This window comes from Eschrichtius robustus, chromosome 13 (assembly GCF_028021215.1).
Source record: "Eschrichtius robustus isolate mEscRob2 chromosome 13, mEscRob2.pri, whole genome shotgun sequence".
Classification (NCBI taxonomy): domain Eukaryota; kingdom Metazoa; phylum Chordata; class Mammalia; order Artiodactyla; family Eschrichtiidae; genus Eschrichtius; species Eschrichtius robustus.
Window position 1 is genome coordinate 44446380 of NC_090836.1, and position 123112 is coordinate 44569491.

The 123112-nt window shown below is 49.4% G+C and overlaps 3 protein-coding genes and 1 pseudogene across 3 annotated transcripts; 1 reads left to right on the forward strand and 3 right to left on the reverse strand.

Moving 5' to 3' along the window:
- The first annotated feature begins 45099 nt into the window (after positions 1 to 45099).
- On the forward strand, positions 45100 to 45667 carry LOC137775809 (ADP-ribosylation factor-like protein 2-binding protein pseudogene; annotated as a pseudogene).
- A 15008-nt stretch (positions 45668 to 60675) lies between these two features.
- LOC137775092 (keratin, type II cytoskeletal 3-like) lies at positions 60676 to 66191 on the reverse strand. The gene is given in 13 exon segments (XM_068560747.1): positions 60676 to 60863; positions 61333 to 61367; positions 61718 to 61941; positions 62252 to 62322; positions 62325 to 62373; positions 62795 to 62817; positions 62820 to 62958; positions 63242 to 63337; positions 63699 to 63759; positions 64426 to 64646; positions 65670 to 65696; positions 65698 to 66014; positions 66017 to 66191. Coding segments are annotated over 13 exon segments (1626 nt in total).
- Positions 66192 to 78057: 11866 nt separating this feature from the next.
- On the reverse strand, positions 78058 to 97460 carry LOC137775091 (keratin, type II cytoskeletal 79-like). The gene is given in 10 exon segments (XM_068560746.1): positions 78058 to 78277; positions 78386 to 78420; positions 78674 to 78894; positions 79322 to 79447; positions 79714 to 79878; positions 92917 to 93012; positions 93136 to 93196; positions 94262 to 94386; positions 94388 to 94486; positions 96984 to 97460. Coding segments are annotated over 10 exon segments (1587 nt in total). The 3' UTR covers positions 78058 to 78095.
- A 5581-nt stretch (positions 97461 to 103041) lies between these two features.
- Positions 103042 to 110708, reverse strand: KRT78 (keratin 78). The gene is given in 9 exon segments (XM_068559981.1): positions 103042 to 103301; positions 103382 to 103416; positions 104066 to 104286; positions 106627 to 106752; positions 107112 to 107276; positions 108085 to 108180; positions 108654 to 108714; positions 109768 to 109982; positions 110343 to 110708. Coding segments are annotated over 9 exon segments (1545 nt in total).
- Between the last annotated feature and the right edge of the window lie 12404 nt (positions 110709 to 123112).

A 123112-nucleotide genomic window follows, 5' to 3' on the forward strand; every position in this document is an offset into this window, starting at 1 on the left:
CATTGACTCGGCCAGTCAGTAATCATGTATCGCCCAGGGATCATGATAAGCAACTGGGAAGCAGGGCTCCTCAGTGATACCCGGAGGTGGATGAACATCAGGAGACTCGTCAAGTCACCAAGTACACAGAGCATCCAGACCCAAACTCAGCCAAGGTCCTTCCTTGGTCCATGTGGCCAAATACGTGGGAGCCGCAGTATGCAGTACTAGAACTGAACTTAACGTCAAATGTTCTGGGTTTGAGTCCCAGTGTTGCCATTTACTGGCTCTGTGGCTTTGAATTAAACACTGAGGCTCCGTATTCATACAAAGTGTTTTGAAAACCATGACACAATACAAATGTTAGATCTCATTATTGTTTTGGGTGAAGCAAAGATATTTTCTTTTCCTTTCACCCGTGGCATCTTTTTTTTTTTTTTTTTTTTTTTTGCCAGCTCCTATTCTGCCCCAGGAATCATTTCAATTCTCTCCATCCCAGGTTGTACCCTCTGGGTGTGATAAGAGCCTCTTGCATCGAATTTTTTTTTAATACATCTTTATTAGAGTATAATTGCTTTACAATGGTGTGTCAGTTTCTGCTTTATAACAAAGTGAATCAGTTATACACATACATATGTCCCCATATCTCTTCCCTCTTGCATCTCCCTCCCTCCCACCGTCCCTATCCCACCCCTCTAGGTGGTCACAAAGCACCAAGCTGATCTCCCTGTGCTATGCGGCTGCTTCCCACTAGCTATCTATTTTACGTTTGGTAGTGTATACATGTCCATGCCACTCTCTCACTTTCTCCCAGCTTACCCTTCCCCCTCCCCGTGTCCTCAAGTCCCTTCTCTACTAGGTCTGCATCTTTATTCCCTTCCACCCTTGGCATCTTATTCTCCCTTCTGATGGCTATGACCACGCACTCCACAGGCATGCCACAAGTTACAGAACCAGGATTTCTCAGATCCTAGGACAGAGTTAGCATAAAAGAATGTAAAAAAAACAAAAAACTTTGAGATTAAGTCCCAGTTTTATTGTATTTTAGTTAAATGACCTTTTGGATAATTCATAATCCTCTTTGAGCTTTGGCGTCCTCATCTATAAAAGTGAGTGAGAAGAAGAATATGGCTGTCGTCAAAACAGAACAAGAGGGCTTCCCTGGTGGCGCAGTGGTTGAGAATCTGCCTGCCAATGCAGGGGACACGAATTCGAGCCCTGGCCTGGGAAGATCCCACGTGCCGCGGAGCAACTAGGCCCGTGAGCCACAATTACTGAGCCTGCGCGTCTGGAGCCTGTGCTCCGCAACAAGAGAGGCCGCGATAGTGAGAGGCCCGCGCACCGCGATGAAGAGTGGCCCCCACTTGCCGCAACTGGAGAAAGCCCTCGCACAGAAACGAAGACCCAACACAGCCATAAATAAATAAATAAATAAAATTTAAAAAAAAAAAACCAGAACAAGATAAATACATGCTAAGCACAGTTCCTAGTTAATAGCAGAAACTCAATACGTGTTATTTACCTTCTCACACCCCCTCTCCCAAGTCTCCAATCCTGGGTCTCAACTAAGTGGCTGAGGTGGGGAAGAGGGTGAAAAACAAGGAGCTATTCAGGATATTTGATTTGCAATAAGAGAACACTGAAGGAAGCAAATGCATGTGTCTCCTTGATTTTTTTTTCCAATATGAATTATATAATCATAATCATTCAATTAAATCATAAGCTAAAAGTTTCAGAGTGAGCCTCAGTCCAGGGTCAAATGTTATCTGCGAGTAACTGAACAACTCCCTAATTGTCCATTACTCCACCGTGACTGTGCCGAGGCCATGCCAGCTTCAGTGGGGGGTTCGTAATCCCTCTGTGGAGGAAAGGAACAAACATTTGTTGAGCCTCTACTGTGCCCCAGGCTTCTGCCGGGCACACAACCTGCATGCTTTACTGCTCTGTAATTCTGCTTTCACAGTGAGTCTCCCTCCCACCCTCACTGCTGGGCACCTTCCCTTTCTAGACCCATTTGCCAGGTTTGGAAAGTCAAGTTTGAAGAGGAAGCATCCTCCTCTTCTCTTGAAATGTGGAGGGTAGAATTAATGCAAATTGGATATTATATAACATATTTTATTTCCATTTTTTAAATTTTACCTTTTACATAATCTGAATGAGCTTTTCTAGATAACATGTTTTGCGTTAAGGGGGTGAAATCCAAGTCAAGACTCTCGGTTCTGGCTATGATTTTGTGGCTGACTTCCATACAGCCCTCACCTTCTTCATCTATAAAATGGGAACATTTATCCTAAATGCCTAATGTGCCACAAGGATACTGACCTGTTGGTATAAAGGGTTTTAAGCTTTGCTGTCTCTGAGAACAGAACAGGGATCCTGTAGGATAAAATCCTTCCTCCTGCCCCTCAATTCTCCTTTCAACAAGCTGCCGGCAAGCCCAAGCCCCTAAATGCTTTCTCCCCTTAGGTTTTCAAAAGCACATCCCTTGGCCAGTGGAGCAGGAAAGCAAACCTCAGTGTTAAGCAAAGAGGGGGTGAACTGTTTAGCCAATGGGAAATTGATGTGGAACCTAAGCCCAGATTCTTCCAGTGGGAATTAATTTCCCCCTCCCCACACCCCCTTACCTACCTGTGTACCTCCTTGTGTTGCAGTGGGCTGCATCCCTGGGCTTCTGCAGGAAAGAATGTCACTTCCTTTCCCACTGCTGTGGTCTCAGATGTCCCACACAGTTCTAATTTTCTAACTGGGAATTTTCTAGTTCCCAGCAGATCTGACCAAACAATGGGAAGTTATACATCCCAGCTTTGTTTTCCATGGGATCAAGCCACAGTTAACTGAACTCAGCTCTTGTCATGCTACCTACAACTCACTGGACGTGTGCCTTGTGGGCTAAAACGCTGTCTAGTTAATAATATCACTCTGACATGTGTGCCTGTGTGTTCTCACCTGTAACCTGCCTTCATTCACACAGAAAGAGCCAAGAAAGAGTCTTCATGAAAAATTCATGTTGTTCCCAGCCCTTGCTCCAGCCAAGCTATTTTCCAGACTAAGTCCTCCCCCTACTCTGGCACCAATATTCTTACTCTTGCCTGTTACCCATATAGCCACCCTGACATGTAAGGACAAGACAACCATCAAATAATCCATCCTATCCTGGTTGAGATTTCAGAAAAATGGAGTCACCATCATTATACCACTCATTGTTTCCATGCAGTTCAGAGATTTCCCCAGGTTTCCCCAGATTAAATCTACCCCCTTCTTACCCGATCCCTTACTCTTGGGGAGCCTTCCTACCAATCCTAGATGGCACTGCTGCCATTCACAGCTGCAGTTCACCTGCAGCACCTCTCCCTGGGCACCTGCCACTTCTTCAGCAGCACCCTCTACCAAGCGTCCACTGGGAGTTCCATCAGATGCTTTCAGCCCACACATTTCCTCCCCCCCTCAGCCCCCATCTCATCCTTCCCCATCACTTAAAGCTGCCCCCCTCCCCGCTTTTATCTCTTTCAAGGCTTCCTGTATTGGGTTGGCTCCGAATAATACTGGGAGGAAGCAGGTGGGGAAACACTCTCCCCCTGAAAAACAAGTGAGAGAGAGAAAGAGAAAAGCATGGGGGGGGGGGGGGAATGGAAATGTAAAAGACCAAATTCAGGAGATTCCTGTTCTTCAGTCTGGCAACAAAGTTCTTCAAGATGCCTTCAGAACTGTAGGCCCTGGGATGCCTCGTTTTGGAAGGAACGGCCAAAGGGCTTGATTCTATGTTTCTAGGCCATCTTTCTTTCTTTCTTTGTTTTTTGGCCCCGAAGCATGTAGGATCTTAATTCCCTGACCAGGGATCGAACCCGCCCCCACCCCCTGCATTTGAAGGGCAGAGTCTTAACCACTGGACCGCCAGGGAAGTCCAGGGCTTAATTCTAGATGGTATCCTTGCTACAGAAATTTTTATCAAGGAAAAAAAAAGAGGATAATTGTTCAAAATTCTCTGGACTTTTTTTTTTTTTTTCACATCAAAAACCATTGGTCTTCCAAACTCTTTTTTCTTTTTCCAACACTTTATTTGGAAAAATAGTCAAGGCTACATAGTAGCCACTAGAATAGTAAATTAACATCCATGTTCCCTTGCAACATGTGCTTTAGCTCTCTATTTATATAACAATTAATATTTTTTTACTCTTGAAACATTTGAGAGTTTCAACTTACTCTCAAACTATGAAATTTTACCTCCAAATATTTCCTCATGTAACTCGAAGAATAGGACATTTTTCTATATAAGCATGACACAATGATCACATTCAGAAAATTTAACAATGATGCCTTATTTTCTGATATATGATCCATAATCAAAATTCTCCACTTATCCCAATTTAGTCCTTTATAGCTTTTTTTTCTTTTTAAATCAGGATCCAGTCAAAGATCTCACATTTTATTAATTTGCCTAGAGACAAACTCTTCTTTAAAAGCATTTTAAATTCTAAAAATACAAGTGAAGTCATTGCTAATGAAGCAGCGAATGTTTACCAGAGCTAGTACAGTCACTCACGTGAGATGTATTAAATTCATGACACGAATTATATTTTTATGAGCCATAGGCACACTTTATAGCCCGTCAGGTATTCAAAGCAGTATATTTGTCTCTATTCAGCACTACTTCTATAAGGGAAGCTGTGTGATTAACAGGGAAGAGTGCGTTTAGTTGTAAAGGTCGAGTCCCTCTGTCAGAAACTAACTGTGTGACTTTAGTGTGCCACCTCTCTTGCCAGACTCCCCTCTCCTCACCTGTGGATTGAGGGGTCTGGAAACCAACACGAATGGGAAGAACATCAGATGAGGGGTCAGAGAAGCTGCAACCAACTGACTCCAGAACGTAGGGGCAGCCCTCAGCCTTTCCGAGCCTTGGTTTTCTCATCTGTAAAATGGAGGCGCTGGACTACAGAACCACAAGGCTCCCTCCCATTCAGAAGTCGGTTTGTGCTTCAAACTGACATTAACTCGTAAATCCCTGACTGCTGAAGCCAACTCTGGGGGAACTTGGAAAACAAAACCCACACCCTGCTTTAATTTATTTTCTCACTGAGGGACAGGGAGGAAATGGCAGCAGCAAAGCAGACAAAGGTCAGCCAGAGAGGAGGGAGAAGGGCAAACAGGTATGGCTTCAGCTAACAAAGGAGAGTTTTGGCATCAGGCAGGAGCAGAGAAACCCCTGCCGGATTGGGCAACTAGGATCTGAAAGGCACAATTTTGTTATGTCTTGACTCCCCAACTGTGAGTTCCTCCAGTGTTTATATGTCTGTTTTTCAAAGATGCCTAGAAACAAAGTTGATTGATAAATAGTTATCTTTCTGAAATAGTATTTCACCAAGGTACAAACATTAGGTATAAAATAAGCTACAGGGACATATTGTACAATGTGGAGAATACAGCCAATATTTTATCATAACCATAAATGGAGTATAACCTTTAAAAATTGTGAATCACTGTATTGTACACCTGTAACTTATATGATATTTCACAGCAACTATACTTCAATTGAAAAAAACTATTGATAGGTTTTTAAAAAAGGAAAAAATAGCATTTCATCACCTCCAAACACTGACTCTAGCAGCTAAAATTCAAGTCCGTTGCGTCCTCTTTTATTCTTTCTCTCTCTTTCGTGTCAGAGCTCACCAGCGTGCCCGGAAGCAGGCAGAGAACTTCACCTCTTCTTCTGGGACTCCACATTAGCCATAAAACTTCTTCTTAAAATTTTTGAGAAAAAGAAAATTAATTAATTAATTAGCAATTTTTTTTTTTAATTTTGAGAAAAGTCTGTCTGTCTGAGATTTGGAGTCCCTGAGATGTAAAATCTCCAGACTCTCTCTCTTCCCTTGGGTAGGAATATCTTTGCTGTTTCTGATGTTTGTCTAAACACCCTGAATGGTTTGGGTTTGCAGCCCCGGGGAGAGTCTGTATGGTCCCCACCTTCCCCACCTGTCCTCCACGTCAGGCTCTCAACTGTCACCTAAACACTAAAGCGTAATAAGATGAGGGCCCCATCTTCCAGGGAGTGCCCCACAAAGCCACACCCTCAGGTCAGGGCCTGTCCCCCACAAAGCCACACCCTCAGGTCAAGGCCATTACTACAGCCATGGCATTGGCCCATTGTCCATACAATGGATGTCCCCAGAGGGCCAGGACAGTGTCTATACTTCTCTCTGTAGGTTTAACTCCACGCCAGTCACTCTGAAGCAGAAATAATGCTTCTCTGGTAAGAAAAAGAGATGGTGGTGTCAGAAGTTTGTGATGGGATGTCGTGGAAGGGTTGTCTAGGCAAGTCCGTGGAGGCAGATTGTTGCTGATATTTTCCATTGCCCTGTTCTGTGCAGACACTAAACAAGCACAAGTCCTCTCGTCCGTGGGCAGCAGAGAGGGATGTCAGGTTTGGCCAAGCGGGTCTCCCTCAGGACCCCCTCCCACTTGGGCAGTAGACATGGCATCTGGAGTTACCGAACCCTTGAAGGGGGCAGGAGTAGTTTGTCACCTTGTTTGGCCTCCTTGGCAGGACCTTAAATATCTCCCATCCGCGCAGCCCTTTGTCCTTCACGGGATGTTTTTTACATTCCTGGTCTCATCTTCAATCTGCTAACAGTCTCAAGAGATGAGAATTATTACAGATGGGAAATGGAGGTATGGGAGGGTCTGCTGTAATGACACAGGGCTTGTGCCCAAGACAAGTGTTGTTTTGTTCATCACAGGGGATCCCCAGGTCTCTCCAGACACCAGAGGGTCTGGATCGGCCACCCTCCTCTTTCTCATGTCGGAATCCCCTTCACTAGAAAGCTTTTGCCCATCCACCCCAGGGATTGTTGCTCTCCCCCTAACCCTGTGCCCCCTCACTCTGTCACACCTGTGCCCTTGTTTCCCCCTATCCGTCTGATTTCTTACACCACCATCTCAAGTGGTCAAGCCGCGTTTGTGGGTCTTCAGCCCACAAATTTCCAAGCTGGGTTCTTAAATGGGATTCCATGGAACTGTCCATAAAGAGTCATGGCTGGGCTCTTAGCAGTTCTTGCAAAGCTGGCTGCTTGCCGGGGACTGTGCAGTTTCACCGAGGAGACAGAAGACAGCTCGTCCAGATTCTCATCAGAGCCCATGACCCAAATATCTCATGTATCACTATCCAGAATTGATCTCGCCTCCTTGTATTTTGACACCTGCCCCAGGCCCCAACCCCTAGAACTGGCTTCGGCACACAGTGTTGCCTCAGATGTGCCGACTGACTCACCTCTCTCAGGCCACTGCTTCCCAGCCACGCATGGAGGCCGAGGGACTAGGTCTTTGCCACGTCAGGATGCTCAGGGTTTCTGCTCACACCCAAGAGGGTGGAGATGCTGGGCAGGGAGCACAGAGGGGAGGGATGCTGTGGGTTTGGGCAGAGCAGGGGAGGTGGAATATGATAGATTATCACGCTGAGTGTGAGAAAAAGGGTGGTCCCGTCCCTCCTCTCATGTCTCAGGAAGTCTGTATGTCACCAGCTAGAAAGGATGGAGATGACTTAGCATCCTTCCCCTTTATACGAAGTGTGAATTCAGCTCACAGCCCCCTTGGAGCATACTGCAGGAGACAGCAAGAAATTGCCAAGGCCTCAGTAAGAACAACTTTTAGAGGCTCTCCTGTTTCTCTCTTTGGATACAGAGGCTCAGCGGCACTCAGCACTGAGCCCAGATGTGCTGTGACAAGAAGAGATAGCAAGAGAGGCGCTCACTCCTGACTTGGGAGCCCTGCTCCAGGGGCCATGTGAAGTAAGGAGTAAATCAAGGATGCCAGATGGGAAGTTGTCACCCGCACTGTATCAGAGTCACCAACCTCCCTGGGGGAGGGCGTCTTAGCAGTGGTGGGGAAGCTGGCAGCTCGAGAGTGTCCCGGGGGCTGGAGGCCACCCAGGGGCAGACACTGGGGTGGGTGTGACCTGGTAGGTGAAGCCCCTTGGGGGGAACGGAGCAGAGCCGGTAGGGAAGCAGGGAGAGCGAGTAGCCTGTCCTGGTGCTGATCTCAGTGTTGTTGAAGAAGTGCCAGGCTGTCTGCATGGTATTTTAACAGCTCCCACACCCTTGGGGGTTGATCTCGCCCTCACCAGCCATCCTCCTCCTGTATTTCCCACTTCCACTCCCCTTCATCCCAGATCAGCAGCTGGGAGATGGAGCTTAGCTGGATCCCCAGGATTACTCTGCACCTTCCTAATCCTTCTTCCTGCAGGAGGTTCCCACAATCCCAGTCCCCACCCACCCACCAAGACTCTGGTGCGGCTCCGGAGTCCTGGCCTTTCTAAGGACCGCGCAGCCCGGCTCCCACCACCAGAGCCTGCGGGGGAGCCAGCACTGTAAACCCGCCTGCTCCTGGAGCTAAACGCTGACTGGGAACAACTGGATGCTCGTGGTTCCTGGAGCATCCAGAGAAGCAGACAAGAGAAAGGGCCCATTGGGATGAAAGGAGGCAGAGAGCATGGATGGAAGAAGCTATGACTCCTTTGGCAAGAGATCCGGCTCAGTCTCCATGTATACGTGCATTCGCTGGGCTGGGCACCTTCTGAAACCTGGGAGGGGAGTACTTACGTTTAGTTTGCCTGCCAGCAACATCTGTTCAAAACCTCACACCTGTAAGTTGCAGAAATTGCACTGTAGACTAACTTCCCCAGCCTGATCATTTATCATTCATCTCTTCCCATTTAGAGATCAGAGTGCAATAGTCTCTCCAGCTCACGTTGCTGGAAACTCCTATACGGTTTCCCCCAAATCTTGATATCCTCTAAGGAAACTCCACCATTGAGTTGTTTGTTTTGGGGTGTGCCCAGGAGGTCTGGGGCAAATCTAGGGTGTGGCTAGTTGCCTTGGGACCACAGTGGGGACGAGGGTGGAGACATCCGCTGCCAGAGCACTATCCTGGTGGGGCAACAGTTTTGTTCTGAGCTCCCCACACCCTGCTTCTGCTTCCCACTGTTATTATCACCTTGCACACCCCAAATTTTAATCACATCAAAACACAGTATTGTGGTCATTGAGTGCAAATGAAAGCAAGGGGCTCTGCCCAAGACTGCCCACGTTCTCCGCGTGCATCAGGTGCTACTCCGTATACCTCAGGCTCCTCAAATGCAAAACAGATGAGGTCCTGCAGGACCAAAGGTCTGTGGCTGTAGATTCATTGAGCATCTCCCAGGACCTAACGTTGCCTTCTAGACCAAGGGACAAACTATCCCGAAATCTCCCTTTTTTCTTTTTCTTTTTCAATTCTAATCTGTTGTAGACCAATGTTTTTGTAAAGAAGAATAAAAACGAATTACCCTTAAAGGGAGATTTCTTTTAAGGTGTACAAAATACAAGCCTCATTTTTTTTTTTAATTTTTAGATTAAACAGACCCAAAACTGTTCCATTGCTAAAAGGAAAAAATATTTTTTAATTGTTTCTAAACAACTATTCTCATATTTTGTATATATCTCCTTTCAAACCAGTAACAAAGCACCCGTGGACCACGTTCTGAGAAGTACTATCCCAGACAGCAAGCGTGGGCAAAGCTCATTCAACAAGCAACAGTGTCAGCCAAGAAAAAATGTGTGTTTGCCCTCTGGAACCAAATAGATGGTGACTTTCATCCAAAACTTATAATAATAACAACAACAAATACTATTGGGGGAAAAAACCCTAAACGTCCAGACTCAGAAAAATGGCTAAATGATGGCTTGCTCACTTCGATACAATTATTTAAAATTATCATTATGGAGACCATGTAGCAGCTCCGCTTTTGATACAATGCTGATTGAAGGAAGCCAGATACACAATGGTGTCTGTGCTATGAACCTATAAAAATTAAGAACGCAGAGAAGGCAGGCTTAAAAAGTAACATAGAGAGTGAATTGATTTATTAAGGATTGTAGGCGGGTTTTTTCCTAACGTCCTTCTCCTTTGTTTGTGTGCAATAAGTAAATACTTTTGCAAAAATTGGGGCTGAAATTCCCGCTGCCAACAGCTAAAGCAAGAGAAGTGCTGGGGAGCATCGGTGAGAAGCAACCCAGGGCTGGGAGGGGCTCTGTGGGCAGCCTCCATGCCTCCACGCCTTCCTAACTGCTCGGCAATTGTTTAGTGGACCGTCTCCAGGAGACACTATGGGGTAGAAGAGAGAGTGAACTTGAAATTTACAGTTGTAGAGCTGGTTTCAGCTCCCAGCCCTGCTTCCACTGGCCTGTGATCTTAGACAAGTCGCCTCCTCTAGAGCCTCAGATACTTAAAGGAATCAGAGTATCTGTTTCTCAAGGAGTCAATGCTATAAGGCATGTGAAAAAGCACAGAACGCTATAATACACTAAACAAACATAGATATAGCTACTCTCAGATCCTGGTAGGTTAAACAACGGTCCCACTTTGCCTGGACTTTCAGTGCTTAAACCAGGATGATCCCAGGCAAGTCAGGACGGTTGTCACCCTAGTCTGGGCACCTCAGGTCTACAGAGCCCTAGTCCTGACCCTAACCCCCTCAGGGAGCTCTTGGTAAGAGAGGGAAGCCAAGCCACAGCCCCCAGGCCCAGGAGACACAAGGAGAAAACCAGTTGAGCCAGAGGAAGAAAAGGGAAGTGGAGCCAGGGATTGGGACAGGCCAGTGTGAGAGAGTGGCCTGAAGGCAAGGAGTCTGAGTTAGGTCGAGGCAGAGAAAACAGAGGGTATATGGAGGAGGGACGATGGGACCCAGTCAGGAAGCGCCAGTGGTGTGGGAAAGATCCTTGGGTTGGGCATCTCAAAACCTGGCTTCAAATCCTGCCTCTGCCCCTTCCTGGCCCCATGACTTGGACACATAGCTCTTTGAGCCTCAGTTTCCTGGCCTGTAAAATAAGGATAATCATATTAGCTTCACGGGTGACTCTCGTGAATAACTGAGATCAAATGTGGAAACTCCAAAGAGTCATACAAGTGAGGTTCCCATCCCTGCCACCTCCACATAGACTTCCCTGAAGGCTCTAGAGCACGTGAACCGGCCTGTCATCTGCTGCAATGCTTTTGGCATCACTCACTTTCAACTCTTGTTATGAAGAATGCCCATAATTAAACCCTTCACGTGTGTCTCAACTGCCAACTCAATAAACAGGAAGCTCAGCCAGGTTTATATTTACTTCCATGCTGAATATGGGGACTTATTCAATTGTGATGAAATAAAAGAGGAAGCCCCAGACAGCAGAATTCAGAAAATCTCTTTGGCCTCTGGCTGTGACTAGCTGCCAGCAACCAGTGCCAACACCCCTGTCTACCTCCTGACAGCTGGATGGCCCCTGGTGAGCTGCTGTCACTCCCTTGAAGGGCTGGGGCAAGGAGGTGCCCAGCAAATACTACTAACTGAGCCTTTGGGGTAGGCTGATAGCTATTCTCTACTCCTTCAACACAAGAGAAAATTGGCTTAAAATGAAGCAAGAGAAATTTTACTTGTCCCGAAGGAGATGCTTAACCTCGGATCAATATTAGATGGTGGATGAGATTTCTAGGACAAATTGCTGTCCCTAAAGAAGAACCCTTCAATGGGTTAGAGGGCACAGAGCAGTGGTTTCGAAACTTGCCACACGTTGGAATCACCTGGGGAGCTTCAAAACCCACTGGTGCCTGTGCCCATCCCTAGAGACTGGGGTTTCACTCCTCTGGGGGCAGGGGAGTAGTCTGGGCTCTGGAATTTTTTAAAAGTCCCAGGTGGTTTTAATGGGAAGACAAATTTGGGAGCCACTGGCCTAGAGGAAGCAGGAGGATGAATCAGAAGGCATCTTGAGATTCCATTCAGTCCGAGGACAAAAGAACGAAAATGATCATAACACTAATAGTTAACCTCTTACCGAGGGCTTTCAATGGACCATGCACTGTGCTAGGTCTATAACATGGGTAATCGCATCAAATCTACAAACCAGCATTATAAGGGAGGTATTCTTATTCTTACCCTCACTTTACAGATGGGGAAGAGGAGACCTGGATAGGAAAGCAGCTTGTCCAAGAACTCACACGTGACAGTGGTGAAATGGAGATTTGAACGCAGGCACTCCCACTCCGGAACCCACATGGCTTGCAGAAGAGGTGGGGTCTTTGGAGAGACAGGTGCCCCCTGCCTTTTCTCCACACCTCTTCCCACCTGCCACCAGTGCTCTCCTTGAAAGGAAAGTAGGAAGTCAGTTGAGGGCTCCAGCTGGCGCTGCCTGTCTCCCAGGTACTGAAACCCAGAGCTGCCAAGAGGGTGAGGCCCAGGGCAGCGGTCAGCCACCAGATCACAGTCTCTGGCAGCAGTGAGAGGCAGAGTTCAGGAGAAGTTGCTGGTGTGACTGGCTGCCGCAGCCCCTGCAAACCTGCTCCCCATCTGACCCTGCATCTCCCAGGTCCGGAGGTGGATATCAGAGGGCAGCACAGAAGTGTGGCAGGCCATGGGGACAGAGGCAGGACCCCTTGGGCAGAGAAAGGGACAGAGGGAGATTTCACTACCAGCCTCTACCTGGCGAGGAGGGGAGAGCTACAGCCCCAGTGTAGGTATGGAGGCCTTTAACTTCCTTGAAATGGGAGCTTTGGGACCTCTGGGCACCAGAGGGAGGCAATGATGCAACAGGGATCAGGGAGAGCGGCCCCTGGGGTGAATTCGAAGCTCCTAGCCTGGGCTTCCCACACCCTCGGACCACTATTCTCCCTGCAGAGTACCAGACCTGGACAGGTGATAGAGACCATCAGCCCAGTGCCTTCATTTTATGAGAAGGAAATAGGTACAAAAAACGGAAAGGACTTGGTCAAGGTTACAGGGGAAAGATGGTGGAGCAGCTAGAACTAGAGTTTGAATATCCTCCCTCCCAATCCAAAAAAGAACCAGAGGCCTAGGAGGAATTCCCAGCAGCATCTGTGCTCCTGCAGCCTGGCAGAGATGGGTCCATGGGGAGCTGCATCTCCAATCTCCAACAGGCCCTCCTGCAGGGATGGGAAGATGGTGCTAGGAATGCAGGAACACCTCTGGTGAATCCTTCTCCTGATTCTGGGTTAGAGTGAGTGCTTGGGGCAACAACTAAGGCTTCAATCTCCTCCTCAGGCCCCAATCCAGCCAGGACCCCACCTCTGACACCCTTTTGACTAGAATCCAAGGCCCCCCCTGAAACTAAGGACCAGTTTCTCTTTCTCATCAAATCTAAGAGGTGCTCTTGGGCCAGAAGCCCTCACAAGGTCTCAGAGCAGCCCTGCACGTTCTCATGGCCGAGGTCCAGAGATAATACTGTTCCAGGCATATTACTCCACCCAACATGCTGGAAGTCAAAGCTGGCAACTCTCTCCAGTCTCTGAGGCAAAGGGAGCAGTTGCACAGGCATGGGCCCGAAGGAAAATAAGGCTGCGGGTTAGACTTGGATTGAATTCCAAGAGAAACAAAGAGGCCCCAGCAGGGAACTGGGATTGTCTGGGCAGAGGATGCCTCTTTGTGTTGGATCAAACTGGGAGACAAGACAGACTCAAGGTCACAGGGCTAATTAGTGGTGGGGTAAGGACCAGAATCCCAAATCCATGGGGGAAATATGATACCTGTGGGGAATTCCCGGGTCATGTCTCATCTGGCCCAGGGTAGGAGAGATCAGAGTGCCGTACAAACATAAGGAATTAACAATTGATTATTATTCCCTCCTTTAAAGAATGAGTGGCTTCCAGAAATGTTGGCCACAAATAGCAGTGGCCCTTTTTGGGGCTCTTACAACGTGTCAGGAGTTAAACAGATGGCATCACTCAACACACACAACGAACGTCATTTTACTGCTGGGGGGTGTGGGTGTCAGGCAGCTTGCCCGCAGTTACACAGCTTGTAAGTGGTAAGCTGGGATCACACCGGGCAGCCTGATTCCAAAGACTGAATCTTCCCACTGCACTACATTACTTCCTGCTTCATGAGGTGGTTTAGGGAGGCTTTGGAGTTTGGCTGCTGGAGTTTGTATTATATGACTCTAAATAAGTTCATTAATCTTTCTTGCCTCCGTTTCCTCATTTGTAAAGTGGAAGGAAGAACGCTGGCTACCTCTGTGAAAATTAAATGAGTTAATTCTTTAAGAGCTGTTAGCAGAGTGCCAGGCAAATAAGAGAGCATCAGTTTTAGCAATTATTATAGTGCTGCACAATATACACACATTTCTGTTAACCGAGTTGTATTTTCCATCCAGCTTCCCTTAACAAATGGGAAAATCACTGCAAGCAGAAAAGCATGGATCTGTGGTACATTGTTAAGCATACAAAAGATGCAGGAAAGCTTTTCTTTAATGATGTACTTAAAGGAACATGGCAAGTTTTCAATCTGTTTGAAACAAGCCAAAAGCATCTCTTCTGTTGTTAGTCTAAAGGCGCGACTCTCCACACTGCATTCACTGCCAGGGGGATGTGTAACTAATAGTGGGTTTGCTTTTTTTTTTTTTTTTTAACATCTTTATTGGAGTATAATTGCTTTACAATGGAGTGTTAGTTTCTGCTCTATAACAAAGTGAGTCAGTTATACGTATACATATGTCCCCATATCTCTTCCCTCTTGCATCTCCCTCTCCCACCCTCCCTATCCCACCCCTCTAGGTGGTCACAAAGCACCGAGCTGATCTCCCTGTGCTATGCGGCTGCTTCCCACTAGCTATCTATTTTACTTTTGGTAGTGTATATATGTCCATGCCACTCTCTCACTTTGTCCCAGCTTACCCTTCCCCCTCCCCGTATCCTCAAGTCCATTCTCTAGTAGGTCTGCCTCTTTATTCCTGTCTTGCCCCTAGGTTCTTCATGACCATTTTTTTTTTTTTTAGATTCCATATATATGTGTTAGCATATGGTATTTGTTTTTCTCTTTCTGACTTAATTCACTCTGTATGACAGTCTCTAGGTCCATCCACCTCACCTCAAATAACTCATTTTCACTCCTTTTTATGGCTGAGTAATATTCCATTGTATATATGTGCCACATCTTCTTTATCCATTCATCTGTTGATGGACACTTCAGTTGCTTCCATGTCCTGGCTATTGTAAATAGAGCTGCAATGAACATTTCGGTACAGATGCTACCAGAAAGCTACTAGAGCTAATCAATGAATTTGATAAAGTAGTGGGATACAAAATTAATGCACAGAAATCTCTTGCATTCCGATACACTAATGATGAAAAATCTGAAAGTGAAATTAAGAAAACACTCCCATTTACCATTGCAGCAAAAAGAATAAAATATCTAGGAATAAACCTACTTATGCGTTTGCTTTTGAGAGGTGAGGCTACAGCCCCTTCGAGCACAGGCTGCAGTGGGCAGTCTCCAGGCTTCCCTCTCTCTGCATCAGGCTACTCCAGGTAAGCTTTTCACTCTAGAGCTAGAACATTCTCTGTCGAAGCTGCAGTTGTATGTTGTGTTTTTCTAGACAGTGAGCATTTGGCAGCCATGTGTTTACTTAGCTAAGAGTTTCAGGGATCGCCAGAAGGCGTGTCCTCTCTTTCTGTTTATCTGACATTCTTTTGTCAGTCTTTTACGCTAATGAGGACCACGCTTTAAAGAGAAGGTACTCACGTATGTACTCATGTTTGTCCACCTGCATGTCCCTGGCTTGAGAGGGGCCTCCTGGGCCCTGTGCTGAGCCGAAGTTCTACCCAAGTCCTCCTGGATCTGCCTTGATTCTGTGCTGTGTCTGGGGTAGGGGTCGGTGGTGAACCGTCACAGGGCCATTCAAGTTCTTTGTCAGCTCTCCTAAATCTTCATATTTGAAGGCTCCACTCCGCATCATAGCAAACATGTTTAAATACACCCTCGGCATATACAATTTTGTGTTATAAAATATTCAAATTTTTATAATTGCTTTTGAAAATATTTGACTATCAGCAACTCATTGGATTATGATTAGCTGTGATTACTGGACAATTTCAGACATGTTTGGAATTATTCGAAAGCAAGGAAATCGAACCTACAATATTTTTCAAGTGCAATGAAACTTTCATGAATTGAAAATCTGATCAATGAAGGGAGTTGATCTGTGTCATGCATAGTGTTCAGTGGATTAAAGGGCAAGCCCCTCCCCCTTGAGAACTCTCCGAACTCCCTCCCTAGGGTCTCCCTTCAGGCTCAGGCCAGAGCTCTGTGCGCAAAAGGGACTGCCGTGAGCCACTGGCTGTGGAGATCAGACCCAATGACCTTGGAATCCGGAAGGAAAAGTCTACCACTATGTGTGAAACAATGCAGTTTACTGAAGACACAGAACAGAGAATTCTTATCTTAGTGCCAAGAAAGGATCAAGCACTGCTCTAGAGAAATCAAAGCATCAGCAGGAGATTGGCTGGGAGAGGGGGGCGGCGGCCGAGGCTTGGCTACAAGACTTGGGAGCCGGGTGTGCACAGGGCTGGCTGGGGCTTTCCATAAGGCAGTGGACCATGTGGCTGGCGTGGGGCCTCCTGAGGGGCGAGGGCGGTGACAAGGCCCAGCTCCTGGGCACTGCCCCGCAGCTCGGCCTTATCAATGGGAGTAGATGGTTTTTCAGCCAGATCATCCTTCCCAGCAAATTCTGAGCTGCGATGCCAGCCGTCTGGGCGGGTGGGGCTCCGGGGCGCAGGTCAGAAGCTACGCTGGGAAAGGGTCCCACGGGGGTGTGAAAGGGCGTGCAGAGCTGGGGTGTGAAGGAGTCTGGTGGGTCCGGGACACCTCGGGCGCCCCCTTCAGAATTTGTGGTGGGACCGCTGGCTCTGGGAGGAGCTCCGTGTGACCCGGACCGAGCTGCTGCTGCCACCCCCGATGACGGCGCGGGAGCCCCCGGAAATGGAGAAGCCCCGGCGCACAGCGGAACCCCCGCCTGAGCCCAGGCGCCCGCCCCCGCTGCCCAAACCCCCAGATACTCAGCCCTCCGTGACCCCCAACTCCTCCTCCGGGCTCTGCTGCCGCCACCGCCGCTGCTGCTGATGTTGGGGACAATCTCTGGGGTCAGCTAGCTCTGGGACGTCGGTCCAGCCCGCCCACAGTCCGGGAGCTGCTCCCCTCTGCCCACCTGTCTTCCCTGGGTACCGCCCACTGAGATTTTGCGGAGGGGGCAGAGGGCAGGCCTCAAGAGGGGCAGGGGAGGTTGGCCTCCCCGGCCACTACCCTACAGCTCTTCCCAGCCTGCAGATAGGATGATCTCCCACCAGCTCTGGCCCATGGTCCCCACGGTTTGAGAAACATTATCCCACGGCATCCAGCCCCTTTCCAGAGAAGGAACCCCATACTCACCAATGCTCACAGAGCTCTGGCACTCCCCAGACATCCTATTGCGGAAGACCAGACCTCAGTGTTAGTGATCTGTGCCAGAGCCTCCTTTCCCTAAATGCACCTTGCTTAGGTCAACAGCAATGAAAGCCTTGGCCCGCGCAACTCCTTCCTGATTGATGCTGAAAATGAGAAATAGGTGCTCAAAAGGCCATGACACGCATTTCTCTTTCTGTTGGGTAAGGTTGGACTTAAATCGTTACCCTTCCCACTAACATTCCCCAGAGAGGAACAGAGCAGAGGGTTGTTCTTATGCCTACCCATCCTCTCCCCACTCCTCAGGAGCCTATATAGTAAACACTATTTGAACTGACAAGGGCCAGAGCCCTATAACCAAGTACCAGCCTACAGGAACGCACTCTTCAGAAACCTACAGTTGAGGCGATAATAAAGAAATAACCTAGAAATAGTATTTATGCCTATGAGTCCTCCTCTTTGCAGACATGTGTTTTACAGCTAAAACATGAGACATAAAGGATGGGGAAATCTATCTAAAGTCAGTTTCTGGTGGCGTCACTATTGCACAGAAAACGCAGTTCTCCTGGAGGATTGGCAGCATCTCGAAGCCCTTAAAAGGAGGGGGCTGGGCCTGCGGAGGGCTACTGCCACCTCCAGCAATGCGCGCATGCCCACACACAGTACCTGGCAGCAGGCTCAGGCGAGAAAGCCACCAGGCCTCCGGGCCTCCTGGGAACCAGAGGGACTCCAAACTAACCTGCACTCCTCACCCTCCAGGAGGGTCCGGTAGGTGGCAATCTCAATGTCCAGGGCCAGCTTGACATTCATCAACTCCTGGTACTCCTTCAGCAGCCGTGCCAGGTCCTCCTTGGCCTGCTGCAGTGCAGCCTTGAGGTCCTGAAGCTTGGCATTTGTGTCCTTGAGGCCCACTTCCCCACACTGCTCTGCATCAATGATGGCCATCTACAAGCTGGCATTCTGGGTGTGAGGGACTGGGAGTCCAGTTTAGGTTCAAGTGGATTCATTGAGGGCCTGCCTGTGTGCTTGGTGCTTCCACATGGATCACCCATGTTGGAAACTTCAGCCCAAGAAGGTAAAGCCTGGGCCTCAATCGAGATCCTAGTGCATCAAGCGGGATTAGCAGCATCTGGCCTCAAGGATCTAGCCCAGCTCAGGAGAGTCAGACTCCTCCTATACCTCTCTCCTCTCTGAGACTATCTTCTGAAAACCCTCCTCCTCCAGGAAGTCTTCCTGAATTATCCGAGAAACTGTCTCTCTGCTCTAACCCAACTAGATGTGAGCTGCTTTGGTTATTCTCCCAACTTGGTCTTCACACAATCAGCTTCTTTCCCCGACCTCCCTAATCGTGTCTGAACTCAGTTATTTCTGGCCCACATCAGCCTCCAGTCTCCAAGCAGGCAGGACCCGGGTCCACATACCATAGCCCAGAACCACGCCCCTTCAATCTTAGTGTGCGTGAGGCTGGGGCATGAGTGCTGAGCCCCGATTTTACCGTGCAAGCATCAGCCCACAGTCTCGGGTGGGTGCTCCTCCTCCTCCTTCCCACCTGCTTCTTGACACTCTCGCTCTCAGCCCGCAGCCTCTGGATCATTCTGTGGAGCTCTGAGATCTCACTCTTGGTGCTCTTCAGGTCATCCCCGTGCTTGTTGGCCGTGGTCTACAGCTCACCCAACTGTGTTCGAAAAGAGTCACACGTTCAGAAAGCCAGCAGGGCCTTGCAGGTCCCCTAATCCAACCCCTTCGTGTCACAAACAGGAAAACTAAAACAGACGTGTGGCCTGTGCGAGATCACCCAGCTGGAGGAAGCAGGTGCTCTGTCCCCTGCATCAGGGAGACGTCTTCCAGTACAATCACTGCTGTTTTTTTGAGCATCCACTTTGCCCCAAGCCCCGTGCTTTACCTCATCGAACCTCACAACTCCCTGGCAAGAAAGGCATTATTATCCCCATCTTACACATGGGAAAACTGAGGCACAGATTGCTTGAGTACCATGACTAAACTCACCCAGCTGTGGAGTGAGAGGGATGGAGCATGAATGCAAACATTTCAGATGCTGGAGCCGCCTCTTACCCAGCAGGCTATACTTCCTTGGGCAGAAAAGCTGGAACAGTCTGATGACGTTTAAGGGCTAGCTGGTGCCCATTCAGATTTGGGGATGGAGGGAAGGCGTACAGAATTCCTTGTGTCTGTCCTCTAACTTTGCTCAATCTCCCTCTCCCTCCCCCCACTTCCTTCCAGACACTGGCTTCAACCCCTCAGTGTGATCAGATCAGAATCACACGAGACAGGGCCCAGTTTGGTGCAAGAGAAATGGAAGTGTCTCCAACAATAAAGGAAATGCAACCAGAGGCATTTAGGTTAAGGATTTCTCAACCTTGGCACTACTGACGTTTCGGACAGAATACTTTTTTGTTTTGTGGGAGGGGGTGTCTCATGCATTATAGGACGTTTAGCAGCATCCTTGGCCTCTACCCACTAGACTCCAGTAGCACCCCACCCCCACCCCTAGGTGTGATGACAAAAACTGTCTGCACACATTGCCAAATGTCTCCTGGGGGAAAAGCATACCTTCCCATCCAGTTGAGAAGCACCAGGTTAGAGCAAAGTCAGAGCTCTCTGATTAGGAAGGCAGATGTCTGTTGGCAAGACCAGCCCAGTGGGAAGGGGAGGAGCTCCCATACCGGAGATGCAGAGAAGAATGACTCTGGGGCAGGCTCTGCTCTCCTGGGTGGCCTGTCCAGCTAGGTCGATGGGGGAGACAAGATTTTCCAAGGCTACGTGATGGTGTCACCCGTCTTGGTCTGGTACAGGGCCTCAGCCTCGGCCTTGCTCCTCTGGTCGATGGCCTCGTACTGGGAGTGGACCTCGGCCATGATGCAGCGGTTGTTTTCCGTGGAGAGAACTACGGAGGTGTCACGTGTGTCTGACTGCATCTGGGACAGCTCCTGCAGAGCCAGACAGACACGCCCCCTCCTGAGCTCCCCAGAGGACGAGAGCCACCAGCTCGGGAGGGAGGGCTCTGGACTGAGGGACAAGTGGGAAGGTATCAGTTTTGTCAGAAGGACAGATGGGACTCAAACTCCTACTGGTGAACATTTTTCTCTAGGAGACGGGAGGCAGGTGGGTCACAAGGCTTGGGGATGCAGAGCAGACTTAGAGCATCGTAGAGGGCCTTCGGGAAGTTGAGCTCATCTGTCACACTGTCCACCTTGGCCTCCAGTTCCACTTTGGTCATGTAGGCAGCATCAGTGTCCTGGGAGAGAATTCAATATGGTCCCCTCTAACCTGTGGAAGGAGCAGGAGGAAGGGGGCACAGGGGCCGGCCCCATGGGAGCTCCCACTCGGGGGAAATGAGACACCCGTCCGGGCACAGGCAGACCTGGCCTAACGTTACCAAATAGGCTATCTTGCAGGCTGGGCTGGAGAACACCTCTTGGAAAATAGCAAAAGAGGCTATGAGGGTGGGCTGAGGCCAGGGCCATTATAGACCAGGTGAGGAGAATTTGTAAGAAGGGTCTGGGGGAGAATCTAAATTTGCAGCACTCAAAGCCTCTCTTTAAATTGCTCCTGGGTACACACTACTATATATAAAATAGATGACTAACAAGGAACTACTGTATAGCACAGGGAACTCTACTCAGTACTCTGTAATGGCCTATATGGGGAAAGAATCTTAAAAAGAGTGGATATATGTATATGTATAACTGGTTCACTTTGCTGTACACCTGAAACTAACACAATATTGTAAATCAATTAGACTCCAATAAAAACTTTTTTTAAAAGATTGCTCCTGGGAATACACTCCAGAAAAAAAAAAAAAAAAAAAAAAAACCTATTCCTTCTCTTCATCCACTTTCTATTCACAACTCAAGGCCTAATGGGATTCATAACTCACATGCCCATGAGGGAGCCAAATGGCAAAGGCTGTTGAACCCTTCAGACCGTCCTCCTGGGAGGGGAGCTGCCGGTCCCTGAAGTACAAGGCCTGAACCCTCCCGGCCTGCTAGTGGGGGGCTCCCTCCCTGACCCTCCCTCACCCACGTGGCCTGAAGGAGACCCTCAAAGTAGGAGGACTGGACTTCACCTCCCCTCAGCCTCTCAACACTCTGTTCAGCTGGGCTCTGGGGTGGGAGGTGGGGGAAGGACCCTTCAACTTCTTCAAGACAACGAAGTCGTTCTCTGCCACTGTGCACTTGTTGATCTCCTCTTCGTATCTGTGAGAAAAGAGTCACTTTCTGGCCCACTTTCCCCAGGAGGTCACCATGGCCCCAGAGCTCTTCCCATGAGTAACGAGGACTCAGGGCTTCCTGTCCGGCCGTTTAGTTCGAGGCCTGGGTCCTTGTGATGCACCACCTTCCAGGTTCAGGTGAGACCTGGTTTTTCTACAGGCTTCACTGAGCCCTATGTGCCCTCGGGGGGGAAGGGCCTGGGGTCAACTCTATGTACAGCAAGTACAGTAACACCATGGGCTCTCAATAGATACTTCTTTTTTTTTTAATCAGGGGATTTATTTATTTTTTTTTTTTTTTGGCTGCTCCACACAGCTTGTGGGATCTCAGTTCCCCAACCAGGGATTGAACCTGGGCCGTGGCAGTGAAAGAGCTGAATCCTAGCCACTAGGCCACCAGGGAACTCCCAGATACTTCTTGAATTAATGAAAGCCAAGAATGGTCACTAAGAATGTGCCAGGTCTTGTTCTGTGAATGATGTTTGTATTAACTCATTCAATCCTCACTACAATCAATAGAGTAAATACTATCACTGTATCCATTTTACAGATGAGGAGACTGAGGCTCGAAGAAGCTAAGGAATTAGTTCAAGATCACAGAGCTGATAAGTGGCACGATAGACCTTGACCAAGGCACTTGGACCCCAAAGACTGTACTCTTAACTATAAAGTAAGTTGCTTCTCATTTACAAGTCTACTGACAAGAGAAATAAAACTCGTATTTGGAGGGGAACTTGAAGATGATCTAGTCCAGGGAGGATAGAGGGTGTTCTCTGAGTCTACATGGTTTGTGAATGAACTTCAGTGTGTCTTGGAACACCCCCCACACACAAACTTACATGTATATACCTTTTCATTAAATTCCCGAGAGGGTTTCTGCCCCAAACAAACCATGAGCCACTATTTTAAAGACTGGGATATTGAAAGTTGGAGAAGGTGGGGTTAAGTTCCCACCAGCTTGCAGCCAGCTGGGACAGAGCTGCCCCCTCCCACCTTCCAGCCCACCCTCCCCCCAACCCCCCGCAGGACTGAGCAGAATGCACCTCTTCTTTTTTTTTTTTCTTTTTTTAATTTATTTATTTATTTATTTATGGCTGTGTTGGGTCTTCACTTCTATGCGAGGGCTTTCTCTAGTTGCGGCGAGCGGGGGCCACTCTTCATCGCGGTGCGCGGGCTTCTCACTATCGCGGCCTCTCTTGTTGCGGAGCACGGGCTCCAGACGCGCAGGCTCAGCAATTGTGGCTCACGGGCCCAGCTGCTCCGCGGCATGTGGGATCTTCCCAGACCAGGGCTCGAACCCGTGTCCCCTGCACTGGCAGGCAGACTCTCAACCACTGCGCCACCAGGGAAGCCCCCGCACCTCTTCTTGAAGTCCTCCACCGTCTCCTCCACGCTCCTCAGTTCCTCATGCAGCTTGTCCTTCTCAACGTGCAGCCCATCCAGAAAGGCCCTTAGGCTGCTGATGTAGTTCTCAAAAAAAGGCTCCGGTTTGCAGTTGTCGGTGTTAGGGCCAGAGTCCTGCTCCTGCAGGAGGCTCCACTTGGTCTGCAGGACCTTGTTCTGCTGCTCCAGGAAACGCACCTGCCGCCCAATAAGAAAAGAGCAACAGGGAGCTGTCTGCAGCCAGCTCCAATCTTGGATGACTTCCCGGGGGTCTCCCCATCTCTCCCGCGGGGCTGCATTTTGTATGCTGCAATAGTTCAGTGCTAACCCCGTGTGGATAGCAGCATCCGTGCCATGCAAGGGAGGAAGAGCCCTACTGTGCAGATAAGGAAACCGAAGCCCAGAATAACCAAGGTCGCACGGCAAGTTACTAAGAAAACAGAACTGAGGTTTCCTGATACCTAGGCTGGATGATCTTCCCACTGTATCATTCCTTCATTCATTCATTCACATTCCTCAATCATTTAGTACTCGACAAATAGCAGGAGATCTGACAGCCTACAGCAGATGCAGTCTCCAGGAAGAGGTTTACAGTACGTCTGGGTGCCCTGCACTAAGGTGGGAAATAGAGAAAAGCATAGAGAAGTGGCTCTTGAGCAGCCCTAGTCCCGGGAACAAGGGTCCAGATGCCTCTAGGTCGGGTCAGCCACCACTGCCAAGCCTGCTTAAATGTAAGTCTCAGTTGCATTTAAATTGAACCACTGGCTAAAGATGTCTCAGACTTTCATTTCCTACAAAACATTTCTGTACACAAGCTCAAGGCCAACTGTATAAACAGGTGGAGTAAACATCAATCAACTGGCCATTCAACAAACGTTTGCACGGCACCAAGCATGTGCCAGGCCTTATGCTTGCCAAAACCTGGGACCCCCTTTAAGGATGATGAGAGCTGCTGCTGAGAAGGCCTTGGGTAGTGAAACCCACCTTCTGTGGAGAGCGGCATTTTCACATCAATTTCTACCTTTCTGTGAATAATTTTTCTGGACACCCAGGTGTCTGCTGGGAACTAGCAGGTCACTAGACTTTGAAGAGCTTCACCTCTACAAAGTCTGATATTCCAACATTAAGATCAACTTCGCCTTCAGTTTTGCCCAGGACTCCTATGTATGGTGAGGTGACCGCCCACCCCCGCCACCCAAAGAGTCCCTACAAACCCTTTCTTTAAGACCTGGTACTATCCCACAGTCACAAAGAGATCTCCTCACATCATACTCAACAGTACTGCTGAAACCCTCAGTTAGCAGCTGACCAAGCCTAAATACCCTCTAGTCACCACAACGATTGTCATAGTATCCCCTGCATGGAGTATCCATAGCACAGAAATCCCTCTAAAACATCGCTTCAGCCTTACCCACACACGGACACATGTATACAAATGTCAGTGGCCTCAACTTTCACACCTCTTCCCACTGAAGTCTTCCTGCGAGACCCACCCAGGAGGAGGTACCCCTCACCCTTACCCCATCCCGCCCCCCAAAACTCTCTGCACCCCTCTCCTTAGGTTGATGGCACATTAACTCATCCCTCAGGTAAATATCCAGCTTTGGGAGAGCTGGCTTCGCTTTCAAAAAGGAGCAGCTCACATATCCCCTGCAACAGAGAAGGGGAATTCTGTTTTGGGTACAGAGGGCAGCAGTCAGGGGACACTCATGATGGCAACAATCCCGCAGTGCCTCTGGTGAGCTGCAGTGATGGGGCATATGGAGGGGACAGTATCTCCATCCAGTAAGGGACTGAGATCTTTTCATCATCTACCCCAGAGGGCTGGTGGTAAAGGATGAACCCGCAAGTCTTTCCTCAGATGCAAAAGGAGAAGAGGAAAAAGAAACCAACCCAGGTAGGTAAGATTTTCTCACTGTCCAGCTGTCCCGAGTTGGGCTCACCTTGTCGGTGAAGGAGGCAAACTTGTTTGTTGAGGGTCTTGATCTGCTCTCGCTCCTGGGCCTTTACTTGCCCAATCTGGGGGTCAGACTTCACATTGAGGGGCTGCAGGAAGCTCTGGTTGACAGTCACTTCCTGGATTCCCCCAGGGAAGCCACCTGGACCACCAGGACCACCAAAGCCACCAGGGCCACCAAAGCCACCAGGGCCACCAGCTCCTCCTCCAAAGCCCCCAGCTCTTCCACCAAAGCCCCCACCTATCCCTCTTCCACCACCTCCAAAACCACTGCCCCCTAAACATTCCCACTGGTGCCCCCAAACCCTCCAGCTCGGGTGCAGCCTCCAGCCGTGCTGATGGAGATCTTCTTGTTCCCCCGAGATGCTAGAGACTCCTGCTGCCGAAGCCCCCTCCCATCATGGCACAGGTGGCAGGCCCACCGCCACCCCCGCCAGAGCGGGAGGCCGAGGAGGACTTGGTGGAGGTGACCCGGCTCCGGCCTGCCACCACGGCTGAGTGCCCGCTGAAGCCCTGGTGGCGGCCCCCACTGGAAGACCTGCAGGACTGCTGGCTGTAGCTGGCCTGGCGACTCATGGTGGACAGCAAAGTATTCCGAAGGGAGGGTGGACCCAGAAGGCAGGAGGAAACTCAGAGACCTTCTGAAGCTCTGGGCCAGGGCTGGCTCTTATATAGGGCTGGGGAGCTTGGCTGGCTGATGGTGCCAGCCAACTAACTGAGATGTTATCAGCTTTGGTTTGCCTGGCAGCAAGAGGTCGAGTCCAAAACTCAAAACACACCTTGGTAATCACCCCAGATTTCCAAATTGCTTTGCCTTCCCAGGGTTACTCATCTGAAGTAAGCTTCAGTTGGGAGAGGGGTCATCCTGCAGGGCTGGACACAGCCCCTAATCCCCGAGAGACTTACACTCCCATCCCGGGAGTGACAGGTCAGCGTTTCTCTATCTCTCCTGCATCCCCATGGCCACTCTGCCAACGCATCAAGCCTCAGGAGGTTATGGGATGGGTGCAGAGCCCCACTGAGGACCTGTAGGGAGAAGGGAGAAGAAGGGGGAGGGCTGGGAAGAAGAAAGACAGATGAGGAGATGGAAGATGCAAGAGTGAGAGAAAGTAGAGCATCCCTCTGGGGCTCTGGCCATCCAGGCAGGAGAAGGTACACATCTGAATCACACAAGAGGATGCGTTCTTGACCACAAGGGTCTCAGATGGAGAGCTGGGGGGCAGGGGGACGGCTCAGTCTGAGAAGGAGAGGGATGTGCAGTGGAGTGAGAGGAAGTACAGACCATAGCCAAGGACTTCGAGACAAGGAGCAGAAAGGGAGGGGAGCATGTGGGGAAGGGAAAGCTGGAGGAAGGCCATTCCAGGCAGGAAGAGGGTGCAGACCACCTGGTCCAGTCCAGGGAGACCACCAGCGTTTCTCTTCCGAGCTCACATTAGGGAAATGAATCCAGGATTTCTAATCTCTCCTCTTTGATACAGGACAGACACCACCTACACCATCTAGGAAGCTTGGGTCCCTTCCCAGGAACATTTTAGAAGGATGGCTATAAATAACCTCCATCTGCAGCTGAGCAGTGGCGATTTAACTTGACTCAGACCATAGGCAAGTGAAGGTTCTTTCCATCATAACTTTTCTAAAATGTATTTTTGTTTATCATCACGATGTATACGATAGGGCTAATTACTTCCAACCACATCATGATCTAGGAGTAGATTTTTTTCCTAATATTCTTTGCATTGCTCTTTATTCCATAGTAGAAACAAAAGTTTCAGATAGCTTTTGATTCAGTGAACATATCATCAGTATTTCCCACTATCCTGTTGTATTCTTGCCTCTCATCTCTGATTCTTTTTCCAGGACCCACTAAAATAAAAAATTTTTGACTAAAATCCATCAAGTTTACTGAAGCCCCATTTAATCTTCTAATTTCCCTTTTCTTACCACCATCAAGGTTCTAAAAAAAAAAAGAAGAAGAAGAAAAAGAATGATGGCTATTCTTTTTTTTTTTTTTTTCACACACACACACACACACACTGTATTTTATTTTTACAAGAGATAAATAGACTGACACCAAGCATTGTACATGGATGACCACAACAAAAGCAACAATGATTGCAATTACCAAACATGAAACACACTCATACTATGTCATAATATTGACATTCAGTCCAGTAATCCTCCACTGTAACAGCTCCTTTACTTTGCAGTGAAAATTGATTTGTATATTCTTTGCCTCTGAGTCCTTGTGGGATTTTTTTTTTTTTTAATTCAGACAGAAAGTCACAAAAATTATACTCATCCTCATCAGTTCACTCAGTCCCATGTAATTTATTTTTTTTTCATCTTGATCTTTTGTTAGCACTTTTATTAGTTCATCAGTTTTTCATTAGAGTTCTGAAAATGCTTATTCATTCAGTTCAGCAGTACAGTCAGTTACCAGAAACTTGTCAGAGTCTTTTCCATGAATTTCTTGAAGATGAAACCCTTTTATAGGAACATATTTGCAAAATCATCAGAGTACACCCAGAACTGTCTGTAAATGACAAAAGACTTAAAAATGACCACGGTTAAAGATTTGATGAGAGTTCATAATAATGCAGTTGACAAGAAAATTAGTTATTTCTGAGATATACATTTTAAAGTAATAACTAGGATTATTACTTATAACATTATACCAGAACATATAAGATTTTTAGAAATTTCATGTAATGTCTGAAACATTTATATTAACATATTTCCATACATATTTCCATACAAATACAAATATAAGATTTTTAGAAATTTCAAGTAATGTCTGAAACATTTATATTAACATATTTCTATACATATTTCCATACAAATACAAATATAAGATTTTTAGAAATTTCATGTAATGTCTGAAACATTTATATTAACATATTTCCATACAAATAACCCAATGAAAGTTTAGTATTAGTTGTTTTGTTTGTTTTTTTATACTGCAGGTTCTTATTAGGCATCAATTTTATACACGTCAGTGTATACATGTCAATCCCAATCGCCCAATTCAGCACACCACCATCCCCACCTCACCGCAGTTTTCCCCCCTTGGTGTCCATATGTCCATTCTCTACATCTGTGTCTCAACTTCTTCCCTGCAAACTGGCTCATCTGTACCATTTTTCTAGGTTCCACATACATGCATTAATATACGATATTTGTTTTTCTCTTTCTGACTTACTTCACTCTGTATGACAGTCTCTAGATCCATCCACGTCTCAACAAATGACTCAATTTCGTTCCTTTTTATGGCGGAGTAATATTCCATTGTATATATGTACCACAACTTCTTTATCCATTCGTCTGTTGATGGGCATTTAGGTTGCTTCCATGACCTGGCTATTGTAAATAGTGCTGCAATGAACATTCGGGTGCGTGTGTCTTTTTGAATTACGGTTTTCTCTGGGTATATGCCCAGTAGTGGGATTGCTGGGTCAATGATGGCTATTCTTAAGGTTATTGAGAGGATAATTATGAGAAAAACAAACTGTCATGTCACTTGTCATGTGTGTTATGAATGTTTAATCACTTTTACAACACTTGCCTCCTACTTCCCTTCATCGGCAAAGACCAGTCTTGATGACTCTGATCCTGACAGCAAACCCACAGGCACTCTCTGGAAAATGAGTCTTTACAAAGCCCATCCCCCTTGTAAATGAGCCTGACTTTTCCTCTTCCAATTTGACTTCCCGTGTCCTCAGATACCTGCTCCTCCAAGAATCCTCCCTCATTTATCTCACCCGTCCCCTTTGTTCGCCCCCTCACCTTCTGGGTGCTGGGCACCTACACTTTCAACCAGGAGTTCAGGGAAATTGCTCCCCTACAAGCTAACTGGGGATAGAGCCAGTTTAAACCAGTGACCCATCAAACCTTGGAGTCATTCCAGAAACTGTGCTCCTGTTCCCTTCAAGCACACAAGTCACAAAGACCTTCAAGTCAAGCGGGCTAGCAAAGTGTGGACAAGTGGAGGTTCTGCCTGATCCAGGTCTCCCTGCCCCAGAATTCAGGGTCCTCGAACTATCAGACTTTCTAGACACACACACACACACACACACACACACAAACACACAGGAGCAAAACACAACACACGTACCGTGCATTCACAGTGACCACACATACATGTATACATACTCACAAAACCACGCACACGCGTGCACACGCACACACATGCCGACACACCCTCATCATGGTTCCCTGCTCAGCACTCTCTTCCCCATGAAGCCCCTTTATGTCACAGCTGGGCATTGCCCTCCTTGCCTTCAAAACCTCGTTGCCTGTCTCATTCTCCCATGGCCCTGACTCTTGCCCAAAGCATCTCACTAATCTGAGAAACCAAGATAGAGCAACTGGGTCCAAATAGGGGAGGAGACTGAGAGTTAGTCAGCCCAGGTCCTATCCTGACTCAGCCACTACTGGAGTCTTCTCTTTGCTGCTCAGCTCGCTCCTCTGCACGAGGAGGGCGGCACACCTGAGCCGGGGGTTCCCACGGGACCTACTGAAGCCCGGTTCAAAGGAGGGGTGGGGGCGGGAGGACAGGGCAGCCGCAGGCAGTGCTCCAGTGTCATTGCTGTCGCCGCCTCGGCCCACTGACATCCATGAAGCTGAGGACAGTCCGCCTGGGGAAAGTGGACAGAGGGTGGCTTTGTGGCTGCGGTTGGGAAAGGGGGACTTTAACAACACAGCACATAAAGCCGCCCTCGTTGCCGACACGTGAAGCTGATCCTGACTCCAAAATCCAAATAGTGCTTTTGCTTCCAAGCGTGGCTGATGCCTTCACCAAAAGAGACCCTGGGAACAAGGGAGGAAATACCCTGCCCTGTCTTCCTGCCCCCACTTGCCGTTCTTTTTCAGTGCATGCTATTAAAGGGAAACACTTCAGAACAAGGAGCTGGCTTCCACCCCCGTGGCAGCTGCCAATGCCCTGGCCCCATCTGAATATGCTGAGAAGTCACTTTGCATTTTAAACATTTGGGACTAACGGGGGCCCATCCCAAATCCCTCCTTCCTGGACAATACCCCTGCTAATCCCCACACCCAAGACTATAAAAGCCCAGCTTCTCTCCTCTGCTGCCTCTTAGGGAGAGAAACAGAGTGCTGCTGTCCAGGGAGTCGTCACCACTGGAAGTAGCCCAGATGGGCCTTTCTGGGAGATGAGGGCACGGGGGTCTCAGGAGAGACACGGCGCCCTACACCCGCTCCTCTCCATGCCATGGCTGTGTCTCCCAGGCCGGCACCATGAACAAGGCCGCCTCTGCCTTGGGGAAGCTGGGCCCTCACTGGGGGAACTAGGGAGACAGAGGAGCCATTGCTCCTGCCCACAGGCAACCTTGGCTTCTCTGGGGACAAGGGCACTCCAATGCAGGTACTCAGGGCTAAGGACAGGCTTGGCAACACATGGCACAGCAGCTGGCACATGATGCTGGGCGGGGACAGCAGTTGGGAAAGGGCTGAAGAGGGAGAAGCTTGTGGGGCTGCATCAGGATGGGAGACCCTGGGCCGGGAGGCATTGCAGGGAGGGCAGGGTGGAGGGCTCAGCTCTGGGGTCCTTCGCAGAGTCTGCCCTGGGGTCTGCAGTTGGAAGAACGCTGTTCTGTGAGGAGGCGCTCCTCCACGCCAGGTGAGCTCTGAGCCGGGTCTCCGCGATGAGGGGCCAGCCCCATGGCATCTGGAACTCGGGAAGGAAGGTCTTGGGCCTGGCAGCTGTAGCTTTGAACTTGGCTCAGCCGGGAAGCAGAGGGCCCTGAGGGACAGTGCAGCCTCCTCAAAGTGCCCAGACCCTCCCACCCAGGAGGCCATCAGAGCGGATCCCCAGGAAGCACACTGGCCAGAAGCAGGAGGCCCTGACCCCAGGCTCCAGACTCCTCTGGGCCTCCATTTAGCCAGTTATGAAACAGAGCTGATACACATCGCCTCTGCCTATTGAGTAGAGCGAATGGGAGGTGAGTTAATTACAGTAAAGGGCTTTACCCACTGAAGAGCAGAAACGCCATGTTAGCTGAGGGGTTGTAATAGCAGCAGTAAAGCAAGTCATGGGGCGCTGGCCAGGCAGCAGGCTCCGTAATGAACATTTTACAGATCTCTCCCCACTCAACCCTCCTAGCAACCCTATAGGGAAGGTTCATAGCTCCATTTTACAGATGAGGAAAACTGGGGCTTGGGAATTAAGTAACTTGTCCAAGACCATAAGTGGCAAAGCCAGGCCTGCGACTCAGTTCTGTCCCAGTCTGGAGCCCATGCTTGTGGTCCCACAGGGCATTCTGTGTCTGTTCCTGCCCGGACTTCAGTGCGCAGGGCAAGCCCTGACTCTGAACAGTTGACTCGGATTTGATCACATTCGAGAAATGACAGGTAAAAACAGAGTGCGGGATCAGGAGAAAAGTCACAACCACCACCACACACTTGTCCGAGCATAGCCCCCAGGAGGGCGCTTTGCATTTGTCCCCAGCAGAGGCGATAGTTTGTGTTGTACCATCTCCCTCCTTCCTGGTCAGGCCCATGGGCCGGATTTTGCAAGCTGGAGGCCCACAGTCTGGTGCCATGGACCCCCGTGACACTAAGCAGTTCACAGCTGGTGACCTTTGCCTCCCCCAACCTCTAAATGAGGCCCTAGTGTGAGGCTCCTCCGCCCTCCCCCTCATCCATCCCCCAGCCACCACTTCCTGAGCACCTCTCGGTACCAGGCACGGCCCTGACCTCTTCTGACCAGCTCTCCCTCTGTCCTAGGGATCACACAGTATCCTCGGACTTAAAGCCCCCCCTCCCCTTCCCTTTACACCCCAAACTGATGCATCATTTAGGAGCCAGCAACAACCCAGTCCCATCACGATGTGTCACATGACCTGCCTGGCCCCTTGGCCTCTCCTGTCCTATAGCACCTGGGATGCCGCTTGCCCCTACCACACCCATAAGTCAAATGAGAACATCTTCCCTCCCTTCAACCAGTGTGGAAGCCCTTGGAGGGCAGACCTCATACCTGGGACAGTCCCCTATCCCCCAGCACCCAGCCAGCCTCGTACAACTCGGGAAGTTCTTGGTTCCCCCAAAACCCAAGCCACAGCCTCACAAGCATATGTGCCAACACTTAATAGTATCTGACATTTGTGGAGTGTCTTCAGCTTTTTAAAACCCTTTCACTTATCTGACCCGACAGACAAATGGGCAAACACACCACCCACAGACACACACCCTCCTGTGACTCATAGACAAAATACTTTCATACAACCTGTGACGTCAAATGGAAATGACAATGGCATTAAGCATGAACTAGATTTGAAGACTGATGCATTCAGAAGGTAGATGCTTTCCCAGCTTACCCATTGACTCTGATTTCTGCTAAAAGGCATGAAGACTAGAGCAGGAAGTGACGATCAGGCACAGTGTTCAGAGGACCCAGCAGGAGTGTCCAGCCCTTGTTTCCCTAGAACTTCATCCTTTCCAAGGGATCCAACACGGACCGCTATCCATTCAGTCATCTCTCCAAACATCCATTCATTCTCTCAGCAATCATTTGTTAAGTCCCTACTTATGGCAGGCACCAGGCTACCCAATAGGAACACGATGATGCACGAGACAGGGTCCATGATCTGGAACAGCTCACAGTTGTATTGAAGGGGGGGTCAGTCATGTGAACAACTCCTTACAGTACTTTGGGGTAAATGTTTTTGACAGCAGATCAAACAAAGTACTACAAGCAGAAGAAGAAGAAAGGCTATGGAAGGCATCAGAGAGAAGGTAATTTTGAGTGGGGTATTGAGGGATGAGCAGGAGTGGGCCCAGTGGGTAGAAAAGAGGAGAAAGGCACCCCTGGTAGAGAAGAAAATATTTCAAATGTGGGTGAGGGGAGAGTGTTGATGAGAGATCCCACATGCTTGCAGAATAGGAGACATGGAGGAGGAGGACAGGTGATAAGCAGGAGCTGAAGGTGTAGGTTGAAGCTGACGGTAATGATCTCTCCAAGCTATGCTGCAGAACTGGGACTTCACTCTGTGGGCAATGGCCCTCAGTGCTGACTGCACATCAGACCACTGGATAGTTTTTTTAAAATCCAGATCCTCAAGCCCCACTCCTGACCTCTGGAGTCAGAATCTCAGGGAATGTGGCCCAGGCACTTGTATTTTTTTTTTAAAGCTCCAGTTTGCTTTGATTCTGATGGACTAATTTTTATAACATAAGGAACTTTATTAAAGGAGGAAAATTCCATGTTTTTATGAAAGGCTGGGTAACGATAAGGGAGAATCACCTGTTCTGTCTTCAAACCAGATGCAGAGTTTCATCTAGTCCAAGAGGCTAGGCCAACCACTCAGCCTTGAGATGCAGTTTCAAATGCTGATGATAGCGAGGTACCACCAGAGCCATTAAAAGGGGGCACGGAGCTTCGAAACACATCGCTGAGAACAAGACAATGCAAACCAGAGCCCAGATCAAAATATTCACGATACATATATCTGATGGATCTTAAAAACATCTTGATGAGATAAAGAAGCCATATGCAAAAAGAATATGTTCTGTATGATTCCATTTGTATGAAATTCCAATACTAAATACCATTTGTATGAATTCTAAAACTAACCTATACTGACAGAAACCAAGCCCATCCTGGGCCTGAGGGCTGACGAGCAAATGACTGCAAAGGGGCTGGAGAGCATTTTGGAAGATGTCGTAGATTTTGATTGTGTTTGTAGTTACACGGGTATATACATTTGTCAAAACTCATTGAAATGGGTGCCTTGTCACCGTATGCAAATTATACCTCAAAGAAGTTGATTTTAAAAGGGGGACCATAGGAAGACGGGACAGGAAGGACAGAATACTCATGCTGAAGATAACATGAGTTCTGGGCTGTTCTTTGGAATAGCTATTCCAAGGAACTTCACTATATTGATTTGTCCCTATGAAATAAAGTAACTCTATTTTATCAAAAAGCTCCATTAAAGAGTGAAAAGGCAACCTACAAAGTGGGAAACAATATTCACATATCAACAAAGGGCTCATATCCAGAAGATCCAAAGAACCCATTTAAATCAACATGAAAGATAACCCACTCAATAGAAAAATGGGCAGAAGACAGGCACAAAAGACAATATCCAAATGGCAATAAACCTATAAAAGGAGCCCAGCATCATTAGCCACTATGGGACATGCAAATTGAAACCATAAAGATATACAATAGTACCTCCTCTAAAAAGGCTAAAATACAACACAAAAAAAAAAAGAAAATACCAAGTGTTGGCAAGAATGCGGAGCAACCGGAACTCTCCTACACTGCTAGGATGGCTACCTAGGGAAACTGTTTGGGATATCTACCATAACTCAACACACCCATACCCTATGAACCCAGTGATCCCACTACTAGATATACACAAAGCCATTGTGGGCACACATGTATTCACCAAAAGACATGGACTAGAATATTCATTGCAGCTTTGTTCATAATAGCTGAAAACTGGAATTGAATCCCACGTCCATCACAGTAGAGTATGTAAATAAATTGGGGATGCTGTACTAATAAGAATGAATCAACTCCAACTACACAACTGGTTTGGGATGATTCTCACTATATTGTGTTAAGCCACAAACTGTATGCTTCTACTTATATAAAGTACAAACACATTAAAAACTAACTTATGCTGTTAGAAATCAGAATAACAGTTTCCTGGGGTAGGGTGGGGTGGGAAGTGGTTGGAAGGGAGCCCGGTGTCGGAGCTTCTGGGGTCATGGGGATGGATGTTGCGTGCTGGTTACATGAGTGGGTTCAGTTTGTGAAAATTCATCAGGGTGAACACTTGAGGTCTGTGCTCTTTTCTGTACGTCCAATAAAAAGTTTTTAAAATGTTGCAGAACTCCAGCATTTAATGAGTGGACAGAGGAAGAGAAGGCCAAAGAAGAGATTGAGAAGGCAGGGCAAGAGAGCCCGCGGGAAAATAAGGAGATAAGGGGTGAAAAGAGTCAGAGCTTCAGAGCTTCAAAAATCGGCCACCGAGTGGACCTCGAGGCCGTCCCTGGAAACTTCAGAGGGTGCCGAGTCAGTGGCTGGCAGAGCGAGATCCCGATGGTAGAGGGCAAGGTAAATGGAATGTGCTGGGCAGATTCGCATTTCGCATTGCCCCAGGGATCTCCCTCCAACTCTGAAGGAGGCTCCTCCAAAGCCACCTCTTGTGCCCCTCCCGCCAGCCCCACACAGGCTCCCTCCAAAGGCACCTGTACATCTCTGTGCCAAGCCTGCAGCCTGGGCAGTACCTCTGGCCACACTGAGTGAGATCTTCTTGTACTCCCCACCAAGGCTATACAGGCTTCTGCTGCCAAAGGCACCCCCTCTCATGGCACAGGCTGTAGAGGCTGACTGGGGTGGTGCAGCTCTTGCCAGACACTGCAACGGCAGAGAGACAACTGGAGCCCTTGGTGGCCTGGGACAGCCTGCTGGGCTGCTGGCTCATCATCTTCTCCGGATGCAGGAATATGTCTTGGTTCAGAAAGCCTCGGAGGAAAGGGCACCTTCTGACACAGGGAGAGGGGTGGTGCTTTTTATAGGTTCCAGTGAATTGGTTCATTAATTGGATGATTTGCTGAGCTTGACTTTTCTAGCCAGAACGGGTCAATGGTTCAAATCTTGAGCACATTTTAGCCCAAATCCTGGAGTCACCAGCTGCTTTGATTTCTCTGACATTAGTCTTATTTTGCCTTCACCAGACCCAAGGCAGAAAAACACTTAGGCTCTCCTATGGATGGGCTGCTTCCTAATGGGACCCAACCCTAAACTTCAACCGTCTGCTTAATGACTTTCTATGCTCCTCCCGTCTCCAGTGATCTGGGTCATTGGCTCTTGTCACTCAGATCCCAGCTCTTAAGAAAGAGGTTTGGTTCCTTAAAAAACTAAAAATAGAACTACCATATGACCCAGCAATCCCACTACTGGGCATGTACCCTGAGAAAACCATAATTCAAAAAGAGTCATGTACCACAATGTTCACTGCAGCTCTATTTACAATAGCCAGGACATGGAAGCAACCAAGTGTCCATCAACAGATGAATGGATAAAGAAGATGTGGCACATATACAAAATGGAATATTACTCAGCCATAAAAAGAAACGAAACTGAGTTATTTGTAGTGAGGTGGATGGACCTAGAGACTGTCATACAGAGTGAAGTAAGTCAGAAAGAGAAAAGCAAATACCGTATGCTAACACATATATATGGAATCTAAACAAAAAATGGTTCTGAAGAACCTAGGGGCAGGACAGGAATAAAGACGCAGACATAGAGAATGGACTTGAGGGCATGGGGAGGGGGAAGGGTAAGCTGGGACGAAATGAGAGAGTGGCATGGGCTTATATACACTACCAAATGTAAAATAGATAGCTAGTGGGAAGCAGCCGCATAGCACAGGGAGATCAGCTCATTGCTCTGTGACCACCTAGAGGGGTGGGATAGGGAGGATGGGAGGGAGACGCAAGAGGGAAGGGATATGGGGATATATGTAAATGTACAGCTGATTCACTTTGTTATACAGCAGAAACTAACACACCATTGTAAAGCAATTATACTCCAATAAAGATGTTAAAAAGAAAAGAAAAAAAAAGAGGTTGGTAGAGAACTTTGTCTCTAGAAATTGTGTACAAAGAGTGGTCCTCCTTAGAGAAAGCCCCTCCAGCAATACTGGGAATCACATCCATGGGTGGGGGGGGGGGGCCTCAAGATGTTGGGGTCATTAAGAGCCTCTAAAGCCAGGTGAAGCTTTTCCTCTCCTCTCCTGAGTAATGAGCCCCCCTTATCTCTGGACAGTTCCCAGACTGCCCGGACAGGACTCTCCACCCCTGGGTATGAGGCTTTACCCCACCACCTCATGCCTGCCCAGTTCAGTAAAGCCCCAGCCCCACCCAGACAATCAAATGAAGGGATTCCACATCCTAGGGCTCTTGCCAAGGATTTAGAACCTCACACTGGGTTGAATGGGCACACAGACATTTGAAGGGAAAGAAAAGAAGAAGAGAAGTTAAAATGTCCTGCTAAGGCAAACGTCTTCACCTCTGCAACTCCCTGTCCTGCTCCAAGCTCAACACAGGGCCCTGTACATGGATGCTCTGGAATTAGTATAATCACAGCCTCCAAGAACAGTCTTTTGTGAAATGTTTCTCTCTCCTGCCAGGGTCATTTGTCGTGCCCGACTCAAGTACATTAGAAAAGCAGCTGACTCTTGGTTATTCACATAATTGGTGAGAGAAGAGGCTTAAATGGTATGGACCAGTCCCTCTACCAGAAATCATCCTATTTGGCTTTGGGGTCACACACACACACACACACACTCACCCATCCTCAGCTCCTAGGTTCCAGGTCCTGAGCACTCCACCCTCACCCCAGCCTAGACCCTTCTGCTGGCAATCTGGCACCCACTGGGGTGACAATCAAGCAGGTGACAAAGGGTAAGCGGGAGGTACCAACCTGGACCCCACATCATGTTGCAGGAAAACCACTTAGATAATGAAGACCTAGAGGAGACCTATATCCCGTCATCTCCTGGGAACAAGGCAAGCGAGGCCGGGTGTTGCATTTCAGTAAACATGTCTTAGACTGCATGTTAGACAGGACTTCTTACAGAGAAAGCAGACCATGAGAGGGAGGGGTGCTAAGGGAGGCTTTGCAGCCTGACTCGCTATGGATCTTAATATAAAGTAAGAGAATATGGCTTGACAGCAACCAAACCCTCCGGCTGGGGGCTAACTTTTAATGTCCAGATATAAGAAGCCATTCAGAATCAGAGGCCCTAAGAAAGTGTGACTTTCTGTGTATATCTGCAGATAAGGGGAGTCTGGGGGCAAGCAAAGCCATGACATATGCAGGAAATCACAAGCAATTTAGTGTGACCAAGGTACAGGGGTTTTTTTTGTTTGTTTTTTTAATTTATTTTTGGCTGCATTGGGTCTTTGTTGCTGCGTATGTGGCTTTCTCTAGTTGCGGCCCGCGGGGGCTACTCTTCATTGCGGCGCGCGGGCTTCTCCTTGCCATGGCTTCTCTTGTTGCGGAGCACGGGCTCTAGGCACGCGGGTTTCAGTAGTTGTGGCACGTGGGCTCAGTAGTTGTGGCTCGCAGGCTCTAGAGCGCAGGCCTAGTAGTTGTGGCGCACAGGCTTAGTTGCTCCACAGCATGTGGGATCTTCCTGGACCAGGGATCGAACCCATGTCCCCTGCATTGGCAGGCGGATTCTTAACCACTGCGCCACCAGGGAAGTCCCCAGAGTACAGGGTTTGAGAAAGGAGATGTGGGAGGTGAGGCTGGAGAGCTCAGTAAGGGTCAGACCATGAGGGACCTGATTTGCATGCTGGGAGTTTGGACTTCACCCTGATAGGCATTAGGAGGCCACTGAAGAACTTGAGCAGAAGAGTGACACCATCAGACTTGTGTTTCAGGAAGAACAATTAGATTCAGAATATAGAATGGATTAGAGGGAGGTTCTTGGAAGTTCCTTGGAAAAAAAAAATATTTAAGCCCAGGAGAACTTAGAAAGAAAGATGTTTTCTATTCCCCAGGTTGCCACCTTCTCAAACCTGGCAGCATGTTAGAATCACCTAGTGAACTTTAAAGATACTGGTGCCAGATCCCACCCCCTTGATTTCCTGATTTAATTGGACTAAGCCTGACATCAGAAATTTTGAAAGCTCCCCAGATGATTCTTGTGTTAATTGAAGTTGGAAGATGGAATGTTCAAAGGTTAGAAGAAGTAAAATTGCTGCTGGGCTGTTGGTGGAGGGAGGAGGGTTTGGAGGGGCTAAAGGAAAGGAAACAATGTAGCTGTGGCTCACCTACTGTTTCCAAACCCAAGGTGAATGCCTTCAAAGGCCCAGCATGCAGCTTGGGCTTGAGCGAAAGTTGGGAGACCCAGCTCTTGCTCTAAAGTCTTTTAACCCATCAGGTGAAGCAAGACTTATGGCCCAGAACAGTGCAAGATCCAGTGTGACAAACTCTGGTCAGAGGGCAAGAAAAGAGGCCAGGCTCAAGGTGGGCCATAGAGGTTGGGAAAATCCTCACAGGGCAGAGAACACCAAAAGGCGTGACCTTGAAGGATGTCTGGGCAGGGGATGTGTAGGAGGGAGAAGGTGTATTCGTCCTTATTCTGTAAGGCCAACGGTACTTGGTCAAACAGTTACCTTGGGAAATATGACATTAAATGAGGGAGATCGAGGCCACAGCTATTCTATATGTGCCTTTGTGCAGGTTAGATAAAGGTGCCCCTCCAAAAAGATGCAGCCCCAGGAGGGCAGGATTTGATTGGTAGAGGGTGGGCTGAATCTCTGCCCCCCTCCTCACCCCTTCAACTGAAAATCTTTGCAGTAAAGCTACACTAACATTTGCTATGGCTCTCATTAGTAAGAATCCTGAGAAGTGTCATTATTTGTTTGTTGTAGGGGATTCATAATAACCAGGTAGACTCCACCCTCTACCTCTGCACCAGCCACGGGGATTTAGCATTGACTTTGCAATGCAGATTACTCCTCAGTAACGGTGTCACATTTCCTAAGGACAAGGTTATGTTGCATTGTGATGCAATAAGGAATTCCACCTCCTTCCCAAGTAGTTTGGTATTGGATAGTGAGAGAAGGTGGTGAAGAAGATGCAGGAGGTGAGCTGCAAACTCCTTCATAGAGAATGCCCCATCTGAGGAGGGGAATGGGAGGCACACCCAGGACGTTGAGACCCTGGAGCCCAGGCAAAGCCATGAGATTCAGCATACACGCTCAAGACAGATTTCAGGAGATCTTCACACACACACACACACACACACCATGAAACCTCAGGGGTCAGCAAGGCTTTACTAAGGACAGAATGTGACAGCCTAACTTTAGCTCACTTTCAGTAGGGGCAGCTTGTCTGGTAGGCCAGAAGATACTATAGATGTGGGGAAACAGAGTCCCCACAAGATGAATTGCGCGTGAGACAGATAGAGAAATACCTGGAGGAGGCATAGTACCATTAGACACACCCATGTCCAGCTGAATCCCTTACTCTGAGTTGGACTGTGTCCCCTGAAGGGATGCTCTGTCCTCAGCCCTCACTCAGTCTGCATTTATCTAGTATCTGCTCTGGGCCCAGAATTGCCAGGCACTAGAATCACAAAGACAAAGAAGAGCTGGTGTCTGCTATCAAGGAAGTCATAGTCCGGTAGGGAAGACAGACATGTCAGTACAAGAGTATTGTGCACACTGCTGGGGGGTCGCTATGTACCATAGTACATCCACACAATGGAATACCCTCAGCAATAAAAAGGAGCAAACTGTTGATACACACAACAGCTTGAATGAATCTCAAAGACATTATGCTGAGTGAAAGAAGTCAATCTCAAAAGGTTACTACTGTGTGATTTTTTTATATGAGATTCTCAAAAGGACAAAACTATAGTGACAGAGGAAAAATCAGTGGTTGCCCGTGGTTAGAGGTGGATGGAGTGTGTGACTGTAAAAGAATAACAAGGAGGAGTTGTAGGAGGTAATGGAACTGTTCTGTACTCTGATTGTGCTGGTGGCTTCATGAATCCACACATGTATAACTGTGTTACAATTTATAGAATAGTGCATCCAAAACGGTCCATTTTAATGTATAGACAAAGAAAAGAGGAACATTCTGAATGGATCACAGTTGAGGGGAGCAGGGGGGACACTAACTTAGTAGGACACTAACTCTACAAGACAAATGACCAGGTTTCTCCAATAAATAAATTAAAAGGAATAAAAAGAAGGGATGGAAATCTGTACCTATGAGCCAATTACAGTGCATGAACATTATTTAAACTCTGATTCAAACAAACAATTTTAATGAAAACATTATGGGAAATGTGAACTTGGACTGGATATTTGATCATATTAAAGAATTAGTGTTTATCCTGTTAGGGGGTCATAATGTTATTATGGCTGTATTATTTAAAGAGTCCTTGGGACTTGGTGGTCCAGTGGTTAAGACTCCAAGCTTCCAGTGCAAAAGGGGCGCAGGTTCAATCCCTGGTCAGGGAACTAAGATCCCACATGACGTGCGGTGCAGCCAAAAAAAAAAAGAGCTACTTCCTCTAAGACTAAATATAACACCTTTCTTCTCTATGACAAAAAAGCAGCTTTTGCTTTACATAGCAGTTTTTCTTTCCAGTACACCCAAGTGAGGACATCGTTGCATGTTACTCAAATTTATAACTGACCTGAACCTAGTCAGAGTAACAAGAAGTTGGGTGGCAGGATCAGAATCCAAAAATAATATGACAGTTTGGAGCCTGAGCCAAATCTAATATGAAAGATTTAACAGAGATTAATGTAAATCAAAAACTTACATGTATTCAAGCAAAACAAGCTGTACAATGTGGCATGGGGAGATTCACAATGGCTTGTATAAAATGGCACCAGCTCAGGATCACTCAGCAGCAGGAGAGGGCTGCCAGACTCACCAGCAAGGTTGGAGGATGTACAAAGTGTAACCCCATGCCCACCCCTTTTCCCAAGCTAGTCAAGCCTCACCTAGAGGGTGGGGTTGCATTCCAGATATCCAGAGTATGCCTGTGGGACATGCAGGCTGACGGGGGCATGCCAAAGCAAAGGAGGAAATGGAAATGTTCAACTTGGAGAAGGAATCTTATAAAGGAACAACCAACCTCAAACATTTGGAGATTCTCATGCACAAGGGGACTTGCTCCCTATGGCCACAGAGGGAAAAACTTGGACCAATGAGTGGAATATACAAGGTAGGGCAGAACTTAGCATCCTCTGTGAGAGAGAAGAGTTATCCCCCACAGGAGGGTGGGCTGCCAATTATAGAACCATGTTTTGGACTCTAGTATCTAATTGGGGCTCCTCTTCAGGGACGCTGAACTCATTTCTAGCCTCAAGAGTCTGATTCCTGGGGACTCCCCTGGTGGCGCAGTGGTTAAGAATCCGCCTGCCAATGCAGGGGACACGGGTTTGATCCCTGGTCTGGGAAGATCCCATATGCCGTGGAGCAACTAAGCCCGTGTGCCACAACTACTGAGCCTGCACTCTAGAGCCTGTGAGCCACAACGACTGAAGCCTGTGCACCCTAGAGCCCGTGCACCACAACTACTGAGCCCACATACCGCAACTACTGAGGCCCACAGGCTCTAGGGCCCGCGTGCTGCAACCACTGAGTCCACGTGCTGTAAATACTGAAGCCCACGCACCTAGAGCCCATGCTCCAAAACAAGAGAAGCCACCACAATGAGAAGCCTGCGCACCACAACAAAGAGTAGCCCCTCCTCGCCGCAACTAGAGAAAGCCTGCGCACAGCAACGAAGACCCAACTCAGCCAAAAAAATTTTTTAAATAAAAAGTCTGATACCTCAGAAATCAATAAACAATGGTAACCCTAGAAATAATGATAGAAATACCTCCCACTTATTGAGTACTTACTTTGTTCTGGGAGCTGTGCCAACTCTAGCATGCATTAAATTATTTAATCAGTCTATCAGTCAACAAGTGCTCTGAAGTACACATTTTCTGTCCAGTATTATAGAAACAATATATGACACAGTCCCTCTCTTTAAAGAGTTTATAATCTAGTTGCTAATCTAAATTTTAGCAACTAGATTATAAAATTTTGCTAATCAAAATTTTCATACCTGTAGTACAATATCTGTATGAATATCTTTCATTCTGTAAAGTGCTTTTCATGTATATTACTTCATGTATTCCTTGAAACATACCTGAGAGACAGATATTATTTTTATTACCACATTAATGAGAACTAATAGCTAATATTTTTAATTGCTCTCTTCCTCTGTGAGTTCCCCCTTTTCCAGTGTTGCTCAGTATGATCCTAACCTCAAACAAAGACTAGCTTTCTAACTTTATTTTTATACCCCTCTCATCCTGAGTTGTATGAGCTGCTTGTATATTTTGGAGGTTAATCCTTTGTCAGTTGCTTCATTTGCAAATATTTTATCCCATTCTGTGGATTGTCTTTTCATCTTGTTTATGGTCTCCTTTGCTGTGTAAAAGCTTTTAAGTTTAATTAGGTCCCATTTGTTTATTTTGGTTTTAATTTTCATTACTCTAGGAGGTGGGTCAAAAAAGATGTTGCTGTGGTTTATGTCAAAGAGTGTTCTGCCTATGTTTTCCTCTAAGAGTTTTATAGTGTCTGGTCTTGCATTTAGGTCTTTAATCCATTTTGAGTTTATTTTTGTGTATGGTGTCAGGGAGTGTTCTAATTTCATTCTTTTATATGTAGCTATCCAGTTTTCCCAGCATCACTTATTGAAGAGGCCGTCTTTTCTCCACTGTATATTTTTGCCTCCTTTGTAAGACCCTACATCTTAATTACCAGTTTCTCAGGCAAAAAGTACATCAAATAAATTCATGGGTATTCAAATATGGGCTGTGTTGGCCTTGACCGTGAGTAATCACATCTAGAATAAGGCAGAACGCCTGGCTTAAAACAGCCAAATGACTAGTCTTAACAGTGGGAGTGGGTAAGGAGCTCTAATGCACCCATTTGCTAATTGCTCTCCCCTGATGCTACTAAGAGTAGACTTGGGGAGGTCAGCCCTAGCAGCCTGGAGGCAGAGAAAACACTTAAGCACTTATCTCTGTCAGCTAGGGATCAGCTAACCAGAGTCATTATTTCAGTGACCTTAGGCATCAGAGTGGGATCCTCAGAAACTCAGCCAGTAGGAGAAAGAATGTCCAGGATGGACAGAAAAGGCAGGAGGAGGGATGGAGAGACTGACCCAATTAGCACATCATTCCCTGCTATCAGTCACATAGCAGCAAGCCAAGGAAACCCACTCCCCCTTTGAATCACTGCAGAATTTTCTAACTAATCCTTTGGTATATGCCATGGGCTACCCACTGTCCCTGGTCCTTCACCTCTAGGGTCTTCAAGGATCTCAGGGTCTTCTCCACTCTTCCCAGGGCACCAGTTCTCACTAGAAGAGAAGCATCCTCCCCATCCAAATCCCAGTCAAGCAGACAGCTGGCTGCTCCCTCTCCCCCATCTCATGTCAGATTCCTGGAAAGCAAACTCTGAGATGGAAATTTGTGGGCAGGAAATGCATGGGGAGCACCCTTAGGATTAATGTGTGAGGGAGTGAAGGAAGCAGGACTGGGATGGAGGGACCCCTAATCCATACAGGGCTGATCCTGCTTATTTTTCTCTTAGCCTCACCCCACTCCATCATCTCATCTACCACTGCAGGCATGATTTTGGAGGTGGCCCCTCCCCCAATTTAGCCCCACTTTCCTGCAATCCTGTTAGCCTTCTCTGGCCTCCCTCTTCCTGAACTAGGTTCTGTCTTCCTCACCCGACCCCAGCTATTCCCAGCATCCCCACAGGGCACTAATTCTGGCCCAGTGATGAATGTTTCTGGGATTCTGGACTCCTGAATGGCTCAAGTGCTGTTGGAGTCCTTGCCTTAGACAAGCAGATTAATAAGAAAAACGAAATGCCCACCCAAAGAGAAAATGGACTCAACAAATGAAGAAACAGTTCACAGAAAATGAAAATTAAAGAGTTGATAGGCATAATTACAATGCTCAACCTCATTAGTAGCCAAAGAAATTAAAATAAAACCTAAAAAAATGTCAAAATTTCAAAAGAATACCACAAAGTGTTCATAAGACTGGAGGAACAGAAGTCATACATTACTTGTAAAATTATCAATTGGTACAATCTTTCTGGACAGCAGTTTGACAATATAAATCAAAATTTTAAAGTGGCCTAGCAATTCCACCTCTAGGAAGTTATCTTAAAGAATGAACAGGACAAGCTTTCAGAGATATGTGCTCATTGCAGCAATGTTTATTATACTGAACAATAATAGAAATAACATATGCATCAAAATGCTATACTACAGCCATATAATGGAATATTGTACAGTCATTAAGAATGATGATGTCGGGGCTTCCCTGGTGGCACAGTGGTTGAGAATCTACCTGCTAATGCAGGGGACACGGGTTCGAGCCCTGGTCTGGGAAGATCCCACATGCCGCAGAGCAACTAGGCCCGTGAGCCACAACTACTGAGCCTGCGCGTCTGGAGCCTGTGCTCCACAACAAGAGAGGCCACGATAGTGAGAGGCCCGCGCACCACGATGAAGAGTGGCCCCCACTTGCCACAACTAGAGAAAGCCCTCGCACAGAAACGAAGACCCAACACAGCCAAAAATTAATTAATTAATAATTAATTAATTTAAAAAAAAAAAAGGTAGTGTGACCATATTAAAAAAAAAAAAAATGATGATGTCAGCCATGGTGATGGGAGGCCAAGCATGGCTCCTAGAGATCAGTAATGGGAGCCAGGTGCAGAGTGGTGGGTAGTGCATGGAGACCCCGGGCGCCCTGCGCAGGCGCAGAGTCAGCTGGCCCCAGGCTGGTGGGATGGATGAGGCGGAAGTGACGGAAATCTTGGAGGAAGAGAACTTCTTTCACGCTGTCCACCTCTTCCGCCGCTGAAGCTGAATCTGATGCTTTGGTTGGCTGTATGGAGGACGTTATCATGGATGCCGAGTTCCAAGTACTGCAGAGAACTTTCATGGACAAATGCTACCAGGGTTTTGAAGACACAGAAGAGAATAAACTCACCTACACGGCAATTTTTAATCAATATCTTTCTTTGGTAGAAAAGTATATTGAAAAACTGCTGCTGGAGCGGATACCCGGATTCAACATGGCAATTTTCAGGACAACGTTAAAGCACCATAAAGGTGAAGTGGCTCATGACATATTCAACATGCTGCTCACATTTACAGACTTTCTGGTATTTAAAGAGATGTTTCTAGAGTATAGAGCAGAAAAAGAAGGCCGAGGACTGGACTTAAGCAGTGGTTTAGTGGTGACTTCCTTGTGCAAATCATCTGTACCAGCTTCCCAGAACAATCTGCAGCACTAGCTCCCCACTCCAGGCAATGGGAACCTTCTGATATCTTGAGCCCAATCATCTGGAAGAGGCTTCTCCTCATGATGACAAGAGAATACACCTTGGAAAGACTGGCTCTGTTCTGCAGCTTTCTGTTAATATTAGGTATTGATGGGTCAAAAAGATAATTACCTGACCCTCTAGGACTTCTGCTTTTTCTGAAACACCTTCTTCTATTCAATAATCCCTGCCAAAGTGAACACCTTTCTAAGGTGCTCCTGAGAGTCTGACTGCTCTGGAGCAAGATTGTGTCAAGCGTTCCACCTGGAAGGCCCCTACCTCAGCATATATGTTCCTGTGTCAATAAGGTGAAATAATACCATAGCAAGCCCTCCCTGTCCCAAATACCACAGAGTCAGGCTTCACCTGAACCTTCCATGTGCTCACAGCTCCTTCACTTGGGTAAGCCTTTCAGTCCTTCAGACACAATGGACCACCGGGTTCTATTTTTTATGTTTTTAGGAATACTTATGTAGGGTGTTAAAATAGCTGCCCCTGTCTTCAGATTTCTGAAACTCCTATTTTCTGCCCACCGTGATGGAAAAATTAGAACTAGTTTTGGCTGTGGGAATAGACTGGAAAAGATGTCCTTTACCCAAAAGCTGCATGTGAAAATCAACTCCTAGTCCTGAGTTTGCAATTCTTTTATCACTGTCTTCTAGTCCTGATGTAGTCTCAGTGTTTTGAGAGAAGCCTCTTTTTTTTTAGAATCATTTTTGAAAAAAAAAAAAATTTTTGTAGATGAATACTCTAATTCATCTAGTAGATTTAATCTTAGAATTTCTATGATTAACCACTTTAAAATCTAAGTATTAAATGGTTTTAATTTTTAGTCGTTAGTGCTATGATGGCAAAAATACTTCACTAGTGTTACTATTTTCCCTGACACCAATGAATATATGCTATACGCTGTAAATAGACTAAAAGGTATCCTTTTCTTATAGCATATGAAGTGTATTTGTACAAGTTTGCTTAAAATTCTTCTATATAAATCAGTTGGTTAGTTTTAGGTCGGGGTGGGGATAAGTTTGGTAAAAATGTGATTCTTGAAGCTGTGCACTTCCAACTCTATTCTTTTTCCTGTCAAAATAGTGTTCCACTGGTCTAACTCAGCCTGAAAAAGAGGGGATAGCAAAGAGCTTTGATGACCTTCTGTCTGGCTTTGGTTTAGGAAAATGTTTGGTAGAACATTACAGACCAGAAAACACGTATGTCACACCTCTAGATAGAAGAAAAAATAGTAGTTTAATTCCCAATATGTACCTTTGATTTTTTTAATGTGAAAATTAAAATCTGCACTGAAAAAGAAAATAATGATCTCCATCTATATCTCTTGTATGGAAAGATGTTATTTGGTAAATTTCTTCCCAGATAGACTATAAATTCTATGAGAGCAGAGGCTGTATGTGTTCTCCACTCTATTCCTGGGCCTGGCACAGTGTCTGGAAAATGGTAGGCACTCGATTCAGCTGTTGAATGACTAAATGGGTAAATTTCCACAGTCGATTAAGTGAAAATCAGGTTACAAAGCAGTATGTATTGTAAGACTCTACTCTGTAGAATGTATTTACATGTATCTATCTCTATGTGTATGTGTGTGTGCATGCACATGATTGCACATAGGAAAATATTACAGGGTGGTGGAATTATAGATGATCTTTCTTTTCTTTTTTTTTTTCACTTTGTTAAATTTTTTGCATTTTTGCTATATGTTCCTTTTATAATCTATGAGAAGATCTTTAGAAGGAAAGGGAAAAGAGTGAAGGATAAAAAGAATAAACAATAAAGGATAGAGAAAAAAAAGCAGTTGCCACTAGGAGACAGATTGTTTAATGCTAAATATATAGCTGATAGGATTTCAAGTATCAATTTGGGAAGGTTGCTGTCACCCCTCTGACCATTCCACATAGGTAAATACCTATTCTACCCACCCTGGCTGCCTTCAAAAGCAAAGAGCTCTAGCTCTTTGGTAGCTCCACTGGCACATGGTTTAGTCCCAGCCTGTGGCAAGAACATGAAACATGATGCCAGTCCTGGAATTCTCCCGGGATTTGGTCTGGATATCTGCCCTGTAGCCTTGTCCTTCCTCCGTGTTGCCTAAACTCTCTGTCCTTCCCAGGCCTGCTCCAGGCTTCCCGCCACATGTCTTTCTTGATTAACCCCCCTTCCCCAATCCCAAGCATGCTTCATTCTTTCACTGCCTCCTTCAGGAGCCCGCTCTATCATCTCTCCTCACGAGAGTTCACAAGAGGGTCCTAGGTTCTCACTGTCAACTTTCAGCTCCATCCTGCCTTGCAGTGTGACCTATCCCATCTTCCGGTCAGCCTGGGGGAGGAGGGAGGACCTGCTCTCCTTATTCATTTCAATTCATTCTTTCAATTGGCCACCAAATTTTTACTGAGTGCCCCACTCCCTATGCAGGGCCCTGAGACAGCACCCAACACCAAGATCTTCACACACGCAGCAGATGGATGGAGAGACTAAAGTGGCTGTCCCAACCCTGCGGAACAAGTGTAATGAAAAGCTGGGTTGATCCAGGACTCTTCCCAGTAAATTAGGCAACACATGGAGCAGAGCATCTGGGGTGTTTTCCTAGCATTAGTGATGTCTCTTGTAATGTCTCTAAAGGGCCAGTAAGAGCAGCAATCCAGAGTGGCCTGCCCTGCTCCTAAAATACCCAGAGCTGGGTAAATGGGGAAGGGGGCTACCTCCTGCCTGTAGGCCTTGAAAAGATGGGCAAGGATTTATTGAACTCTCAAGTGTAGGAACTTTAAAATGTCTCCTTCTCCAAGTCTTGAGACCAGGGCTGCTATACGTTAGAGATTAGATGGGGTGAACATAGGCTATCAGATCAGGCTTGAGAACGTGAATCTTGAGCAATCTCCTGGTAATCTCCTTGGACCATCAGACAAATGTACAGATGCCCTCTCATTAGTCCAACTCTGATCTCACTTCTGGGAGGTAATGCATGATCGACAGTGACTTACAAATCAGAATTTTACCACACTCAAAGACATGCAGATGGGATTGGTTTGGCAGGTGAGGAAAGGAATGGAGACTCTAATTGTCATCTCCGCAGAAGCTCTCAGTCTCCCTGGTTTCATTCAGTGGCTGTCTCATTACCCTGATCCTTCCTGCATTTGGGACTCAGCTTTCTGAGAGTGACTGGGAAATGCTGGCGTAAGGGCAGACACGCATCTTCCCCACTCCTAATTTTACCTCCATCTGGAGTGAGCTTCACTAGTGTGGCACTCCTACCTCTTACCTGAAAGGAGCCAAAATCTCCCTGGAATCTACTCCCTTGATGAACTGCAAAACCCTCTTCTTCCAAGACTGGATCTCGGAGGCCTGATAGGATCAAGAGGAAGGATGGGAAGACCTCCCTGGGAGTGGGCGGTCCCCACATAAACAACATAAATACTCTTGGGCAGACCTATCACAAGAACACAACCAAGTGGATAAAGGAGAAGCCAAGACTATTCAGTGTCCTTTATACTTACTACTGAACTTCTAGAAGACCACCATCCACACCTGATTTCCCTCCATTCTCGGACCTTGGTTTATTCTGTGACTCCTTGAAAGCCAAACACCAGAATGTGAAATACAGTGCAATTTACTGAGAAAAGAATGTGCAACAATCATCAACAGAGGATCCACAGCTCAGGGAATTAAGGGGCCAGAGGTAAGTCAGGATATGATGCCCAGATGTGGGGCGGGAACCCTGAGAACCAACAGTCTGGAGATCTTAACCATCTACCCTCTAGCAGCGGCCCCACTGCACTGCCCTCCTCAGGCGGGGGCTGAAACATGCCAGCCTCAGACCACCAACTCCCAGTGAGAGAGGGAGATGGGCCAGGACGGGAACAGGCCAGGCTGGGAAGACCCACACTGGTTTGGGCTGAGGTGTTGCAGTCCAAAGTCAGGGGCCTTTATAAGGGCGCATCTAGGAACATCATCAACCCAGACTAGCAGCTGGACCTCCCTAGCCTAGGAGAGGTCTTGGGGATGGAAGAGCCAGGAAGAAGTTCAACCACTTCTCCAGGGAACTTGAGGAAAAGCAAGGTTGGGGGTGGCAGTTTGTTGATGCCAAGCAGAGAGGGGTAACTGCTGTCACAGGCTGAGGGAAGCCGGTGGGTGTGGAGATTTGGCCCCAGAGGATCACTTGCAAAGCTGGTTCGAGCAGGTGGTCTGGGAGAAGCAGACAGTGGTACTGCCTCCACTGCCAGACTGATAGCCAGTGCCTCCTGGGCTCTGGATGCCTCCAGAGCTGGAACTGGTGCCGCTCTGGTTCACAGAGCTGCTGCCCCCGCTGCTGCTGCCGCCGCCGCCTCTGTAGCCACTGCTACTGCTGCCACTGACCCCTCCAAATCCTCCACGGCTTCCACCAGAACCGCTGCTTGTGCTGGTGACGTTGCTGACCACCTCTAAGGAGAACAAGCGCTTGGTTCAGGCTAAAGCCCTGGGTCTGTATCCCAACTCTACCCTGCTTGGCTGTGTGACTCAGAGAAAGCTACTCAACTTCTCTGAGGCCTCAGTCGGTAAACAGCAAGCGTGAGCCCTGGCCCTCTGGTCCCCTTTCCCAAGAACGAGAGCCAGAAATATCCACAGAAATTTCTGGTTCTCCAACCTAGGGAACTTCCCAAGACCACAGGGGTTTCAACTTTGGCCTGCCAGTTGGCCAGCTTCCACTAGGAGCAGAGTGTGTGGCCGTGGCCTGAGACCCTAGACACTGTTTGGTGGCCTGGCCTCCTTGCATGGGTCAGGCTCTCCCACCTGAACATCAGTCAGTGGGGATGTTTCTAGTCACCCTTTTTACATCCCAGGGAGAAAGTTTTTGAAGGGCTACTTACAAATCCACACAGCACTCTGTCACTCCACAGACATCCTAAAAGGCAAGAGAAGGAGATGTGGATTATTTCTGCAATGAGTCATTAGCCAAAGAGCTGAGGCTTCATAACCTTGGGAGTTACTTCCTCCCATTTGCCCTACTAGAGGTCAAGTTCCCGGGGGAAGAAAGGCTATTCCAAGTCTGTTTCCAGACACAGATCTCCCTAGGAAAGGGGCCTCTTCAGGAGACTGAGGCGTCCAGAAGCTCCACCAGTCACACTTCATCTCTCCATCTTCCCATCCTCTTTCCCTAATTTCCCAGACTGTCTTCCAGGCAAACTACTCATCAGCCAATGCCCCCTTGATTAGCCCATCCTCACCTCTCCTCCCCTGCTGAGACTGTCTTCCCACCTTAGCTGTGCCCTTCCCCTCCTTCATGCAGCCCTGACTTTCTTATTTCTACCTCTCCTCTTCCAGGAAGCCTTCCCCAATGAGCCCTCCTGGTGGAGGGTGGGGGGGGGTATGATGGCTGTTCAAGGTGGGTAACATGTGAGAGGGGCTGACGCTCAACACATGACGAATTTGGAAATGTCCCGCCCACGCTCCCCATCTTCCTGTGCCTCATTCTTGCTCATGGAGCGGGCATGCCCACATATCTGAGCAGACGTGGAACGTGTCTGCACACCTTGCCAACATGGGCCCCACTGGTGTCGCTCACTCCTTCCTCCATCCCACGACTCCCAATACACGCAGCACCATCTGCACTCTCATTCCTTTTCCTAGAGACTTATAAGAAATCCTTAAGTTTTCTTCTCACACTTGAGCTCCGCTTCGTCCATCAGATTAGGAGCTGCCTGAAGACAGAGGCTCTGAACATGGGATCCAAGGAGCAGCTAGTCAGCAGAGGGATCTCTCAATTCTTGACACTCCTTTGGCATTGGACATGCACTCACTAAGCCCCTATCTGCTACTTGATTTTGCGTTATTTTTCCAGAGTATGTATGCATCAGCCACCTTCCCATATGGACTCAGCCTCAGGGATGGGGGTGTTATAGGACTGTCTATACTGAGCTGTCCAATATGGTCACCACTACCCACATGAAGCTATTTAAATTTATTTAAATTAAATGTAAAACTCAGTTGCACTAGGCACGTTTCAAGTGCTCAAGTGGCTAAGGGCTACTGTATTGGACATTGTCATCATCTCAGAAAGTTCCAGTGGACAGCGTTATAACTTTTATCATAAGCCCAGAGCACTTTTCCTTACACATTGCACATAGTGAGGTTCAGTAGAGCTATATGTAATGCATTATTGATGTCCATGGTAAATTGGAGAATTAGATGATCTTGACTGACAAAAAAATAGTGGGGCTTGAATCCTAAACTCTGTCATTCAGGAGATTCCTTGCCTGTTGTCTGAGTTGTCCTCTCCCTGTAATCTTGCTCTCTTTCTTCATTATCCAAGGTCACCTGAAGCTTCACCTGAAGCTCCAGGTGAGAGCCCAAAGCAAACAAGGACAAACATCAGTGTCTTTGACTCGCTTCCCCTCCCTTGGCTCCAGTGCTGAGGCAGTGGGTGGCAGCCTCCTAAGCGTGGCTCGTCTCTGCCACCCTGGCAGATACTGGAGAAGAGGGATGGACAGAGGTGATGAACAGATCACCAAAGCACGGGTTTGGGTTGGGTTCCCCCAATCCACATCTCCCGAGCCTGCCAAAGCATCACCTTATTTAGCCAGTTGGGGTTGTTTTCTCAGCAGTTGACTGAAGCTGCTGAAAATATCCACAGTTGGCATCCTGGGCTATACTTCTCTTATTCACTGCAGGATCTTTTAGAGCAGTGGTGTCTGAATGAGCTGCCTGCTGCCAGCAGTCTGAGTTCTAATCCCTCAGCTGCCAGAACCTTCTGTGTAAGGTTGCCAAGTGGCAGAACACTCTGCATCCGTATTTCCTCACCTATAAAATAAGACAATTGTCATGAAGCAGAGTTATTACCTCTAACCAACTGTTCTCTTGTACTCAACTGCGGTGAAAATGCTTAAGAGCTGCCTATAATGTAATTGCAAGAGGAAGAATGAATCACGAGACAGTAGTCATTACCTCTAGGTCAAAGTGAGCAAACATCCCTCTCTATCTAGGAGGTGAGGATGAAGGGGTGATGCTTATATGCCCCTTTCTACATGTGGATTCGCAGATGTAATTTTCAAGATAATCATTAATTTGTTCTCCCAAAAATAAAACCAAAACAGTCATTCTGGATCTCCTGCCCCTGGACTAAGAATTATCATTTTCTCCTTTTTACCATGTCAAAATAAAAACTCACCACTACTGAAATAACTTTACCTAATGAATGAACAGTAAAAATATATTACCCTGTAGAGCTAGCTCCCGTTATAGCTTAAGCTTGATAAAGAAGTGAACACCTAAGTACAGTTAAATCCTCTTGTTACTAAGTCTTAGCGGTTAGCAATCACAATTTACTCTAATTCTGGTCCTCTCTCCAGACTTGATTAAAGTACTCTTCAACTCACCCCTAAATCCTTATCTGGTACTAGATTCTCTCCCAGGACCTGTCTAGGGCAGAAATCTATCCCCAAGTTAGCCTTGATAAAAAGGTTCTGTGGTTAAATAAATTTGGGAAATGAAAATTTTTTACTTTCTCTTGGGTTTTTAGTAAAGCTTCTTTGCATATTAAAAGCCTCTTTCCTATAGAAAAGAATCATTTTTACTAAATCAGAGCCTCCCAAACAAACCTAGCAACAAAATCTTTCTATCTTAACCCCTATTAACATGCTGTTGAATATACTTGAAGAAACACTAATCCAACCATGCATCCAAAATGGATAAGAAAGTACAGAGAGGACAGTCAAGGGGTTAAGACATAAAGTCAAGGAGACTTGCCTCATCCCTGGAGAGAAAGCACTTGCTCCAAGTGACACAGAGGAAGCTGAGGGCAGACTAAAACCTGTGGGTTGAAGAAGCAGGGAGAAGGGCTCTGGGATGCTGGGAAACGGAGAAGGTCCCTGAGGACCAATTCTCCTGTCAACCTATATTTCTCACCAGCAGTGGATCTTGCTGGGTCTTTCCGAAAGCCATGGACCTTCCCTCAGGAAGCACCCTGGGCAAGGGGCTCATCCCTTTTCAGTGGCGTGCTGGATTTTCTGAAACTCAAATGACAGCAACTTCTTCCTCTCTTTCCTTGCAGCTTGGAGGAATGAAAAACATGGAGGCCTTCAAGTTAAGCCTGTGTTCACATCCCAGGCTCACCACTTTCCACTTACATGGTCTCCAGGGAGTCGTTTTACCCTCTGGCCTCAGTTTTCTGTTCTGTAAATTGGGGTGAGCATAGCCTCTTCATGAATTGCAGTGAGGACCATAGGAAGTAGTGATGGAAAGCCCTTACGCAGGGGCAGGTGCTCACCACACAGCAGCCCTTCTGACGATGACGATAATGATGTCAGTGCATGGAGTCCTCCTGGAAGTTGTCGGCTTAGAGGTTGGCGAGGAGGGAGGGGTTCTAAAGGGTAGCCTAGCTTAGGGTCCATGCGGCATTGTAGGCTGATGATTTTGGCATAAAATTGCAAGGAATCATTGTGAGTCACATAAAAGTCATTCTTCCATGCCTGGCCAAGCCAGTTTCCCACTACAGGGGCTCATCAGTAAAGCAATTCATCAATCAGCAAACATTAATTAAGCTATTGCATACTTCTCAGAGTTGTGGGGACTACGATTTAGTGAAAATAATTTCCTCTTTCAAATATTTACTCTTTCTCCTGTCTGTGAAAGAATATTAAAATGTCTAACACTGAGTTCCTGCCATATACCAGGCACGGAATTAGGTTATTTACAAGTATCATTTCTAGTTGTCCTAAAAACTCTGCAAGATTGAAATTTTCATTCACATTTTACATATAAGGACATAAGCTTAATGAAGTTAATTAACTCGCCCCAAGTCAATTAGCTGACTGAGCTGGGATTTTACTCAGACTATCCAACTCCAAAGCCTGTCATAAATTCATGGATCATTTTTATCTACGTGGGCTTCAGCAAATCAAATGACAGCATCCCAGAGTGGAAAGTCCTCTTTGACGTTAAAAAACCCACAATAGAAGGTGATGGATAGATGTGACTTGAAACAGCAACCTGTGTTAATGAAAATAGCTTTAAATCTTATGAATTCCTCTTTGGCATCAAGGAGAAACATCCATCATTATCAAGGAATTTCCCCCAGTCAATCTCTCTAACTCCTCCGCTGGAGATCGGAGCTCTCCAGAGCTGAAGGTGGGCCTGCCCACAGCAGAAACCTGAGAAAACCTGTCCTGCTAACGTCGGGACTTCAGGTTTGGTTTCTGGCTCCTCAAGACCCCATAGGGCTGTTAGCAACACATGCCAGAACTGGTGGAAGAGAGGGCCTCCAGGAGACTGAGAAGAAGTCAGCCGGCCCCGTTCTGCAGCATAGCACAGGGGTTACGGGTGTAGACCTTGGATTCAGGGCCCAGATCTTCCATTTCCATTGCTAATGCGGGCATGTTACTCTGCCGCTCTAAGCCCCAGTTTCCTCATCTGGAAAGCGAGGATAATTACTACCTGCCTCCTGTGGTGGTGATGAGGATTACATGAGATGACGTGCACAAAGTGCCCGGGGTATGACTGGCACCAGTAAGTACCGAACAAAAGTCAGTTGGTTAATCGTGTTGTTTTTGTTCAGTGTGTCAGGACAGCTGTTGCATTTAAGAATCCAGCCCTCTCCTTTTCATGTGCCCCCTTAGCTCACTGAAATTCACAGCAACTAGTATGTGCTGGGCAAGGAGAGGCACAAAGATGAAGGCGGCACATCCGTCCCTCCAAGGAGCTTCCATTCTAGCAGAGAACAGTCACTGAAAAGAGTCAGTTTAATAGAATAGCGCAAGTGATAAAAAAAGGATTAACAGAATCCAATGGGATCCCAAACAGACATTCATTGCCCTGTATGCAATCCAGGAAAACTTTCAGGAGGCAGTGCTGGAGTGATCTATGGTGAGAAGTAAGGGCTAGTCCAGTAGTTGAAGGTGGGATGAGCGTTCCTGGCTAGGGGAACAGATTATCAAAGGCACAGAGGCCTAAAACAGCTGGGCTTGTAGCAGAACTGCAAGCACCTCACAGGCCATCGGCGCAGGTTTTGAAAGTACCCACATAAGGCTACACTGTCTGCCTGGCTAGTTTCCCATGTCTTTGCCCAAGATAAAAGGGTATTTCTAATATAAATCCAAAAAATGTCTAAAAATGTATACTTCCATGTATAACAGATTCACTTTGCTGTACACCCGAAACTAACACAACATTGTAAATCAACTATACCACAATAAACATTTTTAAATAAAAATTAAAAAATAAAAATATATACTTCCTTCAAATTCAGAATGGTGTTTGTTCAGCTCAGCTACAACCAATATGACTTTAACCAAGGATCCTTTTCCGAGGAGAGGGGAGAGTAAAATGGCCTTCTACTTGGGTGCAGGGTTTCTCAATGGCAGCTCTGTTGACATCTCAGGTTGGATAATTCTTTGTCGTGGGGCCTGTCCTGTGCATTGTAGGATATTTAGTAGCAACCAGGCCTCTACCCTCTAGATACCAGGAGCTCTCCTCCGATTGTGACAGCCAAAAATGTTACCAGCCATTGCCATAAGTTCTGGGGAGCAGGAGAGGGGGGGTGAGAATTGCCCCCCATTGAGAATCACTGTTTTATTGCCATCCAGAACCACACTTTCCTGCCCTGCCCCTGTCTCCTCCCAGAGTTGATAAAGCTGTCACCATCTGGTGATGTCACCATGGATTCCAAGGGTATGGATTGCTCCCACCATACCTTTGTCAGTGGTTTCCTAGGAGAACCAACTAGCCTTCAGCCTTCTATCCTGGGCTGGGCTGGAAGTGTGGTGGTGAGGAGCTTGACCTTAGCCACAGCAGAGACGTGCATCTGTGCAGGTTGCAGGCCAGAAGGGCTTGGGAAGGATGTAGATAAAATATGTAAAGTGTTTTCAGAACTCAAATGAGTCTTTCTAAGTCATCCTGAGATTGTTTCAAAGGATGCACATTTCTGGTCTTGGCGGCAGAGAGAGAATGTACCTGGGCTAAGGTGCTGAGAAGGCAGAGGGAAGGGGCAGCCCAAATCCCAAAAGATGAGATCTCTGATGATTGGGTAACAGAAACCCCACCCAGCTCGAAGGCAAAACGGGAGGGTCATATAGAGATTGACCTACAAAATACCCAAAATTTTATATGCAGACTTGATCATCAGCAGTCAAGTCTGGATTATCCACAGGCATATTCTTATGGGAAACAACCCCCTGATTCCCTTAACTGAGCCTTTTGTAGCTATGTCACCATCGCTGTTGATACTTTCTCTGGCAAGTAGCCCATATCCCAAGAGGAGACAGAAAGAAATAACCTGAAATCTAAAAACATGTCTTGGTCTTCTTAATATCAAAGGATGAGTTAGCAAGCTCTTAGAACAGGAAGGTACTGTTTTGAGCATTCTTTCCAACTGAGGCATAAGGGGAATAGGCAGAGAGGAATGGATGGGGATGGGAATGTGGGGGGCATAAAGCTTGGGTCCTCTGTGTCGTCACAGGAAGATGTACCACTCCACACCCAAGGAAGAGAGATGTGGAGCAAAACAGAGAGAGCAAAAGAAGTATTTGATCGTTGACCCATGGTCCCAAATCCCAGTTTAGGGTCCAGCACACAAGTCAGCATGATTCAACAATCTCTGTGGGTTCCTCCGTGGGCAAGAAAGATAGGCCTTAGAAGATAGGAAACGGAATGGACAACATAGCACCAACTGGCTACCTACTCAAAGAATGGAGAGTCAAGTACAAGCAAACCCAAGGCCAGGGACTTAAGAGCATTTGAAAAATCAACATGGAACTTCACAAAGAAATCATGTAAATGCTGAGGCGAAAGGAAGAGGAGGAGCCCTCAGAATCAGGCAATGTTCCCTAGAGGTGCTGTCAGTCTGGATTAGAAACGGTCAGGGCTGGGCTGAGAATATCCAGCCAAGCATAGGATTGATTCTTTCGGTCTAAGGTACTGGTGCCAAGCTCACCTGCCTGGCCATCCTCTGGGACAATGACACAACAGAGAAATAGCCCTCTCCACGGGGCCAGTCCTTCTGAGCGAGGCTAACCTTCGTTACTCTCTCCTTTAAGAAGCTGCATGGACTCCCCCTTGCCGCTCAGTGGTGGGGGCTCCCCTATAAGCCACCTGCCCAGGATGAACAAGGAGCTGTGGGTATAAATTAGAGTCCAGGAAGGCACAGCAAAGGCAAGGAACAGCCACCATCTGAATATGAGCCTTGAAACCAGTGGACGGTGTCCCCAGGAAGACTGAGCCCGATCTGGACTTCCCTTAGGGCCCATTTAGAAACCCCTGGACCTCTTAGGTGGAAGCATTTTGGAAAACTTGGACCAGGCTCTATAGCCAGGCTGTCTCCTCCTCTCCCTGATTCAGAATGCCGGGCTTCCTTGGCACTCACCTGGGCCCTCTTCCCTCCTCCTCTCTCATCAGTTCCCACGGCTTAGGAACCACCCTACCCAGGCTTATGCTGACGCTGCCCAAGTGGGAGTCTCTAGCCCTGACAGGCCTCCCTCTGAATCCACACTCACATCTCCAAGTGTAGTCAGGAGACCGCCCCTCGTCAGTCCCGTGAGCTACTCAATCTTATCTAAAGCTTCTAGAGCTCCTGAAGCTCCTCCTCAGACCCGTCCCCCCTCCCACACACCACCCCCCACTCCACCTCAGTACATGGTATCACCAGCCACCCAGCTGCTCCAGCTGAGAAACTGGGCATCACAGTTGAATCTTCCCTCTCCTCCACCCCCATGTCCAATCCATTCACAAGTCCTGTCATTTCTCCAGCTCAGCCCCTGGTTTCTTCTCTTCATACTCTTATGACAGCTTCATACTCTTATGACAGCTCATTTTTTGAGAGAAAATGAGAAATGATATTCACTCACCAATGCATCTCCAACATTTGGCCCAGGGCCAGACAGTAAACACTTAATGAATATAGGTCGAAGGAAGGGGATGAATTGGGAGATCAGGTTTAACATAAATGCACTACCATGTGTAAACTAGATAGCTAGTGGGAACCCGCTGTATGGCATAGGGAGCTCAGCTCAGTGCTATGTGATGGCCTAGTTGGGTGGGATGGGGGCGATAGGGGAGGGAGGTCCAAGAGGGAGGGCATGTGTGTATACGTATGGCTGATTCACTTCACTGTGCGGCAGAAACTAACACAACATTGTAAAGCGATTATACTCCAATAATAAATAAATAAATGAATAAATAAATAAATAATGACTTCATCCAGGGTGAAGCACCTGTACCGAAACTGGCCTGGCATATCACCACAGGGCCAGCCCTCTGAACTGGGGCAGGCGTTGAATCTCCCCACCTACCTCTCCCGCTCCTTTTCAGCAGAGGAATGTCAACCAGAAAAGGTACCATCCTGCCCCAGAATGAAGCAACAACTACTGAATCCCACCTCCGTCAAAGAGCCTTCCTGGGAGATCCAAGGAGAACTGCCAGTGACTAGATTGCTCCACCAAGCCTGGATGTGGGATTTCCATATGAATCTCTTAGAGCCCCAGTAGCCAGTTTTCTTTGTTTCTTTAACTGTCCTTTCCCTTCTCTGAAATAAATTCAGATTTGGCCTAAGATAGAAATACTGCTTCCTTGGCCTGGCTTGGCTAAGCATTCCACTCCATCATCTATGTGTTCCCTGGGTACCCAGGCAGCCAGCTGAGCCTGGAAGGCAGCAGCTGCAGCCTCAGAGACAGTAGGGAAGTGGAGGAGCTCCAGACTCCGGAACCTCAGGTGTGCTCCCAGCTCAGCCCCTCGGATGCTCTCTGGAGGTAAGCAGGTCACTCCACCTCTCTGCCTCAGTCCTCTCCTTTGCAAATGAAGTTCTTGGACTCCTTGTGCCTGAGTCCCTTCCAGCCAGGACCTTCCAGACAGCACGCCCAAGGGCAACTAACACTTTGTCAGGGTTTCCTGGTGCAGGGCAAATGCCAGGAGCTTCCATGCCTGCCACACACATCCGGGGACCCAGAGTGCATACAGACAGTACCCAGGAGCAGGACATTTTCTGAGGGGTGTTAATAGCTGTTTACCGGGAAGGGGGTGTGGAAAGTTCCAGGTTATAGTTAACCAGTAGGTATTCTTTCCTATGAGACTTCTCAGAACCTCTCATATGTGCTCCAAAGAGGGAAGATTTAATGGACATGGAACACTTTGGTGGGGGGAGGAGCTCGTGGGTCAGACTTGGGTCAGGTGGCTCTTGGAAAATCCCTGTAGCCCTGCCATTCTATCAGCTCACACCTTCCCAGGTGCACCTTGATGGGGGAAAAGCTTTCAGGATGTCAGCTGGAGCGGGGACCAGCACCAAGGAAAGACATCCTCTGTCCTCAAGCCCCTCAGCACCTCAAGGCCCTCTTAGTTTCCCCCAAACAAGAGAAGGCAAGGACAGGGATGTCTGCGGGGTCCTGCCTTCTCCCCCCAGGAACTTGCCCCCATGCTCCTGGGGTGTGCCCCATCCTCCCCCCAGGATTCCCCCAGTGCTCAGAGAATAAATGAACAACCAGATCTTGCCCATTTAGACCCCATACCACGGACAATAGAGAGGAGCTGCCTGGGTTTCAGAGAACTGGTACTCAGCTGTTCTGTAGATGGCACAGCCCACGTGAGGCAGGATGAAAGAAGTCAGTCCAGTGGGGAGAAAGGCGGCCAGAGAGACTCAGAGGCCTGATGTGAAATACAATGCACTTTATTGGCGACAGAACGGATGGGCAGAGGGGCCTGTGTGTTATATACATCAGAACTGTGGTGACCATGCCACCCAGGGAGGGGACCCCAAGGGCAGCAGAAGGTGGTGGCTGAGGCCACACCTGGACAATCACAGACACAGGCTGGAGCCGAAGAGCCTGAAGTTCTCACGGCTGTGCTTGGTCGGGGATCAAGACGGAGGGGCAAGAGACCCTGGGCTTCTAGCCCAGAGAGCGGCTGCCGGCAGGGGCTGGGGTCGGGGTGGGGAAGGGCGCTAAGGCGGCTGCGGATGGCCGAGTGGAGGAGCGGATGGGGACAGGAGGCGCTGGGATGGCTGCGGTGCCCCTGAGCGATATTTATCTGGAGCTGCGCTGGGAGGACTGGGAGACCTTGACGCTGCCGCCACGGTTGCTGCCTGAGCTGAAGCCTCCCCCACTGACTCCGAAGCGACCCCAGGAGCCGGAGCCAAATCCGCTGCCGCCGCTGTATCTGCCTCCGAAACCCCCCGCTGAGGCCGAGGTCGTGTTGCTGCTGCTGACCACGGCTGCAGGGCAGAGGACAGTACAGCGATCAGCTCCCGGCACCCACTTGCCTGTATTATAACGATCCCCTGGGCCCAGGATGATTGGGAGGCGATCAAGGCAGCTTTGCACCTGATGATCATTGTGATACATTCTGGTGTCATGAGGTGATCACCCCCGCAGTGTTGTCAGTTTGAATTTCCCAGTGGTTCCTTCCACATAGATGAACTCTTGATGACCCCCTTGGAGATTGTCCAGAATTTCTCCTCCCATTAACAGGCTCCCTACTGGATAATCCCCATCTGCCATATAGACCTATTAATAGTGCCTTGAACCCAGAACAAGTACAAAAGCATATCTGCTGTCCCTTCTGCCCCCAGAAAAACCCTCCAACCACTATAGAAATATTTTTTAAATTAGTTGCTACCACCCCGTATTAGTACAGATATTTCAGAACCAGTTCGCACTGTCATGCTTTCTTTGGCTACTTACAGATGCTGACAGCATTCTGGCACTCTCCAGACATCCTGTCTGAGAAAGCAAGGGAAGGATAGCTCCATCGCAAAGCCAATTTCCAACAAGTCCGTGGATGAAAGTGACAAACGGCAACCAGAACGGAATTCAGAAACCTGGCAGATCAGTACTGTTTCTCCGCCCTTCCATGGGCCATAACAAGAGCCCCTGTGTATGGTTAGTATGCACTTGGCCACATAGGGAGGAAGGGAACTAGCAAAGGCAAGCGCTTCCCGGCAAGGCCTGTGCAAGCTGGGGGCCTCTCGCAAAAAGCAGACCTCCACCTCATTCATTTGGTCACTTATCTGGCCCTCAGCCTGTGACTTGGGGCAGGGAAGGTGGGGAGATGGCAGTGGAGGCCCACCTGCACTCCTCGCCCTCCAGCAGCTTGTGGTAGGTGGCGATCTCCACGTCCAGGGCCAGCTTGACGTTCATCAGCTCCTGGTAGTCGCGCAGCAGCCAGGTCAGGTCATCCTTGGCCTGCTGTAGGGCAGCCTGCAGCTCTTGGAGTTTGGCATTGGCATCCTTGAGGGCCATCTCCCCACACTGCTCAGCTTCGGCAATAGCCGTCTGCAGTTTAGCGTTCTGGAGCCGGGGAGGTAGGAGGAGGGATGAGCCCAGTAGGAGGGTCCCAGACTCTCTGAGTCTTAAAATAGATTACCCCATAACAAGTCAGGCAACATCACTCCTTCCTTAGCACCTCCGTCTGTCTTCATCCATGGAGATATTTCCCCTGTGGATTACCAGCCATCAAGACTGGCTTGGTCTTTGAACTCCCTGAAGGCCATTGCTGCCTGAGATGACCCCAGAAGTCCCCTCCACACTAGCAGTCCTAAGATCCTAGCCCCCACCCCTCATCGGCCAGCCTAGACACCAGCATCCGTGGCCACGCCCCCTTTTTCTTGACATTCTGGATCTCAGCCCACAGCCTCTGGATCATCCGGTTGAGCTCCGTGATCTCACTCTTGGGGCTCTCAGGTCATCCCCATGCCTGCCAGCCGTGGTCTGCAGCTTGCCCAACTGGAGAATAGAAGGGAAGGTGAGGTGTTTATGCAGCTTTGCCTGACTTGTTTCTCCATCACTAACACCACCCAGCCAACTCTGAGGTACTTGGTAAGCACTTTGTTCAAATGACACCGAATTATGTTTCTGCAGGGACACCTCCGAGGCAGCAGGGAAGAGAACATCTGGGTTGTTGCAGAAGGTTCTCCCACCCTGCAGTCCCTGAGCAAGCTGGAGTCCGTCCCATGTGGTCTGCAGGGGACAGTGGAACCACCTCCCCCCAGGGGGCAGCACTTTCTGCAACTGAACAACCATTACAGGGATGTCTCCAAAGAGAAGAACCAAGAGGAGCCACCCAATAGTCACCACCCAGACGTCCCATGGGCCACAGCCTCCCTGAGACCCTCAGTGGGTCCTCTGAGAGGTGCCTAGCTCCCACCTTGGTCTGGTACAGGGCCTCGACTCGGCCTTGCTCCTCTGGGCGATGGCCTCGTACTGGGCCTTGACCTCGGCGATGATGCGGTCCAGGTCCAGGCAGCGGTGGTTGTCCATGGAGAGAACCACGGACATGTCGCTGACATGGCTCTGCATCTGGGACGATTCCTGCCAACACAGAGGGGACTGTCCACTCTTGGGGCCTCTGCAAGAAGCACCCAGAGGCCCGGAGAGAATCCTGGTCAACAGACCCGTCCACTAAGTCAGCTCTGAATGTGCACCTGCCCCACCCTCTCCCCCAGCTCCTCAAAGAATCCCATGTTTGTAGTTCCCCCTGCAGAACCCCAACAAGGGGCCTTATCTCTAGGCTCAGTCTTCCTGGGCCCTACATATCAAATCTGAAAACGTCTCTCCCTCCCTGTCTCCCCCTCTTAGTAGGAAACATCCTCACCATGTCATAGAGCGTCGTCAAGAAATTGATCTCATTCATTAAGGCGTCCACCTTGGCCTGAAGCTCCACCTTGTTCATGTAGGCAGCGTCCACGTTCTGAGAAAGACAGACACATAAAAGCCTTATTTCTCCAAGGAACACACAACAAACTGCAGCTGCAGCAATAAAGAGTCAGTAGGATCAGGGCTGTGATTGATCGGTCGTCATCCGAGGCTGGTCTCCACATGAAGGAGTGATTCACATCACTGGGATGATGGAAGTTCCATCCCACTCAAAAACTAAAAACGAATGAACTGACTCCTTCAGGGACCTCTCCGGACTAAGATGCACCTGGCTTCTGTTTTTGGCTCCAACCGCCTGAACTTGGCAGCACCATGGCCGAGGAGTAAGGAGCTTCCCCCAGCCCAGCTGGAAACCTGTGCCTATGAGCCCCGAGAACCTCACACACAGCCCTTACCTTCTTCAGGATCACAAATTCATTCTCAGCAGCTGTACGCTTATTGATCTCATCCTCAGATCTGTAAGAGTTAAAAAGAAATCGCTGGGACTTCCCTGGTGGCGCAGTGGTTAAGAATCTGCCTGCCAGTGCAGCCCAACACAGCCATAAATAAATAAATAAATAAATAAATAAATATTAAAAAACAGAAAGAAAGAAGTCGCTGAGTTTGGAGTTTGAGGTAGTCATAAACATCACTCTTCTCTGAAACTCTGGAAGTGCCTCTCTTCGATCCTCTGTCCCACGTCCACCCCTCTTAAATGAACACACCCTCTCACAGTCTCCCTGTTAGGAGGACTAACCATCCCCATCCATTCAGGCAGACTGTGGAGTTGTAGCACTGAAAGTCCCAAGTCCTGGGAAACCCTTCAATCTCAGGCAGACTAGGGTGCTTGGTCACCATTCCGTGAGTTGTCCCAGCATCCTTCAGATCCTACAACTGGGATCTTCCCCAGCCTGGCTCATGAAAAAGCGCTTCTTCAACTCTAAACTTCTAATTTTATTTGTAAAGGACTATCCTTCGGGAAGGAAGGTGAGGAGAAACCCAATGAACCAAGCTGTCCTCCGTGAAGATAGAGAGGAAAGTAGGCTAAGTGACCCAGCGGGCAGGGGGGAAGGCAGTGAGAGGGCTGGGACTCCGGGACAGGGTCGCCCACGGCATCTTCCCACTTGTGCCTCTGTCACTCACTTCTTCTTGAAGTCCTCCACCAGGTCCTGCATGTTCCTCAGCTCTGAATCCAGGCAGGCTCTCTCCCCCAGGATGCCGTCCAGGTAGCTCCGCAGGGAGTTGATGTAGTTCTCAAAAAGGGGCTCGAGTTTGTTGGTGCCTGTGGTGGAACATGTGCCCTGCTGCTGCAGCAAGTCCCACTTGGTTCCCAGGACCTTGTTCTGCCGCTCCAGGGACCGCACCTGCAGTGCATTGGGGGAAGCAACATCAGGAAACACCTGGAGCGGAGGAGCGGAGGGGCCTTGGCTAGGGCAGGACTGGGTGTCTGTGTCTCCGCATCCCCCAGCACAAAGGCATAGAAAGCCCCTACTGTAGCTGGAGAGGGTACAGTCAGTCACATCAGTCAGGACACCAAAGATGCAGAATGGCTTGGAAAGTTACAGAAGGAGAGATGGGTGGGGAAACTGGAAGTAACCCCTGCCTGGAAGCAGGAGAATTCTAAAGATGAGCCCTCAGCGTTCCCAGGGACTTCATGACTCCACTCTAACTTCCAAAATTACAACACGTGCTGCAAAAAAGGTGCTTAAACCTCAACAGGGTCGTTTCCATCTGAGGCGCCACTGACATTGCAGCCCTTCAAAGCATGTGAATCACTGGGAGCTGATACTGTTGAAATGCTGCTATCATCGTCACGGTGGGAGAGAGACAGCCGGTGTGAGCTCTCCTGGTCTGGAGGTCACTGAGCACCCTTCTCTTCCTGATGAGGTTTGGGTGCAGACTGAGCTACCAGGGTCTCAGCAGCCCCCTGGGACTCAGGTTCCACGTGAGCCTCTTGAATCCCATCTCAAGGGCGCCCACCTCCTTCGCCTGGCACAGCACATGGAGGCAGCAGGCCTCCTGGAAAGCCCCAGAGGGTAGCCCATGTTTGAAAAGCCCCCAGTTCTGGGTCAGACCCTTTCCTGCCAGAGGTCACGGTCCTCGCCCCATGCTGCCAGCACCCCCTGCCCAGGCTGGATAAGGCAACAGGTGAGAGACTTGAGCACAGAGTCAGACAAGCAGGACTTGGGGGTGTCTGGGTCCAAATAGGAGACCATTGTCTTTCCCACTCCCATGACCATGTGGACAGCAGCCCTGCACATCTTCACAGACCCAAGAATGCTGCCTAACCCCTCCGCCTCCAGCCTGGACCACTCGGGATTGGTCCTAAACGCTGTATGTAAATATCAAACTCAAAGTCCCCAACCTACCAGTCAGAGCTTCCTCACCTTGTCAGTGAAGGAGGCAAACTTGTTTGTTGAGGGTCTTGATCTGCTCTCGCTCCTGGGCCTCTACTTGCCCAATCTGGGGGTCGATCTCCACATTGAGGGGCTGCAGGAGGCTCTGGTTGACCGTCACTTCCTGGAGTCCCCCAGGGAAGCCACCCGGGCCAAAGCCACCAACTCCACCAAAGCCACCAGCTCCTCCAAAACCATCTCCCATTCCTCTGCCACCACTGAGGCCACCTCCATAGCCACCCCCAAAGCCACTGACACAGCTGCTGCACCCTCCCCCAAAGCCCCCATCCCGGGAGCCACCAGCCACACTGATGGAGATGCTCTTGTTGCCACCAGGTTGTAGAGGCTGCGACTGCCAAAGCCTTCTGCTCCGCCTCGGAACCCACAGGCCCCTCCGGCGGCTCCCCCAGAGCAAGCCACACAGCTCGTTCTGCTGCTGCCGGAGACCACAGCGGGGCAGACAGGGAAGCCCTGGTTCCCGCCACCGGGTGTATTGCAGACTTGTCTGCTCATGGTGAGAAAACTCGGTGAGGGGAAAGTGCAAGAGTTAAACAAGGCCACTGAGAGCCAGAGGAAGAGAGAAGCAAACTGCAGACATGTGCAGAATAAATCGCTTTATATACATCTAGGAAGCTGCTGGGCTCAAACTTTGAAGGAGAGACAATTAACCTCAACTAGTCATGGGTTGGGTTTGCCCTCAAGGCAGTAAGTTTGTTCCAGGCTACTAAACACACCTTAAAAATAATCTGAAATGGTAAAAGTGCTAAAGTGGCAGGCTTATCTGGCAGTGGGTGGTGCCTGGCTTGGCCCCCTCCTTGGGCATGGCCACCGCCTAGCGTTGTCTGGCAGGACCCAGGAGGCAAACTCATCTGTCTGCCAGTCAGCTGTCCCCGGCCCTGCCAGAGCTGGGCTCAACTCTGGAAAGGATGGAGTGGAAGGTGGGTTGGAGAGGTTCTGGTTGTCTGGGTGATGGAGACAGTGAAGCCCACCCAAGGACTCAGAGGAAGTTTCTCAATAGGAAGAGTGATACAGTCCACTCCACAGCCCGCACATGACCACGGAGCACCCACCGTGTGCCCAGCTCTGTGCTGGGTTTGAGGATCAAGGGATGGCCTCTCTTCCTCCCTTCCTGGAAACAAAGCCCAGAACCATCACAAGCTGCCTCCTGGGTCCTCCCTCTCTCCCAAGCTGTAGTTCAGGAGGCTGCAGCATTTGGGTTCATGACTATCTTCTAAGAAAAAAGGGGAGTTAACATTATGTGCTTTGATAAGCCATCAGCAAAATTCAACATGCCAAATTGTTTGTTTGATTGTTTACTTGTTTTGAAAACTTCCCAGAAAAGCCATACATGCTTCCCCGTCTCTGAGGCATCTCTAAAGCTTCCTTTCTTGCTCCCCCCCATTTTTGGCACCTCCCGGTTTCAACCCAAGTCCCAGGGAACTGGAAATTCAAACATCAATTCTACCACCAATATGACAGATATTTACAGATCACCTAACTCATGTCAGGCACTGGATGAGGCACTGGAGACCGTTGTGAACAAGACACGGGGGGCCCCTTTGGGACCATTCTCTGGTGGAGGGGATGTGTGTTCCCAGGAGGTCTGTGGCCTCAGTGTCCAGACACCCACCGCCCACCCCCGCTAGCCTCAGGAGGCCAGACACGGCAGGGCCGGCAGCACTGCCATACCTGTGTGACTTTGAAAACCTGAGAATCTGCCAGTCTGAAGTTTTTCAGAGGCTTGTCCAATTGGGCTTGCCTTTCTTGCACGGGTCTGGAGCTTGCCAAGTCCGCCATGTGTCTCTCCAGGGCAAGGCTTTTTCCTTCTGTCTGCTGCACGATTGGACCTGCCAATGATGTGACCTATGTGGCCTGGGCAGGAGCCTCCTCAGAATGGGGGGAAAGGAAGGAAGGACGGTGGATTCTTCGGGCTAGGGATAGCCCAAGTGCAGAAGAAGTGAAATTCTCTTCAGTGGCCTGGTTCTCCCATTGTGTCCTCTCCCCACTTTGTACCTCCAGGTTCTGCAAAATCGTGGCCCCTTCCCCAGAATAAAACCATAAACATTCCAGGAGCTTACAGTCTGGTTAATATACTGGACCCTTTGGTTCTTAGCACAGTGCTTTGCCAATAATAGATGCTCCTAAAGGTTGGTCGGTTGAGTGAACAAATAAGTCAATCAGTTGAACAATTAATGAATGAATTAAGCCTATTTGCTGGATTACAACCAAATAAAACTAGTCAAAAGCTAATTGAAATCCCATTACATAAGGTAGTCCAAGTTAATTGAGATTATCTCAACATAAGGAACCTCTCAAATTTGGAGTTCAGATTTAAGAAAATATACATGCAAATGAGTGTCATCTCCTCTCCAGCAGAAAAATGCTGTAGAATCACAGTACCAAGAATCAGTCAGTAATCCATCACAGAATCAACTTGAAGTTGACTGGGCATTTGAGGTCACATAATCTGCCCCCCGCCCAGTACTGGAATTCCCTCTCCAGCACATCTGACTTATACCCCTGATTTTCCACAACTGCTACCCAAGGATTAATGGCAGGTGAAATTAGCCCAAGGCCCACAGACACCCTCCTCGGCTTTGCTGCCTCAGAGGAACCAGAGTTTAAAGAAAGAACCAAACTCAGAGCTGGAACAGCACCTCCCCGTGACTAACCATAACCAAGGCTATTTAAATTCTCTACATTTCAGCATCATTAACCATAAAGACAGTCATTCATCTCCACCCCTCCAGTTCTCACAGGAGCATAGATGGATGAGTGACATCTCTGTCAAGTGTTTCAAGAAATGTATCACAAAAATCAGGTCATATTTTTTTCTCTTAGTATTTAAGTGTATGCACTTTGGAGCCAAACAGACCCAGCTTTTATTTCGTTTTTTAAAATTGAAGTATAGTTGATTTATAACGTTGTGTTAATTTCTGCTATACAGCAAAGTGATTCAGTTATACATATATATACATTCTTTTCAGAATTCTCTTCCATTATGGTTTATCATAGGATATTGAATATAGTTCCCTGTGCTATACAGTAGGACCTTGTTTATCCATTCTATATATAATAGTTTTCATCTGCTAACCCCAAACTCCCAATCCATCCCTCCCCCACCCCCCTCCCCCTTGGCAACCACAGGTCTGTCCTCTATGAAACAGACCCAGCTTTTGAACCTCAGCTTCCTCTCTGTATGTCCATGAGGAGGTTTTTTAATCTCTCTGTGCCTCGGTGTCCTCATCTGTAAAATTAAGTTACTAAAAGTACCCCTCTCATAGAGTCATTGTCAGGCCTAGAAAGTACCTAGCACAGTGTAAGTGTTCAGTGTTCACTGTTATTTTTAACTATTTTTGTTTAAAAATCACGTGGAGAATTTTAGCTTTCGTACCTGTCAAAAGAATCAATCCAATCAAATGATTATTACGTTTGCAAATTAGTCATTGAGGCCCCCCAGGGAATGTGAGCACAGCGTGGGGCTGGATAGATGGAATCACATCAGCTCCATGATTTGGGATGCAGGGAAGCAGGCCTCAGCTTCTGGCCCAACAAAGAGAAATCCGTGAACAAGTATGAGGAGCGTTTAGCAAGCATGGACTTTCTCAGTCACTATGTGGTAGAGAGAATGGTTTTCAAAGAGCTCACAGTGCAGAAAAGCCAAACATTACAAGACTGTGTAAAACTAAGTACTTCATGGTTCCGGGCGGCAGAGCTCCCAGAGATGCCATGAGCAACAGTGTGCTTTAATAAATTATTGTTTGTTTACGTTAGGCAGAATGGATGCTCATATTTGCAAGTATGAGTGCTGATCAATAAAGTGATGAGTTAGGCCTGGTTAGAACAGAAAGGGATTGTAGGAGAAAACACTGGGGAAGTGGGTGAGAACAGGATAGTGGGCCTACCTTTTGTGCCAGACAGAATGAGGCTGCTGCATGGCCAGGTGGGGGGCCTGAAGTCCAGGGCAGTGGGTCTCTAGGAATTCTTAAACCCACAGTGAAGCAAGGTACCCTTCTGCCCCACAGTGGGGCAGATACCAGCCGTTGCCAGAGCCCACTGATCCTGAGCCATACCTGTCATTCCTTCAGAGGGAATTAACTTGGAGAAGAATCCTTGAGAAGCGAAGTCACAACCACCATTGTCATCAGATCTGGGACCTCCCCAGCAGGTGGTGGAAGGAGGGGGGAAAAAAGCTTAATCTATTCTTTTCTTTTAACTGAAATATAGTTGATTTACAATGTTGTGTTAATTTCTGCCATACAACAAAGTCAGCTTGATCTATTCTTATTCTGCACCCGGGATTACAGAGAAGACATTGGCCACTAGGAGACAGGAAGCAAAATAGGGTTTGGGAGTACATTTGCAGGACTAGGGTGTCAATTCTGATTGGAGAGTCGTGAGGGATGCAAATGATGGAAGAGGAGGGAGCAATCCGTGAGTTGAAATTCTTGATGGTTGGGCCCAGCCCTCCAGACTTGGGGGACCCAATAAACATTTTGAGAAAACGGAGTTGGCTTACGCTCACTTTCAAAACCTGGATTGCGGGGCTTCCCTGGTGGTGCAGTGGTTAAGAATCTGCCTGCCAATGCAGAGGACACGGGTTCGAGCCCTGGTCCGGGAAGATTCCACATGCCGCGGAGCAACTAAGCCTGTGCACCACAACTACTGAGCCTGTGCTCTAGAACCCGCGAGCCACAACTACTGAGCCCGCAAGCCACAACTACTGAACGCTGTGCACCTAGAGCCCGTGCTCCGCAACAAGAGAAGCCACCATGATGAGAAGCCCACGCACCGCAACAAAGAGTAGCCCCCGCTCGCCACAACTAGAGAAAGCCCGCATGCAACAATGAAGACCCAACACAGCAAAAAATAAAATAAATAAAATAAATAAATTAAAAAAAAAAACAAAAACTGGATTATTTGAAGCTTAACTAAGTAGCCTAAGTACCTTCTCCCTGGAGAAAAGAGTGAGTCATTGTGTTGCACTGTATAAAATCAGAGCCTCATAGGGTGCTGTAGCCAAGAGTTTAGCCAGTCCACTTCTCTACCTTGAGGCAGTCCCACACACACAAACACACACACACACATACATACACACACGCAGCCTCTCCTATTCAGGATCCCCATGGAAGGCAGTTCATCAAATCTTCTGGCTTGCCCAGGCCAGCCAGGCACCACCCTGAACCGCGGAAGATCTTCTTAGATCTAGTTTTAATGCCTCCTGCTCCAGTGGCAGCCAGACTCTTCTTCACGGGATCAGTGAAGTTGGCTTGACCTGTCCACCGTCACCATGGCAGCCAACCCTCTCTGGATCTGAAGGCCTCTTTTAACATCAGAAAATTATATTGATCTTCACATATGTCAGAACTTATACTTTCAGTAGCCTTTGAGAATATATATATATTTACCATGAATTCAGCAATACTTTTAAATATAATGGCATCTCATAATCAAATACATTTGGAAATGAAATACACGTACATGAGAGACATACTGTTTATTCAGTCTACAGTCGTCTGTGCATATCTGAACGCTCAGAACCCTCGTGCTATCACAGCGGCCACCCTAATTGAGGCCTGTCCGCCTCAGGTCTCAAACTCCTGCCAACCAGCCTCTTCCGCTTCTGGACAGCTCTGTCCTTTAGACAGAGCTCTCAGTCCCGAGCTGAGACTCCCTGCCGGACTGTGACCCTCTGAGTCCTGTCACCGCCAGTCTTCCTTGCCTCTGTGTCCATCAGCATCTGGTCCTGGCAGGTCTTCTATGTGACCTGAACTGAAATGGATTTGCCCTCATCTGGCCTTTCAGAGTAACACACACCAACTTCCCTGGCTTCTGTATGATGACTCTTCCAACATTAGAAAATGCTGTTGAATTTCCAGAAGCTGTTCTCCCAGTTAAATATACCCAGTTGCTTCTCCCAGTCTTCAATACACATGGCTTCTCTTCACTCCATTTTACTCTTAATATCATGGTGCCTAATTAAGATAAAATAATTGGAGGTGGGTAATAACCTATAATGGAAACGAATCTGAATCATTTTGCTGTACACTTGAAACTAACACAACATTGTAAATTAACTATACTTCGATTTAAAAAAAAAAATCAGAGGTGGTGTAATGTGCACCAAAACTATTAGGAGGGCCCTTACTGTCTGTGATGTGGATACAGCTTCTTCCAAAGCAGGTTGAGATTCTACGCCTTTCTTTAACTGTTGGCTCATATCAATCCTGAGGGGGTAGAGGGGTTAGACGTGGGTTTTACCCATGTAAGTCAAACCCATCCTGGGTTTGAATTCTGGCTCTGCCTCTTTTTCATTTACTGTGTGATCTCGGACAAGTTACTAAACCTCCCCAAGCCTGTTTCCTAAATAAAATGGAAATAATAGCAGATTAATCTTCCATAGCTGTTGCGAGAATTGAATTAAATAATGTATGGCAAACACTAAGAATGGAACCTAGACATGGTTAGTACTCAGGAAGCACTAGCTATTATTTTGTATTTGTCATTTTATGTTACTTTGGGATGTGCTTCTGTCCTAACATGGCAATAGGGCCTCTTCTGTTACTCGGGACAAACCACAGGTTAATTCAATGAATTAATTGCTCCTGTGATGACCCAAGCACCTCATTTTCTCCATATTCTTGACTTAATGTTCATCTTCCTCAGAGGCAAAGCATCAGCCCCGATCAGCCTGCCCTGGCTCTCTCTAAATATGCAGTGAATCCTTATGGAACACTTGCTATTTGCCAGTCACTGTTTCAGGCACCAGGAATGAAGTAATGAAGTTCCTGCTCTTCTAGAGCTCACACGCCAGTGGCGAACAGACAATAAAGAAATAAATACACATTATGCCAGGGTGTGAAAAGTGTTATAAAATAAATGCAGCAGAAAAAGGGGGGTAGACATGAGAAGGGTGCTATTTCGTAGAGGGTGGTCTGAGCAGACCTGAGCAGACATCTGAGTGCAGTGAGGGAACAAGGCATGCAGACACCTGAGCAAAGGGTGTGCTGGGCAGAGGAAACCACACGTGCAAAGGCCCTGGGGCAGGCTGGTCAGGAGTGTTTGGGGAGCAGCATGGGGCCAGCAGAGCTGAAGCAGAGTGAGGGAGGAGGACAGGCATCAGAGATGAGGTCTTGGCCGGCAGGGAGACCGATGACACACAGCTTTGAGATGCTAAGACTGGCTTTTACTCTGAGAGGCAAAGCCACTGAAGGTCTTGGCAAAGGTGAGCCTCAAGCTGACTTTTAAGCGAATGAGTCTGGCTGCTGCGTGAGGATAAGTTCTGAGGGTAAAGCGGGAACTTGTGAGACCCACTCCACCTTCCTTACCTTCCAGGTCAGAGACTTGCCTTCTGCTTTTAAGCAACTCACTTCTACCTCCTGCTGGAAGAAGAAATTGAAGGGACAGCAGCCACAGAGCATTCCAGAGAAGATCAACAGGGTAATAAAATGGAATGCGAGGTTCGCCCTGAAGAACCTTTTATTTATAAAAGATTCCTTTGCCTGATAGGCGCTCCCCACCATATTTGTGCGGAATCATGTTTGTCTGGTGTGTCTCCTCAAATCAGAAGTTGTAAACGGCAGAAATCACATCTTGTCCTTGCTGGGAAATTCAAAACAAAACAAAAAAGGGAAGTTATTAAATAAGTTGCTTGAAACAAAAGGTAAAAGGGGAGGAGGAAAAAAATGGTTAAGCAATCATTTAACCTGGGGAAGAGAAGCTTAAGAGGAAATTTAAATTGATTTTTCAGTGCAATGATATTTAAAAGCAGGGCTCTCAATCTCTCCACTGCAGAATTTCAGGGAGTCCAGCTGGACGTAAAGCAGAGGGTGTGATCATGGTAGGAAATAAGGTGACCGTGGGATACCGTGTAAGTTATCTGAGGAGATTTAGAAACAGCGATTCACAGCCTCTAGCATAAAGCAGGTACTCAACAAACATTGAAGGAATGAATATCATTGCGGGGGAGACAATCCTGCCAGGAGACAAGGGAATGACAGCAAAGAATCTCTCCTCCTGGCGAACAAGACTGGGAAAGGAGGCGGAGCATGGCAAGGCTTAGCATAACAGCCACGTGGAAAGGCAGTGAGGTGCAGATATGGCCATTCCGAGACAGGAGTCCAAAGCATGTAATGGGCCTAAAGACCACACTCCCTGAAGGCAGGTGACCCAGAGTTCCCTCTCCGTGTCCTTCAGACCCGTTCTCTCAGACGCACCTCATTCTGAGCTTGCCTAGTCTTGGAACACAAAGCCCAAGCACAGATCAGACTATGGGCCAAGCCACCGTCCTCCACTGTGGAGGCCTGGGCCTCCCTCTCCAGCCTCCCTCCCACCACTGCCTGTTCTTAATGCGGCATGATGCCAAGCTGCTGTGGGTTCTTACACACGCTGCACGGCGCCACGCTTCCCTGCCTCTACTCTGGTATTCTTGCTGCCGAGAGCACTCTTCTCCCCTGTGCCCCTTGCCGCAACTTCAAGTCTACACCCCTTTCACCTGGCTGACTCCTTCTCAGGCTTCAAGATTTATCTCAGGGGTCACCTCCTCCAGGGAGCCTTCCTTGAATCCCTTGGCAAAAGTGAATGCTTCTCCCCTGTGCTTTCAGAGCCTTGCTGTTTACATCTACCATTGCTCTTACCAGTCTCCTGAAAGGGTGGGAAATCTGTATTTAGTATGTCTGCCTCCCCAGCAATCCCCATCCTCAGGCACTCACATTCACGTGAAAAGATGTCCATCCCAAGGGAGAGAACCCCGCTGCAACGCCTGTCCAGCTGAAGCTCTTAGACTGTGGATTTGCAGGCAGGGGAGCTCCCAGTCTGCTGAGCGAAAGGCCACAGCCCCTCGGGGCGCTGCGCAGGGCAGGGGGTGTGAGCAGGATGAGGCCCAGGGAGGCCCAAGGGAGGCCGAGCAGCGGGCTGAGCTAAGAGCGTGGAGCGGCCCCGGGGGACTTCCTGGAAGAAAGGACTTCCTCTTAGAGGAGACTAGAGTCCTGCCCTCTGTCAGAACACCTACCTACCCCCCACCACCCCTCCCATGGGATAAAGAGGTGACTGTTCAGGCCCAACCTTCAGCGCAGCAAAAAGATGGAACAGCCTTCTTCCCTCAGCCCACCCTTCCCTTGGCCCCGGGCTGTCCCGCTAGTACCGTGCCCTGGGGAGTCACAAAGAGGGGCGCAGTTCCCTCAGTTATCTCCCTAAGCAGCTGTCTCACTAAAACTTGCCCGTCCACCCAAGACACGGTAGTGCACACGCCTGATCCTCTTTTTTTTTAATTAATTAATTTATTTATTATTTATTTTTGGTTCCACTGGGTCTTCGTTGCTGCACGCGGGCTTCCTCTAGTTGCGGCGAGCGGGGGCTGCTCTTCGTTGCGGTGCGCGGGCCTCTCATTGCGGTGGCTTCTCTTGTTGCGGAGCACGGGCTCCAGGAACGCGGGCTTCAGTAGTTGTGGCTCACGGGCTCTAGAGCACAGACTCAATAGTTGTGGCGCACAGGCTTGGTTGCTCCGCGGCATGCGGGATCTTCCCGGACCAGGGCTCGAACCCGTGTCCCCTGCATTGGCAGGCGGATTCTTAGCCACTGCGCCACCAGGGAAGTCCCACATGCCTGATTCTCAGGTCCTCTGGTCTTTGAAGCCAAAGCCTGCGTCCCAACAGTAAGCTTAGCCAAAATCCCACAGCAGGACCACACTAATTAAACCCCCTCCCCTCTGTCCTTCTGGTTTTCCTAGCAACAAGCGAGGGAGGCTTCAGAAGTGGTAGCAAGAATTTCCTGGGAACTGAGTGGGCTGGCCCCAGAGCAGAAGGCCTTGGTGAAGGGGGAGGGACGTATGCAGCTGTGGTCATTGCCTGAGAGCCAGAAGCCTGAGCCCAACCGAGGGCAATGTGGCAGCCAGGATGGAGAGAGGGGTTCAGGGCCAATGAGCCACGTAAACTGACTGAAAGCTTTGCCAGCCCACAGCTGAGCCATTACAGTGATGTGAGAAGTGATTTCAGTTACCTCAGGGTAGAGCATTTCCGGGGGTGGGGGGAACGGGAGAGCATGGGGCCTTCCAGGGGGTGGGCAATGCACAGTTCCCTGAACACAGAGAGCAGCGAAATCCAGTTCAAAGGATCTGAGAGGAGGGTGGCACCTGTTATCTCAGAAGTGAATCTCCCCACCACCACCATGCATCCCCTTTGACTGGCCAGCTCCAAACCCTGGACCATGGCCAGGATCCACTCCCTGGGACTGTTCTGGGAGTAGAAGCCAACATGTAGGTTTTCCCTCTTTTATGTAAAACAGGAGTCTTCTTATATAAATAAAAATCAAACACACTCGCATAGCCACTTGCCTACAAATAAGAACACGTTTATTCTAAGATACACACGCACATGTATAATCTACCATCTAACTTTGTGTGTAAGTAAGTCATTAAATTCAACTGAAGAGGCCCTGAGAGACCCGACAGTGGTACTCAGGCTGGCTACTCCCCGCTCCCGCACTCCACCCAGTCAGAGGGCACAAAAAAGGCGGTAACCTGCCCAGCTTCTGGGCTTTGGCTTCTCGGCGTGGCCCGTCGTGACCTACAACTTCCCGGTGGGTGAACTTGAGAAGCCCCTCCCCTGCTTCCAACCCTTGGCTCCTCCTCCCCACCCCAGAAACTCAGAAAAGAGCCGATTCAGCATTCTCCCAGGGGAGGGGTGCAGTGATGGAAAGAAGTCAAAGACTTCCTGCTCTGCCACACGGGGTGAGCCCCAGGTCTATGGGGAGATTAGCTTTTGGAGGACCAGCTGGCCAGCCCAGGGAGCAGGGAGCGGCTGCTTCTGGCAGGAGGCCCCCGCCTGGGAGCACAAACCCCTGAAGTTAACATTTCGCTGCTCTGCCCTGCTGCCCTGAGCTTGCCTGCATGGGGCGAAGGCCCCGTGGGCAGAGACCAACCTTGGGCAAGCAGTGTGCCCTTCGGTCTGCACATAGTAAGGGCCCGTGGGAGGCACCACGTGGAGGGATTGGAGTCTGCATGCACTCCCTGTCAGTCGAGGGTGGGAGGCACCAATTGATGGCCAGGGGAGTGAGTGCAGTCTGCATCCGTAGTAGGAGGGATTTAGGTCAGACTGCACAAGGGGAGCTGTGCAGACTTCCTCTGAAGAAGGGAAGACTGTGATACTCCAGGTATCTTGGAATCGGTCCAATATAAAAACAGGATGTCCACAAAGGCTATACCCAGACCCCCACCTCTGAATAACCAACCGGAATCTCCAGGGCTGGCCCCAAACAGGAAGCTGCACCCTCCAATGCCCCCAAAGACCTGCCTCACGCCCCCCTCTCTCCCACCACTCAGGGACAGACACTCAGACGTAACCTCTGACAGAATCACCTGAGGACAAGGGCAAGTGAGCTCAGCACGAAAGCTCTGTGAGAGCGACATGTTTTCACTTCTCCATCCAACAATCATGACCTTGTTGATTCTGTGAACAAGTTCCCGAAAGCCTTGCTGGCCTGGTGGGAAAGCCCATGCCTGGAGTTTCATGAAGACAGGGCCTTGCTAGACGCTGAGCATAAACTCTCCATAAGCTCCCTAACCTCTTGTTCTATATTCAGTGGAGACCTCTGACTGCCTGTCCCCATACCTGCCCTACACCCCACACCTCCAGACCTGCACCCCTTCCCGCCAGACACTCCTGGGTCTCAGCACTGAGACGGCCCCACCCTGACTACCTGCAACGCGCGATCTTTGGATAACTGTTGGTTGCTTTGAGACTGTGCTCCTGTTCTGGAGGCAGCCTTCAGGCTCCACACATGACCCTTCTCTCCCCATAATCTGGGCAACTTAGAAGTAGAGATCTGAGAAATGAGCTGATAACCTTGATTTGGACAGACAGATCCCTCAGGCCCCAGCCTCCTTCACTTTCACCTGAATTCTGGAGACTTCTCCCCAAGGAACAAACACGATTGCTCAAAGTGAATGACAAAAGCTTTTTATTGAAGATTCACCCAAAGATGGACAGAGAGAAGGAGAAGAGGTGGACAGGGTACTGAGTGGCTCTTGTCCTGACCTTGCAGGGTCAGTTGCTGCCAAGTGATGGAGAAGGAGTTTGGTCCTGATGTAGAGGGAGATCCGGGATCTGGTAGGAGGCGGCATTGGGCTGGGAGGAGATATACGTGACCCTAATAATTCTGGAGATGAAGTGCCTGGCTGGATTCTCCTCTGTCCATGAGAGGTGAAGAGTCAGCTGACACCTCTCCCATTCCAGCTGGGTCAGCAAGCCCAAATTAGGAAGAAGCTACCAAACTCCAAGAGGGCAGAGTCCACGCCCTGGCACTGAGGTGACACTGGTAAGACGAGCCCCAGGAAGGGAGGGTGGAGGTGGGGGTGAAGGAAGCAGAGACACCAGGGCTGGGCCAGGCTGGCCTCAAGCGGCTGCAGGGACCTCACCTCATCTATCGGTGGGATCTCTTGGTCAGGGTGGTGGTAGAGGTGATCTTGCTGCTGGAACTGCCGCCGACACCAACACTACCGCCAAACCCAAAACCACTTCCGGAGCCAGAACCCAGGCCAAATCCAGAGCAGCTTCCTAACCCTCCACCAACGCCTCCTGCGCTGGCAGCACCACCAACTACAGCTGCGGGAGAAAGACAAGGACAAGGTCGTTCCAACCGTGCTGGAAACCAGGAATCTCACCCCAAACCGGGGTGAAAAAACGGCCACAGCGGGGGCAGACGGTACTTACAGATGCTCACGGCACTCTGGCATTCTCCAGACATTCTGTGGGCGACAAAAAGAGCAGTGAGCGTCAGCAAGCCCGGAGCCACACTTCGTTCAACAAGCAGGTGTCAAGCACCCTCCCATCCTTCAGTAGCCAGATCTGAGGCCTGAATGTGAACCTGTTATATAACACTGGCCTGATTCATAACACACCAGCACAGAAGAAAGTGGTCCAGCAGAGGTGTCCCAGACTGGCCATGGCTCTGGACCCTCTCCCTTCCTCCTGTTCCCACCCTGCCTTCGCCCCCCTCACCGGCACTCCTCGCCCTCCAGCAGCTTGCGGTAGGTGGCGATCTCCACGTCCAAGGCCAGCTTCACGCTCATGAGCTCCTGGTACTCGTGCAGCATCCGGGCCAGCTCCTCCTTGGCCTTCTGCAGGGCGACCTCCAGCTCTGTGCGCTTGCTGTAGGCATCTTTCAGGGCCACCTCGCCACGCTGCTCTGCATCAGCCACGGATGTCTGCAGAGTCTGGTACTGCAGACAAGGGCACGGGACAGGCAATCACCAGGGTCCTGCTGTCAAGACCTCTAAATCTGTCCCCTCTCCTGTAGCAGCTTTGCTTGGGTTAGGATGTCAAGATTCTGTCTGTCCTTCTCCCCACCTTCCCTGACTCTTATGCATTTTATTCACTCCAGCTAGGGTCCACCAATGCCCCCACCAGAATGATTAGATAAAATGAGCAAAACCAATGAAAAAGAGCCAAGAAAACTTATTTGCTGAGGTTATCATGTCATGTTAACTAGGATATTGCTGAAAAGATCTGGGTATGACTTATGCAAAGAGCTACAAATCCCCCGCAGACTAGCTCAAGATCTTCTGGTCTGATGCCTTATCTGCTTGTCTACTGTGGAGACATCAGGCCCCTGGCCCTGTACCAAGGCCGGGTAGAGGTAACACATACTTGCTTCTTGACATTCTCGATCTCAGCCCGCAGCCTCTGGATCGTCCTGTTAAGCTCTGAAATCTCATTCTTGGTGTTCCTCAGGCTGTCACCATGTTGTTCGACTGAGGATTGGAGCTGCTGGACCTAAGACCCAGGAGACACAGGGAAACAGGGGTCAGGGGTGTTTGGGTAGAGTCTATTCTCAAGTGGACTCAGCAAGAATAGCCACAGGTGGCAGGGATAATACAAAATGTCATGCTATCTCCAGGCAGACCAGGATCAGTGCCACCCAGAAGAATCAGTTTACCCCTGACTTCTCTTGGGCTCGAGCTGATGATCGTCTGCTCACAGACATCAAAAGCAGAGCCCCAGAAGCCATTCTCGGCTCCTGAGAGACCCCCGACACCCACCTTGGTCTGGTAGAGCGCCTCGGCCTCGGCCTTGCTCCTCTGGGCGATCTCCTCGTACTGGGTGCGGACCTCGGCGATGATGCCGTCCAGGTTCAGGTCGCGGGTGTTGTCCATGGACAGGATGACAGACGTGTCGCTGACGTGGGTCTGCATCTGAGCCAGTTCCTGCGGGGAAAATGTCTCACATCAGCCCGCCTGGAGAGCCTTCCCTAATCTCTGACACCAGAGACCTGCCATCACCGTGGAAATGGCCATGCCACAGGCTCAGATGGAAGCCAACTTGGCATTCCCAAAGTGTACAGAGAAGGAGGAGGGGTAGATTTCTATGTAGAAATCAAGTGGTTGGTGATATCTCAAGACAGAAAAGCAATGCTTGTAGTCTTTACTGCTCCCTAAGCAACTCCAGGTCAGGGGGACCTGAGTATGTTGCATGGAAGGGAAGGGAATGGATCTATTTCACTAGAGAAATGCTGGACGGCAATAAATTCTATCCCATGCAATCTTTAGACCTAATCTTCTAAGACAACCTCTGGTTTTGAGACCTCTCAGTTGAATCTCTCACTTCAACCCTTTCTATCCATGACCTTGCTGAGAGCCCAGGGCCCTGAAGTAAGGGAGCTGGAGTCCTTTCAACGAACAGTCAATTCCGACCAGCAACCTCACAGATGGAGGAGTCTCTTCCCTGAATGGGATCGTGGGAGGGCGGCGAAATGGAGTCCTCACCGCAGCATAGAGGGCCCTCAGGAAGTTGATCTCATCATTACGGGCATCCACCTTGGCCTCTAACTCCGTCTTGCTCATGTAAGTGGCGTCCACGTCCTGCAGAGGAGGGGGAAGGATAAGAGACAAGGTACAGGCATTCCAATAGGGGGCAGGGAGTGCTACGTGGCACACAAGGTAGCACCAGGTGAGGTGGCGGGGGACTATTCATTTGGCCTATTCTGCCCCTAAAGCCACCTGCAGACATGGAAGTTAATTATCCAAATGGGCTTTTTTTCACAGCCTTAATTCCTAGTTCAGTGAGATCTGGATAGTACCAAGTGGGGTGGAGATGAGAGAGATGGACGGAACCCATGATTCAAGCCAAAGGCCACTCCTGAGGGAAGTGGAAGCACATCCCTACCCTCCTTCAACCCTTACCTTCTTTAAGACCACAAAGTCATTTTCAGCAGCTGTGCGTTTGTTGATCTCATCTTCATACCTGGGGATGGGAAGATGCAAAAAAAAAAAAAAAAAAGACAAAAGCCCCACAGTGAGCTAGTGTTTCTCACTCTCTCCTGCTGGTTTTCAAACATCTAACTATCTGGAAAAATACATCTAATTGGCTACATTTTCCCACGTTCATACAGATATTCATTCCACCTACATTTATTGAGTAATTACAGTGTATGAGGTACCAGTCTAGACTCTAGTTTACTCAGAGAAGTGAAAACCAAATTTTAAAAAGACTGTTTGCAAGAGATAAGATGTGAGGAGGAGAACCAGCAATGATCTGGTCGATTTTATTTCCATAGAAGGGCTGTCCTTTGGCCATTGGGTGGATTAAATTCTCAGGAGGGTTGCCAATACTCCAGTTCTTTTTCTTTGGTGTGAGAGTGAATTGAGAGAGGGAGCTGGTATTTTTCTCAGCTCCATCCCATAATGAGCATAATAAGAGCTACTCTGCATTCAATGTTCATTTTATGGCCGGCACTATGCTACCAGCTTTCTCTATCTCATTTAATTTCATTTAATTCTCACAACCTATAAAGTAGAACTATTATCGCCATTTTAAAGATGATGAAAACTAAGGTTCAGAGAGGTTAAGCAAGTCACCCAAGATCACACAGCTAGCAAGTGAAGGAATCAGTATGCCAAGCAGGTCCATCTATCTCTACAGCCTGTATTCTTCCAACCCTCCTGTATTACTTTCCATCTGTTTGGTTTTTTATCTTATTTGTATATGGTAAGCCCAGCTCTCTGAATACATCACTCATTTTCTGTTTGGGGCAACTTAGGGTTACTAGACCTCACCCCATTAAAAAAGTGACCATGTAGAAGCATGGGAACAGACTGGAGGTCCTCCCTGACCCTTTGGGGGTCTCTTCAGAGCCTGAGATTCTAAATGATGAAGAGAAGCCCGGGGGTCCTGGGGCATGGCTGGGCAGATTGTCGCATCCCCTCCCCACATACTTGGCCTTGAAGTCCTCCACGCTGTCCTGCATGATCTTCAGCTCACACTGCAGGCGTCCTTTGTTGTTGGTCAAGTTATCCAACTGCTTCCTCAGGGCACTGAGGTAGGCCTCAAAGAAGGGATCAAGGTTTTTGCTGGATGTGGTTGTCGTCTGCTGCTGAAGGAGGTTCCACTTGGTCTCTAGAACCTTGTTCTGCTGCTCTAAGAACCGCACCTGTATTTAACACAAGCACCAACCGACCGATGAGGACCTGAATCTCTGGCAGGAGGGCTGGCCAACACCATCCCAGTCAATCGATGCTAACCAGGGAGCCCAAGAGCCATCCGAGTAGGGCCACCACGTTGCAACTCCAGGCACTATCTGCTGGGGTCAACATGGCAGCCCCGCTCCATAGCAGCAAGTGGGCCATGTGTGTTGGGAAGAGCAGAGCAGAGCCCAAGCATCGGGGCCTGACTGTGCAGCAAGAACAACTTCCCAACCACAGGGATCCAGAGTTACTGAGAAGGGACGAGTTGCTGAGAATACTGAACTTCTATGAAATAATAAAATAAAACAAATTTAGGAGATACAACCACAGCCTAAGGGCTATTGCATTCAAAGTGATCCTGACCCAAGGCAAAGGAATGATAAATTCACTGAAGATGTTTTAAACAAGCTTTCTTATAAATGCACCTGGTGTGTCCCTGTGAACCTGTGCACAACTGAGTATAAATATTTAAGATCAAGCCCCAGACATATTCTGAGTCTCATAGACTCACTGCTGCAAGGGGACTTCCCTGAACTTTCCCTCTAGGAAGAGATCTAGCCAGATAAACCAAGGTTTGGCATGATATTTCCACTTTAGGTGCTTCAGAATTGAAAGAAAAGCAGGTAAGGGTGACTGATCACAGTTTGAACTTAAACTGACGAAGGGAGATTAGACAAGGAAGCACCCAACCCTTGGTCCTACTTTCCCATCTATAGGTCCTAGAGTCACAATAAAGCCCTTTTAAGCTGCTATGGGTTAATTCAAACTAGCAAGAAGAGCAAATATTCCCACTCGATCTGCTCCAAGATTGTTCATTCTTGCCCCATTCATCTAAGAGAACTAAGACTTCTCTGCACAGAGAACCAGGGCGCCCTGGGCCAAATGTGCTGCAACCATCTATTCAGTCATTCATCTTTGGATTACTGACTCTCTGGAACTAATCTCTTTGCTATCATCCATCATACAGAAGCACAGCATGCAGCAGAAAAGACTTGAACCTCCAGACCTTGCATGGAGAAGGGAAGTGGACTACAAAAAGAAAAGCAGAGAGCCATCCCCTATCCTCTTCAAACAGACCCAGAGATGAGCAATTTTGCCCAGAGTCAAGAGGATGAACACAATGACCTTCCAAGGTCCTACGAGGAACTCTAATCTGCCATTAGAGTCAGTCCCTTTCTCATTTGGGAAACCAGCCTGGTTTTCTTCTGCTCTGATAACAGAAGTGCCAGTCATTAAGCTATTATATTAACTATAATTAATTAACTATTAAATTATTAACCATATCATTTATGAAACCAAAACCTGAGAAGAAGCAGGGAAACAAGGAACCCACTTTATAGCTGGGGTGACTGGACCCAGAAAAGTTGAATGATTTGCCCAGTAACACATAACATGTGAGGAAATCCAAGTATTGAACTGCTTCGAGCAGCCTGTTTTCCCACCAGCCACAGGACAAAAGAGAAAGAGTAATGACTCATCTTAACTAGGTGGGAAACAGTGGCCCAGAGAAGTTCACAGTTTTCCCAAGTCCGCAGCAGGCTCAGGTCTGAGATGCCAGGACTCAGAAACCCTGGCTTCTACCACCTTATCTGACCAAGGGGCCAGCTCACCTTGTCAATGAAGGAGACGAACCTGTCGTTGAGGGTCTTGATCTGCTCCCGCTCCTCGGTCCGGACCTTCTGGATCTCAGGGTCAATCTCCATGTGGAGTGGCGTCAGCAGGCTCTGATTGATGGTGACCTCCTGAATCCCTCCAGGAGGGCAGACGGGGAAGCCAGCACCACCCCATCCACCAGAGGAGCCCCCGAATCCAGGGCCAAAGCCGCCAGCCCCAAAACCTCCAGCAGCCCCAAAACCTCCAGCAGCCCCAAAACCTCCAGCAGCCCCAAACCCAGTGCCTCGCCAGCACCCAGCTGTGCCGATGGAGATGCTCTTGTTTCCCCCGAGGTTGCAGAGGCTTCTGCTGCTGAAGCCCCCAGAGGAGAAGCAGCCTGTGCCCCCAGACATGGAGGTCGAGCTGAAAGCAGACTTCTTGCCTCCACCTACGATGGCTGAGCCACAGCTAAAGCCCCGGGGCCCGCCTCGGCCACACTGCTGTCTGATGAGCATGGCTGGAGAGAAAGGAACACACTCAGAGTTGTCAGGGAGAAGCGAGAAGGGCCAGGCCACTGACTGCCACAGCCGTAGCCTGGGTCTCTTATATGTGCTGGAGAGCAGGGCTTGGTTGCAGGGGCATAAAGGGAAAAATCTGAAACACCCCTGGGCTTGGCCTTTGGCACTGGCCCATCCTTCTGACACCTGCTGAGCATGTCACAAACACACCTACAGAAGTCATTCAGAGGGCACGATCTCCGCCGGGAGAAGCTGAACCGGTGACACAGGGCCTCCTGGGTCACAGGCCCCCCACCCACTGTACTCCCATCTCACCAGCCTCCAGGGGCCTCCCTGCTCCAGACAAGACAACCCATCGCTCTGTCGCTCACTCCACAGAATGTGGAAACTGTGGGTCTGACTTCAAATGCACGCTCTGCAAACCTGCCGCACGTCATTCTCTGGGGCTCAGTTGCTTCACCCATAAATTGGAAATGCTACAAATATTTGCCTTCACCTTCTGTCAAGATCCTGAGATTAAGAAGAATGAGTGCTTTGTAAACTGTCAGAGGCTGCACGGCTATTTGTCACTATCATTACTCTTCTTCCATGTGCACTTGGCCCCATGCAGTCATACAAAAGGGGAAATCCATATTCCAGCCTTCTAGCCTTCCAAACCTAGGTCAAGACTCACCTCGACTTGACACACAGTTATTGAGAACCTACTATGTGCCAGGCGTGGAGCTGGGGACAGAAGAAAGGTGACTCTGCCTTGGGCCCTCAAGACTCACATTCCTTCTCGGGGCTTCCAGTCTGGGTTGGCAGGATTCTAGGTCAGCGTTCTCCAGGCTGGGTGCTTATTGTGTGCGCCATGCTACTCAGTTTACTGCCCAGTTGTTTGCTTGGCTCCACCGGAACAGGCCATGTTCTGTTTTCCCATAATGGTCCCGGCATTCAGGGCAGGAGCTTGGAACTTCTTGTTCCAAGGTGCTGGGGACCCCTTTGGCAGAATGGTGAAACCTATGAGCCTCTTCCCAGAGCAATGTTTTCAAATACAAAACCCTAGTTTTAAGCTCGAACTTAAATTCTTCCCCACTGAGTGCAACAGATCTGTGTTCAAATCCCGCCTGTTGCCACTAACTGGCTGTGCAGTCTTGGGCAGGTCACCTAACCTCTCTGAACCCATTCAACCCATCCTCTCATCTATCATATGGGACGCCTGCCTCATAGATCGTGAGATGATGTATCTACAGTGCGTGGTACGTAGTAGGTCAGTAGGCATTCATTCTTATCCCGCCCGGGCTTTGCCATTGCCACTTCTGAGGAGAAATTAGATGAATCCTCATCCCTCTTTTCAATCCCTAATGAGACTGCTATTCCAAATCTGGGGAACAGCAGTGATGAGGGCCTACATAGTTCCCACAGGCCTGAGCTGACCCTGACCGAATGAAAGCTGGCTACCACAAAAATGAGCAGCCCATCCCGTGCAAAGAGAGAGACCAGGGCGGGCCCATGGGGTGAGAAGAGGGTGGTCAGTGGATGCAGGTCTTGGGGACAGGGTTGTGGGGGAGGCTGGACTGGCTGGGAGCTCTCTCCTCTGGCCAGCTCCTCTCTCCCCACCTCCACCCTCATTGCCTCTCCCTGCCCTCTTCTTCCCTCTACCTCTGAGCTGCACCCCACCCTCTGTCCCCATCTACTTCAGCCTTTGCTGGGCTCTCCCTGCCCCTGCCTAGGTGACCTCTAAGTAAATGGAGAGTGGGTGGAAGTGCTGTGGCAGGGAGGACAGGAGACCCCCTGAGCCCCATCAAAGGTCCATGGGAGAGAGCCAAAGGGATGGTCCGTCCACCTGTAGTAAGTGAGCATTCTAGAGCCAGGACTACCTCCTACGAGGGACAAGGTTGAATATCCTCTCATCCTTTCAATGAGTATTTATTGAGTGCCAACTTCGTGCCAGGCACTGTACTGAACGCTCTGTATACATGTGATCATGTAATCTTCCTAAAAGCTCTCTGCAGTCAGTATCACAGCCGTGCTTACAATTGATGACTTGGAAGCCCCGGGGAGGTGAAGTAGCCGCCCAGGGTCACACAGTAGCATGTGATGGAGCCAGGACCCGAACCCACATCAGTCTGCTCCCAAAGGCTCTGCCCTCCCTGGCGTCTCACCCGTACCATCCTGCCTGGTGTGAAGCTAGTTTGTCTAATTTGTGCAGCGGCCAATCCAGAACTGGGCACCTGAACAAACCTGATTGAACCAACCGTTCAGGTCAAGGAGGCTTTGAGGGCACTGGCATCCCAGGGTCCACCGATTTCCACCCTGGTGTGCACGGCTGAGGCTGCAGCTGTAGCAACAGGGGACACCTGGAGCCACCCTTTGGAGGAGCTGAGATCTGATTGCTTTCCTGCCCTGAGAGGAGGTGGGAGGTGGCCAGGACCACAGCCTGAGTGGGAGCCCAGAGCTCAGACCCCTGGATGCCTCAGCTGGGTCTCTGCACCTGCCACTCACGGCTCTATCCTCCCAGCTGCCCCTGGGGGTTGATAAGGACTTTCATGGGCTAGGAGGAGGGTTTGCATCTGCAGGGTGCAGCCTCAAGGCATCTCGTGATGTGTCCATTGTGTCTTGTAGTCTGTAGCTGTGACACCCCAATACTAGGAGGAAATGCTGTGTCCTTAAGTTGTGTCCAGTGCCTAAAACAGAAAGCCAGCGGGGGTGGAAGGGACTTTAAGGGAAATAATCTATAATATACAATCAATCTTATTTTGTGCCTGTGGGGCACCCAAACCAAGGATCCCCAATTGAGGTACTTCTCATCAAGCTAACTCTAAGTTGAGGCAGACACCATCCCTGAGACAAAAATTTAGATGAAGGAAAGCCTGCCTTGCTTTCCACGTAGCAGGAACTCTCATATAGAGCTGCCATCACGTGCTGGACACTGGGTGCTTTTCGTGTAGGGGTTCCTTTCCTCACAACAACCCTGCAAAAAAGAGGAGTTGCTATGCTCAGTTTAGAGCTACAGCCGCTGAGGCTCCGAGAGGTTATGTAACTTGCCTGAGATCACATAGCTAGGAGGTGGTGGAGGTAGGAGGCCAGTCCTGTCTGTCTAACTTCAAAGCTTGTGACCTTAACCTCTGCACCGCAATGCTGTAAATCAGAATCTGCAGGAAAAACAATTATACAACAACTTAGACAGACTTGTAGCTTATGGTCCATCAGAGGAGCCACGGGGTCTCGGCCAGCACGCTGCATGTTCTGTCCTTGCTTTTGCCACAGGGCTGGTTGTTTGGATCATGTGGCCCTGTCCTTACAAGTATCCAATAATATAGGACACTGTCCTGAGGGGGCCAATTCTGTGTCCTCCAACTAACTAAGTCCAAATTAACTAAATGACAAATCCTATAATAAACCCAAACCAAACAGGAAGAAAGCTCTGGACTAGAGCCATATTCTGTGGCTCTATTGTGAAGTCAGAATTGCCAGAAGTTCACAAAATCCTCAAACGGCAGCCTGAGTAACTGAAGGCAGGCATGCCTTCAGTGTGCAAGAGAGCGTTGATCCTCGAGGGAGAGAGGCAAAGAAGAGTTTCCATCCCTGAGAAAGGGAAGATTTCCTCCTGCAGCTCGTGGGCCAGCTCCTGGGTGACTCCCCCTGGCAGTGACGGCTAAAAGCAGGTTCCCACCCCCCCATCCACAGTTCCACTCTTAACCTCTGTGACCCTTCCTCAACTGGCAGCCGTTCCCCGTCTTGCCAAAGAGGGATGAGCACCTGACAGGGGTGTGGAGCGGAACGGAGGGTGTGTGTGCCTAGGGTTTTCTGGGTGAGGGAGGCAAGCCCTTGCATTCATTCAGTCCTGGGATTACAGGGATCCCAAGTCTTTTAGCCCAACACCTGGTGCGTGGTGTGGGAAAGCACCTCCGCCTGTCCTGACCAGGTTTGTGCCCTCACCCCGCTCAGTCACCCAGCCTCAGCCGCCCCAGAGTCACTCCGTGGGGAGCCAGAGCCAACTTGGGGATCAGAGACTCTGCAGAAGAAGACCAGTCAGCATTTCGGCGAGGGGACAGTGAGGGCAGAGAGAGGGTGGGGAGCCCTTAGAATCGGGAAGGGGGGGTCTGTACACAAGGTCCCCCATTTCCCAGGGGTAGAGAGCATTCTTGGTCTCCCCCCGCTCCCCGGGCATGTGTCAGCAGGGGTTACCCAACATGTTTTGACAGCAAAACCATTCTTGTCATCAAAAACATATGCACAGCCCCATTTGATAACCAAGTAAAAGGAGAGATGCTCTGATTGGTGCAGAGGAGGGAACCGTGAACCTTCTTCCATGCTGGCCTCTCCCTGGACCCCCTGAGAGCAGCCCCTGGGGTCCTGAGGCTCCAGGAATTCAGCATGGAAAGCCCGTGTCCAGGCCATGCCCAGCTTTACACAAGTATTTCTAAGTAACATACACATCATTAGCGGATCTTCCTGGTCCATAGTATAATCTTTGAGTTTTGTTACTTGATAAAACTGTCTCTATTTTTTAAGCTGTAAATATAATTTCAATAAAATTATTTCTCTGTTAAGATATGTATAACTGAATCTCTTTGCTGTACACGTGAAACTAACACAGCATTGTAAATTAACTAGACTTCAATTTTTTTAAAAAATCTGATTACCACCTGAAAAAATTTGTTTCTTTGTTCTACTTTGTCATTAGCAAGTTCTTCCCCTCTCTCAGCTCGTTTTCTCACCTATAGAATGAAACGTTTGGGGAATTCCCTGGCAGTCCAATGGTTAGGACTCCGTGCTTTCACTGCCCGGGGCCCGGGTTCAATCACTGGTCAGGGAACTAAGATCCCACAAGCTGCGTGGTGTGACCAAAAAAAAGAGAGAGAGAGAGAAAGAAACGTTTGGACTAGATTGCCTCAGATATCTCTCCAGCTCCAGTACCCCTGCTTCTCAATTTTTTTTTCTATAAAACAGCATAACCCAGTTGTTGGGCTCTGGAACCAAGCTTCTTGGATTGCATACCCGACTCAGCTACTTACTAATTGTGTGACCTTAGCCAAGTTACTTAATCACTCTGTGCCTCCATGTCCTCATCTGCAAGATGGGGATGAAAATAGTACTTCTCTCATAGGCTGCTGTGAAGAGTGAATCAAGTAGAGGGTTGACAGGAGAAGAGCAGGTAGGGAGCACCCACTCATGGGAAAAGGAGCCAGAGGGGCGAAGTGATGGCACTGGAGCTGGATCCCGGAGGGAGCCCCCAGAACAGAGGGAAGCCACGAGGTAACTTTCCTGCCCTGTACAACACACCAGGGATTGGTGGTTGGCCTTCTGGATTTCCTTGAGAACTGGCTTGACCAAAACCAGACCGTGAAATCGATTACCAAGTGCAGTGTTAGCCATCACGCCTGGTATGCAAGAAAGGGAATGACTGCTCCGACCTTCACTCTTCCCCCTACAAGAAGGTGCCCATAGACGTGAGGAACTCTGACCGGAAGTGACCCTGGCATGGTTCCAGCTCGCCTTCCCTGTTCACCTCCTCATCCATTTCTCCCACACACTTGATGCCGGGTCACCTGCTGCTCCCCAAACACACCGTGCTCTTTGGTTCTTCCGCGTCATGGCACAGGCTGGGGCCCTGGCTGGCAGACCCTCCTTGCTCCTCCTGCAGAAGTCCCGCCCTTCCTTCAAAATCCAACACGAATGCTGTCTCCTCTGAAATGCCCCCAGACCTCCCAGGGAGGGTCAGCCACAGCCTGCCCCATGCACCTTGTCCCTGTCCCAACATGGCTCTCATCACATGGTAACCCACAGAGGCAGACTGTCCTTCTGTGGTCGTGTGGAAGGTATTCAGCAACGTGTGTCAAATGGGCAGGGAACAGCAAAGGAAAGGAAAGCTTTCTGAGACAGTAGGAAAGCCAGTTCCTACCCATTCAGAGAAGAGGAGCTAGGCACCCTTGACCTGTCCTAAAAGAGAGACCACCCTAAGAGAGGAGAATAAGGAAGCCCCGGATGGTGAATGCCCATCAGTGATCCTACTAAAGAAGAAACTGGGGAGGCACCTAAGAAATCAGCATCATGGCACAGAACACTCCCCAACGAGCTCATCCCGACAGGCATGTAGAGATGTTTGAAGGGGAACAACACAGCCAAGGCTGAACTCGGAAAAACGCTAAGGCCAGTGGCCAGGGGTCATTAGATAAGCTCTAGGTGAGAAGAACAGGGAGGCAGCATTGGGCTAACCCTACAGAAGACCCAGGCAAAGCCAGCAACTCAACTGCTATGTCATTTGCTCTTTCCCATCAAGAAAACAGTCATCAAACTGGAAAGGACAGGATGCTTGAGAAGAAATGGAAGCCAAGACAGACACTGAGGGTATGAGAGGCCTTGGCCTTGTTGGGAATCTCAGGGGTCCAGGCCAGAGGAGCAAATCCTAGGACCCCATGGCCATGGCCAAGGGAATAAACACCCCTGGAGATCCATGAGAAATATAGACAGTAGAAGAGTTTCCAGAACCTGAAACAGGAAAAGGTCCTCATTTTCAAAGGGGAGAGATTCAGACTTCTCCAAGTTAAATTTGATATCAATCTCCTATGAACCTCCAGAATGAATTCTAAAATGTGTGTGAGAGGCATGGAGCCAGCAAGACTTCCCTAAGGAAAAGTCAAACCAAATAGATTTTCTTCCATGGCTGTGTTACCAAAGGATGCCACGGATGCTGTTTGACCAAGACTTTTTTTGGAAGACGGCTTTTTTTCCCTCTCTTTGGAAATGCTTTTTTTCTGACATTCTTAAAAGTAAGACAGAAAAATGTGGGCCAGATGATGATGTGGTTAACTGGATTTTAAAATAACTGAGCCACTTGAAACACAAATTATTTATTAGTGGAGTGATGAGATCAGCCTGGTGGGAAGGCACCAATGAAGATCTAGTTCTTGGATGAGGACTCTTTTCTTGTCTCTGTCTGCCTTAATGTGTTTTATCAATGATTTACACTGAAATGTTGTAAAATAACTAAACTGAAAGTTTATCAGGTCTGCAGATAACCCGAAGCTGGGGCGTCAGTAATATATCCACTTATCCACTTGGACACCTCCAATATATGGATAGGAGAATCAAGTTTCAAAGCACCCACAGTGACCTAAAATGATGGGATGAAACCACAATGACATTTCACAGGAAAAAGGGGAGTCATTAACTCTTGCGTTCAGTTTCAAAAATTCAGCTGCCCAAATACAGAAAGTTGGAGGACAGGGGATGCATGTCTCACTTGAAGGCATTCACGTAAAAAAAACCCAGGGAGCTTTTAAGGGGCAAACATTGTGAAATGGCTTCTAAAAATAACACATAAACTAGTACAATATTAGGCTGCATGAAGAGAAGTCTGTATCTGTAACCTTCCTCCCCACCTCTCTGTTTTCTGGATTCTGGACTAAGGATGCTATTTCCCCAACTTTCTCACATGCCACAAATGTCAGTTCACTAATCATCCCGACCACTAAATTGTTGTCATATGACAGACATGTGTCACATGGAAGACAATTGGATACGTGCAGCCCAGAGGGCAGAATCAGGGCCAAACAAGAGCAGAAGTCATGGGAAGAAGATTCAAGTCAGCTTTCCAATATGGTTGTTCAACAATGGAAATGCCTGCCCTAAAAAAGAGTGAGCTCCCTGCCTCTAGAAGTATTCAGGTAGAGGTTACATGCTCCCCGTCAGGGATATTAGAGAAGGGGCTCTTATTCTGAGCATAAGGTTGGCCTTGGGCTCCCTACTGAATCTAAGAGTCTATCATCAACTCATGTCAAGTTCAACCCTCTTACCTTAGTCTTCAAAGCCCCCTTGTTTCCTGGGACCCCTCCTAGATTCTGTGATCTACCTGCTACCCACACCTCACCTCCTGCTCTAACATGGAATTTCAGTCCCCACTCTCTGCCCATCTCTGCTCCTATATCCCTTGCTCCATTACAAACTGGGCAAGAAGAGGAACAGTATAACAGTCCAAGGACCAGGTTTTAATTTCAGAACTGCCTCTAACTAGTTGTGTGACCAAGGGCAAGTTACTCAGAGCCTCAGTGTCCCTGACTGTAAAAGGGAGACAATAATAGAATCTATATTATGGAGTTGTTGCGAGGATTATGTAAAAAGCTTAGCTCAGTTCCTGGCCCATCATAAGCACATAAAAATGGAAGCGAGTATTGATTAAAGGTCCAGGTGCTATATTCTATCAATTAAGTTGCACTAGTGAATTCTTTTTTTTTTTTTTTTAAATGAGTTTGGTCTTTTATTTATTTTTTTTAATTAATTAATTTATTTATTTATTTTTGGCTGCATTGGGTCTTCGTTGTTGCGCACAGGCTTTCTCTAGTTGCGGCGAGCGGGGGCTACTCTTCGTTGCGGTGCGCAGGCTTCTCGCTGCGGTGGCTTCTCTTGTTGCGGAGCACGGGCTCTAGGCACAGGGGTTTCAGCAGTTGTAGCTCACAGGCTCTAGAGCGCAGGCTCAGTAGTTGTGGCGTACGGGCTTAGTTGCTCTGCGGCATGTGGGATCTTCCCGGACCAGGGCTCGAACCCGTGTCCCCTGCATTGGCAGGCGGATTCTTAACCACTGCACCACCAGGGAAGCCCCTGCACTAGTGAATTCTGATCAGCCTTCCAGGGGGAATCCCCAAAGCTGTATGTGAATGCAAGTATCCCTGTCCATTGGCTATCTTACTCCTTCATAAAGATGCCTCAAGAACTCCATCTCCTCTATCAGGATGTCTATCATGCTGTGCAGATCCATTTGGCCCATGTATGCAGCATCCACATCCTGGGGGCAAGAGAGAGAGCAGGGCGGTTGGCTCAGCCCCCAGGGCTCTCGCCACTCTCCGAGTCAGCCCAGCACCCTGGCAGCCGAAGACCACCTGCCCCCACTCCCTGCCACCTTGCTCACCTTCTTGAGCACCACAGACTCGTTCTCTGCGGCAGCGCGCTTGTTGTTTTCATTCTCATACCTGTTACACAGGGAAGACTCAGCCCAGGCTCCGCCCAGTTCTGCCTTTTAAGACATTGAACCCAGTTGGCTTTAAGGAAGCCCTGATGGGTCCCACCATGGCCAAGAACACCTTTGGGGAGCAGTTCGGTAATGCAGCCAACCAATGAAGAAACAAGGATACAGTCTTTAAACATTCCTCCCACCTCCTTTGAGGAAATGAGCACAGTATTTGCGCAATAATATGGCAATTGAGAGCAGCCATCTCTTTGGATCAGAGCGCTTGGGAGGCTTTATGGGAACAGGTTGAAGATGTGTCAACAATGATTAACCTTTGCATTCACTTTCTACAACAGGATGTCATTGAAAACACCAACTTCTCTCCAACTGCTTTTGCAGGGACTTTAAGGTTTAGAAATTGCCAGTGTCAAGCAATGGGAAAAGTTATGAAAGTTTATACCTTAAACTCATAAATATACAGATCAACCAATCATAATATGTGAACCTTATTTGCATCTTGATTCAAACAAACTGTATTTTTAAAATTTATGACATTTATGGAACAATTGGAAATTCAATTGTTGATTGGATCGTTGGTGATACTGAGGATTATTGTTTTAAAAGATTTAGGTGCTCTCAGGGCATTGTGTTTGTGTGTTATTAAGTCACGTTATGCAGATGAACTATATGAATATATCCAGTAAAAATAGTTGTGAATGAAATGACATGATGGCTGAGATTTACTTCAAGACAATAAGGGAAGAGGAAAAGCGAGTGACTAGGGGTGTAGACAAAATAAAATTGGCTATGAGTAGACAATTATTAAAGCTGGGTAATGAGAACATAAATGTTCATTACACTTTTCTCCCTACCTTATAATTTTTTTTATATTACAATATTACACAGTGTGACAATCCTCCAGGAGGCAATGGGTCCAGGACCTGAGCCCCCGAGGGAAGCAGCTCTGTCCGGACACTCCCCCAGCTGGGTCCCTGGACCCAAGAATAGAGTGGTCCTCTCTGGGGAGATGTCCCATGCTGGCCCCTCCCCATCCCCACATGGCCCCAGCCTGTCCAGCCCTCCTCACTTGCTCCTGAAGTCCTCAGCGAGATCCTGCACGTTGTTCAGCTCTGAGTCCAGCCTCCCCTGCTTGCTCTGGAAGTTGTTCAGCTTCCCCCATAGGTTGTTGATGAAGTACTCAAAGAGGGGCTCCATCCAGATTGTTCCAGGTGATGCCCGATTTCTGGCCCTGCTCCTGTAGCAGCGCCCACTTGTTCTCCAGCACCTTGTTCTGCAGCTCGAGGAACCGCACCTGAGCCAGAGCAAGAAGGGTGGCTGGCGCCATCCCCAGGCCCAGGAGGGACCAAGGACCCGGCCCATCATCACCATCTGTCTTGACCAGGACACCACAGGGCAGTGCAGGGCCTATGTCTTGCGTGGGAAGGAGTTCCTGAGGGAACAATCTTTGCTGGAAAAGACAGTCCAATCCAATGACAAGGACTCTAAAGAGTTAATAAACATAAAAGCCCAGCTCCGGGACTTCCCTGGTGGCGCAGTGGTTAAGAATCCGCCTGCCAATGCAGGGGACATGGGTTCGAGCCCTGGTCTGAGAAGATCCCACACGCCGCGGAGCAACTAACCCCGTGAGCCACAACTACTGAGCCTGTGCTCTAGAGCCCACAAGCCACAACTACTGAGCCCGCATGCCACAACTCCTGAAGCCCGCACACCTAGAGCCCGTGCTCTGCAACAAGAGAAGCCACCGCAATGAGAAGTCCCCGCTCACAGCAACTAGAAAAAGTCCACACGCAGCAACAAAGACCCACGTGGCCAAAATAAATAAATTAATTAAAAAAAAAAAAAAAAAAGCCCAGCTAAGTCAGTCATTCGACTCAGGAGTCAAGTCACTTCTTCCTGGGTCTCCCTTTCTCACTTGTCCTGGGTAAATCAAACTAGATCAATGTTTCTGAACCCTAATTCTGCATCAAAATCAAATTTTTTAATGCAGATGCATATATAATATACGTGTATATATAGGTACATATGGATATATACAAATATACATACAGAGAGAGAGAGAAAGAAAGCAAATGTGACAAAATGCTAAAAATTGGTGAATCTGGGTGAAAGGAAATATAGGAATATGTTGTACCATTATTGCAACTTTTCTGAAAATTTGACATTTTTTTAATTCTTAAAATATGGATGCCCAGCCCTATTTCTACAGATTCAGAAGGGTGCTCATGGTGTGAACTTAATGGCCCCCAGGGGGGTTCTCTGCCCAGCCAGGGTTCCAGGATACCAGACACGGACAACCTGTCAGGCCCCAGCTCCCAGACCATGGTTCTGAGAGTCTGAGAAGGTTTTGCTTGTTTGACCTCTGGGACAGTCCCACAAAAGAAACAAAAGTCACTAGGGGAGAAGGTGAGGAGGTGGGCGGAACAGCTTGCCTCACCCTTTGCCATCAGGTCTCTCCAGATCCCACCTCCACAGCACCCTAGGCCCACAGTCACATGGCCCCAGGGCACTACGCAGCAGTGACAAAAAGACCTCTTTATGCCACGAACTTGAGTCCCAGGCCTACCTCTGCCTCCAGGTACCTGTACGATCCTGGGCAAATCACTCAATCTCTCCAGACCTCAATTTTCTCTTCTTAAAAATGGACACACGGGACCTCCCTGGTGGTCCAGTGGTAAAGAATTCACCTTCCAATGCAGGGGACGCAGGTTCGATCCCTGGTCAGGGAACTAAGATCCCACATGCCGCAGGGCAACTAAGGCCGCGCGCCACAACTAGAGAGAGGAAAAAAAACCCGCACGCCACAACTAGAGAGAAGCCTGCATGCTGCAACCAAGACCCGACGCAGCCAAAAATAAGTAAATAAATAAATAAATAATCCTTCAAAAAAAAAAAGGAACACGCTATCACCTAGACTGATTTCTCATGAGACACTGTGGGTATCATATGAGAAAGGGGACATGAATATCCTTTGGGAACCCACAAATCACTGAACCAAGGTATGGTCAGCCACCAGGATTTTCCTCATCGTGGTCCCACTGCCTGTGGGGGCTCGGGGTAGAGGTAGACAATGCAGCAAAGTGGACCTGGAAATGCCAGAGATGACTACAAGAGCTTCCCTAGTTGGCCTGAGGGCCAGAGGAGGAGTCAGGACACTCCCGATCTGGGGCAGATCAAAGTGCATATCCCCGGGTCACGGTGACCTGGTGACCACCATGCTCATCATCCACCCCAAAATGAGCTCCTTGGTTGGAACAGCGAGGAAGAATTGGAGAAGGGAAAAGGAGACTTCCCCTAGGACCCCCCCCACCATTGTGTCCTGATCACATCTTTGTCCTTAGACCTCCTCCAAAAGTAAGAGAACAGGCAACCGATGGGGTTCCTTGGAGACTTGACACTTGAGCCAGTTTTCCCAGCTATAAAACAACAAGAGGCAGCAAGGGCCACCCCACTAAGAAGAGCAATGAGGACAATCTGCTGTTTAATTGGGCGGCAAGGCTGCTGGGTAACCCCATTAATGACGACTATAAGAGAGGCTGCAACACAGTCAAGCTAGGCTGGGCCAACAGGCCTCGTGAGTGGACTCAAGATTCACCATCAACTACAATAAAGACGGTCCAGCCATTCGGGTCCAGGCGTCCCACGCTCAGGCCAGAAGGGCTCCAAAGGTCATTCCATCCACTCCGGCCCCAGTGCACGTGGGCTGCACCAGCCTCCGCCCAGCCCATCCTCTCTTAGGGGCCTGGCTTGCACTCCATGGCCCCTCCCTGCCTCCTTCCACCTTGGCCCACCTTGTCGATGAAGGAGGCAAACTTGTTGTTCAGGGTCTCGATCTGCTCCAGCCCCTGAGTGCGCACCCGCTGGATCTCCGGGTCGATCTCCACGTTGAGGCGGGTCAGCAGGCTCTGGTTGACAGTGACCTGCTGGATGCCTCCAGGAGGACGGGCGGGCCCGAACGTCTGCCTGCCAGCCCCCAGGCCCATATAGGCCCCACCACCAAGGCCGAAGCCTCCCAGGGCCTGTCCAGATGAGGTCCCTCCAGCCACGCTGACCGAGATGCTCTTGCTGGCCCCCAAGTTATAGAGGCTCCGGCTGCGAAAGCCGCCCGTGCTGGGGCCACAGCGGGCCCTCCCACCGCTGCCACCACTCCGGGACATGGTCACCCAGCTGATGCTGCTGGGGGCCCGGGAGCCGCCCCCTCCGCTGGCAGAGTTAGAGCTGAAGGCCCCTTTGGTGGAGTACGTCTGCTGAGACACGGAGGACCTCATGGCTGCAGCAGGGCTGGAGCGCAGGCCAGGAGAGCTGGGAAGGAGCACGGTGAGCTGCTGGGCCACTGATGGCTTTTTTATCTTTTCCCGGCTCCTGGGCTCCACAGACACTCCTGCCCCATCGCCCCTGGAAGAGAGGGAGGGGCCCTGTGGGTCAGGGGAGTCTCCTCTCCCATGGCGGGAGGGAGGGGCTGCCCCCAGTTATCGCCTGAGCTCCAGAGCTGGGGCTGAGCCGAGGCCGTCTGGGGCAGGATGCCACCTCCTTCTCCCCCCCTGGGGTGCTCCTGACTTGGAACAGGATGATATGGGCTCCCATGGCCACCACCACCACCCAGTGGCTGGCTGGTCTCCTCCCACCCAGCCTTAGTGGCCGCCGTCACTGGGGCTCTGTTCTGGGGTTGGCCCCAGGCCCCTGTGGTAAGCCAAGGCCCCAGGGCCCAGGCTGTGCGGTGGTGAGGGCGGAGGCATTGGGCAAGGGGCTGTGGAGAGGGTGCCCAGGCCTGTTCCAGTCCCACCCTCCCGGCCCACGGCCTCGGTGCCTCCTGGCAGGTCCGGGGTGTAGGGGCACAAGTGACAGCCTGGGGTGGCAGGGGGCAGGCAGCCTGATCTTTTGTCATACGCTGGCAGACTGTCTGCTCGGTGGAGATCCTGTGCTGGGCAAAGGGGATACAAAGACAGAAGAGGGTCCCTGGCCAGGCTCCCGGGAACTAAGATCCCTCATGCCACGCAGTGCGGCAGAAAAAAAAGAAAAAAGCAGACGTAAGTGTCCAAGAAAAGCCCCGAGAGGCTTATGAACACCCCAGTCTTCCCAGCCCGCGGAGCCCCAGTGCTCAATCCAGAAAGGGCCGGGCGGGTCCTCAAATCACATCGCAGAGTCTCCTCCACGCCCACCCACCTCAGGCTGCTGGGACCAAATATATCCCCAAGGGAGAAATTGGAGACATCAGTGTTAGTCAAGTTTTAGGACTAGGGAGCGTTGAGGACCTGAGTTACAGATTATTCCTCCTCACCCACCTCAGCTTTCGGCAAGGAAGTGGCACCAAGAGGAGAGAGACTTGCCTAGGAAGGAGCAGAGACAGCACTTGCTGGGTCCTCACACAGCTGCCAGGGCTAGAGCTGGGACTCTCAGCGACTGTGTCCCCAGGATCCCAAAGGAGAGGACATGGGACCACCCCCACCGCCCGAGGAAGGCAGGCAGAGCGCGGGCCGCTCCAGGAGGTTGTGGGATCGTTTCTAGAGCCGCTAGGAGGCTATAAGTGGCTCCCAGTTGCCTGAAGGAGTTGAACCCAGCCTCCCACGGAGGATGGGGGTGAAGGCACTCACAGAACTAGTCCCTTAATGCCCAAGAAGGATTTTTCTCCCTGCTTGGAGTTAGAACACCAGGCACTTGGGCTGGGAGATGAATCCCCACTGAGGTGCATGCCCTGGGGCAACATTCAACCTCTCTGGGCCCCTTCACCTCTACCTATAAGCAAGGCCCGCCAGGGAAGTCCTTTCAAAAATCACTGGCCCCCACCTCTAAACACACCCTTTGACATGGCCCTGCCCACCAGATGAACAAGACCCAGCTCCACCCACCAGTGGGCAGGCATCAGTCCTTCCCACTAGTTAGCCTGCACAAGCCTCTTAGATCAGCCTCACCCACCAGGGGGCAGACACCAGAAGCAAGGGGAACTACAATCCTGCAGTCCACGGGACCACAAACACAGAAAGTCAGACAAAGTGAGATGGCAGAGGAAAATGTCCCAGACAAAGGAACAAGATAAAACCCCAGAAGAACAACTAAGTGAAATGGAGATAGGTACTCTACCTGAAAAAAATTTAGAGTAATGATAGTAAAGATGATACAAGATCTCAGAAAAATAATGGAGGCACAGACAGAATATACAAGAAATATTTAACAAAGAGCTAGAAGGTTTAAAGAACAAACAAACAGAGTTGAACAATAAAATAACTGAAGTGAAAAATACACTAGAAGGAATCAATAGCAGAATAAATGAGGCAGAAGAACAGAAAAAAAAAAAATTGCTGACCCACCATCCCAGAACTGAGCCATCACTTCCACTAACATTTGTCTCCTGTCCCCGAGGCTGTAATCACTTTCTCAGCTCCCTTATCTCTCCCCACGGAGCATGGGAGGGGGAGACAGTGGCGACTGGGGAAGGGAGTGATGTCAGCCATCTGAGTCAGGCGCAGCCAGGATGGTGGCAGTTAGAGTCAGCTGCAAACACACGCTCCCCCTCTCCCCAGAGACTGACACCCTTTGGTATTTACCTGGTGCTCTGTGCCAGGCTTTGTGCCGGGAGCTGGTAACAGCCACTCAGGCAGCCCAGGGCCCACTCTAACCGTTACTGCTTGGAGATAGTCTCACCAGTCCCAGCCCAGACAGCATGGAGCCACTGTGCCTCCTCAAGTTCAACTCTCCACCCATCTTTATACAGGACACCCAAACTCAGACCTTCTTAGTGTAGGAGGCGTGGTTCCCTCCCCACCTCTGCTGCTTGGACCAAGGGCTTCCATCTCTGAGAACTTCCCCTGTCCAGGGGCTCTCCCTGCACAGGACACAAGGACAGAGGGGACAGAGTGCTGCTGCTGCTATGGAAAGGATGAGGGGAGACAGCCTATGGCATCAACCAGGCACCCAACATGAGTCAGGCTGAGCGATAGGAAAGATGCAGAGGTGAAGAAAACAGCCACTGCCCTTGAGGAGCCCCATCCAGGGCAGGGCTTTCTCATCTAGTAGGAATAATTATTGTAGTCGGCATTTATTGAGCACTTACTATAGGGCAGACACTTTCCATGCAATAACGCATCAAATCCCCATGCTGGGGATGCTCTGTTTGCATCCTTTCTGCCCCAGATCCATTCCCTGACCTCCTTGACCCCTGCAGGCTGCTCCCTGCCTCTCTGGCTTCTGGAGGAGGGGGTTGGCCGAGGAGGGGACACTAGCAGGAGACCTGAGAGAGAGGTGGGTATTTCCTCCTGGCCCCCTCCCTGCTCCAGAGGTGGCTGCCTTCCTCTATGATTACAGCTTCTTCCCATCCCCGCACCTCTATCACCCAGTCAGTCATCCATTCTTCCTTTTGTCTCTTCAGCTCTACTCAGAGCCACCATCTCGTCCTGATTTTCCTGGGACTGTCGTGCTTTAGCACTGAAAGTCCCACACCCCGGAAAACCCCTGGGCCCTGGACAAACCAAAGGTTGGCCACCCCTGCTCAGGGGGAGTGGGGGGTTGGGGGGGTGGCAATGGCTTCCCACAACTGCCCACCTCTGGCCTCTCCATCCTGTGTTTGTGCCCTTAGCCACATCCACACCTCTGTAAGGAATCCTTTCATTAAAGTCCATTTAGTTGAACTATCTTGGGTAAATTGGTTTCCTTCTGGGACCCTGAATGGTCCCATCCCCACACAGCCCTGTGAGGTAGGTATTATCATTACTAATGTCTTTTCACAGGTGAGGAAACTGCCGCACAGAGAGGTCAAGTACTTGGTCAAAGTCACACCACCAGTAAATAGCAGAGCCAGGATTCAAGCCCAGGAATTCTAGCTCCAGGGCCATGTGCTTACCCACTCATGTCTCCCTCATAGAAGGCAAAGGCTGAAAAGCTCCTTCTTAGATACTTTTGATGGAGAGAACTGTGGGTCTGAGGAAAGGGCTGGCCTCCCCATAAAGCAGAGGGCAATGGCGTGACCTCCTGCAGCTCAGACCATGGAGTTGGGAGTTGACCAGGTGGAGACAGGGAAGAGGGAAGGAGCAGTGCTGGAGCTGATGGGCTGCTGGAGGATGAGAAGGTGACCCTCCCTCCCTCTTAGCACCTGGCCCTGATGCCCACACTCCTGGCTTCCTGCAGAAGAGGGAAGGAGATGTTTCCAGGGTCATGTTCAGACAGGCCCAGAGATAGGATGAGCGCCAAGGGGCAGGAGGGATGGGGCGTAGTTCCAGTCCCAAGTACCCATCAAGCCCCCAGGCACAAGCTGAGCTGCTGATCCCCATCCAGGGTGCAGGAGAAGAGCCTGCCCAGAGGTCCCAGGCTAATAGGAAAGCTGCGTTCCAGACCAGAACCAGACAGAAACGGAGCCAAGAACAGCAACGGGTGCAGCCAGGCTGTGCCAGGGACAAGAAGGGTCTCGTGCATTCTGACATGGAGAATTGGGGAAGGTTTCCAGGGGGGAGGAAAACTGGTGCAGACTTGGGAAGAAGGAGGAACAGGGATGAATGGGGCTGTCCTGGGTCAGGAGTAGAGCCTATTGTAGGCAGTTAAGCAGGGAGCAAGATACAAGAGATACTAAAACATCAGTGGGGATGGAGGAGATGGAGGGCATCCCAGGGAGCATAGTGGAGGGTCGGAAAGAATCCCTTGATGAGCTGATTGGGGTGAGGAGTGAGATGTCCACAGGACCTACCCAAACAACCATAGATATTCCATAAATTGCCTCCTGAGGAGAGTGAGCTGGGTAGCTGCATAGCTTTTGTTTTGCTGGGTGAGCTGTGCAATGCTGGGGCAGAGCTGAATTGCTGGAAGGAGTGGCAGAGAAGCTGCATATTGCCAAAAGGAACCTTCATCTCTGTCCTGCAGCCTATCCTCTAAATGCCCTTTCAACACATATTTAAGGCTATGGCTTAGCCTCATTGCTGAATTATTAACCTGCCCAGGAGAAGGGCCAGGTTAAAGCTCAGAGGTGAGAGATGGGGGTGAGGTGACAAGACCCAGGTCTGCCACCCTGGGTAGAGCTGAAGCCAGCGCATCGCTGGGAGGGGACTGGAAGAAGGGACAGAACACAGAGGACCTCAGCACAAATCCCCATCTCCCAAACCAGGGTATCTGAATTAGCTGTTGAAGGCCAGCCTCTGGCCCTGGAAACCAAGGGCTCCAAGAAGGAAGGTCTGGCTCTCATGAATGGGAGGGGTTATGCCGGAGACACCAGGAACAGAAGGAGTGAGAGAGACACATTAGGAGGGCACAATGGGTCTGATCTTGTTTGCCAGAGTAGCCCTAGTCCTGGCACTCAATAAAATTTATGGGAGGGAGGGAGTGGGGGAGGGGGGAGGGAGAGAGAAAGGAAGACCCACTACCAGGAGAACTGGGTGCTGCTTTATTTCACAGGAAATAAATGGACAGAAATACAGAAATGGAGGCCCAGAGGCTGGTGAAGAGGGCAAGAATGGTGTCCCTCGGTTCCAGCCCTCAGGCTCTGGTCAGTGGGCCTCAGGCCTCTCCCTTGGGATGCAGATGCAGTCTGGCCAAGCCCAACCAGGAGTTTTCCTAGCTCGGTCAAAGGCTGTGGAGAGAGGAGAGGACAAGCCTGGCCGGCTGGAGACTTGGCGCTGTGCTCCTTGGTTAGTGTGGGCGGCAGACAAATGAGATGCAAATCAGTACGCGGAACAAGGCCAGACTGGGCAAGCATTCAGAACAGCAGGCAGGACCCGACTGACTTCTGCAGAGTCCCCTGTGGGCTGGCTCGGGCTGTGGGCAGTGGACACAGAGCTGGCCATGCAGGGATGGGAGTGATACGAGTGGGAGAAGAGCTGAGAGGGCTCAGGAAGGCGGGAGGGCGGGAGGAGCAAATGGCCTCCGGGTCACTCAGTATGTGATGGACGTCTTCAGACTTGGCTCGACCGTCTTCTTCAGGATGGTGTGGCAGGTGGAGCTGGAGCCAGAGCCGGACACAGAGCAAGAGCCCAGAAAGGGGCCCTGCCCGGAGCCCAGGATGACATTGGATTCACCGGTCACGATGCTGGAGCAGCTGGACCCAAAGCTGCCATTCCCGCCTCCGAGTCCACAAGTGCCCACCAGGCCACTATCTGCTCCTCCAGACACGATGGTGCTGCCTTCCCCAACGGCTGCCAAGAAAGGCACCAGGGTCACAGCAGAGTCCTCGATTCCCCAGGGGGCCCCTCTCCCAAAGTCCCCTGATACTCACAGATAGTGACCTGACTGGCACACTCCCCAGACATCCTGGGGGAAAAAGGACAAGAGGAAGAAATGCTAAGAAGGGCTGCAGAAAATATGTCCCCAGGTGCTTTTAAGCCTCTTAGAGCAGCTCACCACGCTCTGAGCAGGTAAAATCCCCAGCCCCCAATTTTAAATCCCTCCCAGCAGAATGGGTGGCCCTTGGTGGCTCACAGTGTCAAGAGATCTCTCAGCATCCTAGGGACTTCCCTGGTGGCGCAGTGGTTGAGAATCTGCTTGCCAATGCAGGGGACACAGGTTCGAGCCCTGGTCCGGGAAGATTCCACATGCCGCAGAGCAACTAAGCCCATGCACCACAACTACTGAGCCTGTGCTCTAGAACTCGTGAGCCACAACTACTGAGCCCGTATGCCACAACTACTGAAGCCCGCGCACCTAGAGCCCGTGCTCCGCAACAAGAGAAGCCACCACAATGAGAAGCCCGCGCACCGCAACGAAGAGTAGCCCCCGCTTGCCACAACTAGAGAAAGCCCGCACACAGCAATGAAGACCCAACGCAGCCAAAAATAAATAAATAAATAAATAAATTTATTTTTAAAAGAAAGAAAGAAATCTCTCAGCATCCTGTGTTGGCCTTGCATCCCCCCACCCCCACCTCCGTCACACATCCTCAGGGCCCTCTGACCAGCCCCACCTGCACTCCTCGCCCTCCAGCAGCCTGCGGTAGGTGGCGATCTCCACATCCAAGGAGAGCTTCGAGCTCATCAGCTCCTGGTACTCGCGCAGCAGCCGCGCCATGTCCTGCTTGGCGGTTCTCAGAGCGGCCTCCAGCTCGGCCAGCTTGGTCTGAGCATCCTTGAGGGCCAGCTCCCCACGATGCTCGGCACGGGCGATGGCAGCCTGCAGGTTGGCATTCTAGAGAGGGGTAGAAATAAGGGAGGAAGTGGCTGTAAGCCCGACACAGACTCCCAAAGCACCTACTGTGGATATAACTTAAAGGCTGAGATGGACCATAATCTCATGAGCTCAAAATTATTCCTGGCCATGGCCAGCTCTTCTCATTCTAAAAGAGAGTATTGCCTCTTCTGCTTCTTTAACTCTCAGAGTGGGTTAAGTAGCATCTCAAAAACGTCAGGTCCATCAAGAACTTCAGAAAATAATCTTATTTGGAGATAGGGTCTTTGCAGATGTAATTAGTTAAGGATCTCAAGATGCTATCACACGGTATTTAGGGTGAGCCCTATATTCAGTAACTGGTGTCCAAGAAAAAGATGAGACAGACACTGAGATGACACCGTGTGAAGATGGAGGCAGAAATGGGAGTGATGTACCACCAGACGAGGAATGCTAAGGAACTTCCAGAGCCACCAGAGGCCAGGAAAAGGTGAGGAAGGATTCCCCCAGCTCCTTCAGAGTGAGTGCGGCTGCCCGCACCTGAGTTCAGACTTCTAACCTCCAGAACTGACAGAATAGATTTCTGCTCTCTCAAGCCGCCAAGTTTGTGATACTTTGTATGGCAGCCACAGGAAATGAATCCAGCTCCTTCTCCACTTTCTCCCACGATCTTCCCCTATTTCTTCCCACCCCGTCGACCCTCAGCACCTTCCCTGCAGTACTTTCTCTCTCCTAGGGTACTTAAAGCTCTTCCTGTCCTGTACGGGTCATTATCTACAAGTCTCATCTTGAGGGCCACGTGTCCTTGAGGCTTTTGGAACAGCCCCATTTCAAATACTTTCTCCCGATGTTGTCAGAGTCTCATGGGCCTCAGTTTGGGGTCTGAAAAACATTCTCTGTGCTCACCTCTCCAATCCGACAGAAAACTCCTAGAGGAAGGACAGCATCCCGGTCCAATCAGCCATCTAGTTGATTTTCCCTCACGTTCGGTTCAGGAAAGAAGGCACTCCCTAAAGGCTCTCTTTCACTTACCACAAAGCACCCCATGGATGAGGAACATGGTCTCCATTCTACACGTGAAGAAACTGAGGCTCGGAAAGGAGGTGAGTGGCGGAGCTGAGACCCTAACCCAGAACAGCTGAGGTCCAGTCTGCTGCTCTTACTATAGCCTCAGTTCATCAGGCTTGTGCATGAAAAGGAGGAGTGAGAGGGGGCTGTGACCCCAAGAAGGATTCTCCCAGGAAAGGCACCTTGCTATGCAGGGGGGACTGTGTTTCCCAGACATGGGGACATAGTGACTCTCCTAAGTGCTGGCCACTGGTCTCTGAGACTCCACGCACTTCATTGTCACCTGGGTGAACTTAGTTGAGAAAGCAGTTTTCTTGGCTCCACCTTTAGAGACTCAGATTCCCTCTCTCTGGTGGGAAGTCCAGGAATCTGCATCTTATCAGACACCCCAGAGAACCCCAAAGCTTCCAGAGCAAAAAGTCCAAATTTATGGGCAAAACACCGTGGCAGCAAATTGAGTAATAGGACCTGGTCACCCTCATCTCGGCTCCTTCCTCACACTCCAAAGGAGAGCAGGTCAGGATGGCTGGAGACTGAGTCTGGCCTTCGAATGGTCTGTGCTCCAAGAAGCACAGACCCTGCTTGCATGTGGACAGGCCACCCATGGCCTGGGAGTCAGGCTGAAGTGCTTGAGGAAACCGCCAGACTCTGTGGTCTCAGCTCTCAACCCTCTGTTGATCCCAAAAAAAACGATGCTTTGGGCTTCGGGAAAGTGAGGGCAAAGACACTTGAAAACTTAAGAATCTATAATCCTCACATCTAGAAGTAAGGTCTCCAGAAGGAGCAGGAAACCACCTCCTGGCCCTTGCCATCCTCTCCCTCCACCTCTCCCGGCTCCTCACACCAACAGCATTACCTGACCCTAAGGGGGCCTCGGCGCCCCACCATCCTGCCCATGTCCCCCCTCCCTGAGATCCTGGTTCTCTCCCTCCCTAACACGGGACCAGGAAATTCAGCGTGTGGCCTTAGAGTCCTTACTGGGCTTGACGAGTAAGCATCAAAAGAAGAGATAAGAAAAGAGATGAATTAACCCTCTCCTCAAGGAGCTGAAAGCAAGACGCGCATGTAAACACGGAATGCAGCGTGAGGGCTGGGGCCAGGGTGGGCAGTGCAGAGCCCATGCAGCTAGAATTCCCTGGAGGAGAGCTGAACGCCTCTTAAATGGGGCTTGAAGTTCTCTCCACCCCAAATTAGCCAAACCTCCAGCCAGTTATCAAAGTTTCACACAAACCCAGCAGTGACCCTGGCACAAAGGTGGTAAGACAGAGGGCTTGGGGGCTCCGGTACCCTCACCTGCTTTTTGAGGTTCTCAGTCTGACTCTGCAGCTTCTGAATCGCCTGCTGCAGCTGAATGATCTAGACTTCGGTCCGCTTCATTTGGTCCCCATGAAGCTGGGCAGACACCTGAAGCTCCCGGTACTGATGGGGGTTGGGGTGACACCGTCAGTGGAGAGGACCCTCACCTTTGACCCCAAGACCATGAGGAACACCATGGCCCCGGTTCTCTGCCTCCTCACGTCCTCATCTGGGATGCGGGTTAAAACGTTTGGAAAACCAGGACACGGTGGGCTGTGGTTGCGGGAGCCTGGGCTCATCTCCCACAGGTTCCCTGCATTGCCTCCCTCCTGGAGAAGGGAAACATGGTGCCCACCCAGCCCTGGTGCTTCAGAGAGGTTATCAGAACTGCCCAACGGGACCGAGGTGGACGACCACCCTGGGGGCGCAGGCAGGGAGACCCAGCCTTTTCCAGCATGGTGCTTGTCCCCCGGCCCTGGTACCTTGGTCTGGTACAGCATCTCGGCCTCGGCTTTGCTGGTCCGGGCGATCTCCTCGTACCGGGCACAGACCTCGGCGATGAGGTCTCTGAAGTCCAGGCGGCGGTTGTTTTCCATGGACAACACCACAGACATGTCGCTGGCCTGGGTCTGCAGCTGGCCCAGCTCCTGTGGGGAAGACTGACTCAGTGTCCGTTGGAGCCCCGGGCAGGCGGGCAGAGTGCCCTCTTCCTTCGGAGGCAGCCCTCCTTCGCGCCGGGTGGCAATGAGCACACCCTGCCCTCTGCGGGGCTGTGTCCTTATCTGGAATTGAGGGCTGTCCAACGACTCGTGGACATTAAAGGAACGTGTCCGGCAGGGTCTGAAATCACCTGGTCCCCATCACTCCCCTGACCTCCTATCACATCCCCTCTCTCGTTCCCATTGCTCCAGTCACAGCGGCCTCCTTGCATTTCCTCAAAGATACCAGCACCCTCTGCCTGGAATCCCAGACTCCCCACTGTGTGTCTGTCTTCCTCACTTCCTTCAGATCTTGGCTCAGATTTTGTCTTCTAAATAAGGCCATCCCAACCACCCTATTTGAAATTGCCACCTGCCCTACCCCCCTGCCACATTCCCAATCCTCCTTTCCCTGTTCTAATTTTCCTTTTTCCCATAGTATTTATCACTTTCTAACATACTTGGTAATTTATTTATTTACTAGGTCTAGTGTTTATTGTCTGTCTCCCAATAGAAAGCAAGCTTCGTGATTTTTGTCTGGTTGTTCACTGGTATATCCCCAATACCTAGCAATTCACACGGTAAATTCTCAGTAATTGTTTATCAAAGGACTGAATGACCGGCATCTAATTCACTCTAACCAGGCTTCACCTCCCAGCCACTCCCACTATCGCCACAGGAGCCTGCCCACCTGTCCCCTTCCCTCCCGCCCACCTGCCCCTGGCAGACCATCACTTCTGCCCTTAGTGATCCTCACTTCTTCATACAGACGCCTCAAGAAGCAGATGTACTCTTTCAGAGCCTCCACCATGCCTTCCAACTCCATCTTGCTCGAGAGAACCCCGTCCACATCCTGGGGACAGGAAGATAAAAGCCATATACCCCCACTCCCTCTTTGGGGGTCCCACTCTGACCCAGGAGTTCTGTTCACACACTGCCCAACACCCACCCCATGGCCATCTCCAGCTCCCATTCCTTCCTCCCCCATCCCCGCCCTGCCCTGCTCTCTCTTTTGCCTGACACTGACCCACACCACCTTCAGGAAGCCTTCCCTGATTCATCCCAACCAGTTCTGTTTCTTCCACTCCCTCCCCACCCTCTCCCACAGTGACACCCAGAGCTCATCACATAGTCCCTCAGTCGGATCTTGTCCTGGGGTCCCCCTGTGTCTACGTAGACGTCCCATTTCCTCAGAGGGTCCCTATAAGCAGTGTGACAGCATGTCGTGCGTGAGGATCTCCCACCTCCTGCCCTCCCAGCCCAGGACTGGGCTCTGTGCACGGTGGATGCTCGGGGTTCGGGCAGAGCAGCTGACCCCACCCTCACCTGTTTGAGGACCATGAAGTCTTTCTCCAGTGTGGCGCACTTGTGGGTCTCCCGCTCATACCTGCCAAGTAAGCACAGAAAGACGCTGCCTGGAGTGCCGGCATCAGAGCCCAGGCCCCTCTCCAAGTACAACCTCCCTGGAAAGGCCACTCTGCTTTAGATGCTCCAAAGCAGGACACACCACCAGCCTGCTTCTCTACTCTCCCATCAGGAAGTTTTGTCATGTCTTATGTCCCTCTTCACTCTTTCAGCCCAGGTCCACTTGTGACATCAGGCGACTTTGCTTCATGTTTATAAGGCACATTCAAACACTCTTCTTACTTACCACTCACAATCATCATCTGAAGCAGGCATTTTGGATTTTATCAGGGAGATTACAAGATGTGCCCAAGCCCTAGAGAATTAGGTGGCCCAAGCAGATCTAAAACACAGGTCTCCTGGCCCCAATCTTTCCAGGACCTTCCACCTGGGTCCTGGAGCAATCCTCCCAATGGTTCTGGAAGGTAAGAAAGGCAAGTGGCATTTTCCCAGTCTACAGATATGGAAACTGAGGCTGGGAAATGTAAGATGCCTTGCCCAAGGCCACACAGCTATTCCTTGTTCACAGTCACCAAACCCAAGCCTCCTGTTGGTCCAGGGCTCTCTCCATACCACCAGGTGACCTGGTGGGGAACCCAGAACCACAGTCTACCTGTGAATCATGCCACAGGCCTGGGGGTGGTCCCACTAATGAATTCTCTTCCACCTCTGAGACCAGAGAATGTCTGAGTCACTTTAACCCACAGCCTGCTCAACAGGAATTTCTCAAGAAAAAAACCCACATAGGCATTGTTTAATAAGCCCCTCACAGCCTTGACCAGAAACGTGGCCCTCGTAACTGGGGCCTGCTAGAATCGATGCTCTCCAGTCCTGGGTATCAGGGGCTGTGGGACCACTTACTTGCAGCAGGTGGGGCCCCCTGAGAATCAGAGGGAATGGGGATGCGGAGGGGCTAGAGGGGAGGCCGGTCATGTGACCCTGGGAGCACAGCAGTGGGATACCCTCTGGCTGACAGCCTGATTCAAGCCCTCCCAGCCCCCATCCAGGGCCCATGGGGATGCTGCAGTCTGCCTACTTGGTTTTATACTCCTCCTGCTGGTCCTGGCAGGACTTCAGCTCGGCGTCCAGAGACCCTCATTCTCTCTGCAGCTGCTCCAGCTGCTTCCTGAGCTGGACCAGATAGGCCTCGAAGAAAGACTGCAGGGCCTGGGGACTGTCACTCAACTCCTGCTGCTGCAGCAAGTCCCACTTGGTCTCCAGGACCTTGTTCTGCTGCTCCAGGAGCCGCACCTACAGCACAAACAGCGGGTCCCTGAGGCAAGCTCCTGCCAGACTCCCTGGACACAGCCTCTGGGAAATAAAGCCTGAGCAACCCTCTAGCCAGCCCAGAGCCTTTTAGGCCTTTGATAAATATTTTCCAACACACTAAATGAATTATCATGACATTTTTATAAAGGGAATTTCAAAACACTAATTAAACAGAGCCTCAGCATAACCAGAGAGACTCCAGTTAGACCACAGGAGGGACTTCCTTGCTGCAGAAGTGATTAGAAAACTAGTAGAAGACCAGACTTCCCCATTCCCAAGTCTGTCGAGAACAGTTCCTCAAGGGAGGCACAGAGACAGGGGCTTAGCTGAGCTGACCCTCACCTTGTCAATGAAAGAAGCAAACTGGTTGTTGAGGGTTCTGATCTGTTGCGTCTCCTGAGTCTGAACCACCTGGAACTGGGGGTCGATCTCAATCTTCAGTGGGGTCAGCAGATTCCGGTTGATGGCCACTTCCTGGATGCCCCCCGGAGGGCACGGGGAAAGCCCAGGCCCACCGATCCCCTCCCCATACCGCACCCCTAGCCTTCCCCTTGAACCCCAGGCCCTCCCACGAGAGCCTCCTTGGCACCCCACAAAGGAACTGAGGCTCCTGCTGCTGACGTTGACCCTGCCTCGGCCCCCCGAGCGAGCAGAACAGGCTGAGCGAGCACTGAAGCCCCTCTGGGCCCGGCAGGGAGAGAGAGACATGGCAGAGACTGAAGGTCTCACAGCTACAGACAGGATCGTCAAGGTGTGTGTGTTCCTGCCCTGTGGCCCCGGCACAAGGCTTTTATCTCCTCCCGTGCCGGGGCTGGGCCTTGGAGAGCAAGATGCTCTTGGCCTGAGTGTGTCTGCCACTGACTCCAGCTGGCCTTTTCTGACATGCCTGGGGAATAGGTGCCTGGCAAGTGCAGAGCCCAAGGAAGAGACCCAGAGCCTGCCCTCAGAACTCCCAGGCTATAGGAGGGATGGGCACGTTCTGAAGACCAGGAAGTAGCCAGAGACCTGGACTTCAGTGCTGGGGGATGGGGAGAGATGGCCCTGAGCAAACTTCCTGAGGGTCATTCAAGGAAGGCTTCCTGGAGGAGGAGATGGGGAAGAAGGGAGGCACATTCAAAGGGAAAAGAAGATGGAGGGGGTTCAGATGGAGCCCTTGAGCGCCCTGCAGATGTTGGACAGAGGAGTGCAGCTTCTCGAGGGAGGATCTACATTCGAGAGTAGGAGGAGGAAGGCACTTTGCAGCACAGGAGAAGCCAGGAGGTTAATAGAGGTGTTATTGTCATCGTTAGCTAAAAGACACTGCAGGATTTGGAAATGAAACAGAAAAACAGGGTACCCAAGTCCCTCCTCTTGCCCAACCCAGCAATCATCCATGAGGCGCCACCCCGCTCAAATCAGGCATCTCCACCCCGGGGTGGCGGCGAATGGAGCATTTCTAAGCCCAGCCTGTGTCCCTTCCACAAACACACAGCTCTAGGCTCATCCACTTGGGTCCAGCACTGTGTCTGTCAAGTTACACATCAGAGGATCCCAGGCTCTGAAATAAAATGTACATTTAGAAACATACCTTCCCCGGGGACCGGGAGCAAAAACAGGAGTTTGAGGCTCCCTGCAGGATAGATTCCGTCTCTGCCCTGAGAGTCTGCTAACTGGAGGAGCCCCAGGGTTCATCATTCAGCAAGCCTCCCGCCCGGTGGAGGACCCGTGATGGGAAGCATCCAGCCGCCTCCACTGCTGCCCTCCCACTGCTGGCAAGGAGGGCTGGCACCTCTGATTTTTAGAAATGTCCAAAATGTCTTCTTTACAAGGCGGGAGGGCTATTTCTCCCTGTCCCTCCCCCGCTTTCTTAGAGCCTGATGCACCCTGAAGCTGGGATACTGGGCCTTTGATAATGCAACTCAAAGCCAGGACAAACAGAGACTCGGCATAATAAACACTCAAGAGATGTGCTATGAGGAAGTCAGTCCTAGCAACGCAAACAATCCCATAGATGTTCCACCCCCAGGGCCAGACAATGGTGAGCGCGTCTCCCCTCCCTCCAGAGGATTAGAAACCCCATCTGGCAGACAGCACTCCGGAAGGAAACTGAACGACAGATGACCTCAAGAGGAAGAAGAGGTCAGGCCTTCTGTGGGGAAAACAAAGGAGATCAAGGGACTGAAGACTCAGGTGAGGAAGAGGAGAAAAACGATCCAAGCAGAGATTCAGGGACACAGAGGAGAGAGGAGGCAGCGTGGAGAAGCCTCAGAGTCTAGACAGAGAATCTGGGAAATGGGTTGAATCCCACTGAGGAGCCACCTCCAAACCCTACCCCCTGGGGACCACTTTGCAGAGGCAAGGAGGACCGGGTGCCTTCCTCCCATAAACATTCTTAAGAAAGATCTCCGTGGGCTGGACTCTACCACCCCTCCCCACTGGTACTGAGGGTGAAGGGCAGAGGTCACACTTGGAACGGGGCCTAATGTGCCTCCCTGGAACTTCCCCATGTTCGTAATATTATAGAGTATTAGAGCCAGAGAGCTTCAAGGTCCTCGGGTCCAATGCCCTCGTTTTACACTTAAGGACTCTGAGGACCCATAGGGTGTAGTGCAGGGTGCAAAGACCGTGCAGCCTTGAGTAACCTAAGAGATTGCACCAGATGACCGCGAAGCCTACTTGGACCTGTCACCCTGTGGTTTGAGTGACTTGCTCAAGGCCACCTACACAGCTGACCAGGCTGGAGCCAGGGCTCCCACCCAGCCCAGACCACTGCCCCACAGCGCAGCCCACTAAACAAACCTTTGATCACGACTCCACAATGTCTGCCTTGTCCACCCCTCCATCGAGCTCAGGGCCTGGCTTACGCTAGGCATCCAAAGTACTTGTTTAAGAGATGAATTCTTATCCATGACAGTTACACCCAGGGACCTTCATGAAGCCCCGTGAGTTCTCAAACACTGCTGTAACACGTGTTTTCCCTTATTTAAAAAAAATCATGCTACGATGGAGAGAATGAAAAAATGGCTTGGAGATTTGAATGCTAGGCCCCTCAGAGGCTGAGTGGTACCCACAAAGGTACACAAAGGGATCCCAATCATGCAGCAGCAGAAGTACAAATGGCTCGAATCATGAACTTAACGTTAAACCCAGCATGCAAAGGTTCTAGTGGGTTTTATCTATTGGGTTAAATCCCCTGCTCCAGGTCAACCATCCTCAACCACAGGGGTCCCCAACCCCCAGACCACGGACCAGTAGCGGTCCATGACCTGTTAGGAACCAGGCCATGAACCGCTACTTGTCCACAGCAGGAGGTGAGCAGCGGGGCAAGCAAGTGAAGCTTCATCTGTGTTTACAGTCGGTCCCATTGCTCGAATTACCGCCTGAGCTCCGCCTCCTGTCAGGTCAGCAGCGGCATTAGATTCTCATAGGAGCACGAACCCTACTGTGAACTGCACATGTGAGGGATCTAGGTTGCGCACTCCTTATGAGAATCTAATGCCTGATGATCTGAGGTGGAGCTGAGGCGGTGACGCTAGCGCTGGGGAGCGGCTGCAAATACAGATCATCATTAGCAGAGAGGTCTGACTGCACAGAGACCGTAATAAATCAATTGCTTGCAGACTCATATCGAAACCCCATCAGTGAGTGGCAAGTGACAATTAAGCTGCATCTTACAGGGTAAACTGGATATAAGCAACACACTCTGGGTGTCACTGTCTCCCATCACCCCCAGATGGGACCATCTAGTTGCAGGAAAACAAGCTCAGGGCTCCCACTGACTCTGCATTATGGTGAGTTGTATAATTATTTCATTATATATTACAATGTAATAATAATAGAAATAAAGTGCACAATAAATGTAACGCGCTTGAGTCATCCCAAAACCATCCCCTGTCCCCATCCGTGGAAAAATTGTGTTCCATGAAACCGATCCCTGGTGCCAAAAAGTTGGGGACTACTGCTCAACCACACCTCATGCTCTACAATCCCTGCCCACCCCAGTCCTGCCTTCGAGAATGCCCCGGCCAATGCAGCTTCTTGTAGCTCCCCAGCAGCCCCTTCTCTTACTGCCCCACCCTGAGTTCACCGCTGGCCACAGCTACAACCCTCAATCTCTTTCTCTCTAATTGCCCTCAAGCCTGTTCTGCTTGTGAAGTGGAGTTTTTGACCCAATAACCATTTATTCACATTTATTTATTGACTCAACAAGATATGATTGAGCACCTTCTATGTGCCTGGGCCTATGCTGAGAGTTAGGAATTTAGCAGAGAACAAGCCCCAGCCCCTGCACCAAGAAAGCTTAGAGTCTAGTAGAGAAACAGACACAGAACAGGTAATTCGATAAGTATTTAATTGCAATTATGATAAGGAGAGAAAAATACAGGGCATGAAAGAGACCTAATCTAGTTTACCCCCTAATTTATTCTCGAACATGCCAGGAACACTCCTGCCTCAGGGCCTTTGCACTCGCTGTTCCCTCTTCCTGGAATGCTCCTTCCCAGATCCCCGTATAGCTACAAGTCACCTTCTCTGGTTGCCCTAGACCAAAAGTGCAACACTGAGGCCATCCTTCATCTGACACTTCTTACCTCTCTCCCTGCTTTATCTCTTTCCATTTAGCACTTAGCGCTTCCTAACATACCATATATTTCACTTACTCATTTTGTTTGTCAATCTTCCTGCACGAGAATATCATTTCCATGAAGGTAGGGGTGTGGTCTCTGCTCACTTCTGTAACCTCTGCACTTAGAACACTGGCTGATATACAGTAGGTGCTCAGTAAATACTTGTTAAATGAATGATTCCCCATTCAATCTCATCTTGTTGATTTCCTTCCATCTTTTAACCTCTGGATATCCTTGTGAGTCTCAATTCTGTTCTCCAAAGGACTGATCACTCCCCATCTCACTCCCCCACAAGGTTGGGAGCAAGCAAACATGGTAGTGTGTGTGTGTGTGTGTGTGTGTGTGTGTGTGTGTGTGTGTGTGTGGTGTGTGTGTGTTATTGAGCTCCTGCTGTGGGCTGAAGGAGACATAAGATGGATAAGGCGCCATCCCCATCCTGAAAGAATATATAGTCCCGTGGAGAATACACATATGAACACAGAATGTGGGAAAAGATCTGAGAAGGAGTGCACTGGGTTGCAAGTGGGCATGTTGGTATAATAGTGAAGGATTCCTCTTTTTACCTGGACCCTCCTCTTGTCCTTGGAGGAAAACAAGGACAGAGCCTTGTGGCATGCCACTAGAAACCCTTCCTCTGCAGTTTTACATCCTCCCAGTGTATGTCCTTTGGATGCTATGCTCAGCTGTTTGGGAATCTACCCACCTGTACTTTTATCTAAGAACTTTACATATGGTAAGCGTTTGATCTTAGCAACCCTATGAAGTAGGTACTATGATTATCACCACCTTACAGAGGGAACAAATAATTTTCCCAAGGCCACACAGCTAGTAAGCGGCAGAGCCAGGATTTGAACAGAGATAGCTGGACTCCAGGGTTTTTGCACTTAACCACCTCACTGTGCTCCTCTCAGAGACCTGGGAATGTCAGTATTGAAGGACACCTTAACCAACTGAAGCCCAGAGGGATAGAATGACTTGCCCGAGGTCACACAGCAGATCCAAGAGTGAAACTCATTCCTCAACATTCACCCATGATCAACATTAATTAAGCACTACCAGGTGCCAGACACCATGCCAGCGCAGGTTAAACAAAATTTAATGAAAGTCCCTGCCTTCGAGGTATTTGCAGTCTGGAAGGGGAGTGGGAGAGAAGTGGGGAATCTATTTGAAAACCAGTAAGTGCAATAAAGTGTTGGAGTCTCCACTGTAGATGCATGTACAGGTCTTGTGGTTCTGGCCATCTTCTTGAAGCAGCAGCAGCAGGAGTGCTTATTTTGGGCACATCCCAGGAGAACAGAAGTCATCTGGGGCAAGATGAGGCGGGGCTACCCACACCCATGCGGGTCTTCCTAGCTTTCGCAGGGCAACGAAGGGGTTGGTTAGTGTCCTGTCCTGTTTGAGGGGAACTGGACAGAAAAGGCTCAAGTGTCTGCCTTTAGTCAGCCTCCCCTCCCCCACCATGGACACCCCATGACTTCCCCGATCTAGGCACAACGGAACCTTCCCTCAGCTCCGCTTCTGCAGCTGAGAAATACAAGCCAAATTCTGACCCAGAATCTCCCGAATCTCCCAGACATCAGCCACTCACATTCAACCTCCACCATCATGCCATTTTGTAAAGCCAGATGTACTAGTATATGCTTACTATTTTCTTTAAATCGAATCTAAATCAATTCACTTCTTTCTTATCCTGACCCCAAGCCATAATATCCTTGAAAATGTAGCTTTTGCGTGCTAGTTCTAATTTTTTTGAATTCATATTCAAATAAAACATAACTATTAAAATGTAAAACATTCCTCCGTGTGCTGTTGGCCTACAGAGAACACAGGTCAACCTTGACCCTATTCGAAGTTTCCCAAAGCCAGTGAGGGCAAGGAGGGAGCAGCACCCATCAGATGCAGCTGATTTCTATCTCGCCTGTAATTACAGCTCTCTTGGCCCGTCGGGGCAGGAGGGGAGGGAGGAGAAGAAAGGCCTGCCCTTCACTCTTCCCCAGGCCAGGCAGAGCACACTCACACCAGCCTGCTCTGCCCTGGCGCCCTCCTGCCTGCTGGGCTGGGGGCGGGTAGCCCCTGCCCTCCTCACTGCACTGGCAGTGAAGGAAGGCGCTGCCCATCCAGAGAATGGGCTTATTGTGAGGGAAGGGGTGCCCCAGAGGGGAGCCAAGCTGCTGCCTCCTCAGGCCCCCGTGCCCAGGTAATGAGCCCCCGAAACCCACAGGGAGAGGCCTGGAGAGGAAAGATTTGCAAAGCTTTTCCTGGGAGCTCAGAATTTAAATGTTTGTCTCCAAGTTCCCGGTTGAGGGTGGAAGTGAGGAGGGACAATGCCAAACTCTAACTTTGGAGAAATAACCATTTTCCATGCATAACACACTTTTTAAAATTCTATTGATGCACCCCAATGTTCATTGCAGCACTATTTGCAATAGCCAAGACATGGAAGCAACCTAAATGTCCATAGACAGATGAATGGATAAAGAAGATATGGTATGTACACACACACACACACACACACACACACACAATGGAATATTACTCAGCCATAAAAAAGAATGAAATCATGCCATTTGCAGCAACATGGATGGACCTAGAGATTGTCATACTGAGTGACGTAAGCCAAACAGAGAAAGCCAAATATCATATGATATAGCATATATGTGGAATATAAAAAAAAAAAAAATAAGATACAAATGAATTTATTTACAGAACAGAAATAGACCCACAGACACAGAAAACAAACTTATGGTTACCAAAGGGAAAAGTGGGGGAGGGATAAGTTAAGAGTTTGTGATTAACATACACACAGTACTATATGTAAAATAGATAACCAGGGAATTCCCTGGCGGTCCAGTGGTTAAGAATCTGCACTTTCACTGCCGAGGGCCCAGGTTCAATCCCTGGTCAGGGAACTCAGATTCCACAAGCCGAGCAGCATGGCCAAAATAAAATAAAATGAAATAGATAACCAACAAGGACCTACTGTATAGCACAGGGAACTATACTCAATATTTTGTAATAAACTATAAGGGAAAAGAATCTGAAAAGAAAAAAAAAAAAAAAATATATATATATATATATATATATAAAACTGAATCACTGTGTTGTACACCTGAAACTAACACAACATTATAAATCAACTATACTTCAATCAAAAAAAAAAAAAACTTCTAGGGACTTCCCTGGTGGTACAGTGGTAAAGAAGCCGCCTTCCAATTCAGGGGACACAGGTTCAATCCCTGGTCGGGGAACTAGGATCCCACATGCCATGGGGCAACTAAGCCCGCATGCCACAACTACCGAGCTCATGCGCCTCAACTTAGAGAGCCCACGTGCCACAAACTACAGAGCCCACGCGCCCTGGAGCCTGCGTGCCACAACTAGAGAGAGAAACCCGCAGGCCACAACTAGAGAGAAGCCCGCGCGCCACAACAAAGAGCCTGAGCGCAGCGACGAAAAGATCCCGCGTGCCGCAACTAAGACCTGATGCAGCCAAAAATATATACAAATAAAATTTTAAAATTATAAATCATAAAAACATTTTTAAAAAATTCTATTGTGGACCCTCTGAGTGCCAATCACCGTGTCGGGCCCTGTAGATACTTCATGTTCTTTAATCCTCACCACAATCTGAGAAGTGGGGATTATTCTTATTCACACTACAGACACAGAAACAAAAACAACTACCCAAGATCTCAAAGACAGGAAGAGGCCCAGCCAGGACAAGAACCCAGATCTTCTAAGTATCCTATAGTCTCCTCGGGAAGAGAAGCCTCCTCCGAGACTCCTTCCTGCAATAGGAGGAGTGTTTCCCTATTCAACAGAGAACCAGAAGCTTCCCCTCCGGTGCGTGCTGGGGAGAGAAGCCGTGGAGGGGACTCGCTGAGCTTCACTGGGCAGTGGGTGCTGCTGTGTAACAGCTGGCTGTCTGCGGGGTTGGGAGAACACATCTCTGTTTTGTAGTGTTTGCCATTTTCTAGGGTATAAATGGTCCCGCCACGGCTGATTTCAAGCTACCGGCATGATGTCACTGACTGCAGAGCTGGGAAGAGGTGAACACAGTTAGCCCTCACGAGTTTGCACGAACTGGCTCCAGCACACCACTGGCCGAGGGTGAGGAAGGTAGAGGCCTTTCTGTGGAGGGGGACCTGTCCCAGACTGTGGGAGCCAGGAACACATCTTTAGGAGCAAACTGATGGTAGCTGGGAGAGGAAAGAGGGCTGGGCTGAGAGGAGATGGGGGAAGTGTTCAGACCAGAAAATCTGAGTTGAGAGTCCAGACTTGCCCATCAGGACCCAGCACGCAGCCACTGCCGCTCTGAACCAATCAGGTTCAGCCAGCTGGGTGCCCTGCTGCAAGCAACCACTCCTGAGTTGGCAAATATTTATACAGCATGTTACTAAGGACAGCCTCCCAACACCCCAGAGGTCCATGGGGCAACTTCTAGGGCAAAGTTTCCAGGATTCCTACAACCCTGGGAAAATAAGGTCAAGGCCCCAGCAGGAACTCCTGGACTGGGAGATGGGGTAGGGGGTTTACCTGGACCAGCTCCCTGCCCCTCCTCAGTCCCTCTCACCAGCATCCCTCCCATGGCCATCTGAAGCACTAAGCCCTGGGCATGGGGCATGGGGAGGGGGTTGAATCTTCTGCCCCCATCCCCAAGGAACTTCAGTCTGAGAGAATAGCATTTTCAAAACTGCAAGTTACAACTCACTAGTGGGTTGTGAAATCAATTTAATGGATCTCGACCAACATATCAGAGTGTATCACCATAAAATTGTGTTCCATGTGTGTATATCTGTGTAAGTGTGTACAGAACTGTGATATAAAATACATTTCTTACTAAGGATCATTGTCCAAAAAAGCTGAGAAACCCTCTGATAGAGGAGGTGGTCCCACCCCCAGACACACACAAACCCAAGAAATAAGACCAGAAACAGGAGTGGCGTTAGTTGTCAGGACTGGGGGATGGGAAAATAAAGGTTTGGTCTGGAGAGATCTTCCAGAAGAGAGAAGTAATGAAAGCAGGATTGGGAGGGGGAACTTGGAGAGTGAGGACCTCTCTCAATCTATCCTGAAAGTTAGGAAATTCTCCGAATACCAAATCTAATCCCTAAGCCCACTGATGCATGCTCTGCCCTGCAGCCCGCCCACTCCCCAAAAGGAAGAATCATGGCCCTCTGCTCCACATAACCTCCGAGTCACAAAAGTGACAAGGACAGGAACCACTAGTTGGGTCCAGGGGAGGGAAGGTCAGGCAAGCCAGGGAGCACAGACAGCAGCGTGCTGGGTGCCAGCAAGGCAAGGAGGGCCAGCCTGTGTGTGCCGTGGCGACACAGACCAGGTCTTGGGAATTGTAGACTCTAGTTAAGATCACAATACTCCACAACTGGAGAATGACCTGACACCAAAAATGCCCCACACGTGCATAATACCTGCCAGGTGTTGTCAGATGTCAGAGCAGAAAGACCTAAGAGGTCATCTTATCCAACACACTTGTTTCATAGCACAAGAAAGTGAGGCCCAGAGAGGGCAAGCAACCTGCCCAGAGCACACAGCAAGGGTAGGACTAGAGCCCACTAAGCCAGGACACATTTCATCCTGCACTACAGAGAGCCATGAGACTAGGACAGAGACCATAGAAGAGGACCCCAAACCCCCACCCACACAGCCCCACCATCCCAACAAGCTCATGCACACAATCATCCACCCATAACATCTCGTGGGCACTTCTCAGCACCAAGCACTGTGCTCGGTATGCGGAGATACACCACATAATCCCCTCCAGGTAAGAAGGGAGTGCCCCTCCTGCCCTCCAGAAAAGGAGACTGGCTCTGTGATCTCCCTGACCTGCTCCAGACTCTTATCACTGTCAGGAAATTCTCGGGTCTAACCTCACTCCTTCCTGCTGCAACATCAGCCCAGTTCCTCTTGGCCCCAGAGGCACCTGCTTGCTAGCCTGGCCTGGCAGTGGGGGAAGATGCCAGTGCCTCCCATGACCTTCTCCTGGCTCCTGAGTCAGCCCATCCATTGTTCCAATGACTTTACCTAAACCTTTTTGTACTAAGGTGGCACAAAAAGCCCGGGGAGCTGTGCCAGCAGAAGCTTGTGGGCGGAGAAGCGGCAGAAAGAGGAGAGGACGGGCAGGAAGATGTTGGATGGGCGAGTGAAAGGGGAAGAAAATGCAGATCCCACCCACTGCCGTGCTTCTTAAAGTCTAGGCTCCTGTTTTAAAGATGTGGAGGAAGAAGAAGAGTCCAAAGCTGGTGGCACTTCCTATTCTTTATACAAATAATACAAATTCATTGTTGAAAAATTTAAAGCAACAGATAACAAAATTAGAAAAAATAAAACTCTTCCAAAATACTACCACCTAGAAGTAGTCACTATTAACATTTTGGTGCATAATCTTCCAGACTTTTCCATATGTAAATACCTTTCATTATTCATTAAACCTATATTTATTGGACATTTTCTATGTGCCAGGTATTGTTCCAGCGCTAAGGATAAAGTAGTAAAAAAAAAAAAAAACCAGATAAAAATCCATGCCTTTATGGAGTTTGCATCTCACGATGATGTATGTGTGTGTGTGTGTGTGTATATGTCTATTCATATGTCTAGTATAGTGCTGTATTCTACGATAGTGTAAGCACCATTTATTCATGTAAATATGTAAATATGTATCCCCCAGAAGTGGGATCATATTACACATACAGATTTCTAGCCAGTTTTCCTCCCCGTCTGTGTCAATAAATATACCCTTAGATTATCGTGAATGGCTCAGAGCATTCCCTTGCATGCATTTTCAGGGCTTTTCCCCAAGTCCACTGTCTGATTTCTTCCCCGCAGGAGACCTGAACCTTGCTCTGGAAGCCCATTGGCACACGCGCATGCACGCAGACACACGTACAGGAGGCTGCACGCGCGCACTGCCGACACGGGAGCCAGCCGTCGGCTTGCTGGATCGTGCAGTCTAATGTAGTCCTGGTCCGAGGCATGTTTCCGGGATTCACCAGGGCACAGACCCATTCCCGGCATTCCCATGCAGGCAGGAGCAGGAGCCCCCATTCTCCCAGTCTTGACTTCCCCTGCAGGCGGCTGGGGTTCTTGCAACTGGAACCAGGCCTAGGAGCCCGGCAGGAGCCAGCCCTGCAGCAATAGGAGGAACAGAAGCAGGGGCTGATCCTGATCTCCCTGAGTCCCTTCTCTGCCCCCGCCTTCCTGGTGCCTGGTGGGGGTGTATGGCCAGAGGCCTCAAACAGGCCCCCTAATGGGGACCTAATGCCCTGGTGATTTCTGGGCATTTTTCTGGACTTTAAGAAGTCCCAGCTGGCCTAGACTGCCTGGGTTCGGATACTGTCTCCACTACTGACTAGCTGTGTGGCCTCAGGCAAGGCACTTAACCTCTCTGTGCCTCTGCATTCCCGACTATAATAAGGGGATAATCATTCCTATTTCATAGGGTTGCTGTGTATGTCAAACAAGATGATACACGTAGAATGCTCAGAACAGAACTTAGCACAGTGTAGTACCCACCAACTATTAGCTTTTTATTTTATTTTATTTTATTTTTTTATTATCATCGTCTCCTGAGCCTCCACTCACCAACCAGGCCTGGCCTACTAAAGGCTGACTTTCCTGGGACTCCTGCTCTCACTGTGGTCTGAAGGGCTTTTTGTGCCCTCCCGACCTCCAGGGGTAAAAGAAAGAGAGAGTAGGGACATGCGTGTGAATACATGCAGGGTGTGTGTCGCCAGGAGCTTGTAATGAATGTGAGGGAGTGAGCGTGAAGGTGAAAAGAGATTGGACATGATCATGAAGGACTACATATGTGTGCATACAAGTAAAAACGTAGGGGCTGTGAAAGCCAGGTTTGGGTGTGAATGTGTAAGCTAGCAGTGTGCATAAGGGTGAGAGTGTGAATACATAGCTTCTGTGAAGGTGTGTGGTAGAAGACACTTGCGTATGACAGCATGTAAGGGTGCGTGAAGGTGTATGGTAGAAGACACTTGCGTATGACAGCATGTAAGGGTGCGTGAAGGTGTATGGTAGAAGACACTTGCGTATGACAGCATGTAAGGGTGCGTGAAGGTGTATGGTAGAAGACACTTGCGTATGACAGCATGTAAGGGTGCGTGAAGGTGTATGGTAGAAGACACTTGCGTATGACAGCATGTAAGGGTGCGTGTGTGAAAGAGGGGATAGAGGGGTGTGAATATGTTGTGAGGTTGTGTGTTGTGTGTGTGTATGAGGGTTGTGTGTGAATGTCCACAGTCCCCAGCCCCACCCCAGGACCCAGGAGACAGTGCTTCCTCAGAGAAAAACATTCCCCAGTGCCCTGACTTGATGTGGAACAGACTTTTTTTCTCCCTTCAAAGCTCTCAAGTTTCCTAGAGAAAAGCTGCTAGCTCAACAGAGCCCACCGTTAAACCCGCCCCTCTGATCAAAACTCGGGAAGGAAACCAGCACCAGCCGTCCCCACCTTGCACCCTCACCCCTACTCCCGCCTGG